A 115,304-nucleotide genomic window follows, 5' to 3' on the forward strand; every position below is an offset into this window, starting at 1 on the left:
ATATATATATATATATATATATATATATATATATATATTTATTTATTTATTTATTGATATTTTGTTCATGGGGATTTGAGACACTTTTGGAATATAATCTTAAGTGGGCACCACACATTTTCTTTTCAAATGGGATTAGGGATTTCTTATTTGATGGCTATATCTTATAAGTGGATTCCAAGCCATTATTGCTTTCAAAATGGTTAGGTTGGTGGAACCCTACTACTTCTAAAGGTAATGACGGTGTGCTCGGGTATGAGAATCCCACATTAATTAGGGAAGAGAACAAAACACCCTTTTTAAGGTAAGGGTGTGGCTTTCCTTAACAGACGCGTTTTAAAGCCTTGAGGAGAAAGCCCTAAGAGGACAATATCGGCTAGTAATAGCTTGGGCCGTTACACATGGTATTAGAGCCAGGACTATGTGCCAGCGAGGAGGCTGTTCCTCGAAGGGGATAGACATGAGGTGGTGTGTTAGTAAGGATGTTGAGCTCACATCGATTGGAGAAAGGAACAAGTACCAGCGAGGACGCTGGGCCCTGAACAGGGGTGGATTGTGAGAATCTAACTTTGGTTGGGGAGGAGAACGAAACACCGTTTATAAGGATGTGAAAACCTTTCCCTAGCAGTTTCGTTTTAAAGTCTTGAGGAGAAGCTCGAAAGGGAAAGCCCAAATAGAACAATATCTGCTAGCGGTGGACTTGAGCCGTTACATCGGGACCATTCACTCTCATTTAGTCACCTAGTATCTTTCGGATTTGCTTAAAGCTCTTCACTTTCATTTGGTCGCTTAGTATCTTTCGATCTCTGTCGTCTCAAATTTGAAGGTTTGCTCGAGGCTTTAAGTTAATAAAATATATGTTAATCTCTATACTTTTGAATTCGAAGGTTTGTTCGAACACTAACTAAAATTGTGATAGCGAATTTTAATATATTTTTATTTAATTATTTATATATATGTAACCATATTATATTTGAATTTATTTAAAACATTTATATTATTGAGGGACATTTAAATAAACATAATTCCAAGGCTAAATAATTACAAAAAAATATATCCAACATCTAAATTATTACCAATTATACCCATCGGCCCACAATTAAGCAAGGGTTTGTAAAAAGACTCATGAGCCCCTATGGGTGCTTAAATTTTGATATTTATAATTTTTTTTAAAATTTAAATATTAAAAGTAGATAAATAAAAATATTATTTATAAATGTCCCTAAATTTAAAGATATTTTTTTAATTTTTGTTGCTAAATTAATGATGTATATAAATTATTGTGTAATAATTAAAACCATATATTTTAAAAATAAAATAAAAATAAATAAAAAATACAAATAAAAATAAATGAATTTTAAAAAATAACACTATTTTAAACTTTTTAAAAAATTTGAAGGGTATTAATGTAAATTTGTAGTTTGAAAATTATATTTTTTTTAATTTTTTTTTAAGTTTGAAGGTATTATTGAAATTTTTGAAAAATTAGGATGATTTTAAAAGGTATTTTTATTATTTAATCTAAAATACAATATAATAAATTAAAAAAATATTTTCCTAATTATATTTGGGCCTGGGCCTGGGCCTGGGCCCAATCCACAGGACTCTCGTTTTTGGAGTATCCATCAGCGCCAACAAGTCCGCCTCTCTGCAATTGCGAGTATCGTCTTCTTTCTTAGTTTCTGCGAACTGTAATTTGCCTCGAACGAGTCCAGAAAATGGCGCAAAGGACGAAGAATATGAACATTTGGTACTTATTCATGATGCTAAATTTCAATCTGCTGCTTCCTTTTTCATCTGGTAAACTTCATTTTTTGATCTGCTTTCTTCCTCGATTTCTTTATTTGATTGTTCTGCAACGTAGTTTCCATATGAGGCTTGTGTTCGTATTAGATTTATTAAAAAATGGTTCATGATTGTGTTGAATTGAAATATATTTGAGTGTAATTGTCATTATTGTGCCTGATTTCCCGGAAATTGCAGCTGCGGTTTGGTTCTGCGAATTGGGATATAATCTTACGAGATTGTTTGGATATTTGGAAAATTATTAGTGTTTGATCCTTCCGATTTTAATTTTCTACTTGAGAAATTTGATGATGTGTCTTTCAATTTATCTAGTCTTTTGTTTCTTATCAAAATATTACTCACTGAGCAAAGGATTTATTTTTTCTAACACAAAAAATTATTGTAATCACTAGATTCCACAACATATTGAATTAGTTTCTTATCAATCTGTAGGTTGTTCAAGTTTGGATCAACTTCAGTTATATATCTGTCTCATATCCAATTTGGATCACTAGATTCATCATCATATTGAATTAGTTCCTTGCTTATTTGTGATTGTTTTACATGGAAGGAAGAAATGGCTATGCCGTATTTTTCATATGGATATTGAGAGGAAGACTATTTTACCTCTTCTTTATTTCTTAATTTTTTACAATGCAAATTAAGGTTCATTTTACAAAACTGTGTTTTTCTTGTAGGAGAATCAAATGATGTCTGCGTTTCAAAAGGTGGTCGGTTCGCACCCTTCGCAATGGAAGGAAAACCTCCAAAAAAGGTTAGCAAAGCACAAGATTTGACGCTTTGTCGAGTCTTCAGAAAGAAGACTTGCTGTGGTGTAGCTCAAACATACCCAGCTTTGCTTTCTGTTAGGAGGCTGGCTTCAACAGGAGAAGGCAACCAAGAATGCTTGCAATTGTGGGAACTTCTGGAGTGCTCGATTTGTGATCCACTAGTTGGCATTCAACCCGGACCTCCTCTGATATGTCCCTCTTTCTGCGACAGAGTCTTCAACGCTTGCTCTGATGCTTACTTTTCTGTTGATGCTAAAACACAGGTGAGCAGATGATAGATATGGTCCTCTTTGAGTTTTCCCTTCTGGATTTCCCCTCAAGGTCTTAAAACACGTTTGCTAGGGAGAGGTTTCCACATTCTTATAAAGAATGTTTCGTTTCCCTCTCCAACCAATGTGGGATCTCACAATCCACCCCCTTTCAGGGCCCAGCGTCCTCATTGGAACTCGTTCCTTTCTCCAATCGATCTGGGGTCTCACAGACCTAGATATTCTTTTGTTAACCATATGAGGTTTCAAAAAACTGATAGTCATAGAGGTACATATGAGGTTTCCAAAAGTTGACTGTCTTAGAGGCACATAGGTAATGGCACTCATTTTAGAAGGAAAAAGAAAATGTCATCTAATTGCTAGTAAAACTTTAGTTTAGTTATAAATTTAGTCTGTAATTAGTCCTTAAACTATACACTAATGCTTCTATTTAGATTATACCATCGTTGTGTTTAGTTGTCTAGCACATCATTCCAGCTCAGGTGAAGTTTATCAAATGGGCATGTTACGTTGAGGACTAAATTTATAATTTAACGTAACTTTTATAGTTATTTCATAATATAAAATTGTTGGAACTTCGTTCAATTTTGTTAGTTTGTTATTTCCATCTTTCTATATGCACGATGTTCTCTTAACCAATGTAATGAGAAGTAAAAGCACGAACTCGAACCTTGTCCACAATGTAAGACTAAATATACTTCCTGATTAGATTTTATGGTTCAGGTTCTAGCACCGTGCGGAGTGAATGACTTTGTGTGTGGCAGGGCTTCTGAATGGGTTTCGAATGGGACGCAGCTTTGCAGTGCTGCAGGTTTTTCAGTTAAGATTCCGAACGACGAAGCCTCTTGCTATGGTAGTAAAGCCAGACTAGACTCCGTTGCTAATTCGTGGAAGTCTTCACCGTCTGTAGTGGTTTCTCAAAGAACAGGGCACTTGGGTGTTTTGGAGGACTTCCAGCAATGGGTGAAAGAAATGAGTTTCCGTGAACAGGTTTCTTGGCTGATCAGTTCCATGGTGCTTTCAGCTGGGCTTCTCCTTGCAAGGTTGAGGAAGCTAACCATTTTCACTACTTGGTCTTTTATTTTCCCTGGCTTGCACTAAATTTTGGTCCTTCATTTCTTCAAGTTTGTCAATGGCTAGGCTTTAGGTATTAGCTTCAATAAGATGGGACCGCTAACGTGACAGGTAAAACTCGAAATGTAGTTAGCAAGGGCTCGTGTTCTTGGTTCAAATAATTTCTCGATTGACTTAAGTATTGAAACTATGTTACTTATTAGTGTTTGATGTTGGAAGGAAAGGGGGAAAGGAGTTTAAGACTCAAAATGTTCTAGTTGTTTATTTTCATGTGTTCTATTCTTATAATGTCTATAATGCAGCAAAAGGAAAAGTCATATCCAGCGCCAGAAATACGATGCTATTCGACGAGCAACGAAGAAAATGGAAGTAAATATGAGTCAGAATTCTCTTGGCACTCAAGGAATCAGGAAAAGAAGTAGAAGATGACTGTAACCTCACATCTAAAGAAATTTTGTTTGTCGATTTTGCGAGGTAAAGCCGTATCTCTTTTCTATTAACTTATAATGCTACTATTAACTTATAATGCTAGTTTGCTCGTTCCTTCATTGTATTCTTTTTCTCTCGCTTATATTCATTTAGGTTGCTCGTTTGCTTCACTGTATTCTTCTTCTCTCGCTTATATTCATTTAGGTTGCTCGTTTGCTTCACTGTATTCTTCTTCTCTCGCTTATATTCATTTAGGTTGCTCGTTTGCTTCACTGTATTCTTCTTCTCTCGCTTATATTCATTTAGGTTGCTCGTTTGCTTCACTGTATTCTTCTTCTCTCGCTTATATTCATTTAGGTTGCTCGTTTGCTTCACTGTATTCTTCTTCTCTCGCTTATATTCATTTAGGTTGCTCGTTTGCTTCACTGTATTCTTCTTCTCTCGCTTATATTCATTTAGGTTGCTCGTTTGCTTCACTGTATTCTTCTTCTCTCGCTTATATTCATTTAGGTTGCTCGTTTGCTTGTCACTTCATCGTATTCTTCTTCTCTTGCTTATATTCATTTAGGTTGCTCGTTTGCTCGTTGCTTCATTGTATTCTTCTTCTCTCGCTTGTATTCATTTAGGTTGCTCGTTTGCTTCTCTCTCGCTTGTATTCATTTAGGTTGCTTGTTTGCTTCACTGTATTCTTCTTCTCTCGCTTATATTCATTTAGATTGCTCGTTTGCTTCACTGTATTCTTCTTCTCTCGCTTATATTCATTTAGGTTGCTCGTTTGCTCGTCACTTCATCGTATTCTTCCTCTATCGCTTATATTCATTTAGGTTCATCATGTGGCTGAAAACTCAACTCTGATTTCCACAAGTCCCGATACTCGAAAAATTCGAAAAGTAGCAGCCATGGTAGCCCCCTTCCATTAAAATGAAGGAGAGAAGGATTAAAGAAAAGTGAGTTATCTAGTTGTACAATGATAGAAAGGATTGGAAATTGTGATAAAATTCTATGGATTGTTCATTACTCATACAAGAATTTTGGTGACCATAACAGTTCGTTGCTGTGCAACTGTTGAAGCAGAGCTTCATTGACTTGGTAAGCTCTTTAAGTTTAAAAGTCTTCATATTTATTTGATTGCGTTCTTTCTTTTCCCTTGATGTTTGGAATATTATTAGGGTTTGTTCAAAGAATTTTGCTTTGGTTAGTGAATTTAAAAAGAAAAGATAGAACAATCAAAAGGATTGAAGAAAAGAAATTCAATCACTTATAATCATCATGGAAGAAGCATCTCTCTTTACACACACACAACTTCTAAATCTACCACCTGTTTGGATACCGGGACATAGACATACTCGATTTTTACACCTTCGATCGACCGAACTCTGGCATGATGGTCATTACAAGCTTGAAAACTATGAGCAACTCGAGCTTGGTCTTTCGTCTTCCTAGGATCGATAAGGAGTTCCTCCGAGTAATTAAGCTCTTCCAATTTTGGGAGGCTGCTCGAGAAAAGATAAGAGGCAATGTTAAGTCGAAATCGAAAGTAATATGTTAAGAGGAAGACGTTTGGATCATACCTTTTTAAGAATTACACCTGAACTACTTCCTGAGGGTTTTAGCTCGGGTTTCAATATCTCGAAAGAACAAACTAGAGATTCATCGACGCTTAATAGAGCACCTGCGTTGTCAAACTCTCCGCCGTAGTTTGGAGCCGAGAATATCGTGACCAATCTTCTTTTAGCAAAGAATTCATATCCATCCTCCACCACCTGTGTAATAGAATGAACAGAACTCAAAATTCTAAACATCTAGGACAATTCATATCCATCCTCTACTTATCCTAGTTGTTTGATCAAGAAACTGGTTTTCGTAACAGTGATTACGAAGCAAAAGATCGAAATATTTGCAGTTTATACTCCTCGTCAACGTGCAGTCTCTGTAAACTACAACAAGAACGCTTCGAAACACAAAAGACAACATTTGATATAGAGTTAACGAACAAGCTTGTTTACCTGATGACCGCGACAAATGAGATCAAGGTCATTCTTTTCTAAGAATTCAACCACTCGATCTGCTCCGAAAGTACATGAAATGCCTCGATCGCTGTCTGCCCATCCCTGAATACTAGGATCAGGATCGGACCAAAGCAGATCACAGAGAAGACCGTTGTCGGGAATCTCGGTAGGCCTCGGAAGCTGCGTAATCTGATCCAAACTTTTCAAATCTGGAGATATTCCTCCATGCATACAAAGGATCTTGTCATCAATAAGTCCAGCCACAGGCATGCAGTTGAAACAATCAGTAAATATTTTCCATAGCCTAACGTTAAACCTCCTTTTACATTCGTCGTAGAAACCATAGATTCGGTTGATCTTTGCATCTTCGTGGTTCCCCCTCAAGAGAAATACTTTATTTGGATGTCGTATTTTGTACGCCAAAAGTAAACATATCGTTTCCAAACTTTGCTTCCCTCGGTCGACATAGTCGCCAAGAAATAGATAATTGGCAGAAGGAGGGTACCCACCATACTCAAATAATCTAAGAAGATCTTTGTATTGACCATGAACATCACCTATAATAAGCCAGCAACAAGACGCACCATATGAAATGAGGTTATAATTCAAAAGAATCGAAACGAAAAGGCAAAAATTGCATCAAGAGTCGAGCATTTGGGATGCACGAAAGCTTGATTCATCAAGATTACACAGACAAATAACCTAAGGAAGTGTTTAGTGTTCATCGGCACACACGAAAGCTTGATCCATCAAAATTTACATAGACAAATTACCTAAGGGAGTGTTTAGTGTTCATCGTCACGCACAAAAACTTGATACATCAAGATTTACATAGACGAATAACCTAAGGGAGTATTTAGTGTTCATCGGCACGCACGAAAGCTTGATTCATCAAGATTTACACAGACAAATAACCTAAGGGAATGTTTAGGGTTCATCGGCATGCATGAAAGCTTGGTTCATCAAGACAAATAACCGGAGTGTTTAATGTTCATCTTGCCGATTAGAGGCTTTTAAGAACGAGAAGCAAAATTTTTCATTGAAGAAATGAAAAGATATCTCGTAGATTGAGTTTATACAGCTTGGAATACAAAATCGAGCCAACACGTGAATTTACTCGTCCAAACTACACATTTGCTAATTCTACAAACTCCATAGCTGAAGCTTTTGCAAGCCACAATGAACAATACATTAGCTTTAAGCACAAACCAAACAAAGATCAATCCTACCAACTTCATTGACTTGTAAAATTTACGTTTGTTTATCTAAACAACAAGTTTGTCAATTCTACCAACTCCAAACACCAAAACCTTTAAAACCCACAAACTAAACACCAATCCTTACCAATCCCATAGCTCCCGCGCTTCCCATTTTCTTTCGGGAGAGGCGGCTAATACTAATCTAACAAGTTCATTCGTCGTTGTCTGACTAATTGCCTTGGACACCAGACCGCTCATACCACCCCCATAACCCCACACGGGCTCGCCTTAAATGGAATGACTCTCTTAGTTACACTGCGCCCTAACCCAAGTCCCCATGTCCGCTCTTCTCACCCTGCAACCCAAGAACTTGGCTTTGCGAACATAGTTTAACTAGTTAAAACATATACCAACAACCAATTGCCTTGGACACCAGACCGCTCATACCGCCCCCATAGCCCCACACGGGCTCACCCTAAAAGGAATGCCCAAGTCCCCATGTCCGCTCTTCTCCCCCCGCAACCCAAGAACTTGGCTTTGCGAACATAGTTTAACTAGTTAAAACATATACCAACGAGCAAGAGCTAGATGTTCGAATGGTAAAAACATCAAACCAAACAACAACCAAAGCTACAATCCACCAAAGGAATGTCCAAAACAGCATAAGAAAACAATAGAATTCAGAAATGAAAGAAAGAAACAGAAGAAAGGGAGAGAAAGAAGACTGACCACAGATGCGCATAGGAGCTTTCAAGCGAAGAAGATTTGGTTGAGAGAGGAAAATTTGCCTGGCGTTCACACACAGATGCCGGATTTCAGCCTCTGAAAGCTGAACCTGTTTGCCTCCTCTCCCTTCCAACAGCCTTCTAATTATATCATCCAAAACTCCCTTCTCCATCCCTTCCATTGTCATCATCATCATCCTTCCCCACAGTTTCCTCCCAAGATTCACTCCACAAATATCAACTTCTCTGCCCTACAACTTGCCCTAATTCCTCAATTTCGCCCGTTTAAACAACGAACGGATCTTCAAAACAGCGAAAAATCAGTATCGGCTTGTTTCAAGTTGAAGAAAATCCTCCAAATCGAAGAAAAGTAAACATCCAACTCTTCTAAAGAACCACAAAATCAAATCGAAGTCGAAAAGCTTCCGATTCACGAATCCAAACAACACAAACAAGAAGAAGAAGAAGAAAATGAGTCAACACAGAGAAGCCGAGCAACAAATATACGAAAAGATTCCGATTCTCTAAATCTCAGCGACAGAGAGAGAGAGAGAGAGAGAGAGAAGTTCTTACAGACAAATTCGAGAGCGGCAAACTCTGAAAATGGATCGATAATGAGGGAGAAGGAATTTCTCGATATCGTTTTGCATTTTTGTTGAAATCTTCAAGCGAGAGCTGACCGCGCAAGATAGCGAAATGGCGCACCTAGGAGATTTGGAATTTGGCCATGGATGATGCGTCTACTTCTGAATTGGATTTCTTCCATTATTACAATCAAAACAAGTGATTGATGATGTTCATAACTTCGTGCTTATCTGAATCCCTAATTAATCCTCTCTTTTGGAAACATTCAAACTCATGAAGAATCAAGTAATCATAATCAATTGTAATGGACATTTTACACAGAATTTCATATATATATACAATATTTAATATTCAAATAGTTGTCATGAGGGACACATATGCAGGGCTTAGATGGGGTTGTACACAGATTCGGTTGGATTGATTTGGAAAAATAATTTAGACCAACCTAAAAAATTTGGATTGATTAGGTTCGTGACTGCAGCAATCTAAATAGAATTCACAACTCAATCCAACTAAATCATCTATTTTTTCAAATTGGATTGATTTGTGTTATTAGTAGGAGTGTACATTCAACCCGACAATCCGGACCAACCCAACTCAATCCGAACTATAAGGGTTGGGTTGGGTTGGGTTGGATTAGCATTTCGGGTAGGGTTGGATTAACATTTCGAGTAGGGTTGGATTAACATTTCGAGTAGGGTTGGATTAACATTTCGAGTAGGGTTGGATTAGCATTTTGGGTAGGGTTGGGTTCATTTTTCTAAACTCAAACTGAATTGATTCGGTTTCGTGGATAAAATCTTTGGGTTGATCCGAGCAAAATAAAAAGACCTCTCTAAGGACACCCACGCCCGAGTTCAGTGTCAGGGGTTGGGTTGGGTTGGTTTACCAATTCAACCAACCCGAACTTTTGGGTTGGGTCAAAAAAATCTCTCAACCCAACTCGGACCATGTATACCCCTAGTTGTTAGGTTGCTTTTTTAATTATTTAAAAAGATTATACTTATCCATTAAATTAATAACTAAAATCTCTTATAGTTTAAAATATCAAACATTTACAAGTCATAATGCATCATTAACATCGGTTATAAACATTAAATCAAAGTAGGGTTGGACCATAATAACAATTAATACAAAGATCTCATTGGTGCAAAAGAGTTTGGTACGACGTTGCATTTGGGGCAATAAGTAACATGTTGCCAACTTGGTGGTCACATAGAGGTGGCATTCTCAACCATAATGGTCATATCAACCACTTTTTAACATTTTTCAAAGTGAACGATAATAAGTGTTACACGTAAATTTCGACAATCGGATCAAATTTAAAGAAACAAAAAGCAGTTGAGGCTGAATATGAATCAATCTAAATTCGAGATGAAATTGAGCTCAGATGATGAAGCAAAAAGGTCAAAAGTCCATAAGTCTAGCTTAGCCCGAGTCGGTCTGAGCCCATGTGGCGTGCCCTTACATGCCCCGAGTGTGAGATCCCACATAGATTTGAGAGGGGAACAAAGGGTGTGGAAACCTCTCCCTAGTAGACGCGTTCTAAAACTGTGAGGCTGATAGCAATACGTAAAGGGTCAAAGCAGACAATATTTACTAACGGTGACCTTGAGTTGTTACAAATGGCATCAGAGCCAGACACTAGGCGATGTGTCAGTGAGGACATTGGCCCCCCAAGGGGGATAGTTTGTGAGATCTCACATCGATTGGAGAGAGGAACGAAACATTTCTTATAAGGGTGTGGAAACCTCTTCCCTAGTAGACGCGTTTTAAAACTGTGAGGCTGACGGTGATACGCAACGGTCCAAAGCGGACAATATCTGCTAGCGGTGAGCTTGTGTTGTTACACAGGGTCTAATGATTCACGGTGAAAGCCCAATTCAACATTGACTTAATCCTATTGAAAAAAGTAAGATGAAACTATAAGCCAGTCTAACAAATATACCTCGTTATAATTTCATTTGAGGTAAACTTCTATTTAGTTATCAAACTACTTTTATTTGGAGTGCGTGTGACAAACACCACGAGCTCTGGAAAACAAGAGGATTTTACTAAAATAGAAATGAACAAGAAAGCTATGGGTCCAAATCGAGTCATGGTGGGAGAGAAATTTGATTAAGAACATCATTCACAAAGAACGAGGGAGGGTACTTCTCAAAAAATGGTGAATCTACTATTACGAATGAGTTCATCTTAGCTATGGGAGATCCAACTCGAGGAATTTGATGCATTGAAGATGGTCAACGTCACCAATAATTGTTATTAGAAAAAAAAATTAAAATCGAGGAATTTGGATTCATGCCTTGATAAACGTATACATTGACCCATTAAAATTTAAGAATTCGTCGTTTAATATGTGGAGAAGAGTTACATTGGCGTGAATCATGTTGTGATTTTTAGAACTATCTTGCTCGAGTTGGACTGTGAATGACTCGATAGGAGATCAGGTGTTGTATCAAAATGTGGTGGAAGAAGTTGATCGTGTATCGATGAATGATCTTCTTTGGATAGTTTAGACTCGTTCATGTAAACGACGTAGATTACTAATTGCATGACTCCGAGAAGGAATCCAATCAAATTGGGTACCTACACAATAGATCAACAACATATCAAATCAACGAGATTTCAATTTCATCAAATTAAACGGTACTGAAAATTGAATATATTCATCTAAAAAACTAAAAGGTTATTAGTAAAGTAACCAATATGACGTTAATCCAAGTTCAGCTACAAAAATGCCCTAAAAAAGCTCGAGTTCAAACACTGGAACATGCAAATAGAAACTAAAGCAAAAATAATACCTAGCAAGACCATACTTTTATTAACATTTTCGTGAAATTGTGTAACGGCCCAAGCTCAAACCTACCGCCATCAGATATTGCCTTCTTTAGGCTTTCCCTTTCGGGCTTCACCTCAAGGCTTTAAAACACGTCTGCTACGGAAAGGTTTCCACACCCTTGTGTTTCGTTCTCCTCCCCAACCAATGTGGGACTCTCACAATCCATACCCCTTCGGGGCCCAGTGTCTTCGCTGGCATTGGTTCCTTTCTCCAATCGATATGGGACCCCACCAAATCCACCCCCCTTCGGGCCCAGCATCCTTACTGGCACACCGCCTCGTGTCTAACCCCCTTCAGGGGACAACCTCCTTGCTGGCACATTGTCCGGTGTTTGACTTTGATACCATTTGTAACGGCCCAGGTCCACAGCTAGCAGATATTGTCCTCTTTTGGCTTTCCCTTTCGAGCTTCCCCTCCATTGTGAGAGTCCCACATGAGTTGGGGAGGAGAACGAAACACCATTTGTAACGGCTCAAGCCCACTGCTAGCAGATATTGTCCTCTTTGGGCTTTCCCTTTCGGGCTTCCCCTCAAGGCTTTAAAACGCGTTTGCTAGGATAAGGTTTTCACACCCTTATAAAGGGTGTTTTGTTCTCCTCCCCAACTAATGTGGGACATCACAAATTGGGACCTCGACATTTCTCCCGAGGTCGATACTCAGATGTTTAAGACCTTAAAGTCCAAAAAAATGCATGAAAGTATGAAGAGAGAGAATGAAGACTTACTCCAATGTAGGGATCTTTGACAAGCACAGCATAGAAAGTCCAAACCCCAGAGTTCAAAAATATGCACAAAGTGAGAAGAAATGGCATATACTCCACACTTCTAGTTCTCACCACTTTCCTCTGCATCATAATATTATCATATGAGCTTCTAGAGAAGACGGTGGTCCGGAAAACCCGGACATATTTAGGGTATTTTCGGGAGTGATTTCGAAATAGTTAAAATCATTTTTGTCAGCCTGAAATATGTCCGAAATCTTTCAAAAATCAACTTAATGTTTGATTTTACACTTCGAACACAATGATTTCTTACTATAAAAATTTGTTTTAAATGGCTAAGAGCGTGTGTCGAAGTGATTTTGAATATAATAAAAAGGGTTTTACTAACCGCTATTCCAAGTGGCGAACCACAGTTCATAATGTTGAGAGCAGCACAAATGAATCCAATGACCTTGATTCGAGAAGTCCCATGTAACATCAAATACGATATCAAGATTGTTGCTCCCACAAATCCAACGTCGAAAATTGCTACTAGAGTTGCAGTTCTAACCTACAAATACACAAACATAGTTAGTAACAAACAAGAACGACAACATTAACAAATCATTACAATCACAATATAATATTATAATATTTTTCCGCCCGTTTTGTAATCATTTTTTCCCTGTTTTTATAAATTAAGCTCATAAATTTGATAAACCCCATTTTCAAAAACCAACCTAAATTTTGAAAAGCAAACTTAAATTTTAAATATTTTTTTAATTACGATAAAAAATCAGACAATCAGGAACCCTAAAATAAAATGGTTATCAAACAGGATCTTAGAGATCGAAATATACTAATATATCGATAAAAAGTCAACAACGTCGAAAATCAACTTGAAACCATAAAGTGACGTAAAAAAACACGTAACGACGGCTTGACGGGAAGAACATACCCTCATGTTTGGAGGTGAAAATAGAAGGAAAATGGTGAGGTAGCAAAGTTGAAGGGAAATTCCAAAGATATTGACAGAGACAATGAGAAAGCCATCAGGTTTGATTAGGCCATAGTAAGCCCACAAAGCAGCTGTGAGGAAAGTCGAAACATACGGAAGACTGTCAAATTCTTCTGTTGATCTTTTCTTCAACACTATCCAAAATGTTTTCCTGCAAAAAAAAAAAAAAAAAAAAAAAAAAAAAAAAAAAAAAAAAAAAAAAAAAAAAAAAAAANAAAAAAGACCATTCAATAACTAATCATTTTTCTTTTACGTCCCGTCCCATTCTATCTGCTAACTTGAGCCGAGCATAGCTCAACTAGTTATTAACTCGTTTTGAGGTAACGTTCTTTAGAAGCAACTAAATCTAAACGGGAACTTTTTTTTTTTTTTTGTTTTTTTAGCCAAATTTAAAAACAATCTTAAAAACCAGCTCGTGAAAGAAAATTGTTTTAGCTACAAAATCGGTTATTGAACGGGGCGAAATTTTGTCGAGAACTTACACGGGAGAAAGGAAGAACAACACAGAGATGATGTTTCCTGAAAAAGCAAAAAAAAAAAAAAACAACAAGTGAAATTCATAATATATAAAAGGAGAAGAAAAAAAGAATTAATTATGAAGAACATTAATTTGTTTTACCTATCACTCCAACAAAGAAAGGAAGAGCTTCCATGTTTAGAGAGGAAAAAAGTTAAGAGATTCAAAAGAAAAGAGATCTCTTTATAATGAAACCATTCATATCTTTCTTCATATATAATAACGCAATCCTTCCAAGGTTGAATCAATTTTAAGGAAGAGATATTTTATTTCAATTTTTTAATAATAATTTCATATATAAATTTATGGCACATGCAACCGAGCTTCAAACTTGACCCGTTCTCCCTTTTGTACTCTATAATTCAAAAAAAATGGTATTTCTAAGAAGAAGAGCACATCTGCCTCGACGACGTCCTCAAAGTCGCCTATGGCAAGAGCATATCTAAATCCAACCAGTATGAGCCTACCCGAGACATACCATAGAAATGAACCTAAATACAATACAAGTCTAGAATTTTGTCGAATATAAGCAAACGTAAGAAATTATATATAATAACAAAATTTAGTATTAAATTAAGATTAATTAAGAATGTGAGATCTAATTAAAATTATTATAAGTACATGATTTGCATATCCTACTTTATTCAAACTAAGAATGAAATAATTCAAATAAAAAATGAATTATTTTTGTAAATTAAAATTTTCAAACAAAATGGCAACATCTAGATCTTTAAATATATTTTTATATAACATAAAATCTGTTGCCAACTAGACAAAATAATTAATCTATAACCAAAGGGAATGATAAGAACGTTTTAAAAAGGCTATGAGATCTTATTCGAGTTATAATATCAATTTGTGCAATTGTATCTAAACCATTATAATTTTAGTTTATAAACTTTTTCGTTTATGTTCAATAAATCTTTGAATTTTAAGATACGAGGACACAAGTCATTCTTAACAGCCTTCACGATAGCTTTGTTCTTGCTGTTAAAACTTTGCTTAGAAGTTATTATCGTTATCATCAAAAGTCCTTACACGAAGTCTAATCGTTACCTTGCATGCATCTCAACTATACTCATATGAAACTACCACGTCACCCTATTACATCTATTGTTAAGGTGGTTTGTAGGATATGAAATCCTAAAGACGTGGTTACCAAACTTAAAACTTATTCCCTCAAATCTCTCGACCCTAATTGATAAACTAATATTTTGTAATCTGGGTTACTACACATCCTAGTCAAGTTTCAAGTACCTCAACTAATCATATGTAACTCTATATCTTTATATTATAATACTTCAGTATCTTAGATCGATGACTGTAATGGCCCAAGTCCACCGCTAGTAGATATTGTCCTCTTTGGGTTTCCCCTTTTGAGCTTCCCTTCAAGGTTTTTTAAAACGTGTCTGCTAGGGAAAGGTTTTCACACCCTTACAAAAGGTGTTTCGTTCTCCTCCCCAACCAATGTGGGATTGTGGGATCTCACAATCCACTCCCCTTTAGAGCCCAGTGTCCTCGTTGGCACTGGTTCCTTTCTCCAATTGATGTGGGACCCTCGCCAAATCCACCCCCCTTTGGGGCCCAGCATCCTTACTGGCACACTGCCTCGTGTCTACCCCCTTTCAGGGAACAGCCTCCTCGCTGGCACATCGCTCGGTGTCTGGCTCTGATACCATCTGTAACGGCCCAAGTCCACTACTAGCAAATATTGTCCTCTTTGGGTTTTCCTTTCGGGCTTTCCCTCAGGATTTTTTAAAACGCGTCTGCTAGAGAAAGATCTCCACACCCTTATAAAAGGTGTTTCATTCCCCTCCCAACCTATGTAGGATTGTGGGATCTCACCGTGGCCGAGCTTCAAACCTATTTCCTAATAAACCTTTTGTTTCCTTTACCCTAAGGATCACTAGGGATTCTATGATAGTTCTTATTTTTAACAAATATATAATAATTGGGAATGAAAAATTTTCAATGTTATACATACCCAAATATGTGGCGAGTCAGCTGTCAGGGGGAGACAATCTTCCAGCAAGATAATGATTCTCTTGATGATCTCTGATAACTTGCAGTTGACTCTGCAATCCAACATGGGAGTATGTGCAACTTGAAAGCATTCCCTTGCAACTAATGAAACTGCAAACATTTAAGAAACAGAGAGTAGAAAAATAAAACTCATTCCACCATGTTGGAAATTTAGTTGGATCCAACAATGCATGAGAAAGAAGAGAGTGTTAACTGTCAAAATCATCTAAATAATCTTCCAAGATAATTTATTAAAAACAATCAAGTTGGAGGAGGCTACATTATTGGTGTTTTTATTATTATTATTATTATTTTATATCTATGTGCGTCTGTCTCCCTAGACATTTTCATGAAACGATGGTATGATATTACTATATTTGATTGCTAAAATTGTATGTGTAACAGCTCAAGTCCACTGTTAGTAAATATTGTTTTCTTTGGACTTTTCCTTTCGGCCTTTCCGTCTGCTAGGGAGAAATTTCTACACCCTTATAAATAATATTTCGTTCCCCTCTCTCGTGTTTTCTAGGGAGAGGTTTCTACACCCTTATAAAAAAATGTTTTGATCCCCTCTCTCGTGTCTGCTAAGGAGAGGTTTCTACGCCCATATAAAAAATGTTTCGTTCCCCTCTCTAACATATGTGAAATCTCACAATCCACCCTCCTTCAAGGCCCAGCGTCTTTGCCAGTACTAGTTCCCCTCTCCAATCGACGTGGAATCTCACAGTGCGATATTAGATTCTATGTAGGTAACCACCCTGACAAACTTGTTCTCGCAAAGCCTTTTATTATTTAGATAGCTCTTATAAACCCATTAGACCAATCCAAGGTAGTTATTGATAGCTCTTATAAAAACGCCTAAACCTTGTCAATTGCTTCAAAAGTACCTCTTCTTTTAAAAGTTGCAATATTATCATTGTCCTATCATAAAGGTTTCAAAACTCCTCTCGGAATTGAAATCCATTAGAATATTGGACGAAAAATCGATCGAACAAACTTGGAACGACGCAACAGTGGATTCAATATGAAAAAATGGCATCTAGACAAGTCGAGATTTCATCCATCATTCTAGCAGTTTTTCTACTTCAATGGCATTATTCAAACATTTATGAAAAGTCAAAGATAGTATTGCGAAGAATAAGGCTATTTTTTAAACAAGTGGTCTTATTTTATAATTTAGCCTTTTTCTTGTGGAAGGCATGTGCGACCCATACAATATTTATCTCAATGTTAAGATTTCAACTACTAAGTAAAGCAAAATTTCCTCAATTTTAAGAACTAAATGTACTAAAAGTAATTACCAGTCTATGATCTAGAGAGATAGAGGCACGGACCTTGATTCTCTCTCCCAAATCCAATTCCAGTGAAACACTGCCAACAAAAAGAAAATCAAATTCCATTGGCTTTCTAAGACATTTGCAACTTGAATACTGGAGGATGGAACAACGTTTTGAGTTTGCAAAAAGGAGAAACAACCGGCTTACTTGCTATGAATGGAGAGTAGATTTGAGAGGGAATCTAGAGTTCATCTACAACTTTGATGCCAGCTCCTTTGTCTCATTCCTCTGGGGCAGCGACATCAGCCATAATCGTCTCCTGACCGCGCCAAAGAATCTGGTGCCAACTTGCCAAATTAGAATTATATACTACAATTATAAGCAACAAAGCATGTGCATCGTGTTATACCCTAAAAAAATCTGTGCGTTAGGTTACCTTGTCTATAACTCCAAATTCTCTCTTGTCGTACATCCATGTACAATGGTCTTCTCATCAAAATATTGAAGTTGTACGTCGGAACATGTGAGATCAAAAAAAGAGTAGAAATAAACGTTGCCTATGTTGAGGATTGCTGGGAGGGAATCCCACATTGACTAATTAAGAGGATGGTCATGGGTTTATAAGTAAGGAATAAATTTTCATTGGTACGAGGTCTTTTGGGGAAACCAAAAGCAAAGCCATGAGAACTTATGCTCAAAGTGGACAATATCATACCATTGTGGTGATCCGTGGTTTCTAATAGCCTAGGCTGTGATACCATGTTAGGAATCACATATCTCCACAATTTGGGCTTCCCCAAAAGGCCTCATACCAACGAAGATGTATTCCCACTTATAAACCCATGTCCCTAAATTAGTCATTCCCCAAAAGGCCTCATAACAACGAAGATGTATTCCCACTTATAAACCCATGTCCCTAAATTAGTCAATGTAGGACTCCCTCCCAACAGTCCTCAACAATCCTCCCCTCGAACAAAGTACACTATAGAGCCTCCCCTGAGACTTATAGATCCCTCGAACAGCCTCCCCTTAATTAAGGCTCGACTCCTTTATCTAGAGCCCTCGAACAAAGTACACCCTTCGTTCGACACTTGAGTCACTTTTGACTCCACTTTCGAGGCTAGCAATTTCTTTGTTCGATATTTGAGAATTCTATTGACATGGCTAAGTTAAGGGCATGACTCTGATACCATGTTAGGAATCACGAATCTCCACAATGGTATGATATTGTCCACTTTGAGTATAAGCTCTCATGACTTTGCTTTGGGCTTCCCCAAAAGGCCTCGTACTAATGAAGATGTATTCCTCACTTATAAAACCCTAAATTAGCCGATGTGGGACTCCACCCAACAATCCTCAACACCAGCAAAAATCAGAGTCAAAGAAACTGAGTTCTACTTCAAAATCAATTACATCACTATAGAAGGATCTTGACCTCTTTTGCACGAATAAGAACGTCACGAGCAGCATCAAACCCAGCCCAAGTTCACAGACTGTGGATCAAGAAGCTGCTCTTAGCAATTACAATTAAACATACTTTTGGAAGAAAAAATCTAAAAATTACAATCTCATTTTAATTGTTTTTCTTAATTATTAATGATGAACAAATTAGAAAATGAGTCCTGTAACATCTCAAACAAAGGAACTCCTGATCAAGACAAACAAGTTGATATTCATGTCAACACGTAGATAAACGAGCCAGATTTATAGTCTGAATACAAAACCTAAAAAATGCAGGCAGATGATATTGTAAAGCATGAGGAAAGAAATGCATGCCCTTCACAACTTAATTCCACTTGTTTCAGGTAGCTGAATAAATTAAAAGCTTACAGTATCGTCAGCATCTCGAGTTGTTCCTGTGGAGTTTATATAAAGATATATTGGTTCTTTTGGATCCATCCATTGCAGGTACATCAGTTCAGCAATAACTAGCTCTGTGACAGCTGGAACAAACTGAAAGCAGAAATAATTGAATGAGGAGATTTTAGGTAAGTAACCATATGACATGCTTGCGTGAAGCAGAAAATTTCTTCTATAAGATGGAAATCAAAAACTATCTAAGAACGAATGCACAATCGTTTCTTAAACATTCAAAATCAATTATGCCTCGAAATTAATTTTTTTAAAAACCGTAAAACACTTATACAGTGAATGTCTATTTCAGTAAAGCTTATGCAAGTCGAGAGGAAATAAATGAAATTTGTTGTGCGCCGAAAGCGGAACAAATGTACTCACAACACCAATGAACGAAATTACACAAAGAGACACCAAGATATTTACATGGTTCGGAGAGAAGAAGTTCCCCTACATCCACGAATAGCAACCAATCACTAATAAAACAAAGCGTTGCAAGTGAATACCTCACTATCACACTATATAGACTCTCACCCAATATGTCACTCAAGAAATACAATGTGACGTACAAAACATTCCCAAATCCCGATATCAAATTTCGATATGACTAAATCAAATCAAAACTTATGACAATTTACAACAAAAATCAGTTAAAATAAATTGAGAACTTGCCAAGAATTTCAAGAATTACTGCCGAACTTCAAATTCAGCACTTGAATGTACTCACAAAATCTATTCTAAGGTGATCACGATACCAAAGTACTCCAATTGATACTTTCAGTTCAACAAACAAGGTTCCTAAAACAGCATGACTCACTCATTCCTGAACTAGAATTTTCATCACTCTGTACGTCTCTAGAGGTCGAAAATATGTGATTATCATGAGATGCACCTTTCTATTTTTTACAAGTTCGAAGAACATGCTTCTTCTTTTGATTTTTTTCTTCTATTGAAACTGCTCGAAAACACGTTGTTGAAAAAACAGTCGTAAATTCTCCATTTCTATTCGTTGAATAGTTTATCGATTAACGAGTTAAATCGTACAGCACTGGACAAACACTAATTCAAGCACTTACAGGCATTCCGATGTAAATGATTCTTCCATGAAGTAAAGAGACGGCACGTCCGGCGGCGGCCTCCTCGACGTATGCTCATTGTAGGGAACGGATTTTCGACCTTATCCAAAAAGACAATCACCAAATTCACAACATGAGCTAACGAACAAAACTTAATTCAAACTATTATTACTCCCATAAAGAAAATTCCGTTCGTATATAGAAATTCATTATAGAAAAACAGCAAGAACAAAAAAGTGATATGAAATTACGCGAAGAGCATCTAACTTACTTGAGCTGGTGCAGCCATGTGTTGAGGAGAATCTTGGGCTTTATAAGGGCCGAGTCTTGGGCCGGATGAAATGGGAGAGGCCCAATTACTTGGACCAAAATCTATTTCATGGCCCAATTTGTTGGCCCAATTGTTTGTGATTAAATTATCAACAACAACAACAATAATAATAATAATAATAATAATAATAATAATAATAATAATAATAATAATAATAACAACAATTTCCCTTAAATAATAATAATAATAATAATAATAATAATAATAATAATAACCTTTACTTCAAGCATTTGTGATGGGAGCTACAAATACTTCCCTATAGTATCGGTTTTCACGGCATAGAGTTCCCTATGAATGAAATCTCGAGCTTCCACTATTGTATTTGTGCACATCATAAACATAGATCTTTCATAATTGTTTGTTAAGATTATTAAGACATATTTCAGTTATCCCATCAATCATCGGGTCATGATACTTTTTATAGAACTTTTTATAGAACAGAACGTTGACTGGGTTAGGTCTTGGAGCCTTTGTTGGGTTCATTTGAGTTCTCGATTATGCTCATCTAGGACTGCATTGGGATGTAGCTCAAAATGTCGAAAAACATCGATTTAGATGCACAAAGTAAAGATAAATAGTCATTGGCAATGGAATGAAGATCACTCTCGTTTATGTGCCGCTAAATTAAACACTTTTAGTATGATCTTTTAAAATTATATATAAAATTTGATTAATGATATTTTTCATGGTCACGCTTGTTCAGATCGTATTGTTTATGGCGTCATGTCATTCTAAACGTTTTTACGTCGATTCTAAACGTTTTTACGTCGATTCTATCGTGTATCTTTTACTTTAGCTAATTATTTATTTTCTTTATAATTTTGTGAGCGTACGACTCTTGCCACTTTTGATGTCTACATCTGTCCAAGGTTGAACCCTAGGATTTGACGGCAGACATAATGATATCGAGTTAACTTGGCATCGTAAAATTACAACATTCTTCTTGTTCAGTATGATTGTAGCAATACAAATAAGTAGGTGGCTTGGAGTAGCCCAAGACATTATTCTACACGCCGCAACAAATTGAATTAGAAACCTAATTGTCGAGTGGCGACCTCGCCCCAAGAGAAAATGCGATGTGTCTAAAAACTCTAAATCGTAAATAGATTCAAGCACCATTTTGATCGCTTTTTTCATGATCTTTTCCTCAAACATACTAATAATGAGTTTGGTGAGGCGAATCCTCTGTGAAGTATTTGTTCTAGAAGCACTCCGAGAAGCACTTTGGATACGTCAAACTCACTCGAACTATTTGAAAAAAACGACCCAATATGAACGGACCAAAATGAGGGCATTCGATGCCCTTTGCCATGGAGGGAAAGACAGACAACAAAGAGAGGAGTGATGCTTAAAAGGTGATTCGTACAACTTCTGGTTGTAAAGGGAACCACAATGTGCAACAGTTAGGTGACTGCTAGGGTGTCATGGCCCAACCATTAATTAACTTGGTCATGAACCAAACAAACATTACATGGAAGAATACAAGTCAGAAATAGATTCACCCCCGAGCATATCATGTAGACGTTGCTCTCTTTGTGTAACTGTTCAAGCCCACCGCTAGCAGATATTGTTCGGACTTTCCCTTTTGGGCTTCCCCTTCAAGATTTTAAAACATATCTGTTAGGGAGTGGTTTCCACACCCTTACAAGGGAATGTTTCGTTCCCCTTTCAAACCGATGTGGGATCTTAAAACTTTGAGCTATTTGGATCGTCTACACGGTCTCAACTTCATATAACGAGATCGACATCACACAAGGATGAAGAGTCAGATATTGACCCATTCAAATCAAAATCCAGGTTCAAATCCTACAAGATCCCATATGAAACTCCTCAAGGTCATGAACCAAACAAACACTACATGGAAGAACACAAGCCAGAAATAGATCCACCCCGAGAATATCATGTAGACATCGCTCTCATTGAGCTGTTGGATCGTCTACTCGGTCTCAAATTCATATATCGAGATCGATGTCACACAAGGATGAACAAACCCAGCAGGACAAGTTAGATCTGTGACCCATTCAAATCAAAATCAAAAGATTGTGCTGCAGATTCAAATCCTACAAGATCCCATATGAAACTCCTCAACCATCTTTCCTACCTATCAGCTAAATCAACCAAAAGAAATTGTGTAAGATCTAGAAAGGGCTATAAGGGACTCGGGTTTATTCCATTTTCCCTTGTTTTCGAGATCGACAAACGCGTCTCGAGACATCTACATGAGTTTATATCAGATCTAAACTGAATTTGGGAATGAGATATGTTTTGTCACATTCAAATTATCAAACAACATGATGGGTAGTAGAGTTTGATCAGTGATGTTGGAAATGGGTCCTGTCAAATATGGAGAGGCTATCCAGATTTGGTGTTCATATCTTCATGGAGAAGAGAAATAGAAAATTGACATGTCAAAATCATACCAAGCTCTAATTGGATGTCAAATCAAAAACAACAAATAGGACATCACAACCACTTCTCAAATTTGAATCAAATTCAACTCCCTTGTCCAAGAAGCCTAATCATACCCTCAATTATTCGGGATCTCTGTATTCAAGCTGACACTTTTAACCTTAACGCTCCATGCTTCACGTCTAAACAACTCAGACAAGCATATCTTTTATCTCTACTCAAATGTATTAAGATTCACGAACCTCCACAACAGTATGATAATGTCCACTCTGAGCATAAACTCTCATAACTTTTCCCCAAAAGGCCTCGTACCAATGGAGATATTCCTTATAAACTCATGATCAACCCCTTTAATTAGTCGATGTGGGACTTCTCTCCCAACAATTCTCAACAAAAGGGGTTGATCATGAGTTTATAAGGAAAATATCTCCATTGGTACGAGACCTTTTGGGGAAAAGCTACGAGAGTTTATACTCAAAGTGGACATTATCTTGTGGAGATTCGTGAATCTTTAACACATTTGAGTTATATATATATGATGTCCCATCCACATCATGTACATCTCAACAAACCTCAGATAACAACGGGAAATCCTAGATAGATAACCACCAACACCATAGATTGAAACCGTAACTCAAGAACATATGGTTCGCCCTTTCGATCATTAGGTCAATCCAAGGAAGTCATTTTACTTCTACAATGCACAATTATCCTCAATATCATACTAAAACTAAGTAAAACCATAATCAATGCATAGACATATACATATGGTTACAAATTCAATATAATGAAAGTTCTAAGAAAAGTACCCAACCTCAACATGATAGCCAATTCAAGAGCACCAAGAATCAAATCAGTAGTATGGTATGATTTCTCAAGGAAAACTTCCCTCTCTAAATATTTTTCCTAAAGAGTTCAAGATTCTTTACCATAAACAGATGAGAACAGAGAGAGAAAAAAACAAGTAAATGAAAGGAAATGGTTTGGTCAGCCGATCAAAACCCAAAATGGAAAGAAATTGGCATTGTAAAGTTAATCTAAACCCAAAAACAGCATCAGAAACACAATCTTTCACAGTTTCTATAAGAGAAATATACTAATTATAACAACTGATGAATTTGTTCTTACTCTTATCTCATGATGGGAGCCATAATTCTCCTTAATTCCAGCCATTACAGCCTTTCTTGTTCTTCAATCTCTTTGCAGAATCTCTTTTCCCTTCAATCGACAAAAGGAAAGAAAGAGGAAAGAAATCCCAGCCAGTAATAGAATATCACATTATTGAGAAGATATATATATATATATATATAATTAATTGAGCACAACAATTTTCATCACTTACAATAACGACAACGACGACATTATATAATCAATCTCCCCTTTTCAATTTGTATAACAACCAAAGCAATCTCAAAAAAGAGAAAAAGATAAGAAAGAAAGAAGAAAAAAATAAAAGATCAATGAACATTGAAAGGAGAGAAAGAGATTATTAAACAGAGAGTACAAACAAATTACTCAACTCCTGCACCTTGTAATGGCGCTGCATCCACGGCTGTAAGGGTTAGCCTGAGCTCCGGGCTGGCAGTTGTAGTATGATGCACCGCGTCTCGAGCACGGCACGGTGTTCCTCCGCAGAGCGCCGTAGCTGATGTACTGACTGGTGGCCAAGATACGGCGGCTGATTTCCGAATCGAATTCGAACTCCTCTCCGCCGAAACACTCCGCTATTGTGCCTTTGCAGGTCGATTGGTTAGGAATCCATCCGAGGCTGTGGTGGATCCCGAGGCCGCCGTGGACGGCGGTTGAGGAGCAGCTGAAGACCACAAACACAGCGGCGCAGATCAGGAAGAATGTCGAGGAATTGAATCCGGCCATTGCCATGCAAGAACAAGATCTCTCTCTGCTCTCTCTCTCTTTCTCTATCTGAAGTCTCCTCGGAATTGACGGTTTCTTCAGCTCCGGCAGTCGCTCCGGCGATTCGTCGGTGGGTTCTTCTTCTTCTTCTTTAGCACAGAAAAAGCGAGCAGTAAAGAAGCCAATTGAAAGACTTATTTAGAACGTGGTCTGAAAATCTACCCTTATATTTCCACTTAATAACGAATATGCCATTCTTTAGTCTTTGTTATGACGTCATGGGATAACGACTCCACCCAAGTACCAACTCGTGGAGAAATATTAACAAACTCGTGCAAAACGGTGTCGTTTTAGGTTGAATGTTCATATAGCTTGTTTATTATACTAGCATCTAGGGTCGAACTCCGATCATTTCATAAATGATACAAAATTGAGCTCAAACGATGAAATAAGAGGACAAAAAAGTCCATTTAACCTGTGGGAACCGTCTCGAATCGAGTCGAGTCGTGAATCTCCGTTTAAATAGGTCCTACTCTACCCCTACCCCGACCCTCACGAATTTCTTGAAACCCCTTCCGATCCCTAAAAAAATAAATAGAAAATGTGATTTATTTCTACTAAAACTAAAAATTCTATTTTTCATATAATTAAAAAATAAAATTTATGCTAATTATGTCGTTATTTGTAAGCCACCTAACAATGTCAACTTGGTAATTAAAACAAAACTATGGGGGTATTTTGGACTTTTCAAGTTCCACCGAATACACAGCATGTAGTTGACCGGCTGTCTTCCTTCCATTGTTGGTGAGAAGGAAATGGCTTTTTTTTTTTAAATAAATAAATACAACTTATTAATAATTAATTGTTTTTTAAAAAAGAAAATAAGAGGAAATTATTTTTAAAGTCCGTCAAAGAATCTGTTAACTGAAACGCGTTTATTCCATGCTTTTTCTTTTTGCGGTTCTCTTTTTCACCTAACTCCCCACCACCAATTGCTCCGTTATCTCCGTTACCGTCAACTTTCAACTATTTATTATATTTAATAAAGTGGTTTGTTTATTTTTTACAGCGTAAAATTAAGGCTTGAATGGAATATAAATTACAAATTTGCGCAATTTTTTTATTTTTTTTATTAAAATTGGAAAAATCAATTAAATTGTTTATTTTTTTTTTATTTTTTTTTTACACCTTACCATTTCAAAATAACGTTGAAATGACTCGAGAACTCGATCAACCTGGATTATCAAACCCAAATGATAAAAATATGATTGAATTATATTTTTTTCGATTTGGGTTGGGTTGAGTTGGTTCGAGTGTTGACGTGTTTTATCGGGTCAACCTGACCAACCCGAAAATATGGTTACAATCGAACCCTACCCTACCATACTTTTTTTAATTATTATAATATTAAAAATATTTGAAGTTTGTAACTAACGTTAGTGATACATTGTGACTTGTGAATATTTGATTTTTGAGTTTTATAAAATTTTAGCTATTAAAAAAACAACCCGACAATCCAACTCAATCTACTTTCAGGTTGGGTTGGGCGTAAACTCTATCTAGGTTGTTTGAGTCACCCACCCAACCAACTTAAGATCCGTGTCATCAACTAAAAAAATATTTTAAAAATTAAAAATTAAAATACTTATTTTATAATATATTTAATAAATATGTAAATCCTAATATTTTTTTGTATTCAATAGGAAAATTAAATAATGACAAAAAAAAAATTCAAAGCAATGGAAAAGACAAAAATACCATTACTAAGCATCATACAATACGTTTGCATTGATCTATAAATGCACATAGACAAACAAAGGACCCAAATGGAAATAAAGCTGAAGGAGCAAGGGCAAAAATGGCATAAATAAATATCAATTTTAATAAATAATAATAATAATAATAATGGGTTAAATCCCATTTAAACAAATTTGTGAATGAATCCAAACGTTTGGTAACTAAAAAGTAGGTGGGAAATAGGAAGGACGAATAATTGGAAGCTTTATTAAAAGGGCTAAGAATATATATATATATATATATATATATTTTTTTTTTTTTTTTTTAATTCAAAATTTTGTCTTTAATTGGAAGAAAATGAAAATTAAAATGGACAAGCTAAGAATATATTTATCTTTTTCTATATACATAATTATATATTTTTCTACAGAATTCATTTTATTTCATATAAAAAGTAATATTTTATACTCTTATTATGAATAATAAGCTATGAATAAATTCACGAGCTATCTTTTTTTATTCATGGTTTCTCTCATTTTATCTTTTAGTGCCCAGTATATAGTTCAACCCAAAAATTTAAGTTTGGATAAATGTAAATTTAAGGTTAAAATATTATTTAAGTCCGGTATACTTTCAAATATTAAAATTTAGTCCCTATAATTTCAATAAAACTTAAAATTGAATTTTTTTTTAATAATCGTTATTATCCTTTCTCCTAATTTTAATTATTTTTTGCATAATTATTTTTTATAAAAGTTAACTTTAAATAAAGGTAGGGACTAATTTTGAAATTTATTCAAAATACAAAGGACTAAAATAAATAACTTATAATTATATAAACTAAAATGGAATTTAAACTGAATATAAACTCATTATTTCTCAAAATTTCCACATTTAGATTTGATGGATATTTTTGTTATATTGTGTTACTATTTTACCCTCCAATTATGATTCTCTCACTTAATATGTCGATTCAAATCATTTATTTCTTATTAAACCAAAATCAATTATAGTAAGTAATATTGCAATTAATTAAATATAGAATAATTCAAATTATTTTTACCTAATCAAATTATTTATTCTTCATTTATTACACACCTCCATTTTCCAGTTGTTTATTTAATTATTTTAAATTATTAAAGAGGTAATATTAATATTTAAATTCTTAAAAAATTATGTTAATAAAACATTATATATTTTTTTGCCTATAAAATATAATAATTCATTGTTATCTTTTTAATACTTTTTTAATATAAGTTATCTTAAAAATGAAAAATTTTAAAACAACAATTTTTTTAAAAGACCAATAAACAGAAGGAAAAAAAAAATTCGTTAAAAAAATCACACAAGTAAATTTTTTTAAAAAAAAACATATTAATAACTTATCAAGTACAAAATTGAAAATTCAAAGACTTCAACGCACATTTTAAATTTTTAATTTAAAGACGAAAAAAACAAACTAAATTTATTATTAAAAAAAAAATGAGAGAAATCAATCAAGCAATCAAGTAAACAGGACTAAATGAGGAATTAACAGTGAGAATTAAAAGAAGGATGGCTCACTAGGCTTTTTCTTTTTTTCTCCGGTAAAAAGCTTTTGCTCTTCCAGCTTTTCCGGAATTTCCATCGTATCTATAAGATGACATTAAAAAATGTTAGGAATCACGGATCTCCACAATGATACGATATTGTCTAATTTGTGGATAAGTTCTTATGGTTTTGCTTTAGGCTCCCCCAAAAGGTACACCGTTCGTTTGACACTTTAGTCACTTTTGATACCATGTTAGGAATCACGGATCTCCACAATTGTACGATATTGTCCACTTTGAGCATAAGCTCTCAGGGTTTTGCTTTGGGCTTCTTCAAAAGGTCTCATGCCAATAGAGATAATATTCTTTGCTTATAAACTCATGATCATTCCCGCCCAACAAAAAATACCTGAAATCAATCCAAAAGAAGAAAGTACAAAAGACCCCAAAACCAACAGCTGATTCTGTTTACAACTTAACTGGAACTGGTAAAAGATGAACAGTATATGACCAAACTGACCCAATGATTAAGGCAAGGATGCACAAACCACCAGCTAAATGAGAGGGAGTTGAGGGAGTTGGCATCTTCTTCTCACGCCCAGGTTGATGTTACGCTACACTTCCATAGGACTGAGCCATCCGTGTTGGTGTCTTCTGAAGTCGGGCCCTGCATTTAACGTCGTACGAATTATGTTGTCGAATTGGTATGTGACTACCCTGTCAATATGCAGGCAGGCAGGCAGGCATGCATGCATGAGTAGAGTGTAGAAATCAGACAACTGGTTATGTGTGATATTGGTCAAACAGTACAAAATGTGATTCAATAATGCTGGAGAAATGGAAAATGGCCAACTACAAAAGAATTTGTTTAACCACCTATATAGTGGTCAATAAGGGTTATGTAAATAATAAAAGTTTTGGAACAAACAAAAACTCATAGTAGCCACCTACTTAGAATTTAATATCCAACTTTGACAACCAAATGTAGCAAGGTCTAAATTAGCTTGCTTTTTTCTTCTTGTCGGAGAGTTAAACTCTGCACAAACTGATACAGACATTCACATATATAAAATAATAAAATATTTTTAAAAAATACATTTGATTTAACCTCCTGTTTAACTGGTACCACGATCACGCTTGTCCAAAGCATGTTGCTTATGGCTGCATGATAGATGTCCTAGTCTTGCTTGATCGGGTCGGTTGACAAGGACGTCAACCAATTGAGTGGGGGAGGATGTCACGGTCATGCATGTCCAAGGCATGTTGTCAATGGCCACATGATAGATATTCCGGTCTTGCTTGTCCAAGACGTGTTGTCCATGGTTGCATGCCCATTTCAAACCCCTTTTACATGCTTTCATCCTAGATAGGTCTTTACCATTCCATATTGGGTCAGTATGAGGGTGTACGACCGATCTAAATTAGGTTTTTTTTTTCTTTTTCTTTTTCTTTTTTTTTTTCTAAAGAATTACATGTCCCTATAAAGACAAACTAAAAGAAAGGCTAACTAAATCTAGATTTACTAGATATTAGGTAATCTATCTAAATAAATCTCTAGTAATAGGTAATAGGTAATAGGTAATAGGTAATAGGTAACAAGACAAGATAAATCTATATAAATCTCTAATCACTAGTAACAATATAATAAGATTTAACTATTTCTATTATTTAATGGGATTACACAAATATTACCTAAATCAAGGTTTTTTTTCTCAATAAAAGTCGTGTATATAATAAAGGGTTTAGAGGGAATGAGTTCAGGTCGTAGTGACCACCTACCTACGATCTAGTATTCCATGAGTTACCTTCACCACCAAGTATAGCAGTGTCAAGCGTTGCCACATGATTAGTAGAGATTATAGAAAGAGCTCTCCAATTATAGATAAAAAGAGGGGAGAGAAAACATAAAAATAATCCTTAGGGAAAATACATCTGTTATGAGGGCTCGTGGTCTACCTTGATTAAGTGGTAAATAAGCTCAATCGCAATAGTTTTATTATGTAGTTGATAGGAAAGGTACATGTCACACCTCAAACAGTAGCATAGTTCAGCTAATTTCAAAACAAACAGGGACCATATTGCTAGACTTCCAACCAATAAGCAGAGTCAAACAAAAAATATATGTGATTGGAAGAAATTACGAGATAGGGCTCAACAATCTAATTAGGTTCATGAGCCAACAAAAAAGTAGATGCAACATGCAATTTAGACAAAAAAAAGAAATACCTTTCTAGTGTTCTTCATAGTATGGTGGAGTTGACTGAACACACAACTCGTTATCATCCCCATCATCGTTGTCATCATCCTCATCTTCTTCATCTACCCAGTTACTGGGATGATGTTGAGAAACGGCAGGACCGTTAATATCAGACCTCTCTGAAAGTATCGTGTAGCCCAATAAGAAAAAGTTACTGGCAGCAGGTGTAATAAGATATGATGGGTTAAGAAAAAGAATAATGAGGTATCTACTGACCTTGATGTTCTCTTCCTAGATCCCTTCCCACAGAATGGTCTCTACATTAAACAGTCAAGTTACTTAAGAACCACAAGTAAATATATCCGGAAAAAAAATATAATATTTGACGAACTAGAAGTTAGAAATGTTCTCTAAGGTGAGTACAGTAACAATGTATAAGTTACAACATAGTACAGTTTCTGTACGGTGAAGAGGAAAATGCCTCAACCTTATACTCGCCTAATATGCACACAGTGGTAACTCTACAGTCTTCCTTATTTTCAATTTGCTGTGTCTTATCAATGGTGAAACCGGTCCCATACTTCATTAATGTATTCCATACTTGACTCAATAATTGCCCACTTCTTTGGGTGTTTTATATTAGTTGTAAGATCTCTGTTTAAAAAAATGCAACATACAAGTTCATGCTTTTCTCAGTGTTCACTTCTTCCAAACAACAACGACAAGCAAGTACTATGTGAGGTATGAAGTACAACATTTTACGATAATAGCTAGTGAAAGGACAGTTTTCCGGCAAGGATGTCAGTATCCCGTTTCCAAAACCTAGTCCAGTCGAAAAAAAGAAAGAAATCTAGTCGGATAGGACTGAAGGCTCTAAATTATAGTTAGCTCCACATCACGTTCCAATACTATGAATATTCTTGATGAAAGGTAGATGTTCAATCCTACAGCAAAGATGGGGTCACCATACCCGATTTTATTAAGTAAACTAACATTCACATTGGTGTGAAATTCATTAGAATTGTAAGCGACATCACATACAAACAACACAACCAGATTATCACTTCAAAACTAATCGTTATGGAGACAAGTTGCATTGTAAAGGATACCTAGCACGATCGACAAGGTTATATCCCTGAGCGCACCCAGCTTTTGAAATCTGTACATTACTAATCCTTTGAATTTCCATCTGTTCAGAAGAACTCAAATTGCTCTGGCCTTGTACCTGCCCTTCAGCACCATTCCCACTTCTTGGTGCACTTCCTAAAAAAGGGTCGAAGGATGATTTTAAATACAAAACAGTTTCTTTATCGAATTTCTACTCAAATGAGAGAACCAAAGATATTGTGACAGGGTTATGAAAGGCCTAGGTTCAGGCATGGATAAAAACAGAGACCTGAGAGTTCAGACCATATTCTGGTATGATCAGATGGATGGCCAGAAACATTAGCTCCGGGCCCATCCTGCTGTGGTTGGGACCCAGCCCTGTGATCAGATTCACCCTGTCCAGTAGTAGCCTCTTGTGGTGGCTGTGATCGGCTTCCTGCATGGAGCTGTGATACTAACATGGTCGCAAGAACAAGTGTAGCATCAAAGTTTGTACCAGACCCATCATCTAGACCAAATTTTGGCGCCAATAGAATTGGCCTGCACATCCAAATACAAAATCCTATCATATTCAATAACAAAGTTTACTTTGTAGGAAAATTACTTGCACCATAAGAACAAGTGTAGCATCAAAATTAAATGACCAGGCTAGAGAAATTACTTTTTATATTTAGAAGAGGATGGACGTAATTCCTGTGGGAGCTAAGACAAATAATCCATGGACTACAAGAGTCAAAACTGTATATAACTTTCCTCCAGATCTACATGCCATTTAACATTTAACCATGTAGAAATTAATACACCTCGCAGTTCCATAAAATGAATCTCATTCAGGCACATCTTGTACATTTTTTTCCTTTTTGTGCTCTCATCTTTGTATTTCATTCAGAATCCTAGTTACCAAGTGCTAACCAGAAAGATGAACAAAATATTTTCATGCCTAAGTCAAGCGGTTAGAAGAGCAGAACTGGTATTTCAGCACCACTATGCCAATTAGAAGTCAGAGGACCTCAACAATTAAATGCTAAAAAGAATGCAAAAAAAAGGAAGCAAAATAAATAAAAATAAATAAAAATAAACAAAAAAAAAAAAAGTCAGAGAACAAGAGACGTGCAATTCTTACNGTTAGAAGAGCAGAACTGGTATTTCAGCACCACTATGCCAATTAGAAGTCAGAGGACCTCAACAATTAAATGCTAAAAAGAATGCAAAAAAAAGGAAGCAAAATAAATAAAAATAAATAAAAATAAACAAAAAAAAAAAAAGTCAGAGAACAAGAGACGTGCAATTCTTACTCCCCAGCTTTCTCAAAAAACAGATGGATGTCAACTTCACAGCCCTCGCAGAAAGAAAGAAATGCCTGAAATTTGATGATGAAAGTAGCTTAAAGAAAATTTCTAAGCCATGAGTATCAAAAAAGATAAGCTTAAATTAATTGTGCTTCCTAAATATAGCCCAAGATTGTAAAAATAATAATAACAACAATAATATCAACTCACCACAAAGCATATAGAAGAAAATGTTGGTAGTAATATCAGAAGAGCAGCATTCCAAAAAAAAAAAAAAAAAATTGAATTAATCCACAAGTGAGGTCCAACAAGTACCTTCAATTCTTTTACTCCAAATGTTATGTCTACCGGATCTCCACTGTGAGAATAATGGACAAACTCTTCCATAGGATCTATCCAGAGTTGAGTATGAAGCAGCGCGTCATTGTCTGCAGTTAAAGAATGGAGCATCACCTATATTTTGGTAGATCCATTGAATGTAACGAATTTTCAAGAGTCAACATCTCTAAGGAGTTGATTGGGGGGAAAATTTTAAGGTGAAATATATTAATTAATCTAGGCTTGTCATTATCACCTTTGGTTGGGTCTATATAACTTCGAAGCTCAACAGCCTTTCCTTCAATCTCAATTGCAGCTTCAGAAGGTAAGGAAGTTGGTTCTGTTGCAATAACAGTGATCTCCTGCAAGGATGACTGAAAATTAGAGAGTAATCGATTCAGATCTCGAGGTCTCACAACTAAGTCACTTGGGAACTGTCTCCTGTCAAGAGACAGGTGCTGTATGTCTGGCTCAACGTTGCAAGAAATGCAGTATGTTTTCTTTATTCCTGCAAGCCAGACAAGATTGATGTATTTAAAGGAAAATTTATCATGGAGCTATAAAACTATATGGTATTGAAAACACAAAATCATTTCGTAAGAACAATAATCCTTGTTGCATCACTTTTATGTAGGCCAATTTTAACAAGTTTAGGGTAATCTAGACCCTTGATAACCGGATGGATTGCAAACATGGAACACATTAATAGACATCATCATGGTCCATTTTCACCTTTGCATCACTTTGTTGCGCTTATTGGACATTGTTATAGATATATATACCAAAGGTCTCATTTATTGCCCCTCTATCTTTGAATATAACTACCAGCATAATTGCAGCACACGATGCAGTGATGTTTATGCTTAGCGTACATGATACTAAAAATATTAGATTTGCTTTAGTTGCACTCTTTAGTTGTAGTTCTCAGAGGATATATAATCAACCAATGTCAACATACTGGAACCATGTAAGTTAGTCGTCATTGTGTGACATTCTTAATTAGTAGGCATCTGTATCAATGAACATAGATCATTTAAACATGATTTTTAGATAAACGTGAGTACTCGTATAAACTATAAAAGGGCAGCTGACCATTGAAGCATTCCAAACTCCATTGTATTTTCAATGCATAAGTATCTGGTAACCGCACTCTCAGATGGTCTACGCTAGCAATGGATGTTCTAAGAACAGAGCAGACAGCCTGACATGGAATGTCATAATAAGTAAGCATAGGTGCTAAGGTACTGTTAGTGAATGCAATACAGCACAATATCATGCATACCTTCAAAAGAACACTGCATTGCACTTGATTACCAGAAATGGCATAAGTATCAAAGAACCCGGGCTCAAATGTTATAGCTTGATAGGCAGACCGTGATGCATTGAGGGTGTAAAAAGCCAACTGAACTTGAAAATAAAACAATCAGCTTTAAAATTGATCCTTACATATAATTTCCATACCAAAACAACTCAACAAGCTAAGCAAGCCTCAAGGTTTTAGCTACATCATTTCCATCTTATTTTACAAATTGACATAACAAAGTTCACTCAATTTTGGTTCCAGACAAAGGGCAGAGGAAAATTTGCATTTCTGTATAGAAGTTAATTTCGCTCAAAGATGCTAACCACGTTCTACATGCATAAATGGTCAATAAATTGGATATAAATTCACCGAACAATGCACTGTTTCCAGAATCGCTTGCACAATACAAATATCTCCGCCTAATTTTGAACTCATCAAAATTTAGCACTAAAATTAAGCTTACTGTTTCTTCAGATGCAAACGATGTGAGAATCTTTGACTAAACTATTCTAGGGAGGCAGAACTTGAGGAAAAAGGGAGAATATCGAGTACCTGCGATGGAGAAGCTTGGATGACGAGCTCGTTTCCGATGCGAGCAAGGCATGTGACTGAACGAGCGAAGGTCTTGAGAGCATTTCCGCTCAGACTAAACTCCATTGATCTCACTTTATCGGCTTCCGATGATCGAGTCCGAGAGAGAAATGGAATCGCACTGGTTCTGTATTGGCGGGAAGAAGGAAGAATACTGCGCGAAGTTTCGAGGTTCGTGAATCAAAATTGCTTTGTGAAATAAAAATAAAATAAAATAAAATCTTTGAAATTGGCATTTTAATTTTTACTCGTTTTAATTTTGACGTCACATTGTTTTATTTTTAATTATTTTAAAAAATATTATTTATTTAGCATACGTGTTACTAAATAATGTCCCGTAAAATTTAAATATTAAATATTCACATGTCATAATACATCAAAATATTTGTTACGGACTTCAAATATTTTTAATTTTTATAATAATAAACATGGTTGGGTCGTAACCCTATATTCATGTTTATCGAGTTGACCTAATAAAAAAATGTCAACCAAAAACCAAATTTTTTATTTTTAACTGTTTATTGAGTTGACTTGTCAGCCCTAAACCAATTTTTTTATTTTTAATCTCTCTCTCTAAGTTTTTTTTTTTTACTCTCCAGTACAATGTTATCCAGTTTGAGTATAAACTCTCATGACTTTGCCTTAGGTTTTCATAAGAGGCATCAAACCAATGAAGAGAGTATTATTTCATTGTAAAGTCACGATCATTCCCTAAATTAGCCGATGTGGGACTTTCATCAAACACCTCCCCTCGAACAAAGTACACATTCCCTTAATCGAGGCTCGACTTCTTTTCTTTTGGAGTCTTAGTCATTTTTTACTATGCCTTCAAGGATCCTCGACTCTTTTTTCTTTTGGAGTCTTTGTTCGACATTTGAGGATTCTATTGATATGACTAATTTAGGGCATGACTCTAATACCAGGTTAAGAATAAGAAATGGAAGTGAGATTGAAAGTCCAAAAAAACATAGGTGAGATAAAAAATCAGTAGGATCTGTCCAAATTTCATTAATGTTCACAACATTTAAACAAAATACAAACTACAAACTAAATATTGAAAATAAGATTAAATATTTTATTAACCGAATCGATATATATAATAAATAAAGGATGTCCTCAAATGAAGAATACGAATAAAAGCAAAGAGAATATTAAAAATAATATAAACTCTCTAGAAATTGAGGGGAAAAAAAGAAGAATATTAAAGGCAATTTTTGGTGGGTATTGTTCTTTATGCTTTTTTATTCTCTATCTTTATTTGATTTTTGTTAGTTTGTTGTTCTAAATTTTATCATTAGATATTGGTCACAAATCAAATCAAATATTGTGAAAAAGAAAAAGAAAGGGAAAACGCCGATGACCTTTAGAAAGTGTCGGGAACGTTATGTTATTTACGATATTAACCTTCATTGTCAATAGAATAATGTATGGCAAATTGACATTTTAAGGGTGTTTTGATAATAGACCACAAGAGGAATCATATTCGAGATAGAATAAGATAAACGAGACCGAAGCTCCTAGAAATTATAAGAAAAAATCATGGTATGATGTAATTAAATCATATTTAATGTCGTATGCATTTTTTTTTTAATATAACATCAACGAGATATCGAATCTACGACTTTTTTTTAATTTCAAATTAGTTTATTAGAGCTTTTAATTATTATTAAAATTAGAAAACCCTTCTTTGAGCCCTACGAGTACGTCTTCTTGTCACCTCTTATCGCGCTTATGCATCTTAATACGTACTCTGTCAGCCATTAACCGTTGTATTAGTAAATACATTTCACGAGCTTTGACACAAAGTTGTATAATATACATGTCTCGATGATTTAGTTCCCGTTTCAAAGTTTTTCAGTGTTATCGATTTAGTCGCATACCGATAAATGTTTAAATAATATTTAAAAATATTATATATACACATACATCTATTTATCTTTATTAAAAAAAATCATTATCTAGAGAATTTATCTGGTATATTACGTCACCTCAAATCATTATTTATCCGACTTTAATAATATAAAATAATTACAGTAAAAATTCAAATTTCATACCTTTAACGTGTAATATGATTTAAATAAACCTAATTTATTTATACACGACTTTTTTTTTTTTTTTTTTNGAGAGACTCGAGGATTCAGAACATACCATGATACCAAAAGAGAGATTTACGAAACTACCCCTCCACATACTCTACAAGTGGTTCGAGATTTTGCATCTACGGTGTTCAATATGGTAATTTGGGCGAACAAAAATTCTCTCACACGATTGAGCACCCATTTGGATTTTCATCGCTGAATATCTCGAGAGAATCGGACGGCTGTGATGAATATGGCTCGTAATCGGACGGCGGGATGTCAAACTCGTGTCGTACTCCAGGATGCACGTGCGCATAGGAATATTGCTGCGGCGTGGCATAATATGATTCGGGCTGGGGCTGAGAACATGTAGCGTATGCTGTACTGTACCGCACAGAATAAAGTGGGTGCGTAAAGGAATGTGGTGCGTATTGAGTCACGAAGTGACGTGGAGAGCTCTCGTTCGCTAGAATTGGAAGGGGGCCGGTTAGGGGTTGTGGACCGGGTTCTGGAAGACCCGGAGTTGGACCGGGCGGCGGTGCTCCGATCGCTGAAGCATCACCGGGAGCTTCACCGCCGGCATTGCCTCCGCCACCGCCACCGCTACTCTTCTTCTTCTTTTTCTTCTTCTTTTTTTTGCCTCCGCTGCCGCTGGTTTGGCCGTCGCCTACCGGAGCAGAACCAGGCTGCTTCGCTTGGCCACCACTGCCGTCGTCAGTGATTTTCCCGGCGGTGTCTCCAATTTTCGTCGGGTCCTGGACTTCTAATTTCACCTTTTCCTTTTCGTCTTCATGGCCGCTGCTTTCGTCGGAGCTTTCAGAGTCGCTTTGTTTCTCTTTCTTCTTCGATTTTCCTTTCTTTTTTCCCTTGGAATCGGAATTTTCCGGCCAGAGCTCCGCGTGCTTCCCTGTCTTCAACAATTTCTTTATCAAAGTTTCCGATTCGACGTTACCTTTCACAACTACTTTCTGTTGCCTCCAATCGATATCCGTTTCGTAAACTCCTGAAAGGTCACGTTCATCGTTAAGCAGATATTCTCGAATCCGTATTCCAGAGAAACAACGATAATCGATTTGAGAACAAAGAGAAAAATAGCGAGTTTCAAAGAGAGATAGAAAATTCTGACTGTTTCTATCGCCATTAGTTACAGAAATCAAGTTATCGACAAACGAATATGCCAAAAAGAGAAGAAATAACGAGTTCGAGTAGAGAAAGAGGATGCGGATTCATGAAATAGCCATAGCAGAATCATCAAAACTTGTTTCAATTTTCTCGGAAACAAAGATGCCTAGTACGCATTAATCTCAAAAGAGAAATCTCAGTACGGAACAAAAACACAGAACGAAAGAGAAAGATTCCATCAGCAAAATCAAAGAGGACGAAACATCGAAATCAACCTTCAACGTCCTTGAGAACTCGTTTAACTTTCCTCTTGCAGGCTTCGCAGTGGATCGAGACTTTCAAAATCCACGTCTGAGAGAATCAGAACAACAACAACAACAACAAAAAGAATTACAGAAGCGTCAAGCAAAATAGGGCATCTAGCGAAAGGTAGAAGAAGGAACTTTAGGAACTTTCAAAAACTAAGATGAATCTACCTTGTATACGAGAGGAGGTTCCGCGTGTTCTTCAATTTCTTTAAGCTCTGGCTTGGCTTCTGGTTCTGCCATTAAAGGCACTGGAGCTCTGAGGTCTGTTCTTGGGAGAGAGACGGTGAGAGAGATAAAGCGATATTGTAGAGAGGGAGATGCTTTCGAGGGTAATTTAAGTATTTTTTTTAAATAAATGGAGACGCCTTTGTAAGAAAGAATCGGTGAAAATATTTTGAAAATGTATATAATTACTAATTATTTAAAAAATAATAAGGGCTATTTTGCAAATATTTTTCGAGAAGGTATCATTTTTTATATTTTAAAATTTTCGTAGGGACTAATTAATCAATTCAAAAGTTTAAGGGTGTGACGGGTAAATAACAAATTTTGTAGGGTGTTGCATGCAATTTTTTTAATGGATTTCAAATTAATCGTAGTTGTTATATTACAAATTTAATCAGTTTTTGGAGTATGCATCATTAAACGCGTTTAATTTAGTTTTGAGAAACAACACATCGGATTTTTATTTTCGTTTGGTCCTTATATTTTGAAATATTACATTTTTACCTATGACTTTTGTAGTTTTGAAAAGGTAGCTAATTCCTTGGTCCATAATAAGGACTATTTTGCAAATATTTTTTGAAAATAACTCATTTTTTATATTTTACAAATTTTATTAACAAAATCTAGGGACTAATTAATTAATCAATTTAAAAGTTTAAGGGTGTGATGGATAAATAACAAAGTTTGTAGGGGTTGCATGCAAATTTTTTAACATGTTTTAAAGTATTTTTTATATTAATTTCATCATTAAACACGTTTAATTTAGTTTTGAGAAAAATACGACATATCATTTACGGGTTTATATTTTCATTTGGTCCTTATAGTTTGAAATATTGCATTTTTACCTATGACTTTTGAGTTTAGTTTTTGAAAAGTAGCTAATTCCAATAAGGGCTATTTTGCAAATATTTTTTGAAAATGACTCATTTTTTATATTTTAAAATTTTCATAACAAAATATAGGGACTAATTAATCAATTTAAAAGTTTAAGGGTGTGATGGATAAATAACAAATTTTGTAGGGTGTTACATGCAATTTTTTTAACATATTTTAAATTAATCATAGTCGTTAAATTACAAATTTAATGAGTTTTGGAAGTATTTTTCAAATTAATTTCATCATTAAACGCGTTTAATTTAGTTTTGAGAAAAATACACATTATTTACGAGTTTAGATTTTCGTTTGGTCCTTATTATTTTGAAATACTGCATTTAAGGGCTATTTTGTAAATATATTTTTGAAAAGTACCCATTTTTTAATTTTCTAAAATTGCACAAATCACCCTCAAACTACATAGTAATTACACCATACGTGATAGTTACCGAATGAATTAAAAAGTTTATAACAAAATCTAAGGACTAATTAATCAATTTAAAAGTTAGAGGGTGTGAGGGTAAATAACAAACTTTATAGGGTGTTGCATGCAATTTCTTTTAACCCGTTTCAAATTAGCCCTACAAAAAATTATAGTTCAATTACAAATTAACCTGTGTTCGAAGCATTTTTTAAATTGATTTCATCGTTGGACGTCAAATTTAGTCATGAAAAAAACACATGACGTTTACGAACTTAAATTTTCATTTGGTCCTTATATTTTGAAATATTACATTTTTAGTCACGCCTTTTGAGTAATTTTTATTTAGTCCCTGCGTTTTAAATAAAAATGTAATATTGCATTATATTATAAACACGATTACCGTTGCCCAGCAACTATGACTCGTCTTCTCGACTTCTATGCCCACTGATATGTTAATAGAGTCATTTGTTTAATTAAAAAAACGTTAAAATTAATTTTTACAATTTTGGAAGTATTTATTAAAAATAGAAACTAATTAAATAAAAGCTAATTTTTAAATTAAAGGATAAAAAAAAATGTTTTGGAAATTAGAATAGAAATAGTAGTCTTAAAACGACGTCGTAAGAAGGATCTGATTTACAAGAGACGTCCAGGTTTAATTTTACCTGATCGGAACGCTTCCAAAATTTTGCCGCTACAAATCTTTTCGCGCGCGACAGTGTAGAACGTTGCTTCAATTTCCGATATCGGGAGGATTTCCGATCAAATCTCTCGCTATAATCCGTCATTCTTCGTTATAATCTGTACGTTGCATCGGATTGTCCTCTGAATCAGCTACTTTTTTTCAGTATGCTCTTAAATCTTTCGATGTTATTGCTAGTTACATTACATTTTACAAGCGTTTGCCTGCGTTCGTTATGTTTGATGATCCTGATTGTTTGTCACGAAAAGAATTAGGTTTATATGTTTTTTTTTTTTTTTTTAAATTGTTTCAAGATTTTGTCAATAATTCGAGTTTAAAGAAACTGTCGGAAGGCTCAAAGAATGTGAATGTTATAATGATTGAATGGTAATTGTATAACTCTGCTGATTGCACAATTTGATTATGTCCTTACTTGGGCAATGTATTGTTTAATTTCAGTTGTAGATTGCCAATGAAATTTATATTTCTGCTGCTGAGTGTTTCAGATTGAAGTTTACAAGTGCCGGTGAAGTTTGAGTTTGAGTTCTACGCTGGATTTGATAAAGGGAACATGTCGTATAAATTGTGAAACATAGCCTTTCATGTTGCAACTTGATCATACATTATCTACAGCAAAGTAGGGTTGTAGGAGAGAAATCTCGGTAAAACTCACTATGCTTCAGCGAAGCGGAAAAAGAGCTCAGTCTTTGTTGGTTCCAATGCGACAGTCTAGCATTCTGGATCACTTTTCTCTAACCAATAGGGGTAAACGTAGTAAGACTGAAGCTGAACCAGTTCTTCCAATTTTCGAACCAGAAGTGTCCCATTATCCCGTGGAAGATACTCAGGAGCATCGAATATGTGACCTTCAAGCTGAATCAGATTCTTATCTGGTTGATTGGTCACAAGAACCAGATACCCTGTTGGATTGGGAGAAGAAGTTGAATAGGCTCCTGAAAAAGCATTTTGGCTATCCGTTCTTGAAAAAGTTCCAAAAGGAAGCTCTGGAAGCATGGTTAAACAACCAAGATTGTCTAGTTCTTGCTGCAACAGGATCTGGTATGACCTTGCTCGTTAGGTTCTCATTCCACTTTTACGTGCTTGAAATGTTAGTATTGCACTGGATGGAAGATAATCTCTTTTGCACTTTTTCATATTCTTTCAGGGAAATCTATCTGTTTTCAGCTCCCAGCTTTATTAACAGGCAAGGTGGTGGTTGTTATTTCGCCATTGATAAGCTTGATGCACGATCAATGCTTAAAACTTGCAAAGCATGGGGTTTCTGCCTGCTTTCTTGGGTCTGGGCAACCTGACAGTTCTGTGGAAAAGAAAGCAATGGGAGGGGCATATAGCATTATCTATGTTTGCCCAGAAACAGTTTTAAGGTAATTTTCACATAAAAATCAATGACCAATGTTGAAGAAATATTTTTTCTTTAGCAAATGTAATGAAAGATTAAATTTATGTTTTGCAGGTTGATTCAACCACTTCAAAAGCTAGCTGAAACTCGTGGAATTGCATTGTTTGCAATTGATGAAGTACACTGTGTTTCTAAATGGGGCCATGACTTCCGGCCAGACTACAGGTTCTCTTTTTCCTGAACTAGACAACTGGTTTATTTCCATTCCTCGTGTTTTCATCCATTTTGATCCCCTGTGGATTGTGTTTATCTTGCATCCACAAATAAGTTTTAATTGCATAATGTGTTTTGGGTCCGTTTTATTACCAACTTTTCAGTAAAAAGATTCCAAAATGATGCCCAAATTTAGAATAGTTTTCAATTTATGCCCCATTGCTTTTTAACATACAACTTTCTTAGCTTTTTTAAACTTACTATCATCATCACTTTGAAATTTCAGGCGTTTGTCTATTCTGCGAGAGAATTTCAGCTCTTCAACCCTAAAATTTTTGAGATTTGACGTGCCTTTGATGGCATTGACTGCAACTGCCACAGTTCAAGTTCGAGAAGACATTTTAAAGTCATTATGTATGTCAAAGGAAACAAAGATTATTCTAACTTCATTTTTCAGGCCAAATCTTCGCTTCTCCGTGAGTATTGCACTTCATTTTCAAAAATTTAAATTTTATCACTCATTCACCAGTTCATCTTAGCCCCTTTAATTTTTCTCCCAAGTAGAGGAAACTTGGATTTCCCATTCAAATTTGTCCATTTATTTTCTTTTAGCGATTACTATCTTACTGCTGTTTGTTTCTGCTTTGTTTAGTTTATATCACGAAATACAAACTATAATTCCTGTTTTCATTTCCAAATCCTATTTTTTTATTTCCTTTCTTTTCAGGTAAAACATAGTAAAACAACTTCACCATCCTCTTATAGGAAGGACTTCAGCGATCTTATAGACATGTATGCTGGAAATAGAAGATCTGGCAACAAGAAACAAACTATAATCTCTCACAAATTAGACAGTGTATTACATTGCTCAACTGACAATATTTTACGTGAGGCAGACAGAAAGTCTCCAGATGATGTGGAGGAGAGTGATGATTCTGACTCAGATAGAGATGATATAGATTCTGAAGAAGAATGTTTGCAAACCTCCTCATCAGGAAGGACAATGTCTGTTGAATACTTGGAAAACGAGGTTGATGTCTTTCAGAGTGTAGATGATTGGGATGGTACAGACATTACTGTATAAACTCTTGCCATTATACTGTATCTGAATTTTAGAAGCCCGTGACAATGAGTAATTGTGTAATGTATGGGCTTCAAAACAAGCATGAAAGGGCTTAATTTCTTACATGGTTATTTTTTTAGTTGTAGTTATTATTATTTTTGAAAATTATGCAGTTGCATGTGGTGAGTTCTGCGGACAATTGCTTTGTGAGGACAGGGATGTCGATGCATCGTTGGAGGAGATTGATGTGCTGGATAAAGCAGAAGAAAGACTAAAAAGTTGTCGAGAGACTCTAGAACAAGGGCCAACTATTGTATATGTTCCGACTAGAAAAGAAACTTTGAGTGTCTCAAAGTTTCTTTGTCAATCTGGTGTCAAGGCAGCTGCGTACAATGCATCGGTATGTTTGCTATATACGGTGCCAAATTTGTGCTCATATCTGTCAAGTTTGTCGCATACTAAGTTGTGACCCCCACTGTCCATTATACTTCCTGTGATCCCTTTGCATATAAAATTTATCAATTAAAAGTTTCTATATTTAAGTTTTGTTTCTATTGTAGACTTTCATCCTTTTATTTGAGATCATGTCAGGCTTGAAAGTGTTTTAGGCGCCATCTTTCCATGAGTTAATTTTCCAAGCATCACTAGCTGTTCATTATTATGCATGGCATCGTACTCCATTACCCTTAGTTCTTGCCTAGAATTTATTATGGATGAATAATATTCTCTTACGAGCTATCGAAATAAAACTAAATGTGCTTTTCTATTTCTTGCCAGCTTCCAAAATCCCATTTAAGGACGGTTCACAAGGATTTTCACGATAACAATGTTGAGGTTTGTTTAATATAGTAACTTTCTTCTTTCTTTTTTTTTTTTTCCTTTTTTTAAATTTCCTTCTCTACCTTTCTTTAACTCCCCAATTTTGTACATTCCCCTGTTATAGGCAAGTAAGCCGTTAGATTTCTACCTACCAATTTAAACATATGAATAACGTTTAAGCAGCACATTTTTTCTTTCTGCTATGTCCGGGGTACAACCGTTTTCCAAAGTGATATGCAGGTTTCAGTTAGCTTCTTCTGATACGAATACAGTTAGCTTCTTCAGTCATGCATGACATGGCCAACTCTGCAAAATCTAATGCACCCAGTCTCGTGGGGAGAGACAGAGAGATCTTTGGATCGAGCTTCTTAGTTCTTAGTGATAAACCAATCATTTATAATTCTTCAATGTCAGCAATCACCGCCAAAACTGGAGCTTAAATAAATTTCTTCTTTGGATTTGACATTATTTATGATTAAGTGAAGTGTACACTTTTTTTAACCTTAATAATTTCAAATTTTGAACAATCTTTAGCCACAGCTTGCCATCGTTCATAACTTAAAAAATTAATTACATCCACAAGGTTTTTTATTATTTTATTATTTTTATGTTTTTCTAAATCTTTATTATTATTGACAGCTTCATTATTCTTCAGGTTGTAGTTGCAACAATAGCATTTGGAATGGGGATTGACAAGTCAAATGTACGGAGAATTATTCACTATGGTTGGCCTCAGGTGATAATTCAAATTACAAATTTACTAGATATAATAGATCTTTCTTAGTGCGGTCATTTTTGTGTCTAAGAAGCGAAAAACTTCTGCAATCAGTTTGTTTGTACGGATTTGTCTTAATTGTGGTCTGCTTTGCTCAATTTCTGTATGCATTTTAATGTGTCTTTTCTATTGTTTATATCAATTCCAGCTGTTACCTTCCGAAATTCTTTAACCACTGCTTTGGTTTCAGAGTTTGGAAGCTTATTATCAAGAAGCTGGTCGTGCTGGAAGGGATGGGAAATTGGCAGATTGTAGTAAGTTCATTAATAGTTCTTTGAAAGGACACATAGTTTTAATACTAAAGTAACGAATAATTGGCCTCTATTTATTGACTCAAATTTTTGGGATTGGTAGTTCTACTATCATGGTATTAGAGTGGAAGGATTTCAAGGATCCCAAGTAAAAATATATATATATATCCTTGTACTATCCGATATCAATATTCATAGTTCATTCTCATTTATCAAAGTAAAATTTGATCCCCCATGAAAAGGGACATTGAGAACAGTATAAAGTTGCATGAAAACTGTTGTGGCCTCTTAAGAATTCCATTTTTCATTACTTGTTAGTTTCATTTTAGGACTTCTTTTTAATATATTTGATTTCATCTCGCTGCTGTTTATTGATAACTACAGCCTATGGCGATGGATTTTTCAAATATTGTGCTATTCGTNGTTGATAATTACAGCCTATGGCGATGGATTTTTCAAATATTGTGCTATTCGTAACTATGTAATAGTTAGAATTTAAACTATTCCATGTTAACCTGGAAATTTTTCTACATCTCCAACCTCTATAAACAGTTCTATTTGCAAACCTGACAAGAATACCATCTCTTTTGCCGAATCGAAGAAGTGAAGAACAAACTAATCAAGCATATAGAATGCTGTCTGATTGCTTCAGGTATGTACTTCTCTTTGCAGTTTTACTTCCACCCCACAAGCGGTATTTGATCAAAGTGGTTCTACTTTTCACATTCACACAGGTATGGGATGAACACTACAAACTGTCGGGCACAGAAACTGGTGGAATACTTTGGCGAGTCTTTTGATCACAAGAAGTGTTTCATGTATGTAACATTTGGTACATTATCGTTACTGAAATAAGCCACTGTAATTTATATACATCACATAGAGATCAACTTGACCAGACTTCATTTCTCCCACACTCATTGATGGAATTTCTTTTGTAGGTGTGATGTTTGTGTGAAAGGACCTCCAAATATGCAGAATTTGAAGGAGGAAGCAAATATATTAATGCAGGTCATTGCTGCTCATCATGTAAGTATTTTGATGATATATATTTATTTTTATTAAGCCTGTTGTGTGCAGATTATAGTTTTATCCAACTCTTTTTCCCCAGCTCTACGTATGTACACAGTCCTGAAACTCACGGTTCACAATTTAATGTTTTATTTTCGTGTTTGAGAAGTTCCATACGAGATATTCGATGATTTCAAAATCTCATATTGTTTCTAAATATCATCATAATAAGCTAATGTTTAATTTCATGTACAGCAATATTTACTTGAAGGATTGTACGATGATTTCACATACGGTGATGTCAAACAGAGATTCAGGGAGAAGCCAAGTTTGAGGTTGTTTGTCAGTAAAGTAAGAGAGCAGGTGATGCTTACTCTTTTTGGATTTATGTTTGTTTGCTTAATGTTGTAACTGTTCTAGAAGATTCCAAGTTAAGACCATTTTGATTATTTACATTCCATGGGCATGCAGTCTATGAAATTCGCGGCAACTGATATGCTCTGGTGGCGAGGTCTTACAAGAATTTTGGAAGCTAAAGGTTACTTGAAAGAAGGAGATAACAGGGTATGTAATCGGCAATTATAATTAACTTATTTAACATGAACAANTTAACTTTTTTCTTCCTTGGAATGATTCTCGTCTTGTGCTTTAAATACCTGCATCCTTATGCATCAAACAGTTTTTACTAGATTCACTTGTTCTATAACTTTCATACTTATTCTATTTTAGTCCTCGAACTTCTTTAAATTTTGCATAAAAAACCTTTTTTAGTCATGGACTCATTTGTTTTCCTTTTTGTAGAGTTTTTCACATGAACAAATTTACATTTAATAGGTTGTGTTGAGTAATAGTNATTTAACATGAACAAATTTACATTTAATAGGTTGTGTTGAGTAATAGTAAGTATTAGTACAAATTTTTAGATAAAATTTAGAGATTAATACAGAATTTGAAAGTTTAAGAACTAAATGAAGACATTTGAAAGTCATATGGACTATTTCATGGGCAAGTATGATTAAAACAACGAATTAAAAAATTTGGTTAGAAAGGAATCAATAAATTTAGGGAATATCGTGAGTAGATGTAACTAAATATTTAGCATCTTTTTGGTGTCTTTTGTTTTTTTTTTTGGTAATTATTCTTTACATGATAGTTGATAGACCTCGGCTCCATGCCACTAAAGTCGTCTATGCTTAAAGAGAAGGAAAAAAGGAAGGATTGGATGGACCATTGGATTCGGATAGTTGTACTTTTTGAGAGACTTGGTATTATTCTTCTTTAAGGCCTTTGTAGTGAGGAGAGTATCTTTTGCTTNAATGGCGTAATTTCGTGATAGTGAGTGAGGTGGTGATTTGTTGGGGACCATTGGATTCGGATAGTTGTACTTTTTGAGAGACTTGGTTAATTGTTCTTCTTTAAGGCCTTTGTAGTGAGGAGAGTATCTTTTGCTTTTTGTCTGAGTAGCTCTTAGCTCTTATTGGGCATTTTGGAGGGGGGAGCTCCCGAACCTCTCTGAACGCTTCCCTCCCTCGTGTCTGCTAACTGGCCACATTACTGAGAACCTAGGAACAACTGATTTTGAGCCACAACTATTTCTTATAGTTGGCAAGGTTTTTTCGGGGACTGGCCCACTTTCTATTACTCAACGAAGGCTTCCCATTGTCTGGTTCTTTCTGGAATGTGGGATCGTTTTAGATCCTACCCGAGTAGTCCACTCCCAACCTTTACTCGGTCGTCGGGCTAAATTTGAACTACAGTGGCTGAAATCCGAATCTGGGTCCTGGGCTGGCTGCATTGGGGAGGGGTAGAAGCAATGGATCGAGTGTTGGATTCAATTTCTTCCCGTCCTGGGGATCTCTCCTAGTCTTGATCTAGCCGCGGTCTCCTCGAAATGATCTCGAGCTATTTACTCCCTTTCCTCTTCGAGTCGAGCTACTTCCTCTCGCTGCTTACTCCCTCTCCTCTTCAAGTCAAGCTACTTCCCCTCACTGCTTCGTTCCTCGAGGCATTCCCAAATTACACACATAATTTGAGCTCTATTAATAATTTCCTTTATTGATTTATTATTATTATTATTATTATTGGCTAATATTATATGGACTTCTTTTCTACTTTTTCTCTACTACTCTCATTCCCATTCTGAGCATGACTTCTTCTGCAGAACCATGTTCAGATAAAATTCCCTGAGCCAACCAAGCTGGGATTGGAGTTTCTATCCAGAAATGACCAAATATTCAATGTTTGCCCTGAAGCAGACATGCTCCTCTCAATGGCCAAACCCAAATCCTTCTCATCCTTCTCAGAATGGGGCAGAGGCTGGGCAGATCCTGCCATACGACGAGAACGTCTTAAACGTCGGAGACACTTCGTCGACGGGTCACGAGAGCCACGGCCACGAAAGGGGAGAAAAAGGAAATCAAGAAAACATAACTCTGATACGAAAACAGTTCGAGGTAGATTAACTGCTAAACTGTCAGTCAAGAAGTGATCAATCAATGTCGGAATAATGGTTCTTGAATGTTAATGTTAATCAACTTGTAAGTTTGGTGTTTGGTGATTAAATTTTGAAAATAGGTTATGTGTCTATTTAGTTTTTTAATTTTAAAAAATGTCTAACAAAATTTTGAACCAATAAGCCTTTGAATGTTTAATGGTTCAGATTTACTCACACAAAAATGATGAATATTTAGGGTTCTTTTAGCCATAATATTCAATTTTATATTTGATAGACTAGTTATCGATTTTACTCGTTTATCTTGATTTATATAATAATGAATCCAACTCGCACACCTTCAATACATATTTTGAAAAGTTATACTTCAATTTATTTTTAAGAATTGGATCTCGAAATACATGTCCATTTTATACCAACTTTGTATAAGAATAAACAATAAAAAAATAATTATATTGGTATATAATTGAATGAAAAAGTATATATATAATATATATATATATATATATATATATATTATATTAAAAATAATCATAAATTCGAATGGTTCGGTTCAACCAAATTAATTTAGAAAAATTCATTAACCACTCAACCCGTTTTTATTTATATGAACCTTAATGTATAAATACGGTAGGTTGATTGAGGTTAAAACATAGGTATTTTTAACAATATAATTATAAAACGAGGTTAAATTTTAGGAAAAGAAGATATAATTAAATAAGTTAATTCTTGAAAGAATTAAATAAATAATATTGATTTATTTTAAACTATAAACATAAGTTGACATCAACAGCGCATCTAGTGTAGTGGTATCATAGTACCCTCCCACGGTACTGACCGGGGTTCGATTCCCCGGATGCGCATTCTTTATCACAATAATAAGCCTAATTTTTTCCTTACCATCTATTAAATATTCTATAATTGTTTATTTTAATATTAAGTTTCAAATATAAAAATTATTTCTATATATGATTTTTCTTTATTTTGTCTTCTATTTGATGCTACTATGTTCTAATTCTATGGTATGGTAAAATTTTAAAACCAATTTTTTTTTTTTTAATGAAATTTGGTTAAAAATTCAAGGGATATTTGATTTGTGTTTCACAATTGAAATCTGAGCGTTTGTGTTAGGGAGTGCTATAATAATGTAAATTGAAAATTGTGTTTGATCTGTTATGAATCTTACAATCACGTAGTTTTCCTTGACCAATGTTGTTTATGTTTTTTTAACTGTATCGTGACAATGTCACAATGATGAGTTTGCATATAAAAATACGGTTAACGTTGACGAGGAAGGTCATGACTGTCTACCTAAAACACACATGACTATCTACCTAAAACACACATGGGTCTGAAGTTGCACCTAAAGCTACGTCGAAAATAAGAGGGTCATGACTGTCTATCTAAGACACATGTTCAAGTACTTCTATTCAACCGTAGAAGTCAATGAATGAATGAAATTTCAAGGTATCGAGTCATCGACCAACCGAATCTCAATTATAACTAAACTATTGTCCATATCCATTTAAGGCAGATACACCGAAGTTTCCCATACAACTGTGTGCACCGTAACGAATCCATTTTATCCTGCTCTTTAAGTTAAACACGATCCTCTCTAATTGTGTGGATATTCCATGCATCTCTATGTGAACACACATCAATAGGGTCCCCGAACACTCCTCTTATTGCTTACTCATTCTTTTGTTCCATTCATCTAATTGTATCTTAAGCTAATTTTTTTAAAAAAATTAACAAAAAATTTAAATTTATACGATATTTTAGTAATTTTAGTAGAAAGTATAAAAAACATATTTTATTTAATTTATTTGAACCAAACTCATTTTAATGGGTGTGAGATCGCACTAAATTGATGGGCCCATGGGCCAAGTATTCAAATTGGGTCAACTAAATTATCGGGCCTATGGGCCGAGTATTCAAATTGGGTCAACTAAATTGTTGGGCCTATGGGCCGAGTATTCAAATTGGGTCGACTAAATTGTTGGGCCTATGGGCCGAGTATTCAACTTGGGTCGACTAAATTTTGGGCCCATGGGCCGAGTATTCAAACTGGGTCAACAAAATTCTTGGGCCCATGGGCCGAGTATTCAAATTGGGTCAACTAAATTATCGGGCCTATGGGCCGAGTATTCAAATTGGGTCAACTAAATTGTTGGGCCAATGGGCCGAGTATTCAAATTGGGTCGACTAAATTGTGGGGCCTATGGGCTGAGTATTCAAATTGGGTCGACTAAATTGTTGGGCCCATGGGCCGAGTATTCAAATTGAGTCGACTAAATTGTTGGGTCCATGGGCCTAGTATTCAAATTGGGTCGACTAAATTGTTGGGCCCATGGGCCGAGTATTCAAATTGGGTCCACTAAAATGTTGGGCCCATGGGCCGAGTAGTCAAAATTGGGTCGACTAAATAGTTGGGCCCATGGGCCTATTCAAATTGAGTCGACTAAATTGATGGGCCCATAGGCCGAGTATTCAAATTGGGCCGACTATATTGTTGGGCCCATGGGCCGAGTAGTCAAATTGGGTCAACTAAATTGTTGGGCGTATGGGCTGAGTATTCAAATTGGACCCAATACTGTTTGCCTCCTCGTCGGCGTTAACCGGAATTTAAGGGTTCAGGCGGCGATTTGGAAAACAAGTTTCGGACAAACAACTACGAGGGAATTTCCGAGCAAAAGACAACGCCAATGATCCCGCTTCTTGTTGTATTTAGTTGAATCACTCTTCAATCCTCAATCGATATCAGTTTTTTTGTTCTTTTTAATTGTTCATTTTATGTATTATTGTTTATTGATGAATCTGATTTTTGCAGAGAAAGGTTGCGAGCTCACGCAATACGCTCGGACGGATCGCCGCAATTGCTGCTGCTGGTTCTTGTATCTGGTATGCCGGAAGTAAATTAGATTCTGGTGAGTTTTTGAGCTCTTTTAATGGCTTTCAAGATATTGATGAATGAAAATGAATACTCAGGAGAGTTTTTTTTGCTGTATGTCTGATGAATCGAAAACGTAGATGAATGTAAATTCTGTACTGGTCAATATCTTGAGAATTTTCTATTCATTGGTCAACACACTGCCATTCTTTCAGCTTACTTTTGCCAGTCTTTTGTATGTTCTTCACTGAAGGATCCTCTGTAGTGTTGTCAATTCCTGCTGCTTTGAGTGAGCCACTGTTCCTTCCATGGCAGACCGCGCACGGCTTCACGATTCATCCTTCGGGTGCATTTGATCACCAGAAATTGGGTCTGTCTGTTTGTTTATTACTTTCTTGATTGTAGGCAAGTTTTTTTATACATAGATTCTGTTTCAACTGGAGGACTTGTGTGAAATTGTAGGTCTTTCATTTTGTTCTTCAAGAGTCAGTCCTGCTCCACCATCTGGTGTGGAGAAGGAAAAGCCTGGAGATACGCAGAAGCCTTGTCCAAGATGTTTGGATAGAGATACAATTGCAAATGCTGCAGCAGATGTTGGCCCTGCTGTTGTAAATATTTCTGTTTCACATGGTATTGGTAATTGTTTTGTTATTTTTTCTGTGAGTTCTGTGAAAAAAGTTGTAAGGGATTGTTTTCTTAGGTATTTATGGAATTGCTACTGCTAAAAGCATGGGATCCGGAACAATTATTGACAAGGATGGTACTATTTTAACATGTGCCCATGTCGTGACGGATTTTCATGGTCCACGAGCTGCATCCAAAGGAAAGGCAAGTAGATGTATCAGCCTAGTTTTTAACGCATATGTATTGTGTGTGTCCAACACATGTTGGAACAGGAACCCTCTTAACAAACTAATGTGTCCCTTTCTTAGATTTATGTTGATGCGTTGTTTGCAATTATGTGTTTGATACTACTTTTCCAATGGCAAATATCTTTCTTGCTGTTCAAGCTATTAATATGCTACGAATGTTCTTATACAGCTCTTTTCAAGTTTCATATTTGGTCCATAGTTTCCAGTTTTTAAGATTGCTTTTGAGATGTCAAGATCTATTAGTTGGTTTAAATGTCCCTTCCATTATTTATTTATTTGTTTATTTCATGCGTGGAATGGCACAGGTAGAGGTTACTTTACAAGATGGTCGGACATTTGAAGGGACAGTAATGAATGCTGATTTTCACTCTGATATTGCCATTGTGAAAATCAATTCTAAAAGCCCTCTTCCCATGGCAAAGCTTGGTTCTTCAAGCAAGCTCCGACCAGGGGATTGGGTTGTAGCAATTGGGTGTCCACTTTCGCTTCAGAATACTGTCACAGCTGGTATAGTAAGGTGGTCAATTATAGGAAGTTTCTCTGTCCTTGATGTTTCCATGGAAGAGATAGGAACATATAATTCCTTCATATTTTTGATACTGAAGAGATGAATGATACAAAGTCTTTTCCTCAATTACTTACTTTAAGTGTTATCTATAGTTGTTGACTAAGAGGCACGAATACAGACATTTGACATGGTTAGATATGATATAGACACGGTGCCATGTCATACTTCTAAAAATCTAGGACTTGAAACGACAAGTAGTAAACCATATTTTTTCTAAAAATGTCATTTTTATATAAGAATTTTGTTTTGAAGTCAATATGTTTATGCATTTATTTGCTTAAAAAATGAGTTTGATGTATTTCACGTATCAGGCATTTCTATTTTTATCTATTTAGTATGCTCAAACAAGTGTCCTATATGTGCCTAATAGATGTTTGGTCCTTATTCACTTTATACCACAAGTGTTTCACACATGCATTTGTACTACCATACATGCAATACATGTTTAAGAAGTGTCCTTGCTTAGCATTAATCATGGTCCACGAGCTGCATCCAAAGGAAAGGCAAGTAGATGTATCAGCCTAGTTTTTAACGCATATGTATTGTGTGTGTCCAACACATGTTGGAACAGGAACCCTCTTAACAAACTAATGTGTCCCTTTCTTAGATTTATGTTGATGCGTTGTTTGCAATTATGTGTTTGATACTACTTTTCCAATGGCAAATATCTTTCTTGCTGTTCAAGCTATTAATATGCTACGAATGTTCTTATACAGCTCTTTTCAAGTTTCATATTTGGTCCATAGTTTCCAGTTTTTAAGATTGCTTTTGAGATGTCAAGATCTATTAGTTGGTTTAAATGTCCCTTCCATTATTTATTTATTTGTTTATTTCATGCGTGGAATGGCACAGGTAGAGGTTACTTTACAAGATGGTCGGACATTTGAAGGGACAGTAATGAATGCTGATTTTCACTCTGATATTGCCATTGTGAAAATCAATTCTAAAAGCCCTCTTCCCATGGCAAAGCTTGGTTCTTCAAGCAAGCTCCGACCAGGGGATTGGGTTGTAGCAATTGGGTGTCCACTTTCGCTTCAGAATACTGTCACAGCTGGTATAGTAAGGTGGTCAATTATAGGAAGTTTCTCTGTCCTTGATGTTTCCATGGAAGAGATAGGAACATATAATTCCTTCATATTTTTGATACTGAAGAGATGAATGATACAAAGTCTTTTCCTCAATTACTTACTTTAAGTGTTATCTATAGTTGTTGACTAAGAGGCACGAATACAGACATTTGACATGGTTAGATATGATATAGACACGGTGCCATGTCATACTTCTAAAAATCTAGGACTTGAAACGACAAGTAGTAAACCATATTTTTTCTAAAAATGTCATTTTTATATAAGAATTTTGTTTTGAAGTCAATATGTTTATGCATTTATTTGCTTAAAAAATGAGTTTGATGTATTTCACGTATCAGGCATTTCTATTTTTATCTATTTAGTATGCTCAAACAAGTGTCCTATATGTGCCTAATAGATGTTTGGTCCTTATTCACTTTATACCACAAGTGTTTCACACATGCATTTGTACTACCATACATGCAATACATGTTTAAGAAGTGTCCTTGCTTAGCATTAACTATATATTTGATTGTCTACTTTTCGTCTTTGATTCAATTCAGTTGTGTTGACCGTAAGAGTAGTGATTTGGGTCTTGGTGGAATGCGAAGGGAATATCTACAAACAGATTGTGCAATTAACGTGGTATGTATCTCATTTTTTACCCATCTCCCTTTGCAATATCGAACGTGCTTCATTGTTGTTAAAATGAATACGAAACACTGGCATTCTGTAATCAGTATTTGTCATGTAGGGAAATTCTGGGGGTCCTCTTGTTAATGTGGATGGAGAAGTTATTGGTGTAAATATTATGAAAGTGGATGATGCTGTTGGATTAAGTTTCGCTGTACCAATTGATTCAGTCTCCAAAATTACAGAGCAATTCAAGAAAAGAGGGTATTGTAACACATTTAGAGACTAATATTGTTTTACTAGTGAATTGAATTGAATATACTCCATTTGTAACAACCCATGCCCACCACTAGCAGATATTGTCCTCTTTAGGCTTTCCCTTTCGGGCTTCCCCTCAAGGCTTTAAAACGCGTCTGCTAGGGGAAGGTCTCCACACCCTTATAAATGGTGGTTTGTTCTCCTCTCCAACCAATGTGGGACATCACAATCCACCCCCCTTCGGGGCCCAGCGTCCTCGCTGGCACTCTTTCCTTCCTCCAATCGATGTGGGACCGCCCCCAAATCTACCCCCCTTTGTGGCCCAGCGTCCTTACCGGCACACTGCCTCGTGTCTACCCCCTTCGGGGAACAGCGAGAAGGCTGGCACATCGTCCGGTGTCTGGCTCTGATACCATTTGTAACAACCCAGACCCACCGCTAGCAGATATGGTCCTCTTTGGGCTTTCCCTTTCGGGCTTCCCCTCAAGGCTTTAAAACGCGTATGCTACGGGAAGGTTCCCACACCCTTATAAATGGTGGTTTGTTCTCCTCCCTAACCAACGTGGGACATCATACCATTCATGTGTAAAATAGATTTATTTCACCATTGTTTTTATTTTGCATTCAAGGGTTGAATGAAATGGCTTTATTTTTATTTTCCAATGATGGTTATAATACAAAGTGTGATGATGCAGGAGAGTTATTCGGCCTTGGCTTGGATTGAAAATGATCGATCTCAATGAAATGATAATCGAACAACTTAAAGAAAGAGATGCATCTTTTCCAGACGTTACTAAAGGGGTTCTTGTAGCTATGGTAATAATAATACCTTTTTGCATTACATTCTTCCTTTTCTATCTTTTTCTTCTTATTTTATGCATTAAATTTGGCATGAGCGAATAGATTTAGCAAATACTTCAATAGGTAACTCCTGGATCCCCTGCTGGTCGTGCTGGGTTCCGTCCTGGTGATGTCGTCATCGAGTTCGATAAGCAACCTGTTGCCAGTATCCAAGAGGTATTTGGATCTACTTTTAGTTCTTAATTCTTACCAATGGTATTGCCAGCATACTGTTATCTTGTGAATTCTTTGGATAGAAAAGTTCATTCTTGCTTGAATCCTAATGTTTGTAAATAAAAACCACTTCTAGAGTTCTTAGAATTGTACTCTTAAATTTGTGCAAATACCTCAAAATTATGTGCTTAGATTCATTGGATTGCAACTATTTCTAATATTCGAGGGAAAAAAACTCCCAAACTTGGTGATTTTTTTATAATTTTTTTTGCAATTTCTTGTTATTACATGGTGTGTAAATTTCTGTTTTCTGGAGTTCGAGTAACCTTCTCTACTGTTGCGAGACTAGGGATCGTTTTTCCCCCCTCAACAGGAGTCCACTCCTGTCGAGATGGGGAAGGGGAGGGCACGGGGGGAGTTTTCTCCGTCGTCTAAATAAGGATGGGGCAGGGAATGTTGTTGTCGTTGTCGTTGTCGTTGTCGTTGTCATTGTCGTCTTTATCACCCTAGGCAAGGATTATGTATCTGACAGTTCGAGTTTTTGGCAGATCATTGAAATTATGGGAGATAGAGTTGGGATTCCATTGAAGGCAGTTGTGAAACGATCTCTTAATAGCATCATCACTTTGACTGTTCTTCCTGAGGAGTCCAATCCAGATATGTGATACTATACACTCACTACACAATCAATTCAATTCTTTCATATTTCCCATCATTTGGTTATGGCTTAGGGTTAGAACTCGATACCTTAACCTTCTCGTGTAAAGTTATATAGGATGTTTAAGTTTAGTTTGTGAACTTTTAAGCTTGTCTATTTGGTCGTTGAACTTGAATTTGACTAGAAATAGTCGTAGTTTTAAACTTTTTTTTTTTTTTTCATTTAAATTTTTTATCTTAAGAAGACCAAAAAATGTGAGAAATTTTGGAGATCGAAAAAATGAAAAAAGACTTTCTTAGTTAGAATCCTGCCTAGGGAAGTAACTGCGTATTAGACGTATACATAGGTAAAGCCGTGTGCAATGAAAGATGCAAGCCCGGGTTGGGGAGAGATTTTTTTTACTTAGTTTTTTATAAAAATAAGTTATCTACTCCATCTGACTAGTTTTGGGTTCGAATCCCGGACAACCCATATTAATGATAATATTGAACTAATTTATCATATCGAAATAATATATCAAGTCTAATTCGATTTTGTAACGAAGAATGAAAAAGTATTAAAAAAAAGCGAGAGAAAAAAGGATAAAATAATAAATTTTTTTAATCATAAGAATTTAATTTTCTTAAAAAAAAAAAGAAAAAAAAAAGAATATTAATATTATTTTTAAAATTCATGGTTACTTCTTAAATATGATTATATTAAATTTTAGGCTATTTTTAAATTATGTTTAAATTATTTTTAATATCTATCTATTTGTTGAAGAAATTAGTATAAAAATTTGTTATACACTAATTTATTTAGATATCATAATAATAATTAAATTTGATATTTTTATTTAGAATAATAAAATTAAAATTTTTAAATAATTCACTCAATTTATATAAATCAAAAAATTATTAAAAGAAGTAGATTTGATGTGACTTATAATTTTATATTTTATATTTTATATTTTAGCTCTCAAATGAATCAAATAATATATAAGAAAAAAATAATTATAGTAAAATTGAAAATAACAAATGAATTTTTATATTTTATATTTTAGCTCTCAAGTGTCTTCGTAGAAATTTTTTATAAAACCGTCCTTTATTTAGATATTCACGATTTCAACCGTTCTAAACAGGATAAAAGTTCTACATCAGCTAATTTAGAGAATGATCATATGTTTATAATCAAAGAATACTATCTCCATTGGCACGAAGCCTTTTCGGAAACCATAAAGCATCAGCTAATTTAGAGAATGATCATATGTTTATAATCAAAGAATACTATCTCCATTGGCACGAAGCCTTTTCGGAAACCCCAAAGCAGAGCGAGGAAAGTTTATACTCAAAGTCGACAATTTCATACCATTGTGGAGAGTCGTGTTCAACTATATGATTGTTTTTCTATCTAAACAAATGGAGAGTTCAATTTTAACGATCCCAAGCAGACAGTGGAGCAACTATGCTGTTATCATCACTCCTGGCGGTGGCAAGGTATGTCCGGCTAAAGTAATACGAAAAATACACAAAACCACGACGGCCGCCAGATTGCGAAAGCAACCACGATGAATAGTACTAAAGATTCTTCAAAAAGATTCTTCAACGGAACCAAAACTTCCGCAATGTGTTCGTCTCCTCCGAATATTCGTTTTCGCCTCGGTTGAATCCTCAGAGTTAGGGCATTTTCTTGTAGCTTCGATTCCTTCAAATAAAACTTCATTCGACAATTCCACACTGGATTTTCACCGAACTACTGTTACATAAAACCTGAGTTTTTCTTTATTTAGATTCACACGATTACATTAATTCTCCGAGTTTTTCTTTATTTAGATTCACACGATTACATTAATTCTCCGTCTGACCATTTGACACAAACACGTCGAATGGATTAGAGAATTCTTAGACGTCAATTCTATAGGAAGTGGCACAGATTCAGTTGGCCACTCTCCAACACTAAGATAAGTTATATTTAAATAGGAAATCTATTAAGAAGATTTCAAAGGTTATATTTAAATAGGAAATCTCTTCTCTCCAGCCCATTTTTAAGATTCAGAAGATTTCAAACCTAATTTGAAGTTATTTTTACGCATTTTATTTTTTCTTCCGACAACTTTATTTTTTCTTCCAACAACCTCTTGTGGTAGATTTCCTCTCACCGAAAAAGACCTCTTGTCGAAGATTTCCTCTCACCGAAAAAGACCTCTTGTCGAAGATTTCCTCTCACCGAAAAAGACCTCTTGTCGAAGATTTCCTCTCACCGAAAAAGACCTCTTGTCGAAGATTTCCTCTCACCGAAAAAGACCTCTTGTCGAAGATTTCCTCTCACCGAAAAAGACCTCTTGTCGAAGATTTCCTCTCACCGAAAAAGACCTCTTGTCGAAGATTTCCTCTCACCGAAAAAGACCTCTTGTCGAAGATTTCCTCTCACCGAAAAAGACCTCTTGTCGAAGATTTCCTCTCACCGAAAAAGACCTCTTGTCGAAGATTTCCTCTCACCGAAAAAGACCTCTTGTCGAAGATTTCCTCTCACCGAAAAAAGACCTCTTGTCGAAGATTTCCTCTCACCGAAAAAAGATTTCCCTGGCTGATTATCGAAATCCAACAAGTGATATTCGCAAGCGGCATTTCTTGGTTGGCCGGCCGGCGAGGACCCGGTGATGGAAACCGCCGCATAGACTTTGGATTTGTGGAAGAAATTGACCAAACTTAGAACTCCTTCGATTCCTTCGACACAGGTAATGTTTACTTTGCTCTGTAATCCATCGTCAGCCTATGATTTTTTTTTTTTTTATAATTAAGAGTGAAATTGAGAAAAGTGAATTTTGAAGATTTTAATTTTTAAATTTAGGGAGTTTGTCATTTTTTACTATGCATTCGAGGAGCCTCGGATTCCTTTTTTTTTTTTTTTTTTTTGGAGCCATTTGTTCGACATTCATCCAACACCTCCCCTCGAACAAAGTACGCCTCCTCGACTCCTTTTCTTTTGGAGTTTTAGTCATGTTTTACTGTGCTTTGGAGGAGCCTCCACTTTTTTTTTTTCTTTTTCTTTTTCTTTTTTTGGAGTCCTTTGTTCTATATTTGAGGATTCTATTGACATAGCTAAGTTTAGGACAGGACTATGATACCAGGTTCATCGACATAGCTAAGTTTAGGACATGACTATGATACCAGGTTAGCTAAGTTTAGGACATGACTATGATACCAGGTTAGCTAAGTTTAGGACATGACTATGATACCAGGTTAGCTAAGTTTAGGACATGACTATGATACCAGGTTAGCTAAGTTTAGGACATGACTATGATACCAGGTTAGCTAAGTTTAGGACATGACTATGATACCAGGTTAGCTAAGTTTAGGACATGACTATGATACCAGGTTAGCTAAGTTTAGGACATGACTATGATACCAGGTTAGCTAAGTTTAGGACATGACTATGATACCAGGTTAGCTAAGTTTAGGACATGACTATGATACCAGGTTAGATGAACCGACTCTCCACATATGATATTGTCTAGACTCTCCACATATGATATTGTCTACAAGCGTATGATATTGTCCACAAGGGTATGATATTGTCCTTTGAGCATAAACTCTTTTGGCTTTCGGGCCCCAAAAGGCTACACACCAATGGAGAGAGTATTCCTTGACTATAAACTTATGATCATTCCCTAAATTCACCAATCTACATTCTATAATCATAAGCTTGAAGAAAACGAGGTAAGAGTAAGGGTAAGAGTTGGAGGAGAAGGGGGGAGGAGAAGCAGATGCTTAGAAATCAAAGCTATCATCAAAACAAAAGTGAAAATTCAAACAACTGGTGATCATTTCTACTAGAAAAACACTCCAAATTTATTATAAGCTTGAAGAGAATGAAGAGGAGAAGGAGCAGAGTCTTAGAAATCAAAGCCATCACCAAAACCAGCATCAGCCGAATCACCTATATCTGAAATCATATCACCGATCAACAAACCTCCAACCAGACCAGCTCCGGCTCCCAAAGCCATGCCGCCAATACCGCTCTTCTGCGGCTTATGTTGTTGTTGAACCGGCGGATATCCGAATCCTGACTGCGGCGGGTAACCGCCGTACGCATATCCAGCCTGTGGAGCCGGTGGATATCCGTACCCTTGCGGTAGAGGAGGTGGATATCCGTACCCTTGCGGTGGAGGCGGATACGCATAAGCGCTCCCTGCTGGAGGCGGATAAGCACCTCCGGCCGGATATCCAGAACTAGATCCAGCATAACCTTGGGGATATGCCGCTACTGCCTCGCCGGTTTTCATCACCGGCGGAGGCGGCGGTGCCTGAACAGTGTATTTTTCCCCAAATTTATACGAAAATTCGACGTTACCTTTTTCCTTTCCGCTAGCCGTCCTAACGCCAAAACTGACCGTTCTCTCGGAGTTTCCTTCATCTCCTTTGGCACATTCATCGAGCAATTGCTTAATCGGAACAATAACCTTCCCGATCTTCTTATCACCTAAACTCCGTTCGGAAACGAGTTTGATCTTCAAATTCAGCCGATTACTCTGTGCAGCAGCCTCATCGATTGTGAACTTCATAGCAAAATTCCAGTGAGGATCCGAGCCTCCGTCATTAGCCACGGGAGTCTTCTGCTTCAATTTCCCGCGCGGATCACCAGAGATCGAAACGACGGCGTAGACATCCATCGTTGAGAAGAGATTGACATTCTTTAGGCCTTTGGCATTCTTGATGTTGATATCTAACGATCTACACTCCATGGATGAAGAATCAGAAGAATCAGAAGAATCAGAAGAAGAAGAAGAAGAATTCAATCGAATTCAAAGGAAATCAAAAGCAATTTTCAGGATTCAGAGATGTTCTGAAGACGAAATGAAATCGAAACTTGAAGCTTATGAGTGAATCGTTCGAACCGTTCGAATATATATATAGGGATTTAGGGGTAAGGAATTTTTTTAACGTAAATTCTAAGCCTCTCTTTTATTGGGATTCCGATTCCGATTCCAATTCCTTTATTTATTTTTCTTTTATTAAAATAAATAAATAAATAAATAAATTACGCGTTTTCTTTTATTTATTATTCATTTTATCCTTTTTTTCGCCTTTGTATGCTATTTTTTAATTACCAAAATAAAACATTTTCCAATTTCTTAGAACAAAAAATTATTGATTATATATATATAAAAAAAAAATTTAGGGTTCAAATCATTTAATAATCCAAACAATTTAGACGGTATTCAGTTCGGTTGGCCGATTGGGTGTTTTTGGTTGGTTCAGTTGACCAAAACTGAATATGGTTAATCATTCACAATTACGGGTGGCTCACCACGACGTCACACACTCACAAGGTTCATGCCACACGTCCGAAGGCACCTGGCTTCACCCTACTCGACATGTTTCATCATCATACCAGCCATCAACCATCTTCAAGCTAGCCCACGTTAGAAGGTAACATCGCAACATTTCATGCTCAACGAGGCTCGTGTCGCACGCCTAAAGGCACCCGACACATCGCGCATGGTTGAAAAGCCTGTGGCGCAAAGCTACCGTGCGCTGGATTATGACTGAATGCCTCTAAGTTAGAATCTGTATATTTAGGGTTCAAATCATTTAATAATCCAAACAATTTAGACTGTGTTTTAGAATCAACCATTCAGTTCGGTTGGCCGATCGGGAGTTTTTGGTCGGTTCAATTGACTAAAACCGAATATAGTTAATCTTTCACAATTACGGGTGGCTCACCAGAACGTTACACACTCACGAGGTTCATGCCACACGTCCGAAGGCCCCTAGCTTCACCCTACTTGGCATGTTTCATCATCGTACTAGCCATCAACCATCTTCAAGCTAGCCCAAGTTAGAAGGTAACATCGCAACATTTCATGCTCAACGAGGCCCGTGTCGCACGTCCAAAGGCACCCGACACATCGTGCATGGTTGAAAAGCCTGTGGCGTAAAGCTACCGTGCGCTAGATTATGACTAAACGCCTCTAAGTCAGAATCAGTGTGTAAATACCCAAAAACCGATACAACTTGAACTTCGACTCCCGAATGTTTGATATTTTAATTTTATGGGATTTTATTTATTAATGTAAATTACAGATAAATAATTAATTTTAAAATCATTAAAAAAAATTAAATAATCCAACTCAAGATGGTTTTTTTTCCCTACTAAATATGGAAATAAAATTAAACTAATTAAAATATTAGAAAAAATAGAAAGTTATAAAATGAAACTTGTAATTCAATTTTAAAATAAAAATAAAAATAAAATAAATATTATGTATTATATTATTATTATTATTAATAATTTCAATTGGTTGGTTGAAAATTAATGAATATAAATAAAATGATTGATGGTTAAGATGATTCTAAAGCAACAAATAATTAAATATTATTTAATTTTTAAATTTAAATTTTAAAATAATATATATTTTTAAAATATATATTATTTTTAAATTTTGCTTAAACGCGTCCAATGCGTGGGAGCGTGCGTGAGACCTGACGCGTTTGAAAGCGCTTTTTTCGAAGCAAAATAAAATAATAATAATAATAATTAAAAAAAAAACGGCAGTATTTTAATATTTTTTAATAAGAGAAAAAATAAAATAAAATTTAAATTTAAATTTTGTGTATGCTTATTTGGTAATTTTTTAAAAACAAATTCTATTAGAATGAAATTAAAATTTTAACATTTTATATAACATAAATTAGAAGTTTATAAATTTTTGAAGATTATCGTATTATATATATATATATATTGAACTGAGCCCGAGTTTATAGGAAATACTTGCTTAGATGACCGAGACTTGAATCGATTTGGTTTGATCTCAAGTGGGTCAAGACTAACTTGTCTCGATTTGGGTTCGATGGGCTTGACCCATTCGGTTAGCATGGACCCATCTGATCGATCATTGCTCGGCCTCGTTCTTTTGATTTGATCCATGACGTTTATAACAATCGAAGTATAATTTTTACCCATAAAAATTATTATTATTATACTAAGAGGTAATTGAATTGATGGTCAAATTTAAATATACAACGTCGTGTGACCTCATCATACTTAAACACTCAACTCTTATAGTTTTACCTTATAGTTAAAACTTGAATGTCAACACTGCGTCGTGCAAATACCTTATACTCGACTAATGGAAGATTACCATTGTGATAGAGTTGACGCACTTCTTCCTTTCTTTGTGGAAATTTGGGACATGACAAAAGTCTAAATGATATTTTAACGTTAAAAAAAAAAAAAAAAAAAAAAAAAAAAAAAAAAAAAAAAAAAAAACATCACCATCTTTGGAGTGCCCAACTATCCCATCCCTTTTCATTCACTTTAGGAGAAGCTAGCTATGCATTCCGCTCTCGAACAAGTCTCGGTCCCAACTGAACCGTACTCATTTTTATCTCTTCCCCCGTTTCGGGAATGGCGGTATTAGCCACGGGACACCTAAAGTTCTTGTCCTTGGAGATATTGTGCAAGTTTTGTTGTTGTCAAAGAGGGTGGTATGGCACATAGCCTAACAAGCCTGTGACATTGGTGACCACATCGCTGCACCTTGATAAAAGGCTCAGCAGCTGCTGGGATATGTCGGTGGTCGGGGTCGGGGGAGTGGTGGTGGTGGTGGGCGGTGGTGCCATGGTGGGTGTGTGGTGGTGGAGGTGGTGGTGGTGGTGGTTGTGGTGGTTGAGTGCATTTCTAGGTTGTGGCATTTCCGAGTGTTGTTGATGCATAATATTTGTAGGAATTGGGAGGGGAGGAGGTGTAGAAACGACCTTTTGAAAGAAGTTACTATTAATATCCATTGCAACAGAAGGAGATGTTCCACCATCTGCGAAATTAGCATTCATGATGTTGTTTCTATTACTTTCGTCGCCGTCCAACATGAACTTCACTCGGGTCGTTCCTTTGCTGCTGCTGCTGCTGCTGCTGCTGCCTACCGTGCCGATACTCGGTACACCGGATTCGTCGCCTGATGACTTTTTCAGGCAGGATTTGAGCTGAACTGTTGGGAGTGGTAGAAGGGGTGGTTGATGTACCACTGGGGTCGATGATGCTCGTCCTGGTAGGACGACCATTGGATCCTTCATCCTGGGAGCTTCGATAGGATTGTCGTCTGTTGTTGCACTTCCCTTCTCGGATTCGGGTGTTTCGGTTACAGGAGTTCCTACTTCTCGAAGTTGGTACTTTACGTTGACATTCCCGAATAAGGACTTGTTTCCCATTGCATACTTGTAGGCTGCTTGAGCATCTGGTTTGTAGAGGAAAACGACACGACATGTTGATGTTTTCCAGAAGATACGGAGACCTGATTGGTCGATTGGCCCGAATCGACCGAGCCTGGCCTTTAGCTCGTTCATGGATGGAAGTGATGTTTCGGGAGGGAACTTCATAACCAACATGGTTGGATCGACTTTCCTTACTGAAGGAGGCACCAACTTCTTCGCAGAATCTCGCTTGACCGTCTTGATTGTCGTCGTCGGTACTACAGAATCTCTGGTTTCTCGTTTCTGGCTATCGGCAAGTTTCTGGGTAGCCTTTTTCTCTGATGCCAACGATTTCAAATCACTCATTTTCTTTAACTTCTTGGCTGCAATTTCCTCTAGACGATCAGATGGAACACGTTTTCGCCCCGCTTTTGTTCGATCATCGTGTCTAAGTAAGGGTTTAACTGAGTGATCTCTAATGTTCTCACTTAAATTATCAGTTCCAAGGCTAGCATCTGGAGATTTAACTGCACGAAGATCAGCGGACTCGGCCTCAGATGATGGTGACGAAATCAAACTTTTCTGATAAACGAGTGACCGAAACCGCAGGAAGAACTTCTGAACGATCACTTGGCAATTCCTTTCAACCCCATGGAAAGGATCCAGAGCAAAGGCTTGCAAATCATTTAACAGTTGGGGCACATGGAACTCATCGCTCCCTCGGCCAAACCCAGGCAACCCGCTAGCGTGTGATATCGAATTAGTTGATGCAGTGCTTTTTTTCTCATATGTCGACCGGAAATCCTCTCTGGAACCCAAACCAACCTGATTGGATTTTTCTGCAACTTTTCCGACTAAGTTCCCAGTCTTCTTCGATGCCATCAGTTTCTGTACATGCTCGGAACCCATTTCTGCACCTATGTCTCGCTTCTTTTTCTTTTTCTTTTTCACCCCCATAATCGGAGTGCCCGTGGAGCTCATGTCTTCGGCTGGCCGTTTCAGGACCTTTGGCTTCAAGACTCCGCCAACCGAACTATTGACATCAGCAAACTTCGCACCAGCTGACGAAGGTTCAGCGTTAACGTGGCTGTCCAAATTTCTATCTGATGCGCGGTCACCTTCAAGACTCACTGAATTACTAAGCTCAAGTTGTTGAGGAGTTCCAGAAGATTTCAACATATTTTCTGTACCTGCATATCGAACTTCACGTAACGCATCTGATTGGTCACGAAGAGGCTCGGTATCCACCAACATTCTCGGAACAGCCCTCTCATCTGCTATATCAGAGAAGACTTCATTCCTAAAACCAACATCTTCACTAGGTGCCATTGTCTCCTTCGGTTCCTCTAGAGGANGGAACAGCCCTCTCATCTGCTATATCAGAGAAGCCATCATTCCTAAAACCGATATCTTCACTAGGTGCCATTGTCTCCTTCGGTTCCTCTAGAGGAATCGTTCCCTTATCAGAAGATGCCTCGATGCTCGTAGAAAGTCCTTGGCTAGTAAGATTGGTGCTCAAGGCCATCCTACCTATCTCAGCTTCATTGCTGGGTAAACTCAGACTAGAAGTTTCGGTATCGGTACCAAACGCAGTGTGGTCACCTTTGACCTGTATTTGAGGCTTGACAGGAACAGTTGGAGTCCTCTTCAGCAGAACATAATCTTCGGCAACCCCAGTTTTGGCGGATTCTGTGACGAGAGACGAGGGAACGGTAGAAGTTGCCTGCTCCTGGTTAGCCCCAAAGTCTATCAAGTTACTTGGTTCGTCTCGACGTTTGAGTAGGTACCTGTCTTTCTTAGATTGGTCCTTTAACTTCATAGGCTTTATCGCACTCTTCCCAGCCCCCAAAGCTTCTGCAATCACTAGGGGGCCACTCAAAGGAGCTGTTGAAAGCAAATCCATCAGATNGCACCCAAAGCTTCTGCAATCACTAGGGGGCCACTCAAAGGAGCTGTTGAAAGCAAATCCATCAGATTCAAAAATAATAATATAACACACAACATTTCCTAGAACATAAGAAATTAATCTCGATTTAAGCCGTTCAAGCAAGTTATGCAAGTTAAATCTTCATTCGGATGACAATTAAATAGCATAAACTTAGAACCAAATCGACATACAGAATTTCATAGNTATACAGAATATCATAGCATCGAACAACTGGAATCGACCACAAATCGACATACGTATAATTTAGTCCGAAGACGGATAGTACGGATCTCCCTGCTACAATTCACATACAAACACATGCTAATNCATACAGAATTTCATAGCATCGAACAACTGGAATCGACCACAAATCGACATACGTATAATTTAGTCAGAAGACGAATAATACGGATCTCCCTGCTACAATTCACATACAAACACATGCTAATGATACAAAATCAAGAAATAACCACAAAATCACTTGACATTGTTCTAAGAAAGGTTTGTTTTTAGACCGAAATTCACAACTGCAGAAAAACACGTTGGTGAAAATGCCAAAAAGAAGTTGAAGTTTACAAATTCGGGAACTCGGGAACGTGAAGTGGACCAGTTTGATCATTTACGAGGCTCGTTAAAATTGACCAGTTGAGTAAAAAAGAAATGCATCAAGAGTTCAAATGAAAGATTGCATACAGTGATGGTGGTGAGTTAGAGAATGATACTCATCAGTTGATAAACAANAGTTGAGTAAAAAAGAAATGCATCAAGAGTTCAAATGAAAGATTGCATGCAGTCATGGTGGTGAGTTAGAGAATGATACTCATCAGTTGATAAACAAATGGAAGTTACATTCAGAGTACACAATTTACAAAAACGCACGACCACGCTTCCAGCATTAATACTCAACAGGTCCTTGGGTGTTCAGACCATCCAAGATCTGTCGAGTGAGTATCGTCCCCGTGCATAATTGTATGCGCACAGATTCCTTTTCAAATACTAGAATAGACAATGGCAGGAATGTAAATCAAGAAACCATGATAAGCACAGAACTCCATTTATCTCGACATGCCTGAAAAAAGTAACATAATTTCTTCCAAGCTGAAAACTACTGAAAGCAAGTAAGAACCTACGAATCCTGTAACTGAGTACCTCGAGCTGGTTCTCTATGCTGATCCAATGAAGCAACCGAGCTGCGAGGGGGACGTCCAGGCCCAGATGGTGGACCAAATGCCTGAGCATATGTCTCATCAAACTCTTCATAAACCGCTCTTCGATAACCGAAGACTGTAGCCTTGTTGTTCACAAAGTTAATGCTTCTATGATCACCACCTCGCGGAGTCAACGCCAATTGCTTGATAAACGAGAGAGTTTCACTGGNGTTGTTCACAAAGTTAATGCTTCTATGATCACCACCTCGTGGAGTCAACGCCAATTGCTTGATAAACGAGAGAGTTTCACTGGGTTTAAAACTATCTCTCGCCCTCCTAATCTGATTCCAAGAGTAAACACCTCCTACCTCAAAATCTGGAACATCAACAGCGAAGTATCCCGGCACATTCGTCTGCCTAAAATTGTAACGATTCCTACATTTGCAGGCTAGACCAAGACCCCGTCTCCGACTCGCTTCATCGACTGCCTCTTCCACAGCCTTCAAAAAGGTCCTTGAAGTTGTCTGTCTAGATTTCTCATAATAGTTCGGCTCGAATGGGATTAGCTCAGCAGGGTCAAACCAGCCATAACTGCTATCACCAAAAAATGCCACCAAAACATATCCATCTCTCCTGGTGCGTCGCACAGAAGGAGAAGCCAGAGAATCGCTAAAAATATGCCCAGGCCACCATGGATGAGACTTGACCTTTCCCCACACCATATCCCCGACCTCAAACCCATAGCTCATCGCCCTCGAAGTTGCCGCCGCAACCATTGCACCACTACTCTCATTCGCAACATAATCATCAAACTCAGACATTAAGAACTTATACTGAGATAAATTAGACTTTCGATCGTTCTGTGCATCCAGATGACCAACTGAACCATCAAATCGATCGGTTTTCGAGATTTTAACATCAACAAGAGAGCTCGAGAACTTCATATCCATACCTGGGCCGCCACCTTCGCCATCCGAACTAACCAAAAACCCCACCTCCTCCGACGGGAAAACCCTAAACTCGGCAGATCTACCATTTCCCAACATCTTCGCATCGAACTCGCTCCCCGGAGCTCCAGGATCCATCTCCATTAAGGAAACCCTAGCTTCCTTAACAACTCTGGAATCAGAAACTTGATCATCGTGGCTCGAACTATCAGCGGCGTGCTCGAGATCTATTTCCTCCGCTCGTGACTCTTCAAGGCCATCATCTGGTTTCTTCTCGAATTCAAAATCCTTATTCATCACCGAAATCATTTGAGATGAGGTGAAATCATATCCTAAACCCTACTACACGATGCAAAGAACGAAATCAGCCAAATTTCAGTGAGAAATGAGACGAACCAGAGCTGAATATTCTTGTAGAAAGTGTCTAATTTCGGGCAAATCTAAAACCCTAGAAAGAGTTCGTGTTTCCACCGCAAAAAAAATAATTTGAGAGTAACGAAGCTAACAAAACGACAAAATCATGATCCTTTTATATTTCTAATTATATATATATAAATAAATAAATAAATATCACTCCAATTTATTTTATAATTTTAAAATAAAAAACCGTGTTAAAATTTAATGAATTTCCTCCGAATTTTGAATATAATAATTATCAATTTCTTTCATTTATATAATATAATTTGGGACAGATTTTCACTACACATATAAATTATTATAAATTTTAAATGAAGTAATTTAAACAAGTACATTGTTTTTTTAAAATAAAAATTTATCAAAATCAATAAAATTAAGGTTAAAATTAAATTATTATATTATTTCAATTATTATATTAGATATATTATTTAATAAAATTGTTACAATAATTTTTTTTTTTAATTTTCAAATGTATATTTTAAAATTTATATGAACAGTCAACCGTAATTTTTGTAACGGTCTATTTTAAAATAAGTAAAATTGTATATAGTTTTAATGTAAATCAACATTATTAGTAATTCTTATAATTTTGAAGATTATTATATTTTATATTTTAAAAATCCATTTAATTTTATAATTTATAATATAATTTTAAAAATATAATATTTTACTACCAACCAAAAACATTTAATTGGCTAGTTTATAATATATTATACTAATTAATTTAAAATAAAAATAATTATAAATGGGTTTCAAGTTTTTTTTTTATATTGCAAATTTCTCAATTTTAATATAAAACAAAAATTTTAAATTACCATTTTTTTTAACTTCTTCCTATTTAATTAAATTATTTAACATATAAAAAATTAATTTCTATCTATTTATAATTTATTACCAATCATATATATATATATATATATATTTCAATTCAATCCATTATTATTTTTAAAAAATTAATTTAATCATTCATAATTTTCATAATTTTTCAATTTTAACATTCTTATTTGAAATAATATTTTTGTAAGCTCTAATTCTTCCCTTTCCACAATTTAACTTTTTCTATACTCAATTTCTTATTTAAATTTATGTTAAATAATTTAGAACATGTAAAAAAAATTAAAATATTAAAATATTAGAGAGAAATAAAAAAAGAAAATTTATTTATAAATATATTTAGCCATTTAAATAACTATATTATTTATTTCTCATTTAAATTTTATGTTAAATAATTTTAAATAACTATATTATTTATTTCTCACTTAAATTTATGTTAAATAATTTTACATAATATTGTACTCAACCAATTTTAACCTTTAATGTCTAAAAGAATTTGAGACAGAAATAAAAAATAAAAATAATAAAATTAAAAAATCTATTTTATAAAATATATTTAACCATTTAAATAACCATATTATTTAATGTTCAACCGGGCGCCTAATCTACCCGAACCTCTCCTAAGTAAACCTGGCGCTTAATGTTCAACCGGGCGCCTAATCTACCCGAACCTCTCCTAAGTAAACCTGGCGCCTAATCTACCCGAACCTTTCCTAAGTATATAGCGTCTAATCTACCCAAACCTCTCCTAAGCATATATTATTTTATGTTTATCTCAACCCGCATATATTATTTAATGTTTATCTCAACCCGCATATATTATTTAATGTTTATCTCAACCCGGCCTAATGCATAATCTACCCGACCTAAGTATGTACGTGTTGAACTAGGCTAAATTCACGTTTTTCATGGATAGAATTTAAAAAATTGTTAAAAGAAATTTACTCCTCCATTCATGAAATCAATTTATTTTCTCATTGATCCTAATCAATTTTTAACAAATTAAAACTCCAAAAATAAGTCAAAAACTAAATTAGACTCAAATTTTTATTTATTTATTATTTTCCATAAAAAATATATCTTAAAAATATTTATTATTTTCATAATCAATATATCTTAAAAATATAGATTTACAAATATTGATATCAAATTTAAAATGACAATAATTTGAATACTTAAAAAAACACTCCCACATGAAATAACGTGTAAAAGAACACTCGATCACTCGATCGATTCACTTAACATAGAATCATTTCTCAAAATAGAATTAAACAATGAAAAATGAAGCTATATATATATATATGTATTATATTCACCTCTGGTACAAAACCTTTTCAAAAAAAGATTAGCAATAAAAGAAATACACAGCTCAAGTTTATAACACATTCATTTGGGTTCCCTAATTGAAGAACAACAAAAAAGAACTGATAATCTTATTATCAGTTGAAGAAATATTACTATGTGAAGGTGTGAGCCAAACATAATTGAAGGAAAAATGTAATGTAATAATTGTAAGCTAATGGTGTCACTAACCAATGAAGGGTCAAGAAATCAGGCATCTTCTGGAGGGGGTGATCCAGCCAACCATCCCCATACACCACCTGAGCCCTGCTGCTTCTGTTTTGCCCTCAAGGCCTCCTCAGATGCTGCCTTTTGTCGCTGTAGAAGGTCGAGTTCCTTTTGTAGCGACTCCATCGTTTGGAGCTTCTGTCGTAACTCTGCAACTTCGACCTGGTGGATCGTTGAAAGATGAGCAGATGAATAAGATATTTATGGATAAATAATGGAAAGTGACACAACTGTTTGACAGAAGGGATAAGCAGTTTGGTTCGGGTTGAACTGAACTATCTATGATCGACTGAGAGCTTCAGTAGGTTGGTTCGTGTCAAACCGAACTATTGGTTTAAGGAAAATAAGGAACCAACGTGGAGACCTTTTTTTTTTTTTGCTTAATTCTATATCTCCTCCTTGACCAGAACCAACAATGTTTATCAAAATCGAACTGACTACTTATCATTTTTCGTTTTATGGAACTGAACCGACCAACAAGTTCTGCTCAATCTAAATGAGCCGAGTTGATCCAACGAGTTTCGATTGGTAAAACTCAATTTCGACTTCCACCTTTACTTCAGCTACAGTACTCAATGAAGGGAACTAGGGAATACAAACCTCCAGTTTGAAACATCTTGATTGCTCAGCTGCAAGTTGCGAGCGTACAGATTGCAGCTCCTGTAGAAAATGATGCTCAAGCAATCAATTTTTTTCAAAATTCAAAAGTTGCCCAATATAAAGTCTCTAGTCTACCGGGTCGAAAATCCCGTTCAATAAGATATCATCTCCCACAACTGATGAGATAAACAATTTTATTTTCAGATGGAACCCTTTTTTATTTTAGTTTTGCTTTTTCAGGGTTGGGTATGCTCATTGTACTCTTTAAATGAAAGTTTGTTTTCTAAATGATTGTATTTTCAAAGCAATGAAGCATCATTGGAGCTATCCTAGCATCATACATATTTTGCTAGTTGCTTACATCTCACTTGCAAAATGTAACTAGTTTTGGGAAAAGCAATTACCTTGTACAGCTCAGTGTTACGGTTCTCAGCATCAGCTAACTCTTGCTTTAGTTGTAGAAAGTGTATCTTCTCCTTGCTGAGGGATGATTCCAGTTCTTCCTTCTCGGCCTTCAATGTTGCTACGAGTTCTTTCGTTTGCTCGCTTTTATTCTTCTGAGTGAAGTTTAGACCATTAGTCATTTTCAACATGCTATACTTGGAAAGATTAAGAATCTTGGTTTAAGTAATAGGAAAGGTATACAATCATAGGATAAAAACGAGAAGTGGTCAAGATTATAATGTTTTCTGGAGACAAAAGTTAACATTTTTTTTTTCCCTTCCAAACAGTATATATAAATCAGTATATTCTACGTTCTTTTACTCAATTATTTAGCCATTTTCTAACTGCCATTGATAGTCTCTCATTCCCTACAAATCAGCTCGTTGTGTACAGTTGACCAAATATAAAATCGAATAGCTTCTTTGATATTTAAATTCTGATGTACACATGGCACAAAATTTCGAGGGTTACAATATGACATAGATCAATACTCAGCAGCACAATATCTTAAAAGTAAGAAATCAAAAGCTGCAAACATCATGAATCGGGACGTACCAAATGCTCCGGCTCTATGTTGTCCATAACAATTTCCCTAATTTTTCCTTCTTGAGCCCGTTCATACTCGGATTCGACATCGCCTGTGGGATTTGTGATGTTATGGACAGCTGAAACACTGTCTGCCACTGGAGTCTCAGCCAACTTTGATTGCAAGGTTGATTTGTGACTAGGTTTAAGAACATTAACCTAAAAGCAAGATACTGGGTGAGTTGAAGGGGGAAGCCAGAAGAGAAGGCAACACTAGAAATCATCATTCACCTCGTTGGTATAACGTCCATTGTATCCTCCAAATGACACAATGATGTCTTCGCCACCGTAGGAGCTTACAACCAAACTAATGCCCTGTAAGAGATCAGATGGCAATTAATAACTTCAATGGTAGCAGTTAAAAGAACATCAGTATGCACAGTGAAATCTTCATTGGCATTCTCCCAGAAGAAAATATGGGGCCTTTATTATTTTACATGGTTCGATCTAAAAGCTTAAGACGTGCTTAGTTAATGTGATGGTGGAGAATATGGCTAATAGGTTAGAAGAATTGGCACCTCACTAGCAATAGGAACACGCCCTTGAACAGATGTTACAACTGACCAAACAAGCGTAGACATATTCAGCACATTAGTTTCTGAGACCCCTGCAGGAGATCAGGAGGATGCGATCAGTAAGTGTGATAATGGAGCATATGGTGAATTTTTGTGATAAGACATTCAAAACTTTATTCAATATCATGGATGACTTGCAATCATCTCGTTAGGAATCACGGATCTCCACAATGGTATGATATTGTCCACTTTAAACATAAGCTCTCATGATTTTGCTTTGGGCTTCCCCAAAAAGTCTCATACCAATGGAGATGTATTCCTTACTTATAAACCCACGATCATTCCCTAAATTAGATGTGAGACTCCCTCCCAACAATTCTCAACACATCTGGTACTGCTATAATCTACTCGAAAGAAATTTGATTTCAACAATAGAAGAGAAGGTTCATCATTGCTACCAGATTGTTAACACGAGAAGATTACCCAAGGGGCAAAAGCAAGGATGATTGCTGAAAGCTATGAAATAGAAAATAAAAAAAAGACGGGTGCATACCACTCTTGTTGTCCCCACCACCAACAATGAACCAATTCTCTCCAACTGTAATACCTGCATGTCCAGCTCGTGGAGTTGGTATCTCACCTTGTTGTGTAGGTCTTGACCATTCCATCTATGCAATCAACAATCCATATAATATTCAGTACATATAATATTCACAATATCATCAATAAACACTAGTATAAATATATAATCTTACAGCTTGCAGATCAAGAACATGCAGATCATTGAAGCAAGTAGCATGTGAACCCCCACCAAAGATGAGGAGATAGCGCTCAGCATGTACTGCAGCAGTATGATCAGACCTTGGAGAGGGAGGAGCCCCGCTGCAGTGTTGTCATTAAAGATCAGCCAAATATAGAATGGAATACTTCATTCTCTTGAAGCTAAACAAAATTCAAAAGACTTCAAAATCCTCCATATTCTCCAAATATTGCCAATTTTCAGGGTACAAAACAAAAATAAATAAATAAAATCATAAATAACTTCCTGTTCCCACCCAACAAAAATGGGAAATTAAAAGAAAAGTACAGCTCCATAGGAGAAAGACGGAAGCTGAATTTTTTTTTTAATTTTCTTACACTGCATCAATTTCATCCCAGGTCATGGTTTCTAGGTCAAGAATGTGCAAGTCGTTCAGAAGAGTTCTTTTAGCATCTTGCCCACCAAATATAACCAAGCTTGTCCCAACAAGAGTCACTGACTGACCACCTCGGGAAACCTTCAATTTACAAAACCCGGATAAATTTAGAACACGTGTAACAGCTATAAAAGGGCACCACACATCAAAGTGCCTTCAGTTAATTACTAAGAAATTGAAATTGCAACTTAAAGCTGTTTCCTAGTTCAACATGTAGTTTATTCTCAAAAGCAATGCAAAACAAAATGTCACCGATATTACGCCCTTATGGGAAAACTACAAAAGCCAAAAGCTGATTCTTTAACTTTGAAGGTTAAAAGGAAGGATGAAGCAGCATAAATGTATGCATGGATATAAGTTCTACGTCAGCAGGAACAAGTATTATCCAGCTCTTCAGATAATTTTCTTTCTTTATTTCATTTAATATAAAAGATCATTGGTACATACCGGTGGTTTTCCGTAAGTCTTCAAGTTAGACCACGTGGAGGTTTGTACATCAAAGACCCTAACTGTAATAAAAGAAGTGAAGACAAGTGATGTACTTGGATACAAGGAAAAACACATTTGTTGCTAAAGAAGCGAATCTATAGCTTTCATCTCGCTTTCCCATAAAGATGAAGATTCTAGTAGATCTGAAGAAGATAAAAATATTTTCAGATGTTCTTCCCAAGGTTTCCCTAGTAGAAGAGACCGTTAAATATATAATTAAACAGCCAATAACTTAACACATCCCTGAAGGTATCTTCCAGTAATTTATTCACCAAACTTAAGATAAATAACATCGGAAAAGCACTAAATTTGTACCCTGAATAGCTTCAGAAGGATCCTTTGTATGACCAGCTACTGATAGAAGTTTGTGCTCCCATGATATCTACAGTCAAACAAGGTAGATCACAAACCGCAGTAATCTGATACTACATCAATGCTATATCAATATCAAGTAAAAAGATATTGCATGACCAATAATTGCTATAGAATTCTGCAGTATGATAATGGCGGACATAGGAAGACTAAGACATCAATTGGAAGAACAATATGACCATATCTACAAGAAAACATCTGTACAAATTAAAATAAATAAATTCTGTACTAACCAATGAATGACCAGCACAGGGGGTTAGCTTTTCAGGGGGTGACTCAGGAGATTGGGTCTTAGCCTCAAGTTTTGTCCAAGCCCAACTTCTCATATCCAAAACCTACGTGTAAGCGCAGGAGTTAAAATAATAATAATAATAAAAATGAGACCTATATAAATAAATCAATAAATACGGCAAAATAAAGGGTTTAGGTGCACAACAGAAAAGAATGTCAATGTTTATATCATCGCTTAGATTGCCCAGGACTTTCTGTTTTCTGTTCTTCAGACAAGAAAATAATCAATTTGGCCGTTGGCTGTAGAAAGTAGACAAAGCATAGATTCCACCACCCAGTGAAGATAAGGCTATTTTAGAATAAAAACATCTGGAAAAAAACAATAGTAATAATTTTTTACGGTGCCAATAAGATTTCATTCTAAAACAAAAATCCTTTATTTATTCATTATTTCATCTATTCTGTAATTGAAATAGAGGGAAACACACTTCACACTACGTCATAGTTGGAGTAAAAGAATGACCCAAAATCTGAAATGAGAAATTGCCCAAGGCAGCAAAAGCATGTAAAATGTTTTGCTCACATGAAGATCATTGAGATAGCGACCATTGTGGTTTCCTCCAAAAATATACATCTTGTCCTGAATAACTGCTGCTCCATGCTGAAAAATGTCAGTACCCTTTGTTTAGAGAATGACATGGTAGAAGATCACATTTTTAATGAGTTGAGAGAAGAATGGTCAAAACCTCATATCGTGCTTTTGGGCGAAGACCAGATACAGGGGGTGAAATCCACTGATCATAGACAACAATAGAGCCAAGACCTTCCACAAGAACATCCTTATCCTGAGATTCAGGCAGGCTTCCATTCTCTGTTGATATAGTCTTGGTCTCGGGGATTGAATTCCCATTTACAATAATCGGCTCAGCTTTTGAATCATTCTAAAAGCCAACAGAGCTATAAGTTCAGTTATCAGGAAAACGAGTGAGACAGGAAGGCTATATGAAATTGAAGGTTTACTATTGGTATCAATTTCTTTTTATTTAAAATTTTTAATTTTGATTTTTTTTTAACATGTTGAATGGTCCTTTAAGTAACAATTTTGAAAAAGTAAAAATTCTAATCATATCTTTAGAAAAAAAATGAGGAACTGATGCAATTAATGTCTCCTCAAAACTAAGTTAAAATATTGTCCACAAATCAACCAATATATCATACAAATTCAAATAGAAAAACACCCAAAATCACATAATAGAAATGTGCATACTCAATCATGAAAATACATGAACTCAACTATAAAATCAAGCATATAAAAAGCATTCAAGCTTAGTTAACAATGCACAAATTCAATTAATTAAAAGCAGCCAACACAATAGGAAAAAACCAATACTCGCAAAAACAATCTCATCTACCTACAAAAACTATGCACATGACCGGTCACAAATCTTCCAAAAAAAGGAAGGAAAAAAAAAGGAAACCCAACTTATTCACCATTTACTCAATTGTAGGCGATTCATCACTAATTCAAGTGTAGGGTTTAAATCGAAGAAATTAAAAGTTCTAAGGTTATAATTAACTCACTTACCTAATTAATAATTGAGCTTTTCTCTAAAACGTTTAATGCAATTTAAACTATTTCAAACATCTATCAAATTTGAAAACCTTGAAAGCTTAGAAAGCTAATCAAACATTTAAGTTATGTTTGTAAATAAAATAATTTTTTTAAAAAAGAAATAGTGACAATATATTAGGTCGAGAACATCAGTAAAGTAACTGTAAAATTTTGTAAACTGGTAAAAGTAAAAATTAGACATCAGAACTGGGGCAAAGAAGAAATTAAAAATGGTTCACCTTGTCATGCCCATTTTAGTATTACCTTAGAAAAAATATGCAAATAAAATTTTCACATTACCATAATATAGCAAAATCAAGATAACTAAATGGCAGTAAGATTTGTAACAGATTCCATATGCTCACATTAATTTGCACATCTAAAACTGGCTCTGGCACTGGCACTAGCTTTGGCACTGGCACTGGCACCGGCTCTGGATCTGGGACAAAGCTCGATACTCTTGAGTACCAACCTGGCTCTTCTTCCTACCAAGAGCAAACAATCGTGAATAATTGAAATGAAATTGCAACAACAAACACGGACTTTTGGTGTTTGATTCATGCGGACCTCCAATATTTTCACAAAAAGGCGCATGGCTTCAGCAGGAACCATATTTCCAAGCCCATTCCAGCTGCAGAATCCAAATAAGATCCTTAGGAACTCTCAAAATGATCGAAACAAAACCATAATTACCCAATGAGTTAAAAAGCATGTTATAAACTTCTATGCAACCTAATTGCACTGCCGATCCAAATTCCTAAAAGTATAGTTCGTTAACTTCTGACACAAAAGCCATCACTGATTCAGGCTGTAAAAAGAGGTTACGATATGATGAGCAGAAAAAACCCACAATTTTCAAAGAAGGTACAGCATCAACAATAATGAAAACTATCTGGTTGCAGTTATTACAANATTCAGAAAAAACCCACAATTTTCAAAGAAGGTAAAGCATCAACAATAATGAAAACTATCTGGTTGCAGTTATTACAATCAAATGCAACACCACCAAACCATAATCAGATATACAACGCAGCAACTAAGAATAAAAAGATTGAACAATAATATTTTGAATGAAATTATTCTTCAGAGCATCCATTCATTGATGCCAAAAGCAGAGAACATTTTGATAAAAAAAAACTTCGATTGATCATGTAGTACAATGGCATTAGCATTAAGGGAATTGTAGAATAACTTCATGCATCNGAAAGCAGAGAACATTTTGATAAAAAAAACTTCGATTGATCATGTAGTACAATGGCATTAGCATTAAGGGAATTGTAGAATAACTTCATGCATCGTCCCGAGTTTTGAAGAAACAGTATCCTGTTCTACCTTCAAAAGGATTAAAGACCCTCATAAAGAAAGGGGCATGGCAATTACCCATTAATTAGTAGCAGTAGTCTAATACCATAACTAACCTTCTCCACCCATTGATTCCGCCTATAAGCCAAAGCCACGATACAACTTACTTTCGAACACTTACACATTTTCTACGAGAAGATGTCAAAAACGGAACAAGTAATGGCCAAATTCTTTTGCAATAGCTTCATTATGTTGCAAGTGCTAAGATGGTAGAGTAGGAAACAATGAGAAAGATTCTAAACTTCGTTCATACAGTATATCGTTTTTGCATGGTGAAGTAGATATTAAGGCATCTAGAACAGCAAGAGAAGGAACATAAGTCCACAAACCTCTTCCATTTGCTTTTCTCGATAGCATGCCAACTACTGGGTTCAGGTACATTACAACGCCCTACCGTAGCCTGTAATAAGAATTGTTAAGATTCATCTGGTATCCTTACAATAACTCGGGATCCGCTCAAATAAAGTTCAACCTTGATGGTGATGAGCATATACAAGCAATAAACTCACTCAACGAGACAATGTCGTAATGACATACATACATCATTCCTCATAATTTGCAAATTGAGCTAGCTTTAAACCTAATCTATTCCCTCCAAGCACAAAGCATGTCACGAATCAATCTTCCCATAAATTCAAATTGTATGGTCGGATCCACCCAAATCGTTCCCAAGTTAACTACGAAAATAATCGACTCAAACCTATGAATTACATAGCTCGAAAATTGGCAATATAAACTTACAAATCANGGATGAGCATATACAAGCAATAAACTCACTCAACGAGACAATGTCGTAATGACATACATACAGCATTCCTCATAATTTGCGAATTGAGCTAGCTTTAAACCTAATCTATTCTCTCCAAGCAAAAGCATGTCACGAATCAATCCTTCCATAAATTCAAATTGTATGGTAAGATCCACCCAAATCGTTCCCAAGTTAACTACGAAAATAATCGGAACCTACGAATTACATAGCTCGAAAATTGGCAATATAAACTTACAAATCAACACCGTAATTCAGCAAATCTGCAATCTCACATTTCACCAGTAATACCAAAACAATTTTCAAAAAGAAGATTTCAGCTATTTGAAGATAAGCAATAGTTCTCAGACGATTCAAATCCAGAATGGGGCATCGCAATTCTAAAAAAACACTAAATCAAACACCAAAACACGCTCAAAACCATCACCACCATCGCTNAAACCTCAGACGATTCAAATCCAGAATGGGGCATCGCAATTCTAAAAAAACACTAAATCAAACACCAAAACACGCTCAAAACCATCACCACCATCGCTAACAAACNGTTCTCAGACGATTCAAATCCAGAATGGGGCATCGCAATTCTAAAAAAACACTAAATCAAACACCAAAACACGCTCAAAACCATCACCACCATCGCTAACAAACAATCCCAACAACCAACACAACTATGGCTCCGCCATTGCAGAAATGAAACACAAAATCACAGCCAAAAATTCACCAATCTCGAGCCTCAGCCAAACCTTCGAATAAACAAGCACCGCTGAGTAACAGGTGTAAGAACACATGGTCGTACCTGCTGATACAAACCATACAGCAACAAAGCAGCCTCATCAGAGAACCTAGACCTCACGGCCTTGGAAGACGACTTCGGCGATCCATCAAAACCGGCATAAGAAGCCGCAGCGTAGAACCGGTCAGGATATTGCAGGCCAGAGCTCGCCCTCCCCATCGCAGCCATCTCTTCTTCTTCTTCTTCTCTGTAGGCCAACGAATTCGACGAACAACCAAGAATTCAGCCCGAGAAAAGAAATGGAGATCTGATTCAAACTGGATTCAAGTTTTTGATTTCTTCTTTGTTATGAACTCTGTTCTGGATCTGTTTCTTTCTTTATCACGAGATTGCGAATTGGTCTTTTTGTAATTACAGAAAATGATCATAATAAATTCCATAGTTCTTTATAGCATGAAAGTTGTTGAAGTAATTTCTTCAAAATAAATAAATAAATAAATAAATAAATAAATAAATAATGTTGTCGATTTTAAGATCGAGCTTAACCTAATCCTCGATCAAGAACGGCTACATTCTACATTTTACTCGGCATACGATTCCATATCAAATTTGACAAAATGAATAAAAATACCTCCGAACCTTGTGTTTACATTCAATTGATTTATGCACGGAAACCACAAAATTCCGAGATAGAGCTTAATCTGAACCTCGATTAAAAAACGTATGACGATCTACGTTTTACTCGGCACGTGTTCAACTTCCAGTCTCGTGTTTAAATAAATATATATATATTTTGATATCTTAACTTTTTTAAGATTAAATTAATAAAAATATTATTGAATTTTTCATTTTATTTTTAAAAAATTTTAAAAAATATTAGTAAGCATACCAAGTCGATAAACAATTTTCGTTCATATATTAACAGTAAAAAAAAATTATTTTATTTTATTTTTATAAAAGTTAAAGGGTATTATTGGTATTATAAAATTTTATCTGTATTTTTTAAACATAATATTAAAATAAAAGATATTTATTTTTTATTTTTTATTTTAATTTGAGGGTATTAATAAAACTTAAAAATGAATGTTTTTTTTTCCTCTAAAAAATAATAATAATCTTAATACTATAAATAAGAAATTTCAACTTATTTAAAAATAGTGGAATATTTATTTATTGACTTAATTTAGTTTGTGATATATATAATATATGGAAATAAAATAAATGCTAAAAAAACGTGGAAATATAATAAATTAATTTTTAAATATTTAATTAATTGAAATTTACGAACTAATTTTAATATATATTTAGAAATATTACCCTCCAAAAAGTTATTTTTGAGAGTATTTTACGAATAAATAATAAAAAAAAAAGATAATTATGAAAATTATATTTTTTAATTAATAATAAATTTATTAAACCGATCTATAAAGTTTTCATTTTATTTGAATTCAATCCGACCCAAATGAATTCACGACCCCATGAAAATCATGCATAGTTATTTTTAGCCAATTTTTAGTTGATTTTTTAAAGGGGTATTATTGACCACTTTTTCCATTTCAAATGGGTATCGTTAATAGGTTCGAGAAAACTGTACTCAGGCTGAAATTTAAAACCAATCAGATATTTAGTAGAGACATCACGATCAAACGATATACACAGAGCTTGTGATTTGAACCGAGTATCTAATTTAAATTTAATAGTTACGATCATTGAGGCTTACAAATTGATATGGTCGTTGACGTTTAAATCTAATTTCAAACGGATATATATTATTTGAAATTAATAATTTCTTAATATTTTAAAATTATTTTTTTTATTAATTTAATATTATTAATTTTTTTTATTTTTTATTTATTTATTTAATATTATTATTTTTTTTTTTAGAAAAAATTGTGAAGAAGGAAGTAAATTCTGGTGAATGTCTAATGGCAATGGTGGATTGTGCTCAACGCTCCACAGCGAAACCAAAATCCCCAAATTTTTGAAACCCTAATTTCTACTCCACTCTGCTCCTCATTGATCCTGCGCCTCGAATTCCACGGGGCGGCTTCGTGCAATGGATAATCCGCGATCAACTTCTGCAAACGGAGACGACGTCGGAATTCCAGACGATTTACGGTGCAAGAGGTCCGACGGGAAACAATGGCGGTGTACTGCCATGTCTATGCCGGACAAAACAGTGTGTGAGAAGCACTACATACAGGCGAAGAAGAGGGCGGCGAACTCTGCGATGAGAGCGCACATGAAGAAAGCGAAGAGGAAATCGTTGGAGGAAAGTGATGTGTATTTGGAGGATAAGAGTGATGATTTTGATGCGCCTTTGTCGAGTGGTAAGATTGCGGAACAATCTCATTCAGGGAAGAAGTCGTCGAAGACTCCGGTTCGGTACTCACCTGATAGTCCGCCCACTAGGAGTTTGCCTGGGCGCAATTCCTCCAAGCATGATGATTTGCAGAGGGATTTGTCGCCGTATGAGGAGAATTGGAAGACTTATAAGACAACTGCTCCGGATTCTTCGAGGAATTTGTCGCAGAAAAGCTTCNGAATTGGAAGCCTTATAAGATAACTGCTCCGGATTCTTCGAGGAATTTGTCGCAGAAAAGCTTCGATGCAAATGCCATGACGGTGAGCTCTGCTGTATTATTCATTCTTTAGCTTCTTAAACAATTGAACTGTAGTCCCGGATGAGCGGATTCTTGAGTAACATTTAACTGTAGGACTAATTCGTTCCTTATCTGGGTCTAGAGCACATGAAATTCTACGTTATTTCCATGTTCTTACTAATAATTCGGCTTTTGTGAACTTTGAGATTTAGATGTGGATAAAATATGGAAATGGGTTAGATTGTTCTGGATGGGCAAGACCGATTGTTCACTCAATAGAATTTCCCTTCTGTTTTATCTCAACTATTTACCAAGGGTCGCGGGTAGGGGCTAGGCTAATTGGAGGAGCTAGTGAGCTGGATCAGCATGTGATTTTTGTTCCAAAACATTTACAGGAGTACTCTGATGCAAGCACAAACTCCTCTGAGGAGATTGGCGGGCAAACATGCCATCAATGTCGAAAGACTGACAGAGATGGAATGATGTGGTGTCTCAAGTGTGACAGGAGAGGATACTGCAGTAGCTGCATCTCTAAATGGTTGGTATACTTCTTGAATTGTTATTTTTCACTTGTCCCCCTCTCTTTCTGGGGGAGATGTGTGCTACCTTGTCATCACTCTGAGTGCCTTTGTTGATATCTTATAGGTATTTGGATATATCATTGGAGGAAATTCAGAAAATTTGCCCTGCATGTAGAGGTATTTGTAATTGCAAAGTGTGCCTGCGTGGTGGTAATTTGATAAAGGTATATACTTGAATTGGAGGGACTTTAACCTGTTGAGTTATTAGGAGTCATTACCTTATGGAATATTGATATAATTTTTTAGGATGGTTCTCTAATTGCGTATTGTATTCTTTGTATTTATTTTTTGATACAGGTAAGAATAAGGGAAATACCGGTTTTAGACAAGTTGCAATATCTTTATCGTCTATTGTCATCTGTACTACCTGTTATCAAACAGATCCACGTTCAACAATGCTTTGAAGTGAAACTTGAAAAAAGGATGCAAGGTATGATTTTGGATGATATCTCGTGTTGGGTTGGATACTTTTGAAGGTTCTTTACTGCTATATCACCCTTACACTATTTTAGTGCATTCCAGGAGATAAAATGCTTCTTCTTAGGGCAAAGTTGAATGCAGATGAGCAGATGTGCTGGTAACCTTTATTGAGTTGTATTTTATGTTTCAAAACAGTTAGTTCCAGTATGTCTGCATATCGTTTTTTTCCTTAGAAAATAATATTCTGATTATTTCTAGTTAAATCATTTGTTGGATTTCTCAGATATTTATTCTTGTATCAATTTTGAAAATTAAACTAAAGCTTCATCTACCTTTCAGCAATTTTTGCAGGATACCTATTATTGATTATCATCGGCATTGTCCATGCTGCTACTATGATCTATGTCTCAGTTGCTGTCAAGATCTACGGGAAGCATCTACATCAGCAAATAGTGGAGATCTGTTAGATAATGGGAATGATATGATGGGCCAAGACGAGAAACATTTGTTTGAACAAGCATACAGACAGAGATTGAAATTCTCAGATAAAATCCCTCACTGGAAAGCTAGTTGTTATGGCAATATACCTTGTCCTCCAAGGGAATATGGGGGCTGTGGTTATTTTCAAATGAACCTGTGTCGGATTTTTAAAATGAACTGGGTTGCAAAATTGGTTAAAAATGTTGAGGAAATGGTTGGTGGCTGCAGGGTTCATGATTTTGGAACCTCGCCAGAAGCAGAGTCAGATGATCCCAGCCTTTTGCAGTGTGCTCATCGAGATAACAGCAATGATAACTTTTTATATTGCCCAACATCATCAGACATTAAACTTAACGGAATCAGTGATTTTAGAAAACAATGGGCTAGCGGCAAACCCATTATTGTCAGGCAGGTTTTTGACAGTTCATCACTTGCAAGCTGGGATCCAGTGGTTATCTGGAGAGGAATTCGGGATACAAATGATGAAGAGAGAATGAAAGATGAGAATCAATTAGTGAAGGCCTTTAATTGTTCAGATCAGTCTGAGGTAGGCTCTTACATCTAGAGGTTATAGTCCATTGACAGTCATGTTTGGATGATCATATTTATCTCCTCTTTGATGCTGTAGAAGATATGTAGGCACTGCTGTTGTGTGATGTAATACCACTTAGTGATTTTTCTTAACTTTTATGTGATGGCAGGCCAATATTGAGCTTGTTCAGTTCATCGAAGGATACTTCAATGGTCGTATCTCGGAAAATGGTAGACCAGAAATGTTGAAGTTGAAAGACTGGCCTTCCCCCAGTGCATCTGAAGAGTTTATTTTGTACCAGAGGCCTGAATTCTTTGTTAAGTTACCTTTACTCGAGTATATCCATTCCAAATGGGGACTTCTTAATGTTGCAGCAAAATTGCCACACTACTCTTTGCAAAATGATGTTGGACCTAAGATTTTTATATGTTATGGAGCTGGAGCTTTTAAGGAACCTAGTGCAGGTGATTCTGTGACTAATCTTAGTATCAACATGCGTGACATGGTTAGTTTTCTTAAATTTCCCTACATGTCTTTGTTTGTAGTAATGTGTGTTTAGAGCCAATGTTGAAAACAATGTTACATTAACATAACCTCGTTTGGTGTTGCTATATGCTTTTGTGGATTAGTGGAGACTGTCTTTATAATAATTATTGGTAGCAAGTTCCTAATATGAATTTTTGTTTACTAGTTTTGATCTAATCAAGGAGATCTACCCAAAAATTTAGTTATACTAAAGAGTTTTGATTTGTTTCCATATAATAATCTATCCCAATCTGAATTATAGTAAACACAGCCTGTAGGTTGCAAGTCTAAAGCTAGAAGCATCATTTTTTAAATGAAGAATCCTGTAGAACTTCTGCTGATGAAAGCTATTTTTGAGATATCTCGTTCAATTCTATTTTATGGTTATCTGGTTAAGAAAATTCTAGTGGTAATTTGAAGTGGTCTAGGACCAGTTGGGTTCAACTTGTTAACTTTAGAACTGAATTTGTTCTCGTGAAGAAGTTTATTGCATTCAAATTTATTTTAGTACCCCTTCAGTAATGTTTTATGTAGAACTAAGGAGTACGACAAAATATGTGTTTATCTGCATGTTTAAAGAAACTGAGCTTTAGAAGAAATGAAAGAATGCAAAATGAGCAAACAAAAACACCACCCAAAATAACTGAGCCAAAACAAACACAAAGACATAATCAAGATAAAAAAAAAAAAGACTTTAATCCAAAGTAATAAGACGAAGAGGATTATTACAAAAGAACTTTAGAATCAGACTTGGCAAGAGCTAGACACCTCTTCCCACGACCTCTCTTAACTCTCTAAAACTTCTCACATTCCTCTCCAGCCGAATACTCCATAAAATAGGGGAAGAAGAAAAAAAAAAAACAGCCTGACACAGAATACCACCATTATCTTGAGTCGGAAAATGGAGTAAGACCTCCATTATAAGGCAACAATTGCTGTTTTGGTCCATGCACCAGATGCACAATATATGTATTGATATTCAGATTATTCTTATCTTTATTCTCTTATAAGAACGATGAAAATTGAAGAACAAATTCTTGGCTTTTAGACTTTGATTAGCATTTTTCTAATTATGTATTGTGGATATGCTAAGAGTATAATTTGAGTTCTATATTTTAAAAGTTTTAACTACAATTTTATTCTTTAAGCTTTCTGCACTCTCTATTCAGTTTTTGTACTACAAAAGTTTTTGATTTGTCTATCTAGTCTTTGTAATTTGTAAACTTCAATTTTGTGTCAGAGGTTCCTACACCTAACCTTGTAAGTGTAATAAAGTTTACACGACATATTAACTTTATTATCTAAGAATTACTTGGAGGTTTGAGTTTAAGCATGTTCAAGAATAAGGTCGTGAGAATAAAATTGACGGATTGAAAAATAGACTCAAAAATGAAAGTTGAGGGGTTTCATTAGAATCTTTTTAAAATATAAAGAGTAAATAGGCTCAACCTTGAAAATTTATGGGTTTATTATAAAGTTAAGTACAAAGACTTAATAGACTCAATAAAGGTTTAGAAATCTAACCTCTAATTTAACCTTATTTAAATATCCTCTTAAATAATATAATGCATGCATTAAGGAGTGAATGAATCACTGTGATGGATGAAAATGGATTCACATTGCAGGTATATTTATTGGTTCATACTCATTCAGTGAAGCCTAAGGAGGCTCAGGGGATTGATATTGAGTGCACGGAAAATACCACTGTGAAATCTGTGGCAAATGAGTTGCACAGTGATGAAGAATTGTGTTCCGGTGATGGGAGATCAGCAGACCTATTAGTCCATGGTCATGCATCGCAGGATGAGCAGGAGGCTATGGGTGAAGCAGAGACAGAAGGCACAGTGTTGAGTCAGAAGAAGGAATCCAATTGTGCCGATGAGCAAACTGACAACTCTAAAATGTCAGATAGAGATATATTTAAAAATTCTTATTCTGCAGTTGTTTGGGATGTCTATCGGCGAAAGGACGTTCCCAAATTGACCGAGTATTTAAGACTGCATTGGGAGGAATTTGGGAAGTCTGTCAACATAAACAATGATCTTGTAAGTTGTTTCTCCCTCCCTCTCGTTTTAAATAATGGGGAAATAGTTTGTAAATTATTTCACATGCAATTTTGTTGAGTGTCAGATTATGCGGCCTCTTTATGATGGAGCATTGTACCTCGATGGACATCATAAAAGGAAATTGAAAGATGAATTCGGTAAACTTCTTCTGATTTGATTTTCATCAGCTTTCGTTGTGTACATAAGAGAGAAAATGTTATTTGTACAGTCATTTAAATTTCGATAGATTATGCTTATGACAATAAGGAGCAAGTGGGTTTAATTTTAAGGGAAATGAAAATATATTGTGGATTTTGGTCATTTCTTGCATAAATGAAAATAAATTATTATAGATAGCTTGAGAGTGTATTTTCTGAACTCGAGCTTATTGCACTCGTATTCTTTTCTTCCCTTCTTCTTCTTCTCTCTCTGCTTTGCAAATATATGTAACTGAACAAAAGTTCTCTAATGAATCTTAATTCTTCTCCCATATAATCCTTACAAATGCACGTNACTCTAGTGAATCTTAATTCTTCTCCCATATAATCCTTACAAATGCACGTCTCTTTCAGGAGTAGAGCCTTGGACATTTGANGTCTCTTTCAGGAGTAGAGCCTTGGACATTTGAGCAGCGTTTGGGTGAAGCTGTTTTTATCCCTTCAGGATGCCCTTTTCAAGTCATGAATCTTCAGGTAGTTCAACTGTTACTTTACGTTTAGATCACAACATTTATAAACTACCTTTCCACAAATGAGGCCAAACCACCCAACAAATAAGATGCAAATGTTCAATGATGCCTATCTTTATGTTTCTGAATTTTGAATTCTAAAGGTTATCTTCCCTATCGGTAAATAAAGGAATGCCCTTTGTGCTTTTAAGTGAAACACTCATTTTGTAACTAATGGAAGAAAATTAGTTAAATGCTTAATCTAAGAGCACTTTACGTGCTTTCATCTGTTTTTAGAATTTCTCAAACTACTTTTAATTATAGAAAGTTCGAAAAAATAGTTTTAAAATGTTATCTAAAATCTAAATGAAACACCACCAATCTAAAAATACACATTTATTCCTTCTTAGAACTTTAAAAGACATGCCTAACACATTAATTCAGTAACCTGATTTCAATTCTTGAGCTCTCAGTTGGACTTGACTATTTTCCTTGGGCCAAACACATTTTTTTTTTGTTTGACATATAAATCTACGAATTTTGATTTTTTTTTTATTTCTTTTTAAACGTACAGTACCATTTCGATTAATTGAATCGTTATTCATATATAGTGTCTCCTCTCCCAATCAATATCCATATATACCAAACAGTAAATTTCGAAGTCCTGAAGTTTGTAACGGGAGACATTTTCCTTAAAATTTGATTTCCTAAAACCATATGACAAAAGGCCCTCTTTGCTTTCCAAAATTTCTCCCAGGCTATCTCAACGGCCAATAACTCATGGTAATTTGTTCAGTTGTCACAGAAGTATAGTTATGAAAATTGAAGCTATTTTACTCTTTAGATACAGTAGAATTTAATTCTATGTTGTTTTATCATCATATTTCTGGTGAATAAGCTGCCGCAGGAGATGTGTTGTTGATCTTCTTATGCTTTGTTTACTGTATAATTCGCAGTCCAATGTTCAATTGGGTCTTGACTTCTTATCTCCTGAAAGTGTTGGTGAGGCTGCAAGAATGGCTGTAGATATCAGGTGTCTTCCCAATGATCATGAAGCAAAACTGCAAGTGCTGGAGGTCAGAGACGAGGACATTTTTAATTTAATTTTTTTTTAGTGTTAATTTCATTTGGTCCATTCGTATTTAATATCCGTGTGTTTGGGGCAACTCGAACCAATTGCTTGACCTTATTTTTTTTTTGGTCTTCTTTTTTAATATGCTTCGTATCTTATTTGGGTTTATCATTTGCCTGTTTGTTTTGGGGTCTGGTATAGGTCGGAAAAATCTCACTCTATGCAGCAAGCTCAGTTATCAAAGAAGTACAGAAGTTGGTGCTCGATCCAAAGTGAGTAACTCCGTCCTTCCAACTTTTGTTGTTGTTCTTGTTGTAAAATCCTTTATCAGTATGAAAGAAAAAAGGGCGGACCCTAGCGATGTTTGATCCCTCGTTAGGTTCTATGTTTTTCTTTGGGCGTGACCAAGATCTTTGTAATTAAAAAAAAAAAAAAAAATTGAAATAAACTCATTTTGGGGATTAAACTTAAATGCTCATTTTTCTCGCGAACATGAAATAAAATCGTTGTATATTTGCCTTTTAGTTCTTCAGATCAACTTGAAAAACTTCTGTTATTCAATTCTTTCAGGCTAAGTGACGAGCTCGGAGTCGGGGACCCTAATTTGACTGCTGCCGTTTCCGAAAACTTGGAGGAGATGACAAAGCGAAGGCAGATAAGTTGTGCTTAGTTTGTTTATATTTATTGTACTATAGATTCAAAAGAGAGTATATTTACCAACACTCACTACTGGACTTGAACAAACCTGTATATATGAATGCGTGCAATAGTTAGATCTGCACATGCCAACTAACAAAATATTTTTTAGGCTTTTAGCCTGATGTAGAAACATTGTAACATCTCCATTATAGTTTTAGAAATGGCAAGATTAGAGTTTTACATTCATTCTAAACTTTTATAGTAATCCTTGAAATAAATCCCCAAACCCGACCCACAGCCGTAAACGTTAGAGCCTTCAAGCTGAGAGACAAAAGGAATTGGCAATTGTCCTCATCTCTGATTTTAGACCTGGCCATTCTGATTCAGGTGCCTGGGCATTTAGTGTGTATAACTTGCCCCGATAAACAAAACAGACCGCTACGTTGTGACGTCGAAACGACGAGCTCTCTACTTTAAATTCCTGTTCGTAGTATTTGACGTTTCTTGTCGAATCCTCTCTGAGAGTTGTTTGTATCAAGGTTCCTTTAAGATCAGGGCGTTTGCTGGCCCTTGTAATTGTCCTGATCACAGCTTCCCCTACTTCATTTGGACCTCCAAATGCTTCAATTCTTTGTGATCCAAAGAACCAACAAAAAAAAAAAAAAAAAAAAAAAAACATAAACCTTTTTAGAATCAAATCTCCTTTCAATGAGGAAAGTCCTACTAACAGAAATCCTGAGCATAGGATGAGATTTGATTATCTGTAAGGCATATAGTTTCATCTTGTTTTTGTCTCTCAGGAGGTGTTCGGTTTACAGCAAATCGAGTTTATGAAGTCGAGTTTATGTTCGGTACATGAGTTTGTCAGTCGAGGTTGTGCATTTGTTTGGACTGCATAAACTAAGTCTATATTGCTAATTTTTCGTACTTCCTAATAGTTTTATAAATCATGAACTCACCGATCATGGTTTATACGAAACCTTAGTTCTCATAACCCGACTCCTTTCCGTTGTGTAAATTCAGATCGTCGAACCTCAGATTTCATTAGAGTTGAACATCTTCTAAGGGATTTCTAAAAGATCTTAAATCTAGGACAGGACATGTCATAATGTTGGAAGTAATTGTAGATAAGTTAGGTAAGCTTACGAAAAATCGGGTGAGACAGGAGACACAATGACGCTAACGTTGAGCTCTCCGCTCGAACCCGGTGGACCAAATGCAACCAGAGGCTCATTAACATTTCGACGACGACGATCCATGTTGGAACTGGTCAAGGGTGGAGGGTCGAGCGATCGTTCAAATTCGGACTTTTCAACTGCTCGATATAGCAACCTCTGGTCTCCTACCCAACTTGCTGGGTATATAAACTCTGGATGTTCTTTAAACAGAATTTTAGGCAATGTGATNATTCTTTAAACAGAAAATTTTAGGCAATGTGATGTGTTAAAGAAAAAAAAAAAAAAACAATAAAACCATAAAATGTAGTTTAAACACTAACTAATATTATATAGATTTATTGAAAATTAACTGTTTTTTTTTTTTTTTTTTTTTAATTTTTAATTTTTAATTTTCATCATCAAATTATTTTTTAAAAACAAATTAGACTACCAATATTATAAGTTTTATCTTTTATTCAATTTTTGTAATCTACTAACTAATTTTGTGAAAATAAAATTGAAAATCACTACTAACTCAACTAAGGCCAATCAAATTAAGTTTGGTTAATGCCTAAATTAACCATTAAAAAAAAAAAAATCAAAATTTGGTCCAGATTCACCACTAGTAGATATTGTCCTCTTTGGACTTTCGTTTTCGGGCTTTCCTTCAAGGCTTTAAAACGCGCCTGCTAGGGGAAGGTTTCCACAACCTTATAAATGATGGTCTGTTCTCCTCCCCAACCAAGGTGGGATATCACAATTCACCTCCCTTCGGGGCCCAACGTCCTCGCTGGCACTCTTTCCTTCCTCCAATCGATGTGGAACTACCCTCAAATCCACCCCCTTTGGAGCCCAGCGTCCTTACTAATACACCGCCTCGTGTCTACCCCCCTTCGGGAACAACAAGAAGGCTGACACATCGTCCAATGTCTGGCTCTGATACCATTTGTAACGGCCCAGATCCACCACTAGCGGATACTGTCCCTTTGGACTTCCCCTTTCGGGCTTCCCCTCAATGCTTTCTGGCTCTGATACCATTTGTAACGGCTCAGATCCACCACTAGCAGATACTGTCCCTTTGGACTTCCCCTTTCGGGCTTCCCCTTTCGGGCTTCCCCTTTCGGGCTTCCCCTCAAGGCTTTTTGGCTCTGATACCATTTGTAACGGCTCAGATCCACCGCTAGCAGATACTGTCCCTTTGGACTTCTCCTTAGAGGGAAGGGGAAGGTTTCCACACCTTCTTATAAATGGTTTTTCTTTTTAATGTTGTGGTTCTTTCTAATTTTATAAATTTTGTACTATAAAGTAAAAATTGATACAATTTTGAAAAATTTGAAAATAAATTATTATTTTCAATTAATTAAACGCTGAACAAAAAAAAAATATATCCAAAAAGAAAAAAATTGTATGTTGCAGAACTTACTGACCAAATCCTTCATTGGTATCAATGCACCGGCTGTACCCTCCAATTGGATAAACAACATCGAGTCTCAAACGCCGACTGTTTTCCGGCGACAATCCGAGCAGAAAGCTCGTTACGCCGCCAAAATTAGCGCCGACGGCCACCAGAGAAGCCGACCCAATCCCTACAGTTAGCCTCCGTCGAAACGTCGCTGCCAGCGGTGCGAATTGCTCCGCCGCAGAATTTCCGACGGGGTCTTCGGACGGTGACTGCGCCGATACTACTCCCCGCCGGAAATGCATCATTTGACCGCCGACGAAGCAGCGACTAAACGCCATTTTCCGACGCGCCTGTTCTCTTGAAGAGGAACAATGGCGAAGCTAATCAATTATATTTATGTGACTTTTGTGATCCCTCTATCCATTCTCCCTCTGGGGACTGTTCTACTATTTTGCCAAAGTTTGAGGACCAATCAGCAAAAATGAATGAATTCTTGGTTTAAACTTTCAAATATATTAACAAATCCCTCGACTTTAACCATTAAAGAATTAAAACTTAGGAGTCACCGATGTCTACAATGATGTGATATTGTCCACTTCTGAGTATAGGCTCTTACGCTTTGCTTTGGGCTTCCCCAAAAGGCCTCACACCAATGGACANCAATTAATTAAACGCTGAACAAAAAAAAAATATATCCAAAAAGAAAAAAATTGTATGTTGCAGAACTTACTGACCAAATCCTTCATTGGTATCAATGCACCGGCTGTACCCTCCAATTGGATAAACAACATCGAGTCTCAAACGCCGACTGTTTTCCGGCGACAATCCGAGCAGAAAGCTCGTTACGCCGCCAAAATTAGCGCCGACGGCCACCAGAGAAGCCGACCCAATCCCTACAGTTAGCCTCCGTCGAAACGTCGCTGCCAGCGGTGCGAATTGCTCCGCCGCAGAATTTCCGACGGGGTCTTCGGACGGTGACTGCGCCGATACTACTCCCCGCCGGAAATGCATCATTTGACCGCCGACGAAGCAGCGACTAAACGCCATTTTCCGACGCGCCTGTTCTCTTGAAGAGGAACAATGGCGAAGCTAATCAATTATATTTATGTGACTTTTGTGATCCCTCTATCCATTCTCCCTCCGGGGACTGTTCTACTATTTTGCCAAAGTTTGAGGACCAATCAGCAAAAATGAATGAATTCTTGGTTTAAACTTTCAATTATATTAACAAATCCCTCGACTTTAACCATTAAAGAATTAAAACTTAGGAGTCACCGATGTCTACAATGATGTGATATTGTCCACTTCTGAGTATAGGCTCTTACGCTTTGCTTTGGGCTTCCCCAAAAGGCCTCACACCAATGGACATGATCATTCTTTAAATTAGTCGATGTGGGACTTTCATCCGAACACCTCGAACAAAGTACGCCTCGACTCCTTCTTTTGGAGTCCTTTGTTCGACATTTGAGGATTCTATTGATAGGGCTTGACTCTGATACCGTGTTAGATGAACACAACTCTCCACAATGGTATGATATTGTCACTTTGAGTATAAGCTCTCATGACTTTGCTTTGGGATTCTTGAAAAGGTCATTTCCTAAATTAGCGGATATGTGAGACTTTCATCCAATCGTGATCACACTAATTATAGGCCTTTAAAGAAAATAAGAATGCAACCTATTCTAGTAATTGCTCGGCTTGAAACTACTGTAACTCTAGCCAGTTTTCCTTGTGGCGTTTCCTGACGGTACGAAAGAGAAGGAAAAAGATTTTAGGATGAACAACCGAGCTTGAGAAAAAGATTTTAGCACCTGAACTGATATTTCGAAGATGAAACGCCAAAGACTATGTTTGAAGCGTATCAAATCTGCTCACTATTTCATCATTACACCAACATAGAAGAACACGTTCTGTGAATCAAATATTCATTCAATCAGCGAAACTCATTTTTCAATGATATTCAAATTCAGACAATCAATCACCGAACACTTTTCAAGCATCCAAACAAAAATGTCCAACCGAAACACAATCCGCCCCGAAATAGTCCACCGAAAAGCGTTATGCAAAACAATAAAACGCATTCGATTTCAAAAAGCTAGAACAAAACGGGAAGATAAATTATAGCAACCTGAACAAGCTCGCCATGAAAGCAACTACGAACTTGAAATCCCAAGCTTTTGGCTTCGGTGCTTGGCGCTTGCTCCTTCAACAAAAACAGGCGATGGACGACATGTCGAATTTACTTTATATAATTAATTTTGNAAATCAAGAAATATTAAATCATAATCTCTGTTTAAATTTTTAGTTTGGATCCATTTAATTTATAAAAAAAAACCATAATCTCTGTTTATAAAATCAATTTTCTCTTAAATTTTAAATCAAGAAATATTTTTTTAAAAATTATTTATTTAAAATTGTGTCAATTTTTTTTTAATTATAACTATGACAACAAAATATATAATTTTCTCTCCGATGCTAATAAATATCAACTAGTTTATAACTAGCAAATAAATATATATATCATCGATCAACAGGTCACGAAAAATTCATCAAACTAACAATAACAAAAAAAAAAAAAAAAGTTAATTTTTGAGGTAAAAGTAAAAGAAACAAAAGTAAATGGTAAAACCTGGAGAGTTAGTGAGGATTACAGATTTAGTGTACATATGAAACAGGGAGGGATCAATCAAATTGAATTCAAGTTGGAACAGATTCTTCCCATGCAAGTTTCAATCTCCTTATAAAAATGCAGATTCTGAGAACATCTTGGATGCAAACTTTTAACTGCTAAACCTAAGATTTGAGCCACGTCGCCTGGTGGATATGGATACTCGACACACGCCTGCACGTTACGGTAGCATGGAAACAAGTAATGAATGAACTTAGTAAGATACATTAAGTCTAGCAACCACTAAATTCTCCTCTAAACATGTCATATCTCATATCAGTTGGAGAGGGGAACGAAGTGTTACGAATCACGGATCTTCACAATCATATGATATTGTCCACTTTGAGCATAAGCTATCGTGGCTTTGTTTTGGGCTTCCCCAAAAGGCCTAATACCAATGAAGATGTATTCCTTACTTATAAACCCGTGATCATTCCCTAAATTAGCCAATGTGGGGCTCCCTCCCAACACAATCCTCAACACGAAGCCCTTAAAGGGTATGGAAACCTCTTCCTAATAGACGCGTTTTAAAACTTTAAGGGAAAACTCGAAAGGAAAAGCCCAAAGAGGGCAATATCTTCTAGCAGTGGACTAGAGCTGGCTGCTACAAATGGTATTAGGAGCCAGACACCAGGCGGTATACCAGCAAGGACGCTAGGGCCCCAAGGGGGGTGGATTGTGAGATCTCACGTCGGTCGGAGAAGGGAATGAAGCATCCCTTACAAGGGTGTGGAAAACTCTCCCTAGTAGACGTGTTTTAAAACTTCAAGGGGAAGCCCGAAAGAAAAGCCCAAAAAGAACAATATCTGCTAGCGGTAGATTTGGGTTGGTACTTCAGATCAGTCACAATGATTTTATACCATGCCCAACACTATTCCTACTGAAGTTCATGTTTCTAAGAGTAGTAGGACAAAACCAAACAAAGCAACAACAGACATAAAATTCAGTGGACGGGTTGTTCAAGCCTTGCACAGATGGATGCACTGCAGACTGCGTAGTATCTGAATAGACATGAAATAAAGGTGTTCTTAGTTTCATAGCAATTACCTGGATCATAAGCAAAGTAGCAACACATGAAGTGATTAGATTTGAAGGAATTCCTCCATAATCTTTATCGGAACGTCTCGATCTTGGACTGATTAGATCACTAGTAGAAAGGTGTTCCAATGAGCATAATTGGTTAAAGGGGCCCAAACTGTCATTTATATACTCTTGAGACTTGCTTAAAGGTTTCTGATACTCAAACGACTCAAAAGAATGCAGGGCACCACAAATAATTGTCAGAGGATCATCACCTTGGCTCGTGCTCAACATGACCTGAACAAAATGGTATCATGAAATCTCTCTTCACAAATACTCATGCATCATCAATCATGTTTGGCTGTTTTTACACCACTAAGACATGAGTAAAGAAAATTTGGTGCCTAAACTCAAGGAAATTGCCAATCAATTGTTCAAGGATCAACTTGTTCATTGAAGTTGCAAATAAATGAGCTTGTTTCATATCTGATGGGTTCATCGTATATAATGCTATAAGGATTAAGGAGGGAAGCTTAGTTATAACAATAAGAATTAATCAAGTAAACTCGACCTAGATTTCGGAATGCGTGCACGTGTGCACGTATGTTGTTTGACGAGTGTGTGTGTGTGTGAGAGAGAGAGAGAGAGACAGAAGTACCTCAATAGCAACATTTACCATCAACTGTGCCTTTTCCCTCGAACCTCTGACAATATCAACAACCCCACATCCTGATTCATGAGAAACATTTAAAGAATGAGGGATACCACTAGGTGCTCTGGTATTAGCTAGAGACGGAGACATCGACCACGGAGGCAATGAGTTCCCAGGGAAAGTATTATGCTGCGCCAGGTTAAATGTGGTGGAAGGAACCTACAGATGCATACAATCAATTAAGATGTTGTTTGAAGTTGAAACAAATAACAGATCCAACACAACGATAGCTAATAGATTTTGAAGGTACAAAGTAAAAATACACATCTCCTAGGCCACTTCGAAGTTCGTTTTCTATAGTGTTCTTGATTAGTTTGGTTCTATAGTTAATTGGATAGATGCCAACATAATCATGCATATCATCCAACTATAGTTTTTGAGCTCACTCTTCAAGAACAGTTCACTTCAATTCTTATTTCAAGGAATCTCTTAAATAATGCAGTATTTGAGCTCACCCTATCCTACATTCATGCAATTTTCTGCATTATTCACGTTCCTTTAGAACATTCATTCTTTATTACCAAGGTTGGACAGATCCAACCAATTCTCGGAAATGAAACTTTAAGCAAACTGTAGGCTATTCAGTAGCCTTTTTGCAAAGAAACTAAGAAAGTTCATGTTTTTTAGACTTGTGTGCCTCAATGTAAGATGCCATCTCACTTAAGTCTCATTGGTTCATAAGCACAAATCTCTTCCTACCATGGCTAGAAGGCTTAACTAGGCTTTAGCTTCCTGTAAAAGCTAAAAGAATAACACCAGCATAAAAGCACGCTTATATATTTATGCAAGAAAAAGGAGCCTATACATACAGAACTGACTACAATGATATAAATTTACGAAAAATGATTCCAATTGTTGAGAATAAGAGATGTTGAGGATCCAAGTATCGAGCGTGTGGCTAGCTCTTGAATGTATCACTCTGGTCTTATCAGTTATCGAACTAATGATCTGAAATAAAATCCACAAGAAATATGCTAATCTATCCATCAACATATAAAAAATGAGATTTGAAACTAAGCCGAAATCTTATTAACCAAAATGTTAATAACATGCAGAATAATTTTAATTTAAAAATACTAAGAACTCAAGTGTGCTACCAAGGTATCAATGGTGTATGGGTTGGATGCTTTCTCCAATTCTCTACTTAGATTTGGATGGCTATTTGCTTTTGGCTCTTTGCATTCGAGAGATGGTGCGTTGATGGAACGGCTCTGACATCTAAGAGCCACTGGAAGATTATCCATTGGATTGAAAGGCATGCAATCAAAATCCTGAAGTGGAACTTTTTTATGTCAGTAAATAAATAATGACTAGCTGAAAGACAACTTCTGGATTCAGCAGCAACAAATTAGATAATATTAGCATCAAAACTATATCCCTCTTGTAACATCTTTAACAAGGCATGAAACTTTTTGTTGTATGTAATGAAAAAAGACTATTGTTAAAGATACAAACTCTCTAAAGGAGTGAAAAAAAAAACTTATCCTAAGCTTTTGGGTTCGGTAGTAACGCCATTTTCTGTTTAGTTAACTACTTGTTGCATCTTACACTAATTTCCAAGCTCACAAATGAGTGGTAAAAATATGAAATAATATTAAATCTACCGTTTAGGTTATTAGTTAACAAGATAACAAATGTTATGGACCCATGTGACAAAAAGAAGCATATGAAATAGTAATTAACATACTATTTAGGTTGGTTAACAAGATAACATCTTACAGGCTAATATCTTCACCAAGTGGCAAACGAAGCATACGTGTACTTATGACCGAGTGCAAGTACCAGACGAATTTTAGAACCCCTACTAATATGGATTAATACCATAAAAGTTTCATGGATCTATAGTCCTTTTCCATCAGAATAGAATAGAATAGATAGCTTTATCCTGCTCTTTTACATGATATGGGATTTTTATCTTTAAACAACTTACAGTAATTAAACAAGATTTTAAGCCCAAAGGAAGAGTAACAGTATCCTATATGAGTTAACCCAAGATAAGGAGGAGAAAAGCTACCATCACTAATTTGACTCCAATCTCCTGATTATCAAACTGAATCCTGTACTTGTCATGATTAACCGTTAAGACAATTCCATCAAGAACTTTTAGTGTGTTTGGAAGCAAAGCTATTACACGCTGCCCAACAGTTAAAGGTCTCGCCAAATCTGTAGGAAGCCCTTCACGACTGCCAGCATGGAGGTCAGCATAAATTTGTCTTACAGATTCTCGGAAAAGTTTGAGTTTCATTCTTTCTCCATGAAGAAAACATTCAGACAACCGCCGAGGTTTACCGAGGGAACTGCATAAACAGACACATTTCAGACTTTCAGTTCATGGCGTTCTCGAGTAAGTATAAATTTACAAAAGATACCTTCTTATGACACTCCATTCAAGACGTGTTAACCTTGGGATGTTTTTCAGGCCAACATGATCCAAATACTCGACAAATTCCCTTCTTGCAAACCAAGGATAATCAATTGCACTATAAAACCATTCAAAAATGCACCATCTACGCACCAAAGTGGACGACATGCAATTAGAAAGTTTGTCCTGAATTTTCGAAGCAAAGGCAGATAGTTTTAACATTGTGCTATAGAGACGATTGCCTCCAAATAAAGAAGAAACTGACGATCTTACTTTGAGGAAGAATGCTCTGTCTTGAACAGAGGGGGAATATTTCCTGAGCTCTTTTTCCAATTTTTCGTCACAGGGCTTCGTCTTTTGATGGGTCAACAATCTCCGAAGCCCCATCTTACATCTACTTCGACTCCCCTGCTTAATTGGTAGAGTGACTTGATTTTCTACAGGAAATGGAATTAATTGGACATATCAATTCCTTCATTTCTAATCAATGTCCAAATATCTTCTAATATAATGATCTATTTCCAATATTTTTCATTGCAAAAGTTGTCATAACAAACTTGTTTACCGTTATTCATTGGTTTAGTATGCCCAGATGTGGCCTGCAAAAAAGAAAGATACACGAGCAATAAGGAAAGGTGATATATTGTAAAAGTAACTCCACAAATCATTGAGTTGCCTTTCTTCAACTGTGTTTTCTCTGAAGACTCCCTAAAGAATGCCAACCATCTCGTCTTCAATAGCAAAGCAATTAGGCATTTCTGGGACAATTTTAAAGTTAAGGCTTGAATTGGTATGTCGCAGATTCCTCATTCTCATCCAAAAAGTCCTTTGTAGCAATTCCTTTAAAAAGAAACTAGATATGCATGCTATAAGGCTTTTCGATCAGAAGATTTGATAGGGGAGGAAGCAATAAAAAAGGGTAAGAATTGGATGGATATACAGAATAGATCAAACTTTCGGATCCTTGTGGTGTACTCTTTCTCCAGTTTTGTGTAGCTGCATTTCTTCTTTGATTGTTACCAATTGTGGAGTAAGTTTCTCTAAACTTCTTTCATTATTACCCATTGGAGTAAGTTTCTCAGTAAAAAGTAATTTCCTTTCACGGAAAAAAAGAAAAAAAAAACAAAAAAGACGAAGGCATCATTGATAAATGATTTTGCATTAGAAGAAAATGGCATCAAACTTATCTTTCCCAACCATATGAAAGGCACAAAAAACCGAATCAAAACACTGCATTCTCAACACAACCAAATGCCATTTTTTAAAGGAAAAAAGAAATCATTCTTGCAGAACGCAACTATACCGAACATACTGATGAACAAATACCTCAAATGCAGTGCAGAGAAGTTCAAATGACAGACAAACCATGCATTTAAAAGTGAAGGCACTTTACACCTAATTTCAATTGAAAGACATGAACAACCAGCAGGGAGTTAAAAGTGAATAAATGTCACTATGTTAATGATATTTCCACTACAATTTATTAAAACGAAATCCTTTAGACTTCATAAAATGAACATGCTTTATGTTTACTTAAAGAAGCAAAACTTCGACCTACATTTTCTTCTTCTTGTTTTTTTTTGGGAAAAGAAGCCAGCTTTCATTTATTATAATGAAATTACAGAGTAGAGGATATCCGTATGTTATGAGTTAAAATTCTACAAAAATACAAATAATGGCATTTTCTTCATTGCATCCTTTCTCCATTTCATCGTATCATTTTGTATAGCAAGAATCTGCAAGAATTTCAGCTAAAATGTTCACTTACTGTCTTCAAATTTTCACGTAAATGGGCATCCACGGGAATTTTTGTATCAGGTATCTGCAAATGAATAGTGAATAATGAATAATGAAAAAGAAATAGTTTTCTGTATACTCTATACATTAGATAAAAACTAGCAAAATCAAGAGACAACTTCCAAAAGAAAGGAGCTTTCACATTGAAAATTACTAGCTTTATGGATCAGTGTGATACCACAATTGACAAGTCACTTCCAGGTTTTGATTTCCCATAACCTGTATCCTCAATATTGAACGTTTCAGGGACCATGATTTGCTTTGCTTTATCCTCAATATTGAACGTTTCAGGGACCATGATTTGCTTTGCTTTATCCTCAATACAAGATTTGTTTTCCAAATTGAAAGAGTCAGTTTCCTCCACAATTTGAACAGATGCTTCTTGGTGCAGATCAACAATGATAAAATATAAGGAAGCTTATATTTAGAGGACATAGGTAATAGATGAATCATATAAAATAAAATAAAANGGAAGCTTATATTTAGAGGACATAGGTAATAGATGAATCATATAAAATAAACTAAAATAAAAAAAACCATCATATGTAAACACAATAAGGAAGCTTATATTTTTATTTTTACCGCAATAATGAAACTAATATTGGAAGAAAGCATGAACCGATCGAAAGTTTTAGGTTTGCTAAATCATCATTGAGGCAAATAAAGTTTTTAGATATCATTGAGACTGTCTAGTGAGTATGCCTGTGTCTTTAGCTTCATCCATATAACTCCCCTTTTCCTACTAGTAGAATTATCAAAAAAGNCTCACCCTAGGGAGGCAAATAAAGTTTTTAGATATCATTGAGACTGTCTAGTGAGTATGCCTGTGTCTTTAGCTTCATCCATATAACTCCCCTTTTCCTACTAGTAGAATTATCAAAAAAGTAATGAACAATTAGGAGTAAAAGCACCTTGATCGATTACCAAATGTAGATGGAAAATTATTACACTAAGTACATAACGTATTTTAATGATATTGAAAGGCAGTACTCCAAAGAGCTTGTTACAAGAAAAAGATTTTGCTTGACAGAATTATGTGTTCAACCATCCATCGAGAACAACAATTTCAATACGCAGACAAAGAGCATACCAACAGCACAAAAAAGAACAGTTGATGCAATTAAATTTGATTTGTGGCTGATTGTGCCATCCTTTTAGAATCTTTGTTGTTTCATAAACGTTTGGGTTAAATTTGAAACGTGAAAAATAGGGGAAATGGGAGGAATATAAAAAGTTAGTTGACATAAAAAAGGATGAATAATGTTAAGAATAGCCAGAGTGGTTTAGTTTTCAAATTCAATAATGTTAAGCTTTGTGTCAAACCTTTAGTTGCCCAACCAAGAATGTAAATTTATTATTAATATCAAACCATCATATCACACTCCAAAACCATGATAAATTAGAACAAACAAGTATCTATTTACCTGGTTCCATGGCAGTAACTGGCATCACGGAAGACAAATCAGCTAAGGTCTGCAAAGCATCTACAGCAATGTTCCCATCTATTCAGAAAAACCACAAATTAGCAACTTTTTTAATGAAAAAAAACCAAAGAGTTCAGAACAATATACAACTCTGTTCAACCAATGATAATCATGAAAATTAACCAACCACAAGTTGAGCAATTGAACGGTTGACTCTTTCATCAACTAATATGTATAACAATCATTGCATACAACACTACAGATTGAAACTAGAGCAACAAAATTACCTCCACGTGACTGCTTCCTGCTTTTCTTTCGCTGAACTAGTGGAAATGATAGCTCACAATCTGCATTTGAAATTTCAGAATCAACTTTTCCTTCTGGAACACTGAGACTGCCTACGCCATCCATAATAGGCGCTTCAGGTCTATTTTCTGTTAAATAATCGACACTTTGATGAAACTGCCGGTCTTTATCATCTAAAACTTTCTCCTTTCTGTACCGTTTCTTCATCTTGCGGTGAGCCTTGACTGTCCTTGCAGACTCTATATCTACTATCAAGCTAGGATCATAACCAAATTGTTCGATTGGTCTTCCTTTACGTCCACCGCTGACCTGAAATCAGTCCTGTACAAGTTAACATCCGAAGCTTCAACTGTTTCCAACTATCTCCAAAGAGCAAGAAAGGAGAGTGTGGGTGCTAATTGCATAAACAATTATAACATTAGGCATAACACTACTAGCAAACAATAATGTTACTGAAGGAAACTTCAATGAATACTGAAATTCCATTCTTCCCCTCACCTCGTATGAGGATTTCAAGTTCTCTTTTATTTTGCAAGGCATGGATGTTGTGGAAGTGCCCCCTCTTTGTGAGGCTTCAGCCAAAGCTAATGTGGCACCATGTGCAACTTCATCACTGCTCACGTGAAATTCTGACTTCTTCGAACTTTTATTACCAGAAGCATGGTTTTTCCATTCATTTCTTTTATTTGAATATGAAATAGGAACACGAGGTGTCCTTTTNGAACTTTTATTACCAGAAGCATGGTTTTTCCATTCACTTCTTTTATTTGAATATGAAATAGGAACACGAGGTGTCCTTTTCTGCACGACACGAGGCTGGCTACCTATATGAAGATTGTCACAGCCAAGGTTTAAGAAAAATTAGGTCCTGTTAATCTTGTTATAGGACAATTGTAAAAAATATTTTTGCAATGCTTTTACTGCCAAGAAAACATTTATCAGAATGTAGGTTTTAGCTACAAAAAAAAACATTTTTTATTGGCAGCCATCGACGTGTATAGAAATAGTTAATATTCAAACTAATTTCATNTTTATCAGAATGTAGGTTTTAGCTACAAAAAAAACATTTTTTATTGGCAGTCATCGACGTGTATAGAAATAGTTAATATTCAAACTAATTTCATGCTTTTTTTTTCTACATATTTGTAAAGTATAAACTTACAAAGGGACAATTTAATGGAAAAATATCAAACTTCTGGCATTTTTCAACCAATTCGAGAGGGATGGTCTCACCAAAGAACTATGTGTTTGTACTTCAATTCCAAAAGATGTGTACTTCCCACTCCAAAGTAGAATTAAATAGGATAACTAAGGGCCAATAACTCTAAACATGAATATTGACCTTCCCCTCAAAACGTAAAACATGAAAATAAGCTCAATAGCTATTACATATCTGGCCCATCCTCGTTCTTTTTATCTTAGGTACTAGTAATTGTTGCTGCATCATGACGACCGTTTCCCAAGTTGCTTCATATTTTGGCAGACCATTCCATTGAACCAAGACTTCCCATTCTCCAAATACTTCATTCTTCAGGTCTTGAAACGGTCCAAAATACGTTGTGACAGCTTTTCATTTCTTCATCTTGCTAAGGATAATGGGTGGTACAGCCTGAATTTCGATATACCCACACCACAATTGGATACTCTTCCTACCTCCTCTTTCGATCAGCTAGCTTCTTCATACAATTCTGAGCAGCAGCCAAATGGTTTTTTAACACATCTAAGGTCATGTCTTGTTTAGTTAGCTATTGCTCCAATATTGCATTAGTCAAGTTTTTGTTGCTACAATTTATTAAAGGAGAGGTGCTCGCCTGACACAACATGAAAAGGAGTGGTATTAATGGTGATGTGGTATTTGGTACTCTACCAATATTCTGCCTAAGCCACCCTCTCATTCGATGCTTTTGGTCTTTCTGCACAGATAGAGCATAAACAAGTTTTCATACACCGATTGACCCTCTTGGTTTGTCCATTCATTTGGGGATGATAGGTCATACTTCATCTATGTTGTGTTCCATGTAACCTTGTTCACTCCAAAAAATACTAAGGAAGACCATGTCGTGATCCGTGACTACCAATTGTGGAAAACTTGAATAGGAGGGCCAGTCAATGTTGCTAATTAAACCACTATAGGTTGGTGAGATAAAACATCAGCAACTTAGTTTTCTAGCCCAGATCAGTAATGGATTTCAAAATCAAATCCTTAAAAGCTTTGCCAATCATAGTTGGTATTTCATTTCCACATCCCTTTGCTCTAACAAACTACAAAGGGCCTTTTGGTCAGTTCACACCACAAACTTTTGTCCCAGCAAGTACGGCCTCCAACATTGCAGTACTAGAACAATTGTCATCAACTCTCTGCATATACTAACTTAATTATGGCCGCTGACAATGTACGGCTGAAAAGGGCTATCATATGGCTGAAAAGGTTCAGTGGCTGTTCTTGATTGAGATTTCTTGGGATTGTTTACCTTCATTGATCTTTATTGTTCTGTGGGCTNCTTGTTCACTCCAAAAAATACTAAGGAAGACCATGTCGTGATCCGTGACTACCAATTGTGGAAAACTTGAATAGGAGGGCCAGTCAATGTTGCTAATTAAACCACTATAGGTTGGTGAGATAAAACATCAGCAACTTAGTTTTCTAGCCCAGATCAGTAATGGATTTCAAAATCAAATCCTTAAAAGCTTTGCCAATCATAGTTGGTATTTCATTTCCACATCCCTTTGCTCTAACAAACTACAAAGGGCCTTTTGGTCAGTTCACACCACAAACTTTTGTCCCAGCAAGTACGGCCTCCAACATTGCAGTACTAGAACAATTGTCATCAACTCTCTGCATATACTAACTTAATTATGGCCGCTGACAACGTACGGCTGAAAAGGGCTATCATATGGCTGAAAAGGTTCAGTGGCTGTTCTTGATTGAGATTTGTTGGGATTGTTTACCTTCATTGATCTTTATTGTTCTGTGGGCTCAGTTTTCAGTTTTTCACCTAAGTTTTAAGTTATAAGGTTCATTCGAATAAGTTCCTCATAGGGAAGCTTCTGCAACTTTATGTCTAATTTTCATTTTATCAAGAAAAATCCTGTACAATTTCTCCACCTTTCTTAGAGGGAAATTGTTTGGCTTTCCTGAACTTTATAGATAACCTATCTCCATTAATGGAGCCCTCAGTCTTCTCCTACTTGATCATAAAAACAAGTGTAGAATTAAGGCTCTTCGGTGCATAGCTGTTTAAGCTACCTCATGGTATTTGGACTGATTGCTTATTTTAGGATGTTTTTAGAGTTCTTCAGGTGAGAAAACATAGATTTTCAAGCCTCCATGAGATGCAGGCCCTATAAATATACTAGTTACCAATAAAATCATAAACAAAAACATGGAAAACAGCCCCTCATGCACAATAGCATTTCAATTGTCTTACCATGATATAAACTCCTAAGCAAAGCCAGACATCCACCATTTGCTGCAACGGAACTAGTACAATAGTCTTCATTTGAGAAACTCATTTGAACTTTTCCTTGATTAGTTTTTGGAGATTCTTGAAAACCTGAAGCATGATAATTATCACGTTCACTATCTCTACCTTCCTGTCAATTTACCAATTGACTATATTAAAATTTCTAAGCAAATGAATTGACAAAAAAAATTGAACGAAGTGTTGTTACATTGCAGTTGCAGTTTATAAACAAAGATCATCAGATAGAGTGTTGTTACATGCTGATTGGGCAGGGTCTAAGAAAGATAGAAGATCAACTTCAAAATATTGTGTATTTGTGGGTGGTAACTTGGTTTCTTGGAAGATTAAGAAACAAAAAGTGGTGTCACTTTCGAGCATTGAATTAGAATAAAAAGGGATGCCACAACTTATATGTAAATTATTATGGATACGTCAACTTCTTATTGAAATGGGATTTGATCTACAACACCAACTAAACACATCGAGGTCAGCTGTCATTTTATACATGAAAAGATACAACAAGGTTTGGAATCAAAAGATATGTGAAGAATGTTGAACGATTAGGGCATATCTTCACAAAAGCATTAAATGGGGCCAAAATAGATTCTCTCTCTACCAAGTTGGGCATGATGAATATATATGCTCTAACTTGAGGCGGAGTGCTATAATTTTCATATTAGTAAATTTATAATTTTGTTAGTATATTAGTTGTGTTTGTCCTTCCTACTTAAGTTAATCTTGAACACATGTATATATTTATCTCTTTAGTGAATGGAGTAGAGTATTCTCATTCTCTCAACCATTACTGTTTACACGTCATAAACAATAAGAAAAAAATCCTTGAAAGCTACACCAGGTTTTTTACACTTGAAGTCTCCAACTTTCCTTTCCATCTAAAGCAACTCCTTGGTGAGAACTTTGAAACGAGAGGTAATGCTGGAAGGTGCAAGACCAAATTGAGTAGGCATTCACAAAACGATTGAATGTATCAAATTGTAGAGTTTCAATGACAACTTGCTGAAGGGAATGTAAATAAGTGTAACATTGTTGACAAGGGAATATTCAAGGTATACTAACAATAGAGCTATATTAGATGATCTTAGAAAACATTTAAAACTATTCTAGATATCTGAAATTTAGAGTTATCTTTTATTTAGCTCCATTGAGAATTTCTCTAGTCTTAATATACTCTTGAAGAAATCTATTGTTTTGGGCTTCTCCCTCGAAAAATTTATAGAAATGGTTTGTGATAGCCCAAGCCCACCGCTAGCAGATATTGTCCTCTTTGGGCTTTCCCTTTCGGACTTCCCCTTAAGGTTTTTAAAACACGTCTACTAAGGAAAGGTTTTCACACCTTTATAAATGGTGTTACATTCTCCTCCCCAACCGATGTGGGATCTCACATGGTTCTTATTACTTCAGCCCTTCGGAACTTTTCCCTATAAACAGAAGCTCATATTCTAAGTTGAGCTTGCGCGTAATGTATGGAAAGTGCAATAAAGACTAGTTTTGAAGCGTCCATCCTTTTACCTTACATATACGTGATTGCTTTGGTAGCAGGACTTATTTAATGGAACTAGACATAAACCTATCTGTTTTTTAATCAAAACAACAAACCAAAGACGTGAAAGAGACACAAACAAGGCCCAATTAAGACATTCAGTAAAGATTTTATGTTTACGACAATAAAAACATAATACACGCTCACCATAACATTATAGTAATCTGTCATCAGCGCTATGAGACCAACAACAGATGCAGTCCCCTCCGGCAAGGAAAGATATGCCTGGAAAGCAAAGGCATAACAAAAGTTACTAAGTTACTAAGAAAATTGTATTGCATAGCTTATAAGTTACTAAGAAAACTTCACCATTTAAAGAGAGAAGGAAAATTATTGTGAAGAAAGGAAATCAACTAGTCCTAAGGAAAAGTAAAAGAACAAAATGTATTAAAACCCCAACTCTTTTATCCACCAGATTAGAATGAAGCCAATTGAGGAATAGCAAAAGGAAAGTCAACCTGGAAGTCCTTATTACTTTTGAAATTCAAATTGATCAAAGGATAGGATAAAGAGATAATAGGCTTCCATTTCAATGAGATAGGACAGTAAAGACGAGGGAAAACTGCTAAGAAAGAGGGAGGCAGCAATGAACTTATCCTCCTGAAGAGAAAATGCTTCCTATCATCAAAAGAGAGGGAAACTAAAGCTTGAACTAAGGAAGTCAACCAAATTCCAACAAGGCAACAACTTTTGCGTTCCAATCATTGGAGTATAAACCATATTGATTAAAATAACCTTAAAACTCCTCTTGAGAAATAATCCTGTTAAATCACCAATCAACTCAAAATCACAACTCGAGACAAACTAAGAAGGAATTGTCGAATCCAAGCCCATAAAACGATTGAACACAAAAATAATCTTCATGAGCTTCAAATATCTACTCAATACCAAGAATAAATCTTGTCATTTTCAAAGCAGAAATGAGTAAGACCTTACCCTCACATTTAGTTATCCTCAATTACGTTTTTCCCTTAGCCCCCTTGATGAAGATATCAACAAGAAGATAAGAAAGAGACACTTATCTAAGCCCCTGAAGCTTGTGATTTTGCCTGAAGGCTCTCCATTGAAGAAAACCCAAAAGTTAGGCACTTACCAATGCAAAGTTGACAAGCAGTGCAATTCAATCATAATAACTGAGTAAATGAACCGGCACTATTCTATCAAAATTCTGTGTACCATTGAGGAAGTAGCATACGAAACAACAATGATCAGTGAGAAGAAAGCCAATAGTCACTACATGTACATATACAAAAAGGAAGAAGTCAACTTATGCAAAAGAAAAAAAAAAAAGAGCAACATTGCAGCATTATGCGCTTAAATTGCCTAATATTAAACTATTGCTCGTGTAGTAAGCTGAGGGGGAGAAAGCACATCACAAAGGTAACCATGCGAATTTGCTATCATAGAAGGACTTAACATACCCTGTTCATATTGTAAAGAGCCTCTACCATCTCAATTGATCTACCATACGTAGAAGAAGCCACCTGAAAACGTTAAAGAGGGAAAAAAAATTATTAAAAATATATAAGAACATAAGATTTATGAGATATGGTGCACAACAGAATACAAAATATTGAGAGAACTAGTTGAAGTGTTATAAACAGACATACCTTTTTCCAGTCTTGTCCATATTTTCTGTACGCTTCATAAAAAATCTCAATTTCCCTCGTGCTCCATCGAGGTCCCAACTTCTCACACAAGTTCTTCTTCTGTCATAAGGTTATAAAGGCAATATAACAATCAGGACCACAGATATTAGATTCTTCAACCTTGAAATAGATAGAAATGGTGAAGAACCCTTTATTGAACAACTTTTAATGAAAAGTTCACACACCATCACCGCCATCATCAAAAAAATAAGATAAAATCCTGCCTTTTTAATGAGGTATTTTGTAGTATATCAACGTACGAACATCTGCACTGTTTCTTATACCCCTTAAAAGGTGTAAATTACAGACAGATACTCTCGGGGTGTCCTGAAGCTAAAATCAAAATTGAAATAGACGGCCTACTCCATTCTTCTCTGTATTCGGTCTCCAAACTTAATCTAATTGAGAGAAACTGTTGAGGATTGTTGGGAGGAAGTCCCACATTGGCTAATTTAGAGAACGATCATGAGTTTATAAGTAAGNAAACCATATTGATTAAAATAACCTTAAAACTCCTCTTGAGAAATAATCCTGTTAAATCACCAATCAACTCAAAATCACAACTCGAGACAAACTAAGAAGGAATTGTCGAATCCAAGCCCATAAAACGATTGAACACAAAAATAATCTTCATGAGCTTCAAATATCTACTCAATACCAAGAATAAATCTTGTCATTTTCAAAGCAGAAATGAGTAAGACCTTACCCTCACATTTAGTTATCCTCAATTACGTTTTTCCCTTAGCCCCCTTGATGAAGATATCAACAAGAAGATAAGAAAGAGACACTTATCTAAGCCCCTGAAGCTTGTGATTTTGCCTGAAGGCTCTCCATTGAAGAAAACCCAAAAGTTAGGCACTTACCAATGCAAAGTTGACAAGCAGTGCAATTCAATCATAATAACTGAGTAAATGAACCGGCACTATTCTATCAAAATTCTGTGTACCATTGAGGAAGTAGCATACGAAACAACAATGATCAGTGAGAAGAAAGCCAATAGTCACTACATGTACATATACAAAAAGGAAGAAGTCAACTTATGCAAAAGAAAAAGAAAAAAGAGCAACATTGCAGCATTATGCGCTTAAATTGCCTAATATTAAACTATTGCTCGTGTAGTAAGCTGAGGGGGAGAAAGCACATCACAAAGGTAACCATGCGAATTTGCTATCATAGAAGGACTTAACATACCCTGTTCATATTGTAAAGAGCCTCTACCATCTCAATTGATCTACCATACGTAGAAGAAGCCACCTGAAAACGTTAAAGAGGGAAAAAAAATTATTAAAAATATATAAGAACATAAGATTTATGAGATATGGTGCACAACAGAATACAAAATATTGAGAGAACTAGTTGAAGTGTTATAAACAGACATACCTTTTTCCAGTCTTGTCCATATTTTCTGTACGCTTCATAAAAAATCTCAATTTCCCTCGTGCTCCATCGAGGTCCCAACTTCTCACACAAGTTCTTCTTCTGTCATAAGGTTATAAAGGCAATATAACAATCAGGACCACAGATATTAGATTCTTCAACCTTGAAATAGATAGAAATGGTGAAGAACCCTTTATTGAACAACTTTTAATGAAAAGTTCACACACCATCACCGCCATCATCAAAAAAATAAGATAAAATCCTGCCTTTTTAATGAGGTATTTTGTAGTATATCAACGTACGAACATCTGCACTGTTTCTTATACCCCTTAAAAGGTGTAAATTACAGACAGATACTCTCGGGGTGTCCTGAAGCTAAAATCAAAATTGAAATAGACGGCCTACTCCATTCTTCTCTGTATTCGGTCTCCAAACTTAATCTAATTGAGAGAAACTGTTGAGGATTGTTGGGAGGAAGTCCCACATTGGCTAATTTAGAGAACGATCATGAGTTTATAAGTAAGAAATACATCTTCATTGGGATGAGGCCTTTTGGGAAGCCCAAAGCAAATCCATGAGAGCTTATGCTCAAAGTTGGACAATATCATACCATTGTAGAAAGTCGTTTATTACTAACATAGTATCAAAGTCATGCCCTTAACTTAGTCATGTCAATAGAATCTTCAAAAGTTGAACAAAGAAGTTGTGAAACTCGAAGGTGTAGTCAAAAGTGACTCAAGTGTCGAACAAATGGTGTACTTTGTTCGAGAGCTCTAGAGAAGGAGTCGAGCCTCGATTAAGGGGAGGCTGTTTTAGGGCTCCATAGGCCTCAGGGAAGGCTCTGTATTGTACTTTGTTCGAGGAAAGGACTGTTGAGGATTGTTGGAGGGAGTTCCAAATTGCTAATTTAGAGAATGATGGGGTTTATAAGTAAGAAATATATCTCCATTGGTATGAGGCCTTTTGGGAAGCCCGAAGCAAAGCCATGAGAACTTATGCTCAAAGTAGACAATATCATACCATTGTTGTTGTTCCTAACATGGTATCAGAGTCATGCTCTTATCTTAGTCATGTCAATAGAATCCTCAAAAGTCGAACAAAGAAGTTGTGAGCCTCGAAGGTGTAGTCAAAAGTGACTCAAGTGTCGAACCAATGATGTACTTTGTTCGAGAACTCTAGAGAAGGAGTCGAGCCTCGATTAAGGGGAGGTTGTTCGAGGGCTCTATATGCCTCAGGGAAAGCTCTACAGTGTACTTTGTTCAAGGGTAGGATTGCTGAGGATTGTTGGGAGAGAGTCCCACATTGACTAATTTAGGGAACGATCATGGGTTTAAAAAGTAAAAAATACATCTCCATTGGTACGAGGCCTTTTGGGAAGCCCAAAGCAAAGTCGCGAGATCTTATGCTCAAAGTGACAACATCATACCATAGTGGAGAGTCGTTATTCCTAATCGAACAATAGAAATTCACATTCACAACTAAAATCTAGTCGAACAGCAAGAAAAAAGCTCAGGATAATTTCAGAACTTATAAGAGACGGGACAGAATTACTCGTTTCTTGCTTCTTTGCGAGCTCGTATAACTTTTTTCAGCCGAGGGATTATTTGAATGAAGGATTCTTTTGTTTCGACTCGTGGATTTCTTTGGAGGCGCCATGGAATTTTATCTGTAATCCGCTAAAGCAATTAGTGAGAACAAGATACACAATGCAGCTTTCAAGATGAAGTACAAACGCAAGAAAATCAAGACTGAACATGGCGGAAATACCTGGCTTGTCCGTCGATTAACTCTTTAAGCGCCCATCTCTAAATGCCTGTCGGTGGAGCATTGGGGAAGTTTCTCCCGGAAGATGATGAAGATCCGGCGGCTTTTTCAAATGCGGATGAGAGGACCGCCGAATTTTGAATTCTCTGGTGAAAAAGAGAATAAATAATCCTATATTTGTGGAAGAAAAAAAATTAAATAAATAAATTACAAATTTAGTTTTATACTTTTATTTACTCTGGATATATTCGAATTAAAAAATAATAATTAGTATATATAAATAAAATTTTATATCTCATTGGACCATATGTTGAACGATGAAAGTCCCACCTCAGCTAATTTAGGGAATGATCATAGGTTTATAATCAATAAATATTATCATAGGTGTGAGGCCTCTTGGGGAAGCACAAATTAAAGTCGGGCTTATAATAAAAAAATACTAATTAAAGCCATGAGAGCTTATATTCAAAATGGACAATATCATACGTGGAGTGATTTTATAGAACGTTAGATGAAATGTCAATTTTTTTAATGTTGTTTGTTTTAGACAACATCATGTCTTTTTATATCACTATTAGGAGTGTTTATGGATTGGATCAGGTTGACTCGAGACATTATTTAAACTTGGCTAAATTGTTCCGGTTGTAAACGGTTTAACCCAACTAAGTGAATTTTTTTTAATGTTGTTTGTTTTAGTCAACGTCATGTCTTTTATATCACTATTAGGAGTGTTTATGGATTGGATCAGGTTGACTTGAGACATTATTTAAACTTAGCTCAATCGTTTCGGTGATTAATTATTATTAAATAACATACTCAATCATAAAAATATTGGGTCGAAGTTAGTTTGGATTATTGATTAAATTTTTTTGTATTTAATAAAAAAAAAAACATAATGTTGATATGTTTTTTTTATAGTTATTTTCGTAATCAAAAATTAAATTCGTTAATTCTTAAAAGTTATTGTAGAATGAATAATTTAAAAAATAATTGTGGAATGAAATAAAATTATAACAATTGTGCATAAATATTAAAAAGTAATTATTTAAGATTTTCATAAAAATTTTATTTACCAAAAATCTAAAATTTTCGAACTCTCGAGTCTCGATCACACATATTATGCTAACAATTTGAAAGCCTTAAACAATTGAGTGTGCTTCATCGAATTTATAAGATACTCGTTCCTCCTTACGATCCTTCCTTACAAGGGCACTATGTTTATTATAAACGCATTTGTGAGACAGGTCGTTGATGCTGACGGTTTATTCAAAAAGACCCATGCCATGGAGTTTTCTTATCTATACGACCCAATCTTAATTTGTGTCGAGTCGGGTAGAAACCTTCCCAATAATCTAGAAATAAAACAACTATGAATAAATGAAGAGTATGAAGAGATAATGGTGAAGTCATATAAAAGGCTATGAATTCAGTAACTTATAAGCATTCATTCTCAGTGGAGAACAATACTAATATTCACACTATTATATTACTGGTAATGATTCATACAGTTGCGAAATAGAGCAACAAGATATACATACCAATTAGTGAAATGGGGCTGAAAATGAATTCTTTGGCTGATCCTTCTTTGTCGAGGTCGAGAAGATAAACACGTTCCAGTCGAACGCAACCGAATTCCACGCTAGTTTACGGGTGATCTTTACTCCGAGCAACAATCTGTATTTCTGAAACTAGGCCATGCCCATATGCCTCTCCCACCTGATGTCTTCGGCGAATTCTGTGAGAGCAGCTCGAGGATCGCCATCGGAAATGGATAAGTAATATTGAGCGGTTTCATCGTCGACCATCATGCTCCGACTCAATGAATGGAGTACTCGTTTCTTCACTTGAACAGAGGACATACCATGATCATCTGTCTCCTTACCATATAAATGATGGGTCGTGGGGATGCCATCCAAATACAACGTCGCAACTTCCCGTTTCGCGATAGCGTCCATCTCGATGTAGCATATACTGTTTATAAGTATATTGGGATTGCCAATGGGGATTAGCAATCTTTCTCTTGAGTATATGCCATGGTCGCTCATCATGTTGTTTAGACGTTTTATGTCTATGACCTACGAGAACAGTGTATTTACGAGATCAAAACAACAAGGTCCATAACCATCAGAACAATACATTTACGAAATCAACACACCTCTGTAATCATCAAGAACAATACATTTACGAAATCGACACACTAAAGTCTGTAACCATCAAGAACAATACATTTACGAAATCGACAAGAACAATACATTTATGAAATTGACACACCGAAGTTTGTAACCATCAAGAGCAATACATTTACGAAATCGACACACCAAAGTCGGTAACCATCAAGAACAATACATTTACAAAATTGACACACCAAAGTCTGTAACCATCAAGAACAATACATTTACGAAATCGACACACCAAAGTCTGTAACCATCAAGAACAATACGTTTGTGAAATCAATACAAGAAAGGTCATAAGCATCAAGAACAGTATATTGTGAAATAAATTACACCAGAGTCCATAGCCATCGAGAACAATATCAAAAAGGTTGATCTCAACAATTATACTTGATCCTTCTAAATTGATATTTTACAATTTACAAGGATTAGGGAGCTGGGGAAAAAAACTACGAACTACAACAACAAATGCGTTCTTCATTGTTGTAAATCATGTATTAAGGTGAAAGACAGAAGTTTCAAGTGTTTGTTCCGA

At 35.9% G+C, this 115,304-nt stretch overlaps 15 protein-coding genes, 1 long non-coding RNA gene and 1 other non-coding gene across 35 annotated transcripts in view; 5 read left to right on the top strand and 12 right to left on the bottom strand.

The window, feature by feature from the left end:
* The first annotated feature begins 1,656 nt into the window (after window positions 1-1,656).
* Window positions 1,657-6,348, top strand: LOC111798565. 4 transcript variants are annotated; one of them, XR_002815716.1, is made up of 7 exons: window positions 1,657-1,800; window positions 2,484-2,839; window positions 3,569-3,888; window positions 4,222-4,393; window positions 5,173-5,295; window positions 5,396-5,437; window positions 6,219-6,348. XR_002815716.1 is itself a non-coding variant. In XM_023681803.1 (5 exons), exons 1-4 carry the CDS (start codon window positions 1,719-1,721, stop codon window positions 4,346-4,348), a joined length of 885 nt encoding a protein of 294 aa, XP_023537571.1. In that variant the 5' UTR covers window positions 1,657-1,718; the 3' UTR covers window positions 4,349-4,393; window positions 5,173-5,389. The 4 variants fall into 4 exon arrangements, 1 of the variants encoding a protein (XP_023537571.1); XR_002815717.1 differs by lacking the exon at window positions 6,219-6,348 and having other exon boundaries at window positions 5,115-5,295; window positions 5,396-5,564; XR_002815715.1 differs by lacking the exon at window positions 6,219-6,348 and having other exon boundaries at window positions 5,396-5,564.
* LOC111798564 (serine/threonine-protein phosphatase PP1-like) lies at window positions 5,584-9,138 on the bottom strand. Of its 2 annotated transcripts, none has more exons than XM_023681802.1 (5): window positions 8,855-9,138; window positions 8,286-8,583; window positions 6,355-6,914; window positions 5,920-6,111; window positions 5,584-5,841 (listed from the first exon to the last, which is right to left on the bottom strand). In XM_023681802.1, exons 2-5 carry the CDS (start codon window positions 8,476-8,478, stop codon window positions 5,818-5,820), a joined length of 969 nt encoding a protein of 322 aa, XP_023537570.1. In that variant the 5' UTR covers window positions 8,479-8,583; window positions 8,855-9,138; the 3' UTR covers window positions 5,584-5,817. The 2 variants fall into 2 exon arrangements, with proteins under 2 accessions (XP_023537570.1, XP_023537569.1); XM_023681801.1 differs by having other exon boundaries at window positions 8,286-8,703.
* A 1,987-nt stretch (window positions 9,139-11,125) lies between these two features.
* Window positions 11,126-18,070, bottom strand: LOC111798025 (bidirectional sugar transporter SWEET9-like). 2 transcript variants are annotated; one of them, XM_023680974.1, is made up of 9 exons: window positions 17,679-18,070; window positions 17,450-17,579; window positions 17,300-17,336; window positions 15,928-16,076; window positions 13,909-13,945; window positions 13,367-13,577; window positions 12,818-12,979; window positions 12,433-12,552; window positions 11,126-11,455 (listed from the first exon to the last, which is right to left on the bottom strand). In XM_023680974.1, exons 6-9 carry the CDS (start codon window positions 13,370-13,372, stop codon window positions 11,252-11,254), a joined length of 492 nt encoding a protein of 163 aa, XP_023536742.1. In that variant the 5' UTR covers window positions 13,373-13,577; window positions 13,909-13,945; window positions 15,928-16,076; window positions 17,300-17,336; window positions 17,450-17,579; window positions 17,679-18,070; the 3' UTR covers window positions 11,126-11,251. The 2 variants fall into 2 exon arrangements, with proteins under 2 accessions (XP_023536742.1, XP_023536740.1); XM_023680972.1 differs by having other exon boundaries at window positions 17,267-17,336.
* A 504-nt stretch (window positions 18,071-18,574) lies between these two features.
* LOC111799026 lies at window positions 18,575-20,417 on the bottom strand. Of its 2 annotated transcripts, none has more exons than XR_002815753.1 (3): window positions 20,173-20,417; window positions 19,073-19,195; window positions 18,575-18,735 (listed from the first exon to the last, which is right to left on the bottom strand). It is a non-coding gene; the product is annotated as an uncharacterized LOC111799026 (long non-coding RNA). The 2 variants fall into 2 exon arrangements; XR_002815754.1 differs by having other exon boundaries at window positions 18,575-18,750.
* Window positions 20,418-24,175: 3,758 nt separating this feature from the next.
* Window positions 24,176-24,941, bottom strand: LOC111798486 (protein RALF-like 33). Its single transcript, XM_023681661.1, has one exon. It carries the CDS (start codon window positions 24,791-24,793, stop codon window positions 24,428-24,430), a length of 366 nt encoding a protein of 121 aa, XP_023537429.1. The 5' UTR covers window positions 24,794-24,941; the 3' UTR covers window positions 24,176-24,427.
* Window positions 24,942-28,378: 3,437 nt separating this feature from the next.
* Window positions 28,379-35,017, bottom strand: LOC111798487 (cell cycle checkpoint control protein RAD9A). 4 transcript variants are annotated; one of them, XM_023681662.1, is made up of 11 exons: window positions 34,799-35,017; window positions 34,226-34,345; window positions 34,036-34,144; window positions 33,200-33,451; window positions 32,941-33,053; window positions 32,632-32,696; window positions 31,626-31,876; window positions 31,339-31,492; window positions 30,506-30,546; window positions 30,259-30,408; window positions 28,379-28,699 (listed from the first exon to the last, which is right to left on the bottom strand). In XM_023681662.1, exons 1-10 carry the CDS (start codon window positions 34,901-34,903, stop codon window positions 30,263-30,265), a joined length of 1,356 nt encoding a protein of 451 aa, XP_023537430.1. In that variant the 5' UTR covers window positions 34,904-35,017; the 3' UTR covers window positions 28,379-28,699; window positions 30,259-30,262. The 4 variants fall into 4 exon arrangements, with proteins under 4 accessions (XP_023537430.1, XP_023537431.1, XP_023537433.1 ...); XM_023681663.1 differs by having other exon boundaries at window positions 28,379-28,749; XM_023681665.1 differs by having other exon boundaries at window positions 34,226-34,350.
* A 1,942-nt stretch (window positions 35,018-36,959) lies between these two features.
* Window positions 36,960-38,696, bottom strand: LOC111798488 (heavy metal-associated isoprenylated plant protein 36). The gene is made up of 3 exons (XM_023681666.1): window positions 38,514-38,696; window positions 38,313-38,388; window positions 36,960-37,918 (listed from the first exon to the last, which is right to left on the bottom strand). Exons 1-3 carry the CDS (start codon window positions 38,583-38,585, stop codon window positions 37,098-37,100), a joined length of 969 nt encoding a protein of 322 aa, XP_023537434.1. The 5' UTR covers window positions 38,586-38,696; the 3' UTR covers window positions 36,960-37,097.
* Window positions 38,697-40,547: 1,851 nt separating this feature from the next.
* LOC111798790 (ATP-dependent DNA helicase Q-like SIM) lies at window positions 40,548-48,605 on the top strand. Of its 4 annotated transcripts, none has more exons than XM_023682122.1 (16): window positions 40,548-40,714; window positions 41,009-41,608; window positions 41,715-41,934; window positions 42,024-42,134; window positions 42,409-42,598; window positions 42,850-43,186; window positions 43,359-43,585; window positions 43,963-44,019; window positions 44,660-44,740; window positions 44,970-45,033; window positions 45,583-45,682; window positions 45,765-45,848; window positions 45,972-46,059; window positions 46,297-46,404; window positions 46,513-46,605; window positions 48,203-48,605. In XM_023682122.1, exons 2-16 carry the CDS (start codon window positions 41,224-41,226, stop codon window positions 48,527-48,529), a joined length of 2,472 nt encoding a protein of 823 aa, XP_023537890.1. In that variant the 5' UTR covers window positions 40,548-40,714; window positions 41,009-41,223; the 3' UTR covers window positions 48,530-48,605. The 4 variants fall into 4 exon arrangements, with proteins under 4 accessions (XP_023537890.1, XP_023537889.1, XP_023537888.1 ...); XM_023682121.1 differs by having other exon boundaries at window positions 41,056-41,608; XM_023682120.1 differs by having other exon boundaries at window positions 40,548-40,670.
* Window positions 48,606-49,285: 680 nt separating this feature from the next.
* TRNAG-CCC lies at window positions 49,286-49,356 on the top strand. Its single transcript has one exon. It is a non-coding gene; the product is annotated as a tRNA-Gly (tRNA).
* Window positions 49,357-51,117: 1,761 nt separating this feature from the next.
* On the top strand, window positions 51,118-56,651 carry LOC111798791 (putative protease Do-like 14). 2 transcript variants are annotated; one of them, XM_023682123.1, is made up of 11 exons: window positions 51,118-51,216; window positions 51,324-51,420; window positions 51,637-51,753; window positions 51,846-52,013; window positions 52,084-52,211; window positions 52,561-52,772; window positions 54,454-54,535; window positions 54,645-54,787; window positions 55,477-55,597; window positions 55,706-55,798; window positions 56,344-56,651. In XM_023682123.1, the coding sequence occupies exons 1-11, from the start codon at window positions 51,199-51,201 to the stop codon at window positions 56,458-56,460; spliced, it is 1,296 nt and encodes a 431-aa protein (XP_023537891.1). In that variant the 5' UTR covers window positions 51,118-51,198; the 3' UTR covers window positions 56,461-56,651. The 2 variants fall into 2 exon arrangements, with proteins under 2 accessions (XP_023537891.1, XP_023537892.1); XM_023682124.1 differs by having other exon boundaries at window positions 51,118-51,213.
* Window positions 56,652-60,199: 3,548 nt separating this feature from the next.
* On the bottom strand, window positions 60,200-61,329 carry LOC111798030 (protein SRC2-like). The gene has a single exon (XM_023680980.1). It carries the CDS (start codon window positions 61,174-61,176, stop codon window positions 60,328-60,330), a length of 849 nt encoding a protein of 282 aa, XP_023536748.1. The 5' UTR covers window positions 61,177-61,329; the 3' UTR covers window positions 60,200-60,327.
* A 2,375-nt stretch (window positions 61,330-63,704) lies between these two features.
* Window positions 63,705-69,158, bottom strand: LOC111798384. Of its 2 annotated transcripts, none has more exons than XM_023681486.1 (4): window positions 68,013-69,158; window positions 67,701-67,928; window positions 65,996-66,508; window positions 63,705-65,898 (listed from the first exon to the last, which is right to left on the bottom strand). In XM_023681486.1, the coding sequence occupies exons 1-4, from the start codon at window positions 68,953-68,955 to the stop codon at window positions 63,911-63,913; spliced, it is 3,672 nt and encodes a 1,223-aa protein (XP_023537254.1). In that variant the 5' UTR covers window positions 68,956-69,158; the 3' UTR covers window positions 63,705-63,910. The 2 variants fall into 2 exon arrangements, with proteins under 2 accessions (XP_023537254.1, XP_023537253.1); XM_023681485.1 differs by having other exon boundaries at window positions 67,701-67,880; window positions 67,965-69,158.
* A 2,006-nt stretch (window positions 69,159-71,164) lies between these two features.
* On the bottom strand, window positions 71,165-80,782 carry LOC111799072 (acyl-CoA-binding domain-containing protein 4). Of its 2 annotated transcripts, none has more exons than XM_023682469.1 (18): window positions 80,435-80,782; window positions 79,202-79,272; window positions 78,078-78,141; window positions 77,876-77,995; window positions 76,645-76,839; window positions 76,482-76,559; window positions 75,901-76,002; window positions 75,611-75,677; window positions 75,254-75,315; window positions 74,748-74,887; window positions 74,366-74,492; window positions 74,164-74,278; window positions 73,614-73,702; window positions 73,327-73,410; window positions 73,066-73,254; window positions 72,471-72,620; window positions 72,067-72,126; window positions 71,165-71,628 (listed from the first exon to the last, which is right to left on the bottom strand). In XM_023682469.1, exons 1-18 carry the CDS (start codon window positions 80,597-80,599, stop codon window positions 71,449-71,451), a joined length of 2,058 nt encoding a protein of 685 aa, XP_023538237.1. In that variant the 5' UTR covers window positions 80,600-80,782; the 3' UTR covers window positions 71,165-71,448. The 2 variants fall into 2 exon arrangements, with proteins under 2 accessions (XP_023538237.1, XP_023538236.1); XM_023682468.1 differs by having other exon boundaries at window positions 72,471-72,623.
* A 1,498-nt stretch (window positions 80,783-82,280) lies between these two features.
* LOC111798542 (lysine-specific demethylase JMJ25) lies at window positions 82,281-90,177 on the top strand. The gene is made up of 14 exons (XM_023681766.1): window positions 82,281-82,897; window positions 82,957-82,996; window positions 83,370-83,512; window positions 83,620-83,719; window positions 83,853-83,985; window positions 84,078-84,132; window positions 84,315-85,002; window positions 85,157-85,492; window positions 87,138-87,557; window positions 87,643-87,715; window positions 88,164-88,249; window positions 89,181-89,300; window positions 89,498-89,568; window positions 89,867-90,177. The coding sequence occupies exons 1-14, from the start codon at window positions 82,428-82,430 to the stop codon at window positions 89,964-89,966; spliced, it is 2,835 nt and encodes a 944-aa protein (XP_023537534.1). The 5' UTR covers window positions 82,281-82,427; the 3' UTR covers window positions 89,967-90,177.
* Window positions 90,080-93,575, bottom strand: LOC111798541 (psbP domain-containing protein 7, chloroplastic). 4 transcript variants are annotated; one of them, XM_023681765.1, is made up of 3 exons: window positions 93,229-93,575; window positions 91,082-91,304; window positions 90,080-90,564 (listed from the first exon to the last, which is right to left on the bottom strand). In XM_023681765.1, exons 1-3 carry the CDS (start codon window positions 93,539-93,541, stop codon window positions 90,252-90,254), a joined length of 849 nt encoding a protein of 282 aa, XP_023537533.1. In that variant the 5' UTR covers window positions 93,542-93,575; the 3' UTR covers window positions 90,080-90,251. The 4 variants fall into 4 exon arrangements, with proteins under 4 accessions (XP_023537533.1, XP_023537531.1, XP_023537532.1 ...); XM_023681763.1 differs by having other exon boundaries at window positions 91,082-91,313; XM_023681764.1 differs by lacking the exon at window positions 93,229-93,575 and adding an exon at window positions 92,520-92,868.
* Window positions 93,576-95,063: 1,488 nt separating this feature from the next.
* Window positions 95,064-112,739, bottom strand: LOC111798112 (protein ALWAYS EARLY 2-like). Its single transcript, XM_023681090.1, has 20 exons — window positions 112,602-112,739; window positions 112,386-112,510; window positions 110,838-110,936; window positions 110,649-110,711; window positions 107,956-108,033; window positions 106,212-106,377; window positions 103,518-103,607; window positions 103,282-103,436; window positions 102,765-103,092; window positions 102,478-102,555; window positions 101,232-101,434; window positions 101,025-101,078; window positions 99,822-99,855; window positions 99,530-99,693; window positions 99,264-99,442; window positions 98,909-99,191; window positions 97,992-98,165; window positions 96,841-97,053; window positions 96,210-96,479; window positions 95,064-95,336 (listed from the first exon to the last, which is right to left on the bottom strand). The coding sequence occupies exons 2-20, from the start codon at window positions 112,488-112,490 to the stop codon at window positions 95,181-95,183; spliced, it is 2,892 nt and encodes a 963-aa protein (XP_023536858.1). The 5' UTR covers window positions 112,491-112,510; window positions 112,602-112,739; the 3' UTR covers window positions 95,064-95,180.
* Window positions 112,740-113,989: 1,250 nt separating this feature from the next.
* Window positions 113,990-115,304, bottom strand: part of LOC111798339 (F-box protein At1g55000) — a 4,378-nt gene continuing 3,063 nt past the window's right edge. Inside the window, exon 2 of the mRNA XM_023681415.1 lies at window positions 113,990-114,673. Within this exon, the coding sequence (XP_023537183.1) occupies window positions 114,287-114,673 (387 nt within the window). The 3' untranslated portion in view covers window positions 113,990-114,286. The remainder of the gene's footprint in view (window positions 114,674-115,304) is intronic.

The sequence above is a fragment of the Cucurbita pepo genome, chromosome LG07 (assembly GCF_002806865.2).
Source record: "Cucurbita pepo subsp. pepo cultivar mu-cu-16 chromosome LG07, ASM280686v2, whole genome shotgun sequence".
NCBI lineage: Eukaryota > Viridiplantae > Streptophyta > Magnoliopsida > Cucurbitales > Cucurbitaceae > Cucurbita > Cucurbita pepo.

Bases quoted from the DNA above. Each gene is read 5' to 3' on its own strand.
- LOC111798565 (XM_023681803.1), top strand. From the start codon at position 1,719: ATGGCGCAAAGGACGAAGAATATGAACATTTGGTACTTATTCATGATG. The intron at 1,801-2,483 runs GTAAACTTCATT...TTTTTCTTGTAG, and splicing joins GCTGCTTCCTTTTTCATCTG to GAGAATCAAATGATGTCTGC. The intron at 3,889-4,221 runs GTTGAGGAAGCT...TCTATAATGCAG, and splicing joins GCTGGGCTTCTCCTTGCAAG to CAAAAGGAAAAGTCATATCC.
- LOC111798564 (XM_023681802.1), bottom strand. From the start codon at position 8,478: ATGATGATGATGACAATGGAAGGGATGGAGAAGGGAGTTTTGGATGAT. The intron at 6,915-8,285 runs GTCAGTCTTCTT...GGCTTATTATAG, and splicing joins AGCTCCTATGCGCATCTGTG to GTGATGTTCATGGTCAATAC. The intron at 5,842-5,919 runs GTATGATCCAAA...TTTCTCGAGCAG, and splicing joins CAGGTGTAATTCTTAAAAAG to CCTCCCAAAATTGGAAGAGC.
- LOC111798025 (XM_023680974.1), bottom strand. The intron at 12,553-12,817 runs GTTAGTAAAACC...ATTATGATGCAG, and splicing joins GTTCGCCACTTGGAATAGCG to AGGAAAGTGGTGAGAACTAG. The intron at 11,456-12,432 runs GTAAGTCTTCAT...TCTATTGTGTAG, and splicing joins TCAAAGATCCCTACATTGGA to GTACCCAATTTGATTGGATT.
- LOC111798486 (XM_023681661.1), bottom strand. From the start codon at position 24,793: ATGGCAATGGCCGGATTCAATTCCTCGACATTCTTCCTGATCTGCGCC.
- LOC111798487 (XM_023681662.1), bottom strand. From the start codon at position 34,903: ATGGAGTTTAGTCTGAGCGGAAATGCTCTCAAGACCTTCGCTCGTTCA. The intron at 34,346-34,798 runs GTACTCGATATT...TTTCAAGTTCAG, and splicing joins TCCAAGCTTCTCCATCGCAG to TTGGCTTTTTACACCCTCAA. The intron at 31,877-32,631 runs GTAAGAATTGCA...TTGGATGTGCAG, and splicing joins TTTTTTGAGAAAGCTGGGGA to GCCAATTCTATTGGCGCCAA.
- LOC111798488 (XM_023681666.1), bottom strand. From the start codon at position 38,585: ATGGCAGAACCAGAAGCCAAGCCAGAGCTTAAAGAAATTGAAGAACAC. The intron at 38,389-38,513 runs GTAGATTCATCT...TGATTCTCTCAG, and splicing joins AACCTCCTCTCGTATACAAG to ACGTGGATTTTGAAAGTCTC. The intron at 37,919-38,312 runs GTTGATTTCGAT...GTGACCTTTCAG, and splicing joins AGTTCTCAAGGACGTTGAAG to GAGTTTACGAAACGGATATC.
- LOC111798790 (XM_023682122.1), top strand. From the start codon at position 41,224: ATGCTTCAGCGAAGCGGAAAAAGAGCTCAGTCTTTGTTGGTTCCAATG. The intron at 43,187-43,358 runs GTACAGACATTA...AAAATTATGCAG, and splicing joins GAGTGTAGATGATTGGGATG to TTGCATGTGGTGAGTTCTGC. The intron at 45,034-45,582 runs GTAAGTTCATTA...CTCTATAAACAG, and splicing joins TGGGAAATTGGCAGATTGTA to TTCTATTTGCAAACCTGACA.
- LOC111798791 (XM_023682123.1), top strand. The intron at 54,788-55,476 runs GTATTGTAACAC...GTGATGATGCAG, and splicing joins GAGCAATTCAAGAAAAGAGG to GAGAGTTATTCGGCCTTGGC. The intron at 55,598-55,705 runs GTAATAATAATA...ATACTTCAATAG, and splicing joins AAGGGGTTCTTGTAGCTATG to GTAACTCCTGGATCCCCTGC.
- LOC111798030 (XM_023680980.1), bottom strand. From the start codon at position 61,176: ATGGAGTGTAGATCGTTAGATATCAACATCAAGAATGCCAAAGGCCTA.
- LOC111798384 (XM_023681486.1), bottom strand. From the start codon at position 68,955: ATGATTTCGGTGATGAATAAGGATTTTGAATTCGAGAAGAAACCAGAT. The intron at 66,509-67,700 runs GTACTCAGTTAC...TGCTTTCAACAG, and splicing joins GCATAGAGAACCAGCTCGAG to CTCCTTTGAGTGGCCCCCTA. The intron at 65,899-65,995 runs ATGAGAGGGCTG...CTGATATAGCAG, and splicing joins TGGCTTCTCTGATATAGCAG to ATGAGAGGGCTGTTCCGAGA.
- LOC111799072 (XM_023682468.1), bottom strand. From the start codon at position 80,599: ATGGCTGCGATGGGGAGGGCGAGCTCTGGCCTGCAATATCCTGACCGG. The intron at 76,840-77,875 runs GTGAGCATATGG...GTTGGCTTTTAG, and splicing joins TTTTAGATGTGCAAATTAAT to AATGATTCAAAAGCTGAGCC. The intron at 76,003-76,481 runs GTGAGCAAAACA...GCTTACACGTAG, and splicing joins GCTATCTCAATGATCTTCAT to GTTTTGGATATGAGAAGTTG.
- LOC111798542 (XM_023681766.1), top strand. From the start codon at position 82,428: ATGGATAATCCGCGATCAACTTCTGCAAACGGAGACGACGTCGGAATT. The intron at 83,720-83,852 runs GTATATACTTGA...TTTTTGATACAG, and splicing joins GTGGTGGTAATTTGATAAAG to GTAAGAATAAGGGAAATACC. The intron at 89,569-89,866 runs GTGAGTAACTCC...CAATTCTTTCAG, and splicing joins AAGTTGGTGCTCGATCCAAA to GCTAAGTGACGAGCTCGGAG.
- LOC111798541 (XM_023681763.1), bottom strand. From the start codon at position 93,541: ATGGCGTTTAGTCGCTGCTTCGTCGGCGGTCAAATGATGCATTTCCGG. The intron at 91,314-93,228 runs GTCAGTAAGTTC...TTCTGTTTAAAG, and splicing joins TGATACCAATGAAGGATTTG to AACATCCAGAGTTTATATAC. The intron at 90,565-91,081 runs GTAAGCTTACCT...TGGATCACAAAG, and splicing joins CCTGTCTCACCCGATTTTTC to AATTGAAGCATTTGGAGGTC.
- LOC111798112 (XM_023681090.1), bottom strand. From the start codon at position 112,490: ATGGCGCCTCCAAAGAAATCCACGAGTCGAAACAAAAGAATCCTTCAT. The intron at 102,556-102,764 runs GTAATTTTGTTG...TTTTCTGAATAG, and splicing joins CAGGAAGCAGTCACGTGGAG to ATGGGAACATTGCTGTAGAT. The intron at 99,443-99,529 runs GTAAGATCGTCA...TCGAAAATTCAG, and splicing joins ACAGAGCATTCTTCCTCAAA to GACAAACTTTCTAATTGCAT.